We start from the raw sequence: 144,179 nt of genomic DNA on the forward strand, positions 1-144,179 counted from the left end.
TACGTTTCAAAATTTCATGAAAATTGACCTACTATACAGCAGTCTTAACCCTTTCTGTTGTAGACAATACATATACTCTATATGGGGTACCTCTACCTATACGGGATACATAGTAATTTGACAACCGAGTTATTGATTACGCTGTGACCACTGAATGACATTAGTATATACGAAACCCACACACGTGGACACGACCAGGTCAGATATATGTTAGCCGGGTAACTGTCCGTTGTCAAGGTGATATCATTGTCGAGTAACTTCAACACACATCTGACAGAGTAACATCTAGATTCGATTGAATCGTCTTATGTACATGTATGGACTTACGTACCCGAGTACTCGTGATGTATGAGTTCCATATATATCTACACACATGTACGTTAATTACAGATCAGTTATAAATAGCCGTTCTGTTAATAATCAAAGCCATCAGTACTGCCCTTCGTGTTAAATGTGGTAGCAGTGGCCACACCCGATATTGTATCGCTATTGTCGACAAAACAATATTATAAAATTATAATACTCTATGACGCGTGACCCAGTTCCTCGCTGGCTAGGCCTACCTTGACCTTGCACTTCTGACTTGTATGGTAAGTATCTCCAGATAATATAAGCCAGGCATTCATACCTAGGCTGTTGTTATCATTACTAGAACTCAGCGGACAGAATATACTGCAGGATTTGTGCTCTAGTAATGTAATCACACACGACGAAGGTGTAACGAAGGAGAGAGGAAGGCAAATTACGATGTATTTTGAGCAAACAATCAGGTGAGCACTTGGACAGGTGTACGTGTGTGTATATTAGTTACCACACACACACGGGTATTACAATGCCTTGAGTTCATTGTCATAAGATATAAACAACTGCGTCCATTATCGCGGCCACATATTACATATTACGGTAACATCAGGTAGGTCACCGATAAACACAAATTGAAGGATTCCGTCTGACTGACCGACAGCTGATCAGCGATTGTGGGGTTTATTCCAATGGCCTTCCATTTTTACAGGGCGACCTAATTCTTAACTCTTAACACGTACGCCACACGTTAACTCGATGATGCTGTTTTGTTATTACATAGGGCTTTATGTATGTAATCTTGATTATGTATATAATGATACATTTAAATGAATTTGACTAGATTATATATTCCAACCGACATGTTACAGATATATTTGTGTAAATGTACATGTATATATATATTCTGCCACTAGAAATAATGTTCGCCAGAAACCCGGATATATACATGTAAATGGAGTGTATACATGTAACAGTGTACGTTCTGACCGTGTTTTGTTATCACAAAATGTGTCCTACATGTGGGTATTTAATATTTGTGATGTAAGAATTACAAGTAAGAGTAGGGTTATTTAGCTTATTGTTATATCAGATAGATGGTTATATTTAGATCAGGTATATGGGAGGTAAAACATAGTTGGAGTTAGGTGATTAGGGAGAACATGCCTTAGATCAGGTATAGGAGGTAGGGGACAGGTGGGGGTAGGTGATCAGGGAGGACATGCCTTAGATCAGGTATGGGAGGAAGGGTACAGGTGGGGGTAGGTGATCAGGGAGGACATGCCTTAGATTAGGTATGGGAGGTAGGGGACAGGTGGGGGTAGGTGATCAGGGAGGACATGCCTTAGATCAGGTATGGGAGGTAGGGTACAGGTGGGGGTAGGTGATCAGGGAGGACATGCCTTAGATCAGGTATGGGAGGAAGGGGACAGGTGGGGGTAGGTGATCAGGGAGGACATGCCTTAGATCAGGTATGGGAGGTAGGGTACAGGTGGGGGTAGGTGATCAGGGAGGACATGCCTTAGATCAGGTATGGGAGGTAGGGTACAGGTGGGGGTAGGTGATCAGGGAGGACATGCCTTAGATCAGGTATGGGAGGTAGGGTACAGGTGGGGGTAGGTGATCAGGGAGGACATGCCTTAGATCAGGTATGGGAGGTAGGGTACAGGTGGGGGTAGGTGATCAGGGAGGACATGCCTTAGATCAGGTATGGGAGGAAGGGGACAGGTGGGGGTAGGTGATCAGGGAGGACATGCCTTAGATCAGGTATGGGAGGTAGGGGACAGGTGGGGGTAGGTGATCAGGGAGGACATGCCTTAGATCAGGTATGGGAGGTAGGGTACAGGTGGGGGTAGGTGATCAGGGAGGACATGCCTTAGATCAGGTATGGGAGGTAGGGGACAGGTGGGGGTAGGTGATCAGGGAGGACATGCCTTAGATCAGGTATGGGAGGTAGGGGACAGGTGGGGGTAGGTGATCAGGGAGGACATGCCTTAGATCAGGTATGGGAGGTAGGGGACAGGTGGGGGTAGGTGATCAGGGAGGACATGCCTTAGATCAGGTATGGGAGGTAGGGGACAGGTGGGGGTAGGTGATCAGGGAGGACATGCCTTAGATCAGGTATGGGAGGTAGGGGACAGGTGGGGGTAGGTGATCAGGGAGGACATGCCTTAGATCAGGTATGGGAGGTAGGGTACAGGTGGGGGTAGGTGATCAGGGAGGACATGCCTTAGATCAGGTATGGGAGGTAGGGTACAGGTGGGGGTAGGTGATCAGGGAGGACATGCCTGATAGGATGGGGAGGGGACAGGTGGGGGTAGGTGATCAGGGAGGACATGCCTTAGATCAGGTATGGGAGGTAGGGGTACAGGTGGGGGTAGGTGATCAGGGAGGACATGCCTTAGATCAGGTATGGGAGGTAGGGTACAGGTGGGGGTAGGTGATCAGGGAGGACATGCCTTAGATCAGGTATGGGAGGTAGGGGACAGGTGGGGGGTAGGTGATCAGGGAGGACATGCCTTAGATCAGGTATGGGAGGTAGGGTACAGGTGGGGGTAGGTGATCAGGGAGGACATGCCTTAGATCAGGTATGGGAGGTAGGGTACAGGTGGGGGTAGGTGATCAGGGAGGACATGCCTTAGATCAGGTATGGGAGGAAGGGGACAGGTGGGGGTAGGTGATCAGGGAGGACATGCCTTAGATCAGGTATGGGAGGTAGGGTACACAGGTGGGGGTAGGTGATCAGGGAGGACATGCCTTAGATCAGGTATGGGAGGTAGGGTACAGGTGGGGGTAGGTGATCAGGGAGGACATGCCTTAGATCAGGTATGGGAGGAAGGGGACAGGTGGGGGTAGGTGATCAGGGAGGACATGCCTTAGATCAGGTATGGGAGGTAGGGTACAGGTGGGGGTAGGTGATCAGGGAGGACATGCCTTAGATCAGGTATGGGAGGTAGGGTACAGGTGGGGGTAGGTGATCAGGGAGGACATGCCTTAGATCAGGTATGGGAGGTAGGGTACAGGTGGGGGTAGGTGATCAGGGAGGACATGCCTTAGATCAGGTATGGGAGGTAGGGGACAGGTGGGGGTAGGTGATCAGGGAGGACATGCCTTAGATCAGGTATGGGAGGTAGGGTACAGGTGTGGGGGTAGGTGATCAGGGAGGACATGCCTTAGATCAGGTATGGGAGGTAGGGGACAGGTGGGGGTAGGTGATCAGGGAGGACATGCCTTAGATCAGGTATGGGAGGTAGGGTACAGGTGGGGGTAGGTGATCAGGGAGGACATGCCTTAGATCAGGTATGGGAGGTAGGGTACAGGTGGGGGTAGGTGATCAGGGAGGACATGCCTTAGATCAGGTATGGGAGGTAGGGTACAGGTGGGGGTAGGTGATCAGGGAGGACATGCCTTAGATCAGGTATGGGAGGTAGGGTACAGGTGGGGGTAGGTGATCAGGGAGGACATGCCTTAGATCAGGTATGGGAGGTAGGGTACAGGTGGGGGTAGGTGATCAGGGAGGACATGCCTTAGATCAGGTATGGGAGGTAGGGTACAGGTGGGGGTAGGTGATCAGGGAGGACATGCCTTAGATCAGGTATGGGAGGTAGGGTACAGGTGGGGGTAGGTGATCAGGGAGGACATGCCTTAGATCAGGTATGGGAGGTAGGGTACAGGTGGGGGTAGGTGATCAGGGAGGACATGCCTTAGATCAGGTATGGGAGGTAGGGGACAGGTGGGGGTAGGTGATCAGGGAGGACATGCCTTAGATCAGGTATGGGAGGTAGGGGACAGGTGGGGGTAGGTGATCAGGGAGGACATGCCTTAGATCAGGTATGGGAGGTAGGGTACAGGTGGGGGTAGGTGATCAGGGAGGACATGCCTTAGATCAGGTATGGGAGGAAGGGGACAGGTGGGGGGAAGGTGATCAGGGAGGACATGCCTTAGATCAGGTATGGGAGGTAGGGGACAGGTGGGGGTAGGTGATCAGGGAGGACATGCCTTAGATCAGGTATGGGAGGAAGGGGACAGGTGGGGGTAGGTGATCAGGGAGGACATGCCTTAGATCAGGTATGGGAGGTAGGGTACAGGTGGGGGGGAAGGTGATCAGGGAGGACATGCCTTAGATCAGGTATGGGAGGTAGGGTACAGGTGGGGGTAGGTGATCAGGGAGGACATGCCTTAGATCAGGTATGGGAGGTAGGGGACAGGTGGGGGTAGGTGATCAGGGAGGACATGCCTTAGATCAGGTATGGGAGGTAGGGTACAGGTGGGGGTAGGTGATCAGGGAGGACATGCCTTAGATCAGGTATGGGAGGTAGGGTACAGGTGGGGGTAGGTGATCAGGGAGGACATGCCTTAGATCAGGTATGGGAGGTAGGGTACAGGTGGGGGTAGGTGATCAGGGAGGACATGCCTTAGATCAGGTATGGGAGGTAGGGGACAGGTGGGGGTAGGTGATCAGGGAGGACATGCCTTAGATCAGGTATGGGAGGAAGGGTACAGGTGGGGGGTAGGTGATCAGGGAGGACATGCCTTAGATCAGGTATGGGAGGTAGGGTACAGGTGGGGGTAGGTGATCAGGGAGGACATGCCTTAGATCAGGTATGGGAGGTAGGGTACAGGTGGGGGAAGGTGTGATCAGGGAGGACATGCCTTAGATCAGGTATGGGAGGTAGGGTACAGGTGGGGGTAGGTGATCAGGGAGGACATGCCTTAGATCAGGTATGGGAGGTAGGGTACAGGTGGGGGGTAGGTGATCAGGGAGGACATGCCTTAGATCAGGTATGGGAGGTGGGTACAGGTGGGGGAGTGATCAGGGAGGACATGCCTTAGATCAGGTATGGGAGGTAGGGTACAGGTGGGGGTAGGTGATCAGGGAGGACATGCCTTAGATCAGGTATGGGAGGTAGGGGACAGGTGGGGGTAGGTGATCAGGGAGGACATGCCTTAGATCAGGTATGGGAGGTAGGGTACAGGTGGGGGTAGGTGATCAGGGAGGACATGCCTTAGATCAGGTATGGGAGGTAGGGTACAGGGGTGGGGGTAGGTGATCAGGGAGGACATGCCTTAGATCAGGTATGGGAGGTAGGGTACAGGGGGGGGTAGGTGATCAGGGAGGACATGCCTTAGATCAGGTATGGGAGGTAGGGTACAGTGGGTGGGGGGGGGGGGGGTAGGTGATCAGGGAGGACATGCCTTAGATCAGGTATGGGAGGTAGGGTACAGGTGGGGGTAGGTGATCAGGGAGGACATGCCTTAGATCAGGTATGGGAGGTAGGGTACAGGTGGGGGTAGGTGATCAGGGAGGACATGCCTTAGATCAGGTATGGGAGGTAGGGTACAGGTGGGGGGGTAGGTGATCAGGGAGGACATGCCTTAGATCAGGTATGGGAGGTAGGGTACAGGTGGGGGGTAGGTGATCAGGGAGGACATGCCTTAGATTAGGTATGGGAGGTAGGGTACAGGTGGGGGTAGGTGATCAGGGAGGACATGCCTTAGATCAGGTATGGGAGGTAGGGTACAGGTGGGGGTAGGTGATCAGGGAGGACATGCCTTAGATCAGGTATGGGAGGTAGGGTACAGGTGGGGGTAGGTGATCAGGGAGGACATGCCTTAGATCAGGTATGGGAGGAAGGGGACAGGTGGGGGTAGGTGATCAGGGAGGACATGCCTTAGATCAGGTATGGGAGGTAGGGTACAGGTGGGGGTAGGTGATCAGGGAGGACATGCCTTAGATCAGGTATGGGAGGTAGGGTACAGGTGGGGGTAGGTGATCAGGGAGGACATGCCTTAGATCAGGTATGGGAGGTAGGGTACAGGTGGGGGTAGGTGATCAGGGAGGACATGCCTTAGATCAGGTATGGGAGGTAGGGTACAGGTGGGGGGTAGGTGATCAGGGAGGACATGCCTTAGATCAGGTATGGGAGGTAGGGTACAGGGGGGGGGTAGGTGATCAGGGAGGACATGCCTTAGATTAGGGTATGGGAGGTAGGGGACAGGTGGGGGTAGGTGATCAGGGAGGACATGCCTTAGATCAGGTATGGGAGGAAGGGGACAGGTGGGGGAAGGTGATCAGGGAGGACATGCCTTAGATCAGGTATGGGAGGTAGGGTACAGGTGGGGGTAGGTGATCAGGGAGGACATGCCTTAGATCAGGTATGGGAGGAAGGGGACAGGTGGGGGTAGGTGATCAGGGAGGACATGCCTTAGATCAGGTATGGGAGGTAGGGTACAGGTGGGGGTAGGTGATCAGGGAGGACATGCCTTAGATCAGGTATGGGAGGTAGGGTACAGGTGGGGGGAAGGTGATCAGGGAGGACATGCCTTAGATCAGGTATGGGAGGTAGGGTACAGGTGTGGGGGGTAGGTGATCAGGGAGGACATGCCTTAGATCAGGTATGGGAGGTAGGGGACAGGTGGGGGTAGGTGATCAGGGAGGACATGCCTTAGATCAGGTATGGGAGGTAGGGTACAGGTGGGGGTAGGTGATCAGGGAGGACATGCCTTAGATCAGGTATGGGAGGTAGGGTACAGGTGGGGGTAGGTGATCAGGGAGGACATGCCTTAGATCAGGTATGGGAGGTAGGGTACAGGTGGGGGTAGGTGATCAGGGAGGACATGCCTTAGATCAGGTATGGGAGGTAGGGTACAGGTGGGGGTAGGTGATCAGGGAGGACATGCCTTAGATCAGGTATGGGAGGTAGGGTACAGGTGGGGGGTAGGTGATCAGGGAGGACATGCCTTAGATCAGGTATGGGAGGTAGGGTACAGGTGGGGGAAGGTGATCAGGGAGGACATGCCTTAGATCAGGTATGGGAGGTAGGGTACAGGTGGGGGGGGTAGGTGATCAGGGAGGACATGCCTTAGATCAGGTATGGGAGGTAGGGTACAGGTGGGGGTAGGTGATCAGGGAGGACATGCCTTAGATCAGGTATGGGAGGTAGGGTACAGGTGGGGGTAGGTGATCAGGGAGGACATGCCTTAGATCAGGTATGGGAGGTAGGGTACAGGTGGGGGTAGGTGATCAGGGAGGACATGCCTTAGATCAGGTATGGGAGGTAGGGTACAGGTGGGGGGTAGGTGATCAGGGAGGACATGCCTTAGATCAGGTATGGGAGGTAGGGTACAGGTGGGGGTAGGTGATCAGGGAGGACATGCCTTAGATCAGGTATGGGAGGTAGGGGGACAGGTGGGGGTAGGTGATCAGGGAGGACATGCCTTAGATCAGGTATGGGAGGTAGGGGTACAGGTGGGGGTAGGTGATCAGGGAGGACATGCCTTAGATCAGGTATGGGGGAGGTAGGGGACATGGGGATGGGGTAGGTGATCAGGGAGGACATGCCTTAGATCAGGTATGGGAGGAAGGGACAGGTGGGGGTAGGTGATCAGGGAGGACATGCCTTAGATCAGGTATGGGAGGTAGGGGACAGGTGGGGGTAGGTGATCAGGGAGGACATGCCTTAGATCAGGTATGGGAGGTAGGGGACAGGTGGGGGTAGGTGATCAGGGAGGACATGCCTTAGATCAGGTATGGGAGGTAGGGTACAGGTGGGGGTAGGTGATCAGGGAGGACATGCCTTAGATCAGGTATGGGAGGATAGGGGACAGGTGGGGGTAGGTGATCAGGGAGGACATGCCTTAGATCAGGTATGGGGGAAGGGGGGGACAGGTGGGGGTGGTAGGGGAGAATGCTTAGATCAGGTATGGGGGAGGGGAGGGGTAGGGTTAATCAGGGATGAGTAGGGAGGGATGGTTATCTCAATCAGGGATGGAGGAGATGGTTTCTCAATCAGGGATAGGGTAGGGGGGGGATGGTTATCTCAATCAGGGATGGGGTAGGGGAGGGGGGGATGGTTATCTCAATCAGGGATGGGGTAGGGGAGGGGATGGTTATCTCAATCTGAGGATGGGGTAGGGGAGGAGATGGTTGTCTCAATCAGGGATGAGGTAGGGGAGGTGATGGTTATGTCTCAATCAGGGATGGGGTAGGGGGAGGGGAGGGGATGGTTATCTCAATCGGGGATGGAGTAGGGGAGGAGATAGTTGTCTCAATCAGGGATAGGGTAGGGGAGGGGATGGCTGTCTCAATCAGGGATGAGGTAGTTGAGGGGATGGTTATCTCAATCAGGGATAGAGCAGGGGAGGAGATAGTTGTCTCAATCAGGAATGGGGTAGGGGAGGAGATGGCTGTCTCAATCAGGGATGGGGTAAGGGAGGAGATGGTTGTCTCAATCAGGGATGAGGTAGTTGAGGGGATGGTTGTCTCAATCAGGGATGGGGTAGGGGAGGAGATGGTTGTCTCAATCAGGGATGGGGTAGGGGAGGAGATGGTTGTCTCAATCAGGGATGAGGTAGTTGAGGGGATGGTTATCTCAATCAGAGATGGGGTAGGGGATGAGATGGTTGTCTCAATCAAGGATGGGGTAGGGGAGGAGATCGTTGTCTCAATCAGGGATGGGGTAGTTGAGGGGATGGTTGTCTCAATCAGGGATGGAGGCAGGGGACTTGTGTCTTTATCAGGGATGGGGGCATGGGCTAGTTGTCTTAATCAGGAGTGGGGTTGCAATTGATAGAATGTTAAGGACACATAGCTTCTTAAAGGCCCAATATGTTTCTAAAACAGATTTAACCTCCCTTCAAGTTTAGAGTAGAACTTTAAAGCATGAATATTCTTATAAGTCTGATAACTACTGGTATTTGTTTTCTTTTCCAGGTTTTTGGATTCAGTTTTGTGATTGGCAGTCATCTTGTGTTTTTAAAAATACGATGTATGAATGCTTTATCAGAAGATGAACTTGTCTGGGCAAGCAATTTACGCCCCCAAAAAGGTGTTTTTATCCAAAAATTTAAGTGATAGTCCACAAGCTCCAGAAGAGAAAGAAAAACTCAAACAACCTGTTAATAATCAACCTGAAATCGACAACATGTTTGAAATACAGTCACGTGAGTTCTTGCCACTGTTCGGGCAGTCTAGCACTACCCCAAAGTCATATTGTGCTCCTAGCATGGATAACTCTCAGTTTATTGTTAATGACAGTAATGCACACTACAATTTTCCATATATGGATAAAGACCTTGACCAGCAGCTGACCAGTTATCTACCTGCACCTTCTAGTGCCTACCCTAGCCAACTGTTGCCGGCAATCAGTTCAAATAGTTTTCTATCGCCAACAAGCATTTTTCAAAACCAACATTCCTTTAGTAATAGTTCCAGCAACACTGGTTCTTCTTCCTATGCAAAATATTCAAAGGACTCCACCAGGACGATGGTGTCGGCGACTGCTAGCCAGGTTTCCATGATCATGAACCAAATGAATTCAGTAGGTGAGGAAAACAGATTGAATCCTGTACCAGTGCCTTCCATCAGTTCTAGCCAAGCTTTCTCAATGAATTCTTCCCTTTCATCCTTTGTAAATACTGTCCAATCATCATCTGTCATATCCAGCCAATCAGCTTCAGTAAATACTTGCCAACTTTATACCATGAGTACAGGCCAAACATCTTCTCTAACTGATCAAGTGCCTTCTGGGGTAAATGTCAGCCACGTTTTCTCAGGGAACTCAAGCCAAACTGTGTCTTTGAGTAATGTACAAGTGTCTTCGGCAAATGGCCACCAAACAACTTCAGAAAACTGTACAAGTTGTTATGGACAGTATGCATCACTGGATCCTTACGACCCAATGGAATCAAACAATTCTTTGTCTGGAAGTGGTATTGTTGCTATGGAAACTGAAATGACAGAAAGCATTAAACAACTTGATATGTTCAAAGATTCGAAACATCTTGAGCAGCATTTAGTTAATAGCTCTTCAAGTAGTCAGACATCTCTAACCACAACAAGTAGTGTTGGCCAGTGTGACTCAACTCAAAGTCCTTTAGGAATGATCAACTCACCAGAGAGTTGGTCATTCTCGCCACTAGTGCCATTCAACATGACACATGATGGTTCTTTTGATGAAGGTGGCAGTCCATTCATGCCGGAAATGACCAGCGACTCCACTCTTGACCTGTTTAACAACCGAGTAAAAACTCCAGTATCACTGGACCAATCCATGCCTTTGGATGAGCACTTAGATAGCACACTTGATAAAACTAAACCTAGTAACATAACATTTGCTCAAAGGTATGGAATCAACATTAAATCCAAACTTAAAAAAATGGCTCCGCAGTCCTTACGTAGAGTCAGTCTGGCAGACATTGAAGAGTTCTCAACAAAATGTAAGGAAGGAAAGCGAAAATCAGTTGTTGATAGTCCAGATAGCTCATTGCTTGGACCCCTACAACCAAAGAAGCCATCTAACTGTCCAGTAGATGAGAAAAGTTCGGCAAATTTCTCCTCTGTGATATCCTCGTCCCAGGTAACCTCTACCAATATAAACCATGACCTGTCTCCAGAAATGTCCTATCAGAATAAAATGGAATTGTTCCCCACCAGTTCATCTGATGTTTCAGCTGTGGCCCCTAAAATATATAAAACAGAGGATGAGGAAAGAAGCAAAATAAGCAGTACAAGAAATTCTATTGACTTTGCACGAGTGCAGAACTCTGAAGAGTTCTGTCAAGTCTGTGGGGACAAGGCTGCCGGGTTCTACTGTGGAGCCTTTATCTGTGAGGCTTGTAAGGTATGTATATCTACTCCAGCCATCTTTGATAATCCAAGGGATATAGTTCATGATGGGGGTCCAGGTGCCTTGATATTCATCCACAAACCTTTTCCTCCTTAGTTGGAAGCGTAACTAATTCACACCCAAAGATACATTTAGGCTTTTCTAAATCAAAAACTGGATTCAACCATTATGAAATTTCAGGAGTGAATGAGTTAAAATGATCATTCTGTCTGTGAATCTTTGACTGGTACTCTGGCTTTCCTTTATTGCAATAGCATGGGCATGCTCTTTATGAACAAGTCTTTCAAATAGATTTCTTTATATCATTTCTTCCCTCTAGATAAACAATTTGTAAATGTTCAAAGCTAACTAGACCTGATTAATTTATGGATATAACCCAAAAACTGTATTACAGGTATATATGAAATGTTGGAGCGTTTGAAGTGTCTAGCATGTGTCCAATATTAACACAAAAATGGGATGAGTTTTAATAAACGATTGAAGTTAATTGTCTTTGATATTCCCATTTCAGAAATTCTTCATGAGGGCCAGTAAGTTGGAGAAGATCAAGTATGTGTGTCTACGAGTACAGAAGTGTGTTATCACCAAGGAGAGCCGAGTCCAGTGTCAGTACTGTCGATTCCAGAAATGTCTCAGCCTCAACATGTACTGTCCAGGTAATTATACACAGAAATATCTTAGCTTCTGATTAATGTGCTGGTGAAGTTTCTTGGTCTTGGTCTTAAAGATGCTCCGTCGCCGACAGAGCATAAATGATACCCATTCAGCAGGTACAATATACTCACTTTACTCATACTCGAGCCAATGTTACATTCTACTAGCAAGGGTCAGAGTTTGGCATATAAGACGTCCGACCACAGTGTGTAATAAAGGACAGCAAGCATGTTTGGAAATCTCGCACACATTAATTTCATCACAGTGGTTTATTCTGGTATATCACAGTAAAACCAACTAATCTCACTTTCATTACAACTGGTTTGTTTCCGATATATGTGTAAATTTTAATGTACTGTTAGACTGAATTGTCCCTTTAATCTTTCAATATACTGTCCAGGAAGGGTTTCCAGTAATGTCACCACATGTTCTGTCTAGACACGGGGTTTTGTTTATCATTAGCACCGAGATACCTCTATATATGTGTAATACTAAAATAGAACAGAGCACATAATATAGATAATTGTAAGCATTGTCTCTGCTAGGAAATTATCAGGATCTCTGACCAAGTGCACAACTGCCCAAGGTATATAGAAAATCACTCTAGCCATAAGGTATATTTTACTGGCTAGTCTATACTGGTGACCTAGAATTATACATATACCGGTAATGTGTTGATCTTTAAATGTACTGCCTTGTCACCATGTTTTACTGTATTTTTGAACATATGGTGCGCAGGTACATTTTTGGGGTCAGATTTAAATTAATTAAAAAATTTTTTTTATTTGAAATACTTGACAAAAACTACATAATAAACTCCAATGTAATCCACTAGTAGTCACAGTGATTAAAAACTTAAGGCAGACAAATTATTTATATAAAATACAAAATATGATATAAAATTCCTTTACTTGATATGTCCTTTTTAGGTCATCTGACCCAAAGGGTCAGGATGACCTATAGTCATCATGCACCGTCCGTCGTCGTCCGCCGTCCGCCGTCTGCCATCCGCCGTCCGCCGTGCGTAAACTTTTCATTCAAACAACTTCTTCTCAATAACCGTAAGGCCCAAAGTTTTCATATTTGGCCTGTAGCATACTGGGATGAGGGGCTATCAAAGTTGTGAAAATAAATGACATTGATCTACTTTCAAGGTCACAGGGGTCAAATAGGCTAAAATCTTTGAACGACTTCTTCTAACTAATCAAAAGGTCCAGGGTACTCATATTTGGCCTGTAGCATGCTGGGATGAAGGGCTACAAAAGTTGTGAAAATTAATGACCTTGACGTACTTTCAAGGTCACAGGGGTCAAATTGGCTAAAAGCGTTGAACGACTTCTTCTAACAAACCAAATGGTCCAGGGTACTCATATTTGGCCTGTAGCATGCTTGGATGAAAGGCTACAAAAGTTGTGAAAATTAATGATCTTGACGTACTGTCAAGGTCACCGGGGGTCAAAAAGGCTAAAATCTTTGAACGACTTCTTCTAACTAACCAAAAGGTCCAGGGTACTCATATTTGGCCTGTAGCATGCTGGGATGAAGGGCTACCAAAGTTGTGAAAATTAATGACCTTGACGTACTTTCAAGGTCATAGGAGTCAAAAAGATCTGGGTATTCATATTTAGTCAGTAGCATGCTGAGATAAAGGGCTATCAAAGTTGTGGAAATGAATGACCTTGACCTACTTTCAAGGTCACGAGAGTCAAATATTCCAAAATCTTGAATTTTGAACGTCTTCTCAAGTTCTACCAGTGTGATTAAGCTGAAACCTACATGAAATGATCCTGACATGGTCCCGACCAAGTGTCGTTATATTTTATGTCGATCCAAAATCCAAGATGGCTGCCACAGATGATCCAAGATGGCTGCCACAGATGCCATCTTGAAAACACATTTTGAACTTCTTCTCAAGTTCTATCAGTGCAATTTAACTGAAACTTGAAACATGAAATGCGGCTGATATTATCTTGTCAAAGCGTTGTTATATCTCTGGTTGATCCTAGATTGAAGATGGCTGTCATGACACCATATCTAATTATTTTCTTATACAGCTATTGCCAAGATAGTCAGATGACCGTTAAGGCCCTTGGGCCTCTTGTTAAAGTCAAATATATCTTCTTTTTATGGAAAATTCAGATTTGTTGATTATAAGAACTGGTATTACCATATTTGACCCAATATGCACCCTCATCCCTAATAGCACCCTGTTTTGAGGCCACAATTTCACTTACCTCAAATTAAATGCTAAATGAACGTACGGAAAATGTGTGGGTTTCTTTATTGATTTCCTTTGCAAATTGATCTATGGCTTACTTTTGGCAATACTTTTATGAAAAGCTAGTCCAAATTAAACTTTGTTTCTATTAAGCACCCCCTTATTTGTTCCAATATTTTAGGTGCCCTGGGTGTTTACTGGGTTGAATATGGTAAGTAATAAATGACTTCATTTAGATGTATGAGGACTTACCATTAGTGCAAAAGTTTAAGATTTAATTAAGAATGTCTGATCATTTTACAGGTACAGGTGACGGCAAGAAGAAGGATAAGAAGATTGGAGAGATCCCATGCCGTGTGTGTAGCGCTCCCTCCTCGGGCTTCCACTTCGGGGCCCTCACCTGTGAAGGGTGTAAGGTAATGTTGGATTATGTGTGCTATATCATGGTCTATAAACCCATATCTACTGAAGACTAGGGTTATGACAGTGGCTAGCTGTGAGTATGGTACCCAAAACCCTTACTGATACTCCGGCTTTCCTCCAACCCTAAACCTGATTTGTCCTTAAATGACATCTGTCCAATCAGGTGGGTTTTCTTTTGGCACTCTGGTTTCCTCCCACTAACATGCTTACATCTCGGTCAAGTTATATAATTTGTTTTGCAACTGAATGTAAAATAAATCAAGTTTATAATGAACAGCCATTGTCATTTTATGGTTGAACGTAATGTAGTAGCTGATAGCTACCTCATTGGGGGATTGTTGTATTACATTCACAGTAATATTGCAACATGTCTTGCTCAATGTGTAACTACATCACCACAGATCGGCCCCTTTCTCAGTTTCCCAAGAGTTATGAAACTCTTCAACCATGCATTTGAGATCATTACTAATACTCTAATCAACTAACCTGTTATTATAGTGTATAAATGAAATTGTACATACCGGTATATATACTGTTGTTACATCAATTCTAACACATACTGCACAAACATACAGTTAAGCATCAATATCTCAAAGTGGTGTATTGATTAATGGCTCGCCATTTTTATCTCGAGTAACTCTAAAACCTTGTTTAATTCAAATTTTGAGAACTATTTTGATGGTTTTGGCGCCATTTCCAACTAATTAAGCAAACTCACTAATGTCTAATACTTTTTCAGTTGGAACCACTGTCCCGCTGACTGCGAGATAACAGGGTTTGATTGGACAAATTTTAGTGTCAGTTTATTTCAGCATTGTTTTTAATAGATAATATATATAACTTTTCATTAAATCATCACTATGATAATTTTAATTTGTGTTTTTAAAAAAATTTGAACAAATTCATATGCTAAGCTATCAGTACACAAAAATATACAACCTATTGAGAATTAGACTTTCGTTCATATATATTTCATGTGACTGATAGTGCCAAATATTTTTAATTTGACAGCTTGAAAGATATGGTTGTTTCAGTTTGACAGTTTTACATTGTTTTGTTTTAGGGGTTCTTCAGGAGAATGGCAAAGGAGCGAGAATGCCAGAGATACAAGTGTTCTAAAAATGGGAAATGTGATGTGAACACAATCACACGGAACCTGTGTAAGGCCTGTCGCTATCGGAAGTGTCTCGAGTCGGGAATGTCAATCGAAGGTAATTATTACTACCTACAGTTTAGTTTAAATTACTTTGGTTTTACTCTTGGTTTGCATGATACCTGTACTGAAGTATTAATCAATTAATATAAAGTACTAATTAGTGTGATTCATTACCAGGTGAAGCAGCTATGTACCATGCAATCTGATTGGATGGAAATACATATCTAAAATAGATTGGAGTCAGTCACTCTTTAAATAAAGACTTTATCTGCAACAGATTTTTTTGTAAAAAAAATTTTCGTAGAATTGAAAGAGGACAAAATTACAGGCATTGGTCTTTATTCATTTCCTTATTATGCTTGTGGAGGCATTTGGAATAAGAATTCCACAAAAAGTGGTTCTATTGTTCAGTAACAACATCATTGATACTGATAATCGTAGAGGGTTAATGGGACACTTGGATAAATATAGTATTATTAAAAATAAGTTGTACTTTCATTATCCGGTGTATTTTATGGACCATAATGTATTATCTCATCCTAGGACCACAAACATTCTAGGGGTACCATTCATATTCACGAATATACTGCAGCCTCCCAAACATACAGAAATTCACTCATGCAACACATTGCATACAGGGGAGGCTGTCCTTAGCCCTTGGTGATTCAAATTGTTCACCCCTGAAAATCATAATGGACTGTCCTAGTCTTTGATTTAGAAAGAGTCTAAATATGTCTACAGGGGTAAATGAGGTAATATTGTGTCTAGAAAAAAAAAATGAAATATTCATATTGTTTTCTTCGGCTCTTACTGTGGACATTCAAAAATGAACTGACTATTCTTGATATGAAATATTCTTGCATTCACTTTGTAATTTCTTCAATGAATATTCATCAATGTTTCAATTTCATAGGAAGCAGAATTGGTCGCCAGCCAAATTCCATCAAGCATGCAATATCTATTGAGGCTGAAAAACAAGGGAAGAATTTTTATAAAGAGGAGATAGTTGATGAAAAAGTAGACATTAAGGATATGGACGCGTTAGTCAATACAGCAGTACCTGCTACAGCTGAGGAACTCGAAGAAATAACCATGGATATCCAACCAGAACAGCTAGACCTAACACATGGAGATATCAAAACTCAGCAGACTCCAGATATATGTGATAAAGATGTTACGCCTGCTCTGATTGGTCCAACAGAGATCAAACAGGAACCTCAGTCACCAATGGCTAAGTCTGTTTGTAGTCCCTCAACTTTTACAGACCATGAAAAGAATTTAGAAATTCTCAAAAAGTGTGCAGATTGTAACGAGGAGTTGGAACATTTTTTACCTGTAAATACAGATGTAAGTAGAAAGAAACCTAAATTGTAACTTTTCATTCAAGCTGTATCTTTGAATATCTGAGTGGGATTTTGATCTGACTATCTGGTAATCATTAAAAGAATATTGTTTAAAGATTATAATGTTTACTGACATAGCTATAGCAATATGTTGACATACAATTTATGTAAAATATGACATGTTGTACTTTTCAGCTATATTGCTAATGGACAAAAGATACATGCACTAAGATTGAACTCTTAGTTTCCTATTAAAACACAATCATGTTAACTGGATATAGAAAACTCTGATATGGTTAGCTATTTCAGTAATGAATTGGTAGTTGTTTTTCATTTGGTAGTTGTTTTTCTCGTGTATGTATTTATATATTTGTGTGTTTTTGCAGACTGAAGAAAATGAATTAAATAGCTATACAACTTCAAAGGATACATGGGTTGCTATGATGGCATCATTTGAACATACAGCCAGAACACTTATCAAATTCTCAAAGAAAGTCCCAGGTAATTTCTGTTACACTTCTACTTTGTAAATGACTATTTGTAACACAACATACTGTTCATACACCTTAAATAAACAAAACTTGATACTTGATACAAGTACTTGATATTTGGGTCATCTTGATAAGGTGATGTGCCACTGACCAAAATCAAGTCAATGCAACCTACATTTTAACATTTGACATACATTCAAGATGTAGCTTGTTTCTGGTTTTTTTCCTCTTTCATTAGGACTGGTACTTGATATAGGTGATAAAAATCAGCTATTGTAACTGATTTTGACCTTGACATACATTTAAGGAAAAGAATGTTTTAAACAATATTTAATAACTGTGGTGCTCTTGCCTTTTGATTATTAATCAATCACTTTTCAGGTTTCCGAGCCCTTTCATTGGACGACCAGATCAAGCTGATACAAGGTTCTATCTACCCCATCGTTGTCCTGAACTGTTCACGAAGTTTTGACATGGAAACACAACAGTATAGCTACTTCAACTTCACACCTCGTCAGAGAGAAACCATCCATTCATTCTTCCCAAGTCTCAGGATATTGTGTAGCCATTTTATACATACAGGAACAATGGGGAAACTATTGAACTTAAGTACGATGGAATACACTTTCCTGTCCATCCTTCTCCTACTGAATGCAGGTAAGCTACTGATTCTAAATCATGTCTATATATATTGCAGAGTAATATTGTTTGAGTAGTTGGCACAGCAAATTTAACCAATGTTTTAAGCAACATAAGTATTTCTTTATTACCTGGTAGTGTCTGCAATAATAGCCATTTATAAAGTTTAATAATTTGTTTAATACATAATGTAAAGCATATAAAGATTTCATTTGCAAAAAGCCTGCAATCAAAAGTTTAGATTTCTTCAGAAAGCAGCTTAAAAAATAATTAATATAATCTTAGCAACAACTTTGTTGAAAAAATGTCGCAAAATGCAGTCGGAATGACATTATCCTTGATATTAAGAACAATAGTATCAAAGATTTAGTCTTAATGTCTAATGTCTAATTAATAAATTGGATAACATTAAATGAAATGTCAGGAAGACCTATTGTCACCATGCATCGTCCATCGTTGTGCTCTGTGCACAAACTTTTCATTCAAACGACTTCTTCTCAATAACAAAAAGGGTTAGGGTACTGGAATTTAGCCTGTGGCATGCTGGGATGAAGGGCTACCAAGTTTGTTCAAATAAATTACATTAACCTTCATTCAAGGTCACAAGGGTCAAAAAGGCTAAAACATTTAAACGACGTCTTCTCAAGAACCAAGCGGCTCAGGGTACTCATATTGGGCCTGCGGCATGCTGGGATAAAGGGCTACCAAGTTTGTTCACATGAATGACCTTGACTTTCATTCAAGGTCACAGGGGTCAAATAGGCTAAAATATTTAAACAGCTTCTTGTAAATAACTAAGAGGCCTAGAGACTGGATGTTAGATATTAAGTATGGTGAGGATCAAGGGACCTTCATTCATGGTCTAATTCATCAAATATATCAGAACCTGAACTTCTTCTATTAAAAGAGTTCTTTGTATTGCCTTAATTGTTTACCACTACTATATTCTTTCATGTGTTGTATTGTGTCAATATTCAGATTACCATTAAGAACCATGGGCCCATATTGAGAAATAGGACATTAGAGAACAAAACTCATCATGTTTTACAAAGTATGGAACATTTCTCATTACATGTACCGGTATAATGTCCTATTGACATGCCAATGTCCTGAATGTTGTGACATCATTTTGACGTCAATGCTTTATAGCAGAATTATTCCTTTGTATTATTCATACCACTTTGGATTGCATATCTTCATATATCTTTTTATGTTGCTCATGCATGTCAAAAACTATAACACTTTGATGTGTATCATTAATTATGGACACCCTGTATATGTATATTCATATAATTTGGTCCTTATCAAATAATTACCAAGGGCATTGCTTGAGGTCACTATTTGTATTCTACTAGGGCGGTATAACACCATATGGACCGAAGTGAAGGAATCTTAAATTTTATATTATTAAGATTTGCTTTGGTCCATTTTGGGAGTGATTAGAAAGCAATATGGCTCAGAGGTGGCCATCTTGAGTTTGAAAATTAAAGTTTGTGATTACTTCTACATCTCAGAAATTACAAAATGAATCTTTCTCAAATCTTATTTGAAATTTCCTTTAATGCCTTAGTATTACATACAGCAATCTAAAAGCAATATTTTGACATGTGTAGTTTATTAGTGGTAATTCTCAAAAAATGATGAAGGCTCATCTTTCTCCCAGGCATTCTTACAATAAATATATTCTTTCGGCAAAAAGTACTTACTTATTTAAATGCAATTCATTTCGGAGTAAAAGGTAATTAAATGTGTCTAAAATTTGTATTTAAATGCAATTCATTCGAGAGTAAACTACCAAGCTCAAATGTTTTTAAAGAATATGGTACATTAAGTTGTCAGAAAGTGTTTTGTTTGAATCTGCCAGTCCAATCAGATTACATGAAGTGTGAAAAGTGATAATTACAACGACGTTCTGGTTTATGATCCATATTCTTAATCAATTGGTTATTGATCATTCATATATAATTCATGGAGTCATTCAGGCAGGCTTTTAGAGCTCCATTCAAACCTAGTCTCTATCCAGTAGCCTTTGTATGCTGGTAAATTTTAAGTATTGATTTCTTTTTCTCTAAAAGTTTTCTCTTTATTCAAATCCATTCAAATATATTGAAGTGGATATGCCGGTACATTTGTCCTGTATTTATTATAGCTGTTGTTTACCTTGGTATGGAGTTATTTAATCACACAGTTCACCTATACAAAACCTTGACTTTGTAGCCAGTCATTTGTTTATTTTGGCCAGTTTCTTGTCTTTCAGTGAATGGTGTCTTATTGTATTACTGTATTACCTATTCTCTTTACTTGTTCTCATCAAGGTGAAAGGTCAAATAAATTTGAATTGTTAGTCACTGTCGGCAATGCCATAACATTTAATGTCATTAAAGGTACTGTACATGTATTGTGGGTGTAGCTCACCTGGTCCAAAGGGGCGATGAGCTTGTGCCATAATGTGCAATGAGTCATCCGCCATCCCGGTCTGTCTGTCAACCAACCGGCTGTTGGTCAATATTAAATCACCACTGCACCCCCCCTCCTCCCCTGGAGCAGAACGTTTAGGGTCCAATAGGGAAATTAAAGATAAATCTTTAAAATCCTTGATGAAATACATACAGAACCTGTATTAAGAACATTAATTGACATAAGTAAACAATCCAGGTGAGAAATACAGGCCATCATCACCAGTAGATCATCAAATCACCTGTTACATTGATCTGTACAAAGATGATTTAGCCTTCACTTTATCTTTAGACCTGGCCCAAAGATATCGAAACAACCTTAAGTCTATACAGTCTTAAGCTTAGACATAGTCAAAGGACATTACAAAAAGTTGAGTCACTTTTAATTGGCTAAGCAAAAACTTAAGTCTAAGACTATTTCATGATTCTGGGGCCAAGAGACCAAAAATTCTAATTTCAAATATTCAAAGGTACACATTGATTGATTCTTGGCTTTTAAATCACACAAGAGAAAAGACATGTTTACATAATTAAATACCTTAACAAAGTATCTATAAAAGAGGATTTTCATTAATTCATTTTGTTCAGATGTTGATAACCTAAATGACCCTGAACGTGTTGGCACACTACAGATGGATGTCCTGTTTGCTCTACAGTACCATGAGGAAAGTAAGTATAGTATTGATTTATAGTGTTACATTATTTAGAGGTTATTATATGATAATTTTGATACGGCACCCTTTATCAGTCAGAGACTGCCATATCAGTCTAAGGGTTGTATGCCCAAGGGCTGATATCAGTTCAAGGGTTGATAAAGAGTGTAATATCAAAATTGTCATATCATAACCTTTTTATCACATGTTTTGAAAATAAAAAGTAATAATTCTAACAATTTGAAAAACGTTTATATGGGCTTAAGCAGACAAGATCCTAGTGAAAGCTAACTATGACTTAAAAAAAATCAACAATAATAAATTCTGGCAAAGCAGGTTCGTTTCATAACGGCCAGTTTTACAGTGGAACGAGAAAAAATTACGAGTATACTATATAATATAATTGAACCGTTCAATTTATTACTGTGCCTCTTCTTGTTGACAGAAGCATTCCATTTATTTTATTTGTATCCAAAATAGTTCCTTTTTGTATTATAAATTATATGAATGGCGATGGTCTTTTTCGGCTATATGGACAATACTCATTTGACTTAATCCTACTTTGAAGACAAAAGTTTCCCGTCAAATTATCATAGAACAAGACTATTTCTGACTTGTGTGATCTTTCTCAATAAACCTATTGGTTTATACAAGCTCTTTTGAAATTGAAAAATTTATCTGCTGTCCAGCTTACTGTCTGCACCAGAAACTGAATTGTAGTGGTAACACTAAAATCCGGAGTAAAAAACATGGATTTCATGATTTCAGCATCAGCTGATAACACATATCAGCCTGGCTTATCAAATTATGATGTTATAACTCGTTATCAGCCGGGATGCTGATATGGTAGTGCAGACACAGCTAGTATCACATGGTCAAAATTATCTAAGACAAAAGTAAAACTATCAATATTGATAGTTGATAGTTTGTGTACATTGCACCAAAGAAGTATTTCACAAGATGGACACCAGGACAATATTCAAAATAATGTGACCATGTATTTTCCTTTGACATAAGTTGAATATTAATGATTTATAATTACATGCGTGACCTAGTCACCTTGACCAATATTTATGACCTTTACAGCTAACTACAATGATAGTGTAATTTAAAAATGCTTATTTTCTTCATGTATGCAGCTTGACTTTGACCTATATTTGTGACCTTCATAGCTTACTACCCTAATAGTATTATTTGCCGGGTAATCCTACATTATTTTCTATGAAGAATGACCTTGACCTATATTTATGACCTTCACAGCGTAATACCCTAATACATGTAGAATTATCTACCGGGTAATACTGATTATGTACTATGAAGGATGATCTTGACTTATATATATGACCTTCACAACTAACTGCCCTGATTTTATTATATATCATATGTGATACTGATTAATGTATTTACTATGAAAGGTGGCCTTGACCTTTATTTATGACCTTTACAGCTAACTTCCCTGATGGTATGACACGGTTTGGGATGTTACTGGCAAGGCTAGCAGAACTTCACTTCATTCTAATGCAGCACAACTCTGCCATCACCATTATGCTGAAAAAGAACCCAGAGCTGACTCTACCGCAGATGTACAAGGAAATGTTTGGTAAGTTTATGATTATTCAATGAATATAGTAATTATTCTGTGGCAAAAATACAAGGAAATCAAGACTAACTGTAATGTACTATACACAGATAACATGGCATGTGTTACTTATGCTAAGCTCTGTGGTTTGTTGGTAATAAATACGATCGTTGTATCTTCAATGTGATTTTGTGCATGATTTGTATAAATTGTATTAAGTAAAATGAATCCAGTTAAAATTTGATTGATCATACAGTTAGCTTTATATCTATACGACATGAATCCATTAGAAGTTGCTCTATATATTTAGATATAATTTCCAGATGTTAATTGGCGAGTTCATTTCAATGATTGTTATCTTAAACATCAGGAAAATGTGTGAATACCAACATATTTTTAAATCTGCACAGATAGGTTGTATTTTAATAGTTAGAGTGAGTTCATAGGATTCAGTAATTGTATGAAACCTAACAACTATCATTGTGTGTATGTTATGTTTTTCAGGTGAAAAGGTGCTTGAATCTTGACCTTACTGAGTTTTACTGTAGCCTCGACATTTTGGAATCTACGGAATACAATAGATCTACGATTCAATAGATCTACGATTATCTGTTGGTGTTGTCACCAAATCTTAGCTGATTAGTTTGTGAGGATAGAGGTCGTAACCCTTCCAAATCTGAGGAGTTCAGCGTTGTCTCTGGAATCTTTAGACAATAGTTTTGACATTGTAGGGTTTAGGAACCTGGCTTATGATGAGAAACCTTGACATTTGATAATCTGATTGTTCATCACCATGAAGATAAATTCATCAGTGTGTCACATTCCCTGTATCAGCTCTAAACAGAGGGTTATGTCGCTTACACAACATAACGTGTTCAGTTCGACAAGTTTTACAAGTAATGAATAATGTGTGCCAAGAAAAAATGTTTGCTCAAATGATTTTGTAGCCTGAAAGATTGAGAGACTAGCAAATCTGTGTAAATGGTTGATGTGACCTTTCTTCACGGTCATACGTATCATCTAATGAATCTTTCAAGGTCATACTTATCATCTAACGAATCTTTCAAGGTCATACTTATCATCTAATGAATCTCTTGCTTTAGGGAAGGAAATCATTAACTTGTAGCTTATTTAATGGATATACTCAAAGATCTAAAACCATGCTGATATAAACCACTTTTTATTTTACCATACTCTTATAAAAATAGATTATTGAATTAGAATTAAAGTCTAGCATGTGGTTAATAAATACTTTGCAAATATTCTATGAATTTGTATTAACGCACAGTGAAAATATCTTTTCTAACCAACAGTCAAAAAATGGTTCTTACTTTGTCTGCTGTGAATTAGGTCTTTGGTTATCCCATTAAAATATCTTAAGATATGTTTAGATTTTCACTTAGCCAATCAAAAATTATGTAACCTTTTATTACACCTTCTGTGATCGCAAATTCAAAACTTCAAAACATCTTAGACTTAAGATTGTTTTGTGATTCTCAGTTCAGCAGGACTCCCAAAAATGGCCTTCTTTTATAGTTAAATTGCATGTCCATTCAATATCTTCTGTAAAATACAATTTAAAGGGTGGTTTCCAAAATCAAAAGCAGACTGTGGCGGGGTAGATGTGGAAGTAATATTATGGCTTTCAGGATGGAATTATTTCCTTATTCACCTCTAAATAAACATTTGCACTCTTCTAATTGTAAAAGTGGAATATTCCATTGTGGTAATATAGGGATTAATGAGATATGGAATATTCCATTGTGGTAATATAGGGATGGATGAGATAAAACAGGGTTTATACCACAATTTCAAATTCTGTTTCAGCACATTGAAACAAATGTATAAATGACACAATTTCTACAGTAATGTACCTGTAATTGACAATATTTTGTTGGAATATATTAATATGGTCTGTTTTATATTAGCACCTTACCTGATGCAGTTGATTATCCCATAGACAATCAAATTGTAAATGATATATGCATGTATATAAATATTATTTGTATAAAATAGTTACGGCGCATATTTATTTGTATTTTCAAATTATGTTATATTTACAGAGTGTTTTCTTTATAGAATAATTAAGTTACAAAAAAGTGTCTATTATCAGGAAGTTCATTGTTCATATCCATGGATATCTATTGTTACAGTTCTGGTTAAAATGTTGTAAATCTATTTATTAGATAATGATGTTATGTATATAATCAATTCTTGATTAAAAATAGGAATTATTTATTAAATAAATACATGTAAATCCTCACGTGTGGAGGAATCAATTTACTAATTTGTGTTATAACAGCCAGTGTATAAGATTTGTTAAACAAATTGTCCCATATTTACTGTGATATTTCTCTTAAATTGAATTTTGTATTCAAATAATGTGTCCAGTTGTTGATATCCTCCTCTGTGAACTGTAGTTATCCCAGGTAGATGGTCAGACATTCGGAATCAAAGAACAGCTTATTGTACAAAAATGAAATAGCATATTTTTTTAAGGCATTAAGGTCACAAAGTGGGCTTATTATCATAAAATAATAAAATCTGTATTACTGTATTCGACCCAATAAGCGCCCATGTCCCTATAGGCGCCCCTCCCCCATTTTGTGGCCTCAATTACAATTGTCCACGCATAAAAAAGACCAAAACTGTCTAGATTTGCAATAATTTCGTCTTATTAGCACCTTTTCAATTTTTTAAACGCCCTGGGCACTTATTGGGTCAAATACGGTAAGTGCTACCATCCTAAAGTTCATGGTTAGATATGTTGGATTTTTATCATATTATCCGCCTAATATTCAGTGACTTCGCCCGCATAATATTTTATGCATATTTCACTAGTGTAATATGTCCTGGAGCGATTTCCATTATCTGGAAATTCATCCTAACTTGATAACTTAACATCATTAACCAATGATGTGGTGTCACGGTTCAAGTACGTTTTGACAAAATGGCAGCTTCTTCTGGATTATTGCAACATATTTTGACATTGAATTTCTTTGCAATGTAGGTTGTAGTTGTAGTTATGTGATAAAAAGTCATAAACTTGTCTTGAAAATTTAAGACTTTGCTCACCAAGGCTTGCAAAATTAAAAACTACTTTTTATATTTTTCACATTATGTTAATAGAGGGAGAAACATGATCCTGTATCAAGTGTACAAATTGAGAGAAGAGGTCAGGTTTTCATTAAATCAGTTAACTCACCCCTGAAAACACATTTAGACTCTTCTGAATCAATGGCTCGACCTGTCCATGATTAAATTTCAGAGGTGAATGTCTTAAATCAATATTTGCATGAAAAGGACATCCATATGACCATTCACACAACTTTGTTGTAGAGAAGTGCATTTTCTAGCTTTGTTAAACTTGTCATGACAGTCATTTATGATATTAATCACTTCATACATTTTTCTCTATTTATTATTTATTACAAGATTACGATTATTATATCCCATCCATAAAATGGTGTTACCCTGTTCTGCCATGATTTGATTATGTAAACGACGGCATTCTTACCTCTGAGACATTTCATATATGGATTACAAATGAAACAATACTTTCACAAAAACTGGAGTTATTCTCTGTTAATGTTATTAAACTATTTATTAGACCACCACCATCAGATGGTTGGCTATTCAAATCGCCTTTTGTCCGTGGTCCGTTCGGTTGTCCGTCCACCATGGTCCATCCGTAAACAATGCTTGTTTTCGCTATTTTTTGAGAAGTACTGTACGGATATTTTTCAAATTTTACATGCATTCTCTTGGTCCCTAGGAGTGTCATGCTGATTTTCAGAATGATTGGAAAAACAGTATGACCACCGGACAGCCATTTTAGATTTTTGCAGTTGATATTTGTTACCATTTTTTAAGAATTCTTTGAAGGGATCTGTCTCAAATCTCATATGTAGATTTCCCTAGGGCCCTAGGAGTGTCACGCTGATTTTCAGAATGATTGAAAAAACAATATGGTCGCCAGTCAGCCATCTTGGATTTTGGCAGTTGATGTTTGTTACAGCTTTTTCTCAAGAAGTACTCCTGAGATATTTCTCAAATTTAAATGCATGGTTTCCTTTGTCCCTAGGAGTGTCATGCTGATTTTGAGACTGATCGGAAAAACAATATGGCCGCAAGGCAGCCATCTTGGATTTTGATACTTAAAGTTTGTTTCTGCTATTTCTCACAAAGTACTAAAGGGATCTGTCTCAAAGTCCATATGTAGGTTTCCCTAGATCACTTGGAGTGTCATGCTGATTTTGGGACTGATCAGTAAACAAGATGGCCACCAGGCAGCCGTCTTTGGTTTTGATAGTTTAAGTTTGTTACAGCCATTTTTCTCAGAAAGTAATGAAGGGATCGTTTCAAATTTCATATGTAGGTTCCCCTAAGGCCCTAGTTGCGGATATTGCATTTTGGGACCGATTGGTTAAAAAAATGGCCGCCAGGCAGCCATCTTGGATTTTGATAGGTAGTTAAAGTTTGTTACTGCTTTTTCGCAGAAAGTACTGAAGGGATCGTTCTGAAATTTTCATGTAGGTTCTTCTAGGGCCCTACTTCTGCCTATTGCATTCTGATTCTGATCGGTCATCAAGATGGCCGACCATCATCTTGGATTTTGATTGTTTTAAGTTTGAAAAGCAGAAAAAAAAGAAAAGCAGAAAAAAAAAGAATTTTAAGTTTGAAAAGCAGAAAAAAGAAGTTTAAGTTTGAAAAACAGAGAAAAAAAATCCTGTTTCATTTGTCAGACATAGATCAATCTTTGGTGAGCTAAAAGATCCCTCTGGGAACTCTTATTTTTATTTTTTTTGTTAAACCTAATGGATATCCAAAGTAAATTTTGATATGGAGGCCATTTGTATGTTAAGATTAAATTAGTGAAAATAAAAGGTATTTTTTGTAAATGTTTGGTAAAACTTCATGCAGAATGAAGTGTAAATATCCGGGATATGTAAATGTTGGGCAATGTTACAGTACACCATTATCCATGTACATATCTGGGATATGTAAATGTTGGGCAATGTTACAGTACACCATTATCGATGTACATATCTGGGAAATGTAAATATTGGACAATGTAACATTACATCATTATCCATGTACATATCTGGGATATGTAAATGTTGGACAAATGTTACAATACACCATTATCCATGTACATATCTGGGATATGTAAATGTTGGACAATGTAACATTACATCATTATCCATGTACATATCTGGGATATGTAAATGTTGGACAAATGTTACAATACATCATTATCCATGTACATATCTGGGATATGTAAATGTTGGACAATGTAACATTACATCATTATCCATGTACATATCAGGGATATGTAAATGTTAGACAATGTTACAGTACACCATTATCCATGTACATATCTGGGATATGTAAATGTTGGACAAATGTTACAGTACACCATTATCCATGTACATATCTGGGATATGTAAATGTTGGACAATGTTACAGTACATCATTATCCATGTACATATCTGGGATATGTAAATGTTTGACAATGTTACGGTACATTATTATCCATGTACATACGTAAATGTTGGACAATGTTACAGTGCACCATTTACTAGTACCGGGTAAGGTTGTCATAAGATGTAACCATCATCTCATCTTCATCCATTTGGGTATGTACTCATATTCTAATATCATTCACTAATACATGTATTGCAATTTGTTAGAGTGTTGATCTTATGCTATCATATAGATATTGCATTTATTTTCCTGACTCTTTCACATGCAAAGTGAAAGGAAACATCCGAAGAGTTCTGTTCTATGAATAGATTAATATTTCCAACATGTAGATTTCATTATGACAAAAAAAACATCATTTTCTAATATACCATTAATATGGCAACTTGTCATGATAAAAAGCAGTTGTCGGGTATATTTCAGCACTGCTGTTAATTGCAAAACCATCCTAATTTCAAACTTCCATCTTTGTTTTTCTCAAGTTTTTTTATGTAAAGCTTCATGTACTTGATATTCTTTCCAAAGAGGAAAGAATTGTTAAAAAAAATACTTGAATATGTTGTACATTTTGTTTGTGATAGTAATGTAAATAATGAAGACATGCAGCCAAACTGATGTGTATTTATTACAAAAGAAATTATTCTGGCTCAAAACATTACTCAGTACGTTATATATCAAATGTTATATCTGTATAGATGACTTGCATATTCTAATGTCTCGTTGGTCATGTTGAGTGTTTATGGGCTGGTTAAAACTTTCTTAATTCTGTTGTTACTGAAATGGTTATTCCATTTCTAAGTGATGTGTCAATTTGAGATTTTCACCACTGTATAATTTTGTTATGTGAATGTATAGGGCAAATTTTGACCAATGGAAAACGTTGTTTAACGAGATGGTAATCAATAGGAAGTGTCTCCATGGTTACTGGTCCGTACTTATCCCAGCTGACCGTAACAATTCGTTCACACCAACAATGTCTGTGATTTCATTTTTTTTATGAGTTTTCCAAATCAATAATGATTGATGTGTCTTTCCATATTTTAATACCTCGACAGAGATTGCTGCCTTGGCCACAGAGCCTTTACTGTAGATTCTGACCTAAGACCAATACTGAAATACAACTAATATTTATACATCTATTGGGACCATGGCCGGTGGCTGTAGTTCAACAAAATTTGCATTAAAGTTAGAAGAGTAGAATTTCATAAACATTTGACAAGAGGCAAAAGTCAGGAACAGTAGAATTTGCCAAGAGGGAAAGTCGGTGTGTCATATGATTTTCTAATCTTGTCATCAAAGTTCACGATCATTTAAGGCCAATGAAAGTGGTAGCTATCCTTTAAAACAGAGATTTTATTTAAGGCAACGCTATACAGATGTATGATATGGCAGGGTGTAATGGTGGTCCATACAACTTCCATATGAGTGTGCTTACTTATGTAAGTTTATGGTCAAGTTGAAAGGTCAGTGATAGATCAATGGTCAAGTTGAAAGGTCAGTGATAGATCAATAAAGTCACACTGACTCAACTTTAAAGAAAAATATTGAAAAATCAATATGGTAACACGCTACGTAGATAGCAAGGCATTCAATATTTGTCAAAAATGTTCCCAAATGGTTTAAACTACTTTTTACAATGTATATTTTTAATTCCAAAAATTGATGACAAGAAATTAACCCAAAGTCCTCAACCTTAGTCCTTTATATACTGAATAGTATGTGTGTTTATTAAGATTTAGGCAGAATACAGTAAATAAGTTTACAATATTATAACAAACCAAATTTAGACTTGTGTCAAATCAGTGATCATTTCTTTTTATCCAATATGAAGCGTAATTAACAAAAGTTTGACCATGTTTTCACCAGATCACAGACAGCTTTATTCTATGTGCAATATGCCTGCTTCTCTGTAGTAGATGAAATGGTTTGGGCATTATCACGCAGGTTTTGCAGTGATCCCTCTTTGCATCACCAAGCATTGTAATGTAACATATTTGATCAAATGTGACAATCACATTCATATTCCAACAAAAGATGTACATGGTATTACAAATACAGATGAGATGTGTACATGCTGTCTGTGCATGTTGTCACTCTAATATACAGTATCTTGTTGAGTTTTGTGAAAATAAAATAATGAAGAACTGTAATAAGCACATAGTTTGTTTTTGTTCTAAATTTTGCTCACTGTGATTTGTAATTAATTTCATGTACAAACAGGCAGAAGTTAAAAGTCTTTCTTGAAAAATTTGCCACAAGAAATAATTTATGGTAGTGAAATGAGCTAAGAAATTTTCTGTGACATGTTAATAATCAAGAGACCTTGAGACCTAATATCGGTTCTGTAGCATGCCGTGCATAACTAAGCACCAATGGGAACGTACCAGGTATACCCGAGATAATTTGAGAGAGATTCCTTCTAGACTTCCTGAAATAATGATAAGAATTGTTCATGGAGGAACAGATCAAAGACAAAAGACAAAAGGTGATTAGAATAGGTTTGGAGACCACAGACAAAAGGTAATTAGAATAGGTTTGCTTTTATTAGTTCTATAACAGCCAGGGTCATTATTTCAATAGCTCATAATCTGACGATGGTGGGCTAAAAACTAAGATTCAAAGAGACCAAAGATTGACTTGATATGTACCATTCTTCTTCTGGAATTTGCATTCTGTATACTTACTCAACACACTGTTCTTCTTTTGGAAGACCTGATGTACATGAAATGGAGTGTATCACTTGAATTTGTAATCAGCTGTTACTAAAAACAGACAAAAGAGAATGATTTTCTCTCTTTATTTTGAAAACTCTTGCATAAATATCTCACATGTAAGCTATTTACATATTTACAAAATTAATTACATCCATATTCAGGCAGACACACAGTAACATATCTGTTAGAGAGGAGTTGGAATTGTAAATCAGTGAACACACATGGAGCTAACAAAATGCAGATCCATACCACAGAGTTCATATTCCGTTTTTGCATATCACAGAGTTACCTCCCTTTCAGGTAGGTATCAATGGTGATGTCATATATTATTTTGTGAGCGAAATTCACATCGTTTTCACTGAAAAGTATGACATTACACTAGCAAACACATGACATCAAAATCAATACCTACCACAAGGGCAGATAACTCTGTAATATGCAAATACAGAATAACTTGTAGTACAGTTTGGATACCGATTTACTGAACACAAACATAGACTCTGGGATAATACATGTAAATACAAATTGTCTTCATAAATGAATTTTAATTACTCTTTAACAAATCGACCCCCTGAAAATTCTTAATGAATTCTACTAGCCTTGAAAGAGTTCACATGTTATCATGAGTGAATGAGTTACGTCATCATCAAAGTAAATCTGATCACAATTTAGCTCAATAAAAGAAAATCTTTTAACTTTCATTAAGATTTTAACATGGTTTTCAACAGAAACTTATTTGAGTACAAAACATTTCTAATTGTGCCAAAGGTTTTAAGTACAGCTTTTGTGTCATTTCTTTTTTCTTAAATCCTAAAATAACTTGTTTTTTAAACACCACTGTTTTTTACAAAGAGATCTGGCATGAGTTTCAAACTAACAGTATATATATGCGTACTATATCATAGTACCTATAATACATATACATACATGTATATATACTGTTGGTGGGAAAAGTGTGTCAGATCCCTGTGCTATTTTACACAAAGTTTAAAATAGGATGGTGAGCAATGCTACAGATAAATATACAGTGAATTAAACACAGCAAAATGTTGGCACAAAAATAAGAATATGGTCAGTGAAAAACAAAACTAAAAAAATTAGGATGGAATTAAATAAAATTATGAACATAGCACAGCAAAATTATAAAACAAGAAAATAACAAACAAATAGTCTTGTATAATCACAATAGAATTTCTTCAAATTCTAAATTCATAATGAATGAATGCAGAATTCACATTCTTAAACTTAAATAAGTCACAAACTTGAAACTAGCCCTCATTACTCATAACTACAATTTCAAGTAACAAACAATTGACATAACTCTTGATACATTAATCAGATAAGTAATGTTATTTGTTTTGGTATAGAGCACATAACTAAGTTTCAAAAGATTACAGCATTTCTCTTATAAGCAATACAGGTACTGTTTACATACATACATTTATACTCGTATTTGTAGTTTAGCCCTATTTCATTTATTTATTTTACTTAATTGATTTGAAAGGTGCTACACCGCCGACGGAAAGTATTTTATTGTCACCATCATTAATTTTGAGCTCCTTATTTTACTTCAGAAAATCAATATCTAAAACAATTAACCGGTTCATGAAACAAAATCTGTGGCACTTTGCCCCATATCGAATGAAGCACTGAAGGTGCACGTGTAAAAAGCAAAACAACTAATTTTATATATTTCATTGTATCAATTAAACATATGCATATATGAGTAAGCACCAGTTGTTGTCTTAATCATGTAGAGCATTATGCTCTGTCAGCGGTATAGCATCTTTAATAAGATGCCATATGAATGGGGCAGAACTACTGAACAAATTGTGAGTAAATATTCTAACCTTATAAATGGAATGATACTGAATTCAGGCTATAACAAGGTTTAATTAGCAGACATTGGACTTTCTATTTCAACTGTCTGGGATATAAAAAAAAAGGTTATATTAAACACATGACAGTGTGCAACATCAGATTTAGATACATTATTGTGTACTGAGAAAGGGCCAATGACTCTTAACAAATTTTTATATCGGATATAACTGTGAGACACAGCATCAATTTAAAACATGTACATATCAATTTAATGTATAATTTGAATCTAAATTCCAGTTGATATTTATAAATTTCTTTGTTAAAATACTTCTTTTTCTAGGTATAGCCATTTCTGTTCATACACAGTTCTGACTTTATCTCATAAATAAACTACCCTGTTCCGATACTTATTATACTTAATTCTTAAACAAACGTTTCTTTCCTTCGTATATGTGTACATACTTTTGATATTACATTGTTTCTTTTAAAGGCACTCATTGTTTACACATAAACTCCTTTCATTTGATATTAACCTCATTCTTGAATTTTGTCACAAAAATAAAATCTTGGCACCAAAAAACTACAGCACTTTTTGATAGATAAATTAATCCCTGCTTAATGGTATGTAAGCAATAAACTTGAAATTAACAAATTAAAGTAAAACTAAATACACAAAATAAACATAAATAGGTAAACAAACAAAAACAAAGAGATAACATACAAATGTGGTTTTGATTTCTGTGGTAATAAAATGCTTTCTTTTAAAGGAATAAAAAAGATTTTACAATGCTAGGCATTTTATAAACTGTAATGTGCTGTCTTTAACACACGTAGACTGATCATCAAAATGTACATGTAGTCAGACAAGTACAAATCATTCAACCAAACTTGTTAACCAGATTTTGAAGTGATATAATAATAAAGAATATAGTCACACTTTTAATAATTGTATAATGTGGTAATACATGTAAAATACAGGTAAAATATTCACCAAAACATCCGCACCATCAAGCATGTATATTTTAAAGTTATACCCGGTAAACAATGTCTGACTATTTGCAGTAATGACAATAACTATGTAATCCTATGTAAATGCCCTTATATACGAGTAATACTAAATAAGAGAACAGATTTCAGAATCATACACACACACAATATAATCATATACATAATATTTACAGAAATATTGTATGAGCTAACATCTGTAATTAGCAACAAGGAAATCAATTATTAAATGTCCAAAGTAGCATAAATTATATACACAAAATGACAGTAAAATGCATTGTTGATGTGCATTGTTTTTATTATAATCAAATACTGATCACAGATACCAGAATGTTTAAATTAAAACGAAAGACGGGTAACACTGCATTACATTGCTTAATATATATATGTACATTGCATGATTGTATAACAAATTTGCATTTTTTATTTGCAATTTGACAACATCTATTATTTATTCAGTAGATGCTCAAGCACACCACCCTTTAAGTGAACTTAAACTTAGCACTTACATAAAGTTTGCATTTTTCATTTTTGCAATTTTACAACACCTATCACCTATTCCATAAAATTTCAACTGCACCACTGAAGCTTCAACTAAACTTAAAGTTAGCACTTACAAAACAGACTCATTTCAGCAGCCCCCTGACCCCCATGCCTCCGTTTAACACCATGTAATCACCATAATAACGAGCACCTTATCAACTCGCCCACTCACTAATAATACATACAGGTTGACCCTCCAATGTCTCCCCCTCCTTCACCCACTCAGATATATAACTTACAATGCAACAAGTCATAAATAAAACCCTAAATAAGCACTTCACTCTTACATAATGGGAACATTTATATAATTACATTTCAACCTTTCTATAATAGCCAGAGAGATTGACACTCAGATACGTTGAAACTATAGATCAGGGCTTCATAAAAAGATGCAGCGGAGCATGTCATCATAGGCACTTCAACATTTTCATTATCTCCAAAGTTATATACACTGCTACGTGCAGCAATTGAATAATGTAGAATATAAGAGATTGAAAAACATGATACAGTAAAACATGTATATAACACACATGCTTACAACCAATTCCTGGTTATAACGTAGTGATTTTCATTTGCTGTCATTTAAGATGTTCCTAGAGGTTTGTTATAACCGTGCTTTAATCTTGTATTATTACACTTAGGTGATACAATGTGAGATTTAAAGGTTTTCTGTGACCCCTGTTACCCTTATTGTGGATAGAACTTGGCTTACATTTAGCTAAATGTTTATACAACTTTTTTTGCTTATACTAAATGTTGCCAAACATTTATAAGATGTACTAATCAAACCATGTACCTGTTATCAAATAAATTGGATTTGGACAATTGATCTCTCTTTATAAAATGATACTAAAACTCCTGATCCTAATGTAGAAAGAGAAGGTACATGTATGATATTAATCTATCAGCCAGAAAATAGGCACCAACAAATGCATCAATCTGGCAGTTGTAGCTGAGTGATAAAAATTAATACTGTAAGTTGTCAAGTGAGAAGTACAGGTTGAGCAATACATGGATGTTTGGTGGTATTCCTGAGACTGTACCAGGCAAGATATAATAGCAGTCCTTCTCATTGGAATGGAGATTGTTTCACCATAAAACAGTGTTGTAAGTTCATGTCCCATTGAAGAGCACTAAATCGACAGTATCTATGTAAGATGTTGACATTTATACCATCCACACACATTATTGAACAGGCTGTCCTTAGTATCATAAGAACAGGTTGTCCTTAGTAACATAAGAACAGGTTGTCCTTAGTATCATAAGAACAGGTTGTCCTTAGTATCATAAGAACAGGTTGTCCTTAGTATCATAAGAACAGGTTGTCCTTAGTAACATAAGAACAGGTTGTCCTTAGTAACATAAGAACAGGTTGTCCTTAGTAACATAAGAACAGGTTGTCCTTAGTAACATAAGAACAGGTTGTCCTTAGTAACATAAGAACAGGTTGTCCTTAGTAACATAAGAAAAGGTTGTCCTTAGTAACATAAGAACAGGTTGTCCTTAGTAACATAAGAACATGTTGTCACAGGAACAGGCTGTCTATAGAAACACAGGCTGTCAATAGAAACACAGGCTGTCCATAGAAACATAGGCTGTCCATAGAAACACACTGTCAGGCTGTCCATAGAAACACAGGAAGTTTGACAAGCAGTCCATGTGAAAGACTTGATGAGTTTTAGCTCACTTGTTTTTCAGTTTGCCTTGACTAGGTCTTTTCCTCGTGTTAGAGGCACTCTGTGGATAGAAAGAGGACTTCATTGTCATTACTATAAATAAGGATCATAGAAATTTTACAATTCAAATTTTTCATAACTCCAGTTAAGGCAGACTACAATCTGAATTCTACTTAATCCATATTATTTCTGGTGTATGCTAATAGCTATAGTACTATGTTCAACAGAAACAGCTAACATGGGGTACAGTTTCAATTTTACTTAATCTAGCTTATTTCTTGTGTGTTAAGCAAACGTTTTATAGATATAACAAGAGGCCCATGGCCCTTAACGGTCACCTGATTTCAGATACAGAATGAAACAAAGACATGCATATAAACACTATATATTGGCCCATCAGGCCCTTGAAGTCAGTCAGTGATTTTATAAATTTGACTTTTTAATCTATGAAGATTATGTAAATTCAGAAGAAAGATTTTTGAAATGTTATCCATTTTGACCCCTTTTGGCCCCGCCCCTCTGGTCCCTGGGGGTCGGCCAAGACCAATATGGATATGATGTTAAAATGCTATCTCAGGCTAATAATTCTAACCCAGATTGACTAATTTCCTATGAAAAATAGGCAAATAATGTTCATAAATGTGTTTTTCCTTTATAAACTTTAGTAAACTTGACCTCCTCCCCAGGGGAAAATCTGAGACGCCAGGGTCATATAATTCACAATTTTTGTAAAGGACTTTAAGACCTTTCCATCTATGCAGAGTATTTGATTCAACCAGTTCCAGTATTTCAGAAGAAGATTTTTAAAGTTTTAGCCTATTTGACCCGTTTTGGCCCCATCCCTAAGGCCCCTGGGGATCAGTCATGGAAAATTTGTTGATAAGATTCAATGGCCATCACATAGGGCAAGGATTTATAAGTGAGAAGGATTCGTGTCTGTCTCTTTACATTACTAAACACCACGCGAGACGCTTATGAACCGGGAATAAAAACCGTTTTTCTCAACAAATACTTGTCTTATCGAGCTAAACGAAACACCATTGTAAAGTTTATTAAATTTCACGACGTTTATAACTTGCTTTAAAGACGGAATGTTTAGGGGATATGTCTTAAATTTTCGTTAAAAAAAATCGACAGCTCATGAAATGACAGCACCGCTTCAGAAAGTAAGACGGTAACCCTCGCACCCGCAAGCTACATCAAAGGCTGCGCCGGCGGATATCAAAGGAAAATCAGTCGTCGCCCAACGTCACGGTCAGTGCACAAACACAAAAGCGCCTGCCTTGGACTTCCCCAAAACCCAGTGTGACTTATCCTTCTCATATACGTCCTTGCATAGGGATAATTCTGACAACAATTGACTAATTTCCTATTTTAATGACTAAATAATGTTCATAAATGTGTTTTTCCTATATAAACTAAAGTAAACTTAACCCCCTCCCCAGGGGGAAACATGAGACCCAAGGGTCATATAATTCACAATTTTCATAAAACACCTTAAGACCTGTCCATCTATGAAGAGTATTAGATTCTACCATTTCCAGTATTTAAGAAGAAGATTTTTAAAGTTTGAGCCTATTTGCCCCTTTTGGCCCCACCCCTCTGCCCCGAGGGGGTTGACCAGGACCAATATAGATATATGATAATAAAATGTTATCTCAGGCTAATAATTCTAAACAAGTTTCACACATTTTCTATGAAAATTGAGCAAAATATGCTCATAAATGTGTTTTCCCTATATAAACTATAGTAAACTTGACCCCCTCCCCAGGGGGAAACGTGAGACCCCAGGGTCATATAATTCACAATTTTAATAAAACACCTTAAGACCTGTCCATCTATGAAGAGTATGTGATTCTACCATTTCCAGTATTTAAGAAGAAGATTTTTAAAGTTTGAGCCTATTTGACCCCTTTTGACCCCGCCCCTAAGGCCCCTGGGGGTCAGTCATGGAAAACTGGTTAATAGGATTCAATAGCCATCTCATACTGATAATTCTGACAATATTTGACTCATTTCCTATTACAAATGATCAAATAATACTCAAAAATGTGTTTTAAACTATAGTAAACTTAACCCCCTCCCCAGGGGGAAACCTGAGACCCCAGGGTCATATAATTCACAATTTTTGTAAAGGACCTTAGGACCTTTCTATCTATGAAGAGTATTTAATTCCATCACATCTGTGAGTGGAGAAGAAGATTTTTGAAATTTTAGTCAATTTTACCCCTATTGGCCCCTCCCATAGCTCCCTGGGGGGTGAGGATAATATAATTCACAATTTTGATTGGCCTTATGCCTTAGAAGGTTTGTGCAAAATTTCATTGAAATTGCTTTAGCAGTTTTGGAGAAGAAGTTGAAAACGTAAATTGTTTACGGACATACGACGGACGACGGACGACGGACGACGCACGACGGACGACGACGGACAAAAGGCGATTAGAATAGGTCACTTGAGACTTCGTCTCAGGTGACCTAAAAATAAAACATTTTCAGGATATCTGCTTTCTGTGATTTTAGATTTAATATTCATATACTGTCAAACTCTCTTACTACAAGTCTTGTGTATGGTTACCTAGCACAGTTGTATATCTGAATGACCAGTCAGTCATGGTTTACCTTTTTTGACTCTGCTGCAGGCTGTGATAGAATCATCGATGGAGAACGGACAATCTCCTCAATCACTTCATCATCGATCACATCGTCCTCTAGTGATTCCTCTTCCTCATCATCTTCTTCATAGCTGTTACCGCCTACAACACAAATGCTGGTGTTGATATTCACATTTGGGTACAATGATAATAACTGTACTTCATTAGATTCAATTTTTGTAAACAGTACCTTTGACCTTGGTTTTTGAACTTACCAAGTAGAAATATAACCTTATCCAACTTACTTTCACAAACATCCTTTGTGCAATATCTTAAGACTAGGATGGTCTGTAAGACAACAATGTCCTCACCTCCACAAAAAATTAGGACAATATTTATGTGAATGTAGGCAGGCAACAAGATGGAATGAGACAAAACGGATATGGTAACACTAGGCAGGCAACAAGATGGAATGAGACAAAACGGATATGGTAACACTGGGCAGGCAACAAGATGGAATGAGACAAAACAGATATGGTAACACTGGGCAGGCAACAAGATGGAATGAGACAAAACAGATATGGTAACACTGGGCAGGCAACAAGATGGAATGAGACAAAACTGATATGGTAACACTGGGCAGGCAACAAGATGGAATGAGACAAAACTGATATGGTAACACTGGGCAGGCAACAAGATTGAATGAGACAAAACGGATATGGTAACACTGGGCAGGCAACAAGATGATAAAATCGATAGAATCTACAGGTAGATATATTAGCAATATAATTCAGCTATGTTTTCCTACTGGGAATCTCTAACCTAATACAAAGACAAATGTAACTTAAAGATCAGTATTTTTAAAGTTTGGAATTGTTCTTATTCAATGACCATCTAGGACTCTGAATTGAACATTCCTAGGAATTAAACTAATAATTATGAAAATATCAACCCGACAATATTTACCCAAAGAAATGATACTATATGCTTTGAAATCATCCATATATTATTACTCTAACATATAATTCTAGTTAATTAATGTTATGTCCATCAATGTTTAAACATTTTCTTAAACTCACCATCGCTGTCATCATCCTCATACTCATCGTCTGGCTCATAAAACTCAGTCATTAAGTGGTGCTGTGGTTCGTCTATCTTGGACACGAGCTCGGCCAAGTCTGTAAAGTTGGCCATCACTGGTATGTTTGCCTGAAAAAGTTCATAACATTTAGAACCTGCTGGGTTTGTTTAGTTTTACATCCTCTTGTTTACTTTTACATCCTCTTAACAGCCAGGTTTGATAGTGTAGAAAAACCGGAAAACTTAAAGAATCAAAGTACTGAAAGTACTGAAGGAGGCGTAGCTCAGATTCTAGACAGGGTAATGATATATTGAAATATTAAAGACAGATCATAATAGAGGTAATAGTACATGTTCAGGTTATTTTCAATCAATATGGATTGAAATAACAGATTTAAAATTCTATGCTCTTGCAGAATGACTATTGTTTATTATAGGATAATGTGGATCAAATATTTGCAAATTGGTTAAATCATGGAAATGTTTTATCTTGTAAGGTTGTTAAAAATAAATGCCCCAAAGATCTTGAAAATATTGTATGGGAATACATATGAACAATGAATAATGATATATAGAATAAAAATGATGCAAGACTAATGTATATTCCTTTTGAAAGTTTGTGTTGGTTTTTACATTTTTAAATTTCAATCATGGTTTGAACTTTCTACCATCTGGGCAAAGTGTATGAAAGTGGTATTTATGCTCCTGCTGAGCTCAGCATATACTGGCAGTAGAACGACTGGCTGACCCACGCTTCTTTCAATTTCTATCGTTCCCAGTAGTGTGTTTATTGTAGGATGTTAGTACATTATTTGCCATTGAAAAATGCACGAAAATAATCTTATCAACTTTAAATGAAGTATATTAAAGGTTTATTGAAGTTTTGACAACAAGTTTTTGACAAAATTATCAACACTCACGGCTGTAAACTCGCCAGCCATTCCAGGACCAACACGGCGTCAGTTAATGGCGATAGTACGGGACCTCGCCGTTCTTCATGAACGTGAGATTTTCGTTCGGTCAAATTGAATAAAACATCGTCTAAATCATTGTCATATTATATCCTTTTAGGCCTGTGATATTTAAATATCATGACATCGTACTTATAATTACAAATATATGCCGTAATATCAACAGCAGAAGCCATGATGGCGTCCTCGGTAACAGATTTTCTCGGTTAATTTATTCTGAGTTTTATATAGTAACACTCTGCATTGTAGTGCGTCGGTAGAGTTTGTAACAGTTGTCTCCCTTTGTACAGAGTGTTCTTGTTGATATGTTTGTTTGTTTGGGGAAATTCTAGTTCATTTTTTATAAAATATTAGTGGATAGGCCTAGCAATGTTCGATTAAATACCCGTAATTGAAAAGGCATTTATTGTCAGTTGAATTATTTTTACTTACAAACAAGTTTATATGCAATTACTGTTAGATTCGCGGTTTGTAAGTTAGTCTGCCGTAGGTTAGTAAGGCTAACAGATGCAGCGTACTCACTAGTATAAGTACCGATATTGATACACACTTTCGGTGAGAATAATTAATACCTTATTGTAACATTGAAAATAAGTCTGAAGTAATTAAGTGGGAAATTATAATGTGACTGAAACATGTGATAAACGGAGAACCTCTGACTGCTGTATAATACACAATGTACGTTGCAATACACAGTGTAAAGTTATCTCCCGTAGTTCCGGAAACTGTCGATAGGATTACCAAGGTATAGTGTTCCGGTGATAATTGAAAACCATGAGTGATTCCATAATGGCAGGCGTGTATTACACACGCCTCAATAAAAACCACCGACAAGCAGTCAGTACCTGGCAACTGCTCCACATGTGATTCCAACTCACGACCCAGAGGTGAAGGGCTTATGGTAATATGTTGGGGCACCTTAACCACTCTGCCACCACAGACATACAATCCAAATGCAATATTGACAAATTACATCTTAAAAGAAAAATGTTTATTTTACTGTAGAACCATTGACATTTAATGATTTTTTTAACTTGTTTTACAAAATGTATTGTACATAAATTCTTGAGCTAATGGATCTTCTTATGAATGTACATGGAAACTTGGAGATGTCAAGTCACTAGAAAATAGTTCCTTGAAACAACAAAATTTCAATGTCAAGTTCAATACAGCACCAGAATGTGATAACATGAACACGAGAATATTTGTTTATCCTTACCTCCGTTCTCAGTATGGAGGTACTGCCATACGACTTATCCTTGGACTTCTCCTCAAACAGTTCCTTGACCAGTCCACCCTTCACCCACCCAGAGAACAAGGTCTTCCCATGGTGGTACCCTACATCCTGTTAAAACCAACCAACACATCAAACATGTACCAGGTTTACAATATCTACATTTGTGTACTCAATATTTAAAGAAGACCTGGAGAGTATATCATGATTTCAATTTATGTTTTGATAAATAAAAACTTTTGAATAACATACAGATGACAAATGTAGGTAGAAACTGTCTTTTTACATTTGAATATGACTATGTAAATAATCTGGAAAGATTTATTTCAAATGATAGCTTCTTTGGTCTTGTTATGTTTTTTAAATTGTTTCTTCAAACATTAAAGTAACCTTGACATGAACTAAATACTTACACTAATTTCATCACAACTGCCAAATTGGAGAGTAGCAAACTTATCGATCGGGGGTCGAATGTATTCACAGTAATCGCTGGTCTTCATCATCTCTAACTGTCGTACTCCCGATACATAGGCCAGCCGCGACTGTATCTCATTCATGTCGGGCACCTACAAGTATTAAAATCACTCTGTCATCATTGTTTGGTATCAACTTGGTTACTAAGCTAAACATCAAGTCATCATTGTTTGGTATCAACTTGGTTACTAAGCTAAACATCAAACATGAGTTATCACATGTCATCATAAACTTGATGTGAAAATGCCACCAATTTCAGAAGAGACAGATATGGGTAATGTCCCTCACTTAATGTTGGAAGAAATAGAAAATATTTGGTTTTTTTCTTAAATGGCAGTCTATTTCAATTACAACCTTAGAGCCGTCTAGCTGGTTATTTTGGGGGACATTCTTTTGATAATGAAAATTTGATCTGTGAATTATTTTGAAATGGTTAAATCATATCTACCCTAAAGCCAGATTCACAAAAATTCAAAAAATACAGCAGTAATTTTATTTTCTTCTTTTTGGTTCAAGTCGCATAAGTGTTGAGCCAAGAAAATAACAGGCTATACAGACCTTCATTTAAACAGTAAAGCTATTTTTATAACTGAGTGCTGATAGGACCATGAAGTCTGAATACCTTGACAGGCTCTGCCCATGGATTCCAGCGTTTCCATAACAACCACCAACCAGAGAGATCATCTCCGTAATTTGTTAGGGAAGTCTCGTCCTGGCTGCCAACATCTACAGCAAAGATTGACTGGGCACCCATAGACTTCATCACATCCGCTGTAAGTATGATAACAAACCTAAATGCGTATAGAAATTCTGTGACAAGCCAATTTTTAGTCTTTCATGTTAAAAGTAGAAATTATTAATAAATCATGCCATTTCCCGTACCTAGAATGTCTGCCTCTGTATATTGCAACAGAACAGTACAGAACAGACATGGGTAACATTAATTTACATCGCACTACATGGTTAGGGGAATAAAATTGTCTTGATAATTCTTTGAACCAAATTGGTGATTCCTTAAATGGAACAACTTTCTATAGGCTAGCATTGCCTTTGCGCCACAGGGAGGCCCAATCATTTGTATCAAAATAGATGAAACTTGTGCATATACATTATTCATGGAATCTTACCTGGCAAGTTATTGACATATCCACCATCCAACAGAAGATGTCCATCAACAGGGTCACACAGGGGCGGCATGTACCCAGACAGGGACATACTAGCCCTTACATACCGCCACAGACTCCCTGTTATACAGAGAGAAATAACTGATAACTGAAGTCTGAAGTAAACAGAGTAATTGATTTTACAGGAAATCAGTATTAAAATGAAACAAAAATGAAAGAAATAAAGGCCCAAGATTGGGGTACCAAGTAATATTTCGCACCGAAGTATTGTATTTGACCACCACTATAGCCTTGTTCCCATTCTTCACGTAGTAGTCTACATCAACCCTCTAGCATTTGAGAGTATCAAAGTTTTAAGAGATGTATAGAGTATTTACCTGTGGTATGGACCTTCATCTTAGACGTAGAGATGTCGGTACTGATACAGAAATACGGCGTCCACAGGTCCTCTACCTGTCGGTCAGTAAATATCATCTCTATTGACCGGTTAAATGCTCTACCTGTAATATAAAAAAGGTACAAAACATTATACAGCAACTGTACACTTGGCAGAAAAATGCTGAAATATGATAAATCATTGAAATTTAGCCCCCCACTGTATGTGCTGTGATGTGGTATTATCATCGCTTTGATGGAATCTATTTACCAAATATGATGTTCTCATGACTCATATAGTAATGGACAGCCCAGAGAAGCTTTTTCTGATATTGAGGTCAAAGGCAAATATAGGTCACAACGAATGTATTTTGGTAAGTAACACATCCTATCACTTAGATGAAACCATCTACCAAGAATGAAGATTCAGTACCTCATAAATTTTCATTTTTAATTTTATAAATTAGGGGATACCCTCCAGACAAACTTTTCTTTAAATGGAGGTCAAAGGTCTAAATATAGGTTGTATAATTACATTACACGACAGTCTTACTGAGGTCCACCTATACATAACAGTGGCATACAAACCTGAGAACATGGATGCTATTGGGTAGGTAAGGTCTACAATCTTCTTCCATAGGGATGTCATTTCCTGAAGAAATAAACAAGAGATATTTTCTCGTCTTATACTGCCTTAATGTTTGATAGAATATAAGACAATAACTCAGCAAAAAAGTTAGCTTTAGTCTCACAAAGTGGTGAACTTAGTAAATCTTAATGTGTGATCTCATACTCAAACTCTGCATGTTGTGAAATGACAGGAGAGTAAACTCACCTTACACCATTCCCTGGCTTTCTGTGTTAGTCGCGCTACATTGACCTCGTCACACCAGGCAGCTCCAATAAACGCTCCCATACTGGTACCCCCCACCATATCTATAGGGATACCGGCCTCCGTCATAGCCTTGATCATACCAATGTGAGCCAGGCCTCTGTGGATGATGTACAACAAGTGAAACCAAATATCAATTAACCTTTTTCTTAATTTTAAAAATAAATAAATAACACAAAACAATCAAATGTTATACAAGTTGTGTGCAATATAATTTGCTCCTTACATATATACATTTACATTAGCTCAGATTTCAATTTTGATTGAAAAAAATAAATTGTTTTAAACATTCAGGGTCATTAAAGCATGTGCCAGGTCTAAGAGATAAAATAAACTTGGAGTTCCAAGAGAAAAACCACTGACCAACTGTCAGTACCTGGCAACTGACTCAGGACATGGGATTCAAACTTGTGATCCAGAAGTGGATTTCAGCTTCATAGCCATATAAGAAGTAACCATTCTTCCTCTTTACACAACATACAACAACAATGGTCCTACCTATAATAATACAGTAATAACATACCTGGCTCCTCCCCCTCCAAGTACCAGACCGATGGAAGTGCCTGTTAGGAATCTTGACAGCCTACCAAAGTCACTCTGTCTGTTGGGTTCAGTTTCAAACAGTCGGTTGTACATTTCCAGCTAAGAAAATATTATAAATAGCAATTTACCAGTATGTTTTACAGTTTAACTTGTCTAAACTAGATGTCACTGGGACCAGCGTATTTGGTCTATATAGCCAGGTTTTTGGATTAGACAATGGTCAGTTTGGACAAGTTATACTATATATACACTTCTAAGCTAATTCGCTTATTAACCTAAACATAACATATAAATTAAGACAGTCTACAGATATTGCATCAATTACAATATGATTTGTGCATAAGATTTTTAAGAATTTTACTTTAAACTGTGAAGTCTGACATTGTTTTGTTTTCATCTGAACATAAAAACAACTCATTTTACTGATACAGGTATCTGAAATCGTAAAGCTTACAATTTTGTCTTCAGAACGTTTGGAGAAGACACGTTTTGGACAGCGGATGTGGTGATGAGAAGAACACCAGCCACGGGCATTGAGCCACTCCACTGTGCCTTTTGGCTTCTCTGCATCTTCCTTGTGGAGCAGGACAAGTTCCTTCTGAGCTCTTACAGAGATGTTCCCCATCTGTTTCTCCACCTACACACAAAACAAGATAACCTATGTACATAGGCAAAATGCATTAGCTGCTATTCAATATATTTTTAAGGTCACTTTGGTAACAAAAGGACAGAAACTGATCGTGACTTCATTATGACAAAAGGCTCATGAGCATAAATGTTCACTTGATTTGGCCAGCCCTACCATGTTACCATGGTGACATTCTACCACCAGCCCTCCATGACCAATGTCAGGATGAGACTACCGCAATATGTACCTACCCTAAACCTATAGCTAGATGTTAGCTCAACCATTAAGATACCTCTATATATAACATCTAACCATAGTTTCCTCTTCTACCATAGAACTTTTGTCAGTTAAAGTCAAAATGATGATACGGCCAAGAATAATGCCTAATAAGCCATAGTTTCCCCCTACACTAGAAATATTGCCATTAAAACTCACAATGAAGAAACAGCCAAAAGTAACATTAAGTAGCCATAGTTACCTCCCCTACACTAGAAATATTGCCAGAGAAAGTCACAATGAAGACACAGCCAGTAGTACCGTTAAGTAGCCATAGTTACCTCCCCTACACTAGAAATATTGCCAGTGAAAGTCACAATGAAGACACAGCCAATGCCCAATAGTAACGTTAAGTAGCCATAGTTACCTCCCCTACACTAGAAATATTGCCAGTGAAAGTCACAAGGAAGAAACAGCCAATAGTAACGTTAAGTAGCCATAGTTACCAGTGAAAGTCACAATGAAGACACAGCCAATAGTAATGTTTAGTAGCCATAGTTACCTCCCCTACAGCAGGATCATTGTCGGCCAGTCCTACAATAAGGATACAGTCTGCCTGTCTGATACAGTTTTTCGTCCACTTTGTCATGGTGTAGTCACACTCGTAAAGGGTCATTCGGTGCATATCCTCCTGATGTCCCAACCAGTTAAACAGACGGAATTCATGGATACTGTAAAATACATAGACATATACAGTTAAACAGACGGAATTCATGGATACTGTAAAATACATAGACATATACACTTAAACAGACGGAATTCATGGATACTGTAAAATACATAGACATATACAGTTAAACAGACGGAATTCATGAATACTGTAAAATACATAGACATATACAGTTAAACAGAGGGAATTCATGGATACTGTAAAATACATAGACATATACCTACACTTAAACAGACGGAATTCATGGATACTGTAAAATACATAGACATATACACTTAAACAGACGGAATTCATGGATACTGTAAAATACATAGACATATACAGTTAAACAGACGGAATTCATGGATACTGTAAAATACATAGACATATACAGTTAAACAGAGGGAATTCATGGATACTGTAAAATACATAGACATATACAGTTAAACAGACGGAATTCATGGATACTGTAAAATACATAGACATATACAGTTAAACAGACGGAATTCATGGATACTGTAAAATACATAGACATATACAGTTAAACAGACGGAATTCATGGATACTGTAAAATACATAGACATATACAGTTAAACAGACGGAATTCATGGATACTGTAAAATACATAGACATATACAGTTAAACAGACGGAATTCATGGATACTGTAAAATACATCGACAAATTAATTACCATGAGAAGGAAACATATATACTGGTAGTGATATTTTCTTGTTCCAATCAGATCAGAGAGATGCAGAATACTTTTTAGTCTTGATAAATGACAATCAGAATATGGACAGGTGAAGAACTTGATTTTATGATAACATGGTGTAAGTGGAAAGAACTAACAAGGTACTAAAGAATTAATCATTATTCTGCGATGGACCAGATACAGACAAACTTTTACAATCTCTCCCACCTTTTCCACAAGAATATCATTACAAACTATCACTAAGGATATTTTAAACTGACCTGTCCAGTGCAGCTCCTCCCAGTCTGGACTTTACAATACCACTGGTCAATCTTGTGGTAGTCCCTGAAATGGTCAACATAAAGATTTGCTTATAACTTTTTTATGTATATTAGATACCTAAATACTCTAGAGGAAAGGTAAAGGTGTAGAAATAAACACATACTTAGATATAACCATATGTAGATTCTTACTAATGGCTTTAAGATTGTTTTGAAGCTCAAGGGTTAATGTAGACATATAGGCAATATACATAGCTCCTCGTATGGGTACTTATCTGTAATTCAATCTAGAGCGCTAAGGCGAAGGTAGAAAAATAGGAGATTTCAGAAAAGATGGCGTGACGTCACAGAAAGTTTACATCCAGGTCCCCAAAGGTACAAACACAGTATGGCGACTAATAAAAATAATAACAGATATGCACATTTCTGCTACACAATCGATATTTTAACAAAAGTATACACTTTCATGCTTGCAAATTCTGATTTTAAAATGGTTTCTTATTGTTTCAGAGGTTACAGACATTTATATTTTTATAATTACAATTGTTTATTGCTGAATACATTTGTGTAGATTTAGTGTTGATCATGAAGCCAGCTTGCAAAGCTGTGCCGGGATGTCACAAGTACCCCTTTTTGGTTCACACATAGAAATTCATGTTGTGAAAAATTTGTGATTAGATAATTAGATAATTAATTTTATTGTGTCATGTTTCTGTTATACATGAAAAAGCTGTTTACAACACTATTTACTGTCAGTGATATAACGAAAATATGAACCACCTGGCCAAACCATGCTGGTACATCACCTCAGATCACAGCCCGTAGTTGGGAGTCAATAATATTGATACATAATTACCAACACATATCTCAATAAGTACTTGTAAAAGATATAATTTTTTGTTCTTTACCACGTATATCTTGTTTTAAAGATGCTCCACCGCCGACAGAGTTTAAATGATATTCATCATTTGAACAATAATTGGTGTTAAATTGTGTATAAATATGCCAAATTAACACAAAAAATAATATAAAATAATTTATTTCGCCTGTGGCTTATGTGCAATCAGTATTTCATTCCATATTGAATATAGTGCCACAAAATTTTTTCGGGATGCAATTAATTATTTTTCATATCTTTAACTTGAAGTAAAATTAGAAGCTAAAACTTTCCAATGGTGGTAATAGTGTAAAGTAAGTAACTTTTGTAACTGAAGAAAAAAACTAAATCGTCTGCTCCGGTTTTTGATAGTGAAAAAATACCATTTGTCATGATCAGCGGTGGAGCATCTTTAAATGAATGCTATAAACCACTGTGTTACACACGTATAGGGGTGAAACGGTACAGATACTTCACGGTTCGGTACGTATTGCGGTATAGAGTGAACGGTTCGGTTTTTTTCGGTTCGGTACATGTAAAACTGATAAGAGATGAAAAAGGCAATGAACTCAGTGTAAACTGTTCAACTCCAAAGTTTATTGAATTCAAAAATCAAAATTTTACTGCAAATCGTCTAGAATGACCAATTTTTTTAAGAACACAAGTTTGTCTACGTTTTCACAAGAAAGGGAGGCCTTTTGATGTCAAGCGATATCCCCGGCTGTTAACACTTTCTAACTTTCCACTGATGTTTTCAACAATGAAGTATGGACGCATGTCAACTGCAATAAAAAACCCAATTGCCTGTGTAACTTTTTTGGATTAACAGTTATTTATAGGGTAATTTTTTTTTTTAAATATCTCCGATATTGTCGTCTGGCATTGTGATTTTTTGGCAGTACTTGCGGTCGGAACTTGTCCAACTTGGACTTGAGTTGAGCATGTGTGATGTCAGTATGCACGTTGCCGATGTTGTGTTTTCTAACTAAGTGTGTGTTCATGTTTGATGTATTGCCATGCTTATACAAAAAATCGACATAACATATATACGGCATGTAGCTGCCGTAGCGTCCTTCGTTCTAAAACCAAATTGTTCTAAAACTGCAGAACGGTACGATGCTCTATTGCCGGAGCATCTCTCAAATGTACAGACGATGCCTCCTCCATTTCCTGTCAAAACATTGACTTTATGTAAGGCGGTTTGTGATTGGGTCACAATGACGGCCGCATGACCAATCAGAGACTCGTTGTTATCAGACTTGTGTAACCGGCGTACAGTGAAAAAGACACCCATAGAAAACTTTTCCACCCACGGTGCATGTACCGTACTTTGTGTTAACAACACTGTGTACCGAACCGAGCATGTAATACCGCGGTTCTACTACACCTTGAAGGTATTCTGGAGCTCTAGGGTGAAGGTGGAAATAGGCACATCCGTAGATATATAGGTGTGTGGTATGGGTACTTACTTATGACTCTGAAGGTATTCTGGAGCTCTAGGGTGAAGGTGGAAATAGGCACATCCTAAAATAAAGGGATGTGGTATGGGTACCTTTTTATGACTCTGAAGGTATTCTGGAGCTCCAGGGTGAAGGTGGAAATAGGCACATCCTTAGATATAGGCATGTGATATGTATGTGTACTTACCTATGGCTTTAAGAGCATTCTGGAGCTCTAAGGTGAAGGTGGAAATAGGCACATCCTTAGATATAGGCAGGACAGCTACTGTAGCTAGGTTACTGACTGATCTGTTCTCTACAACCTGTAGGTTATCTAGATAGACAAGAAATGTGTAACTATTAGACACCTCATAAGCTGTACAGGTACATCATTTGATGTGTTGACATCATTTTAGGAATAGAATAATTATTTATATATGCAGTTGTATGATATTTTAAGCAATTAATTTTTCAACCATTCAAAAAAGCTTTTGACTTACTTAAAATTTAAAGCTGATAAAAATTTAAATGGTGTATGAATACACCATGAAACTGATTTGTTTTTAAAAATTGAAGTATCATATGGCTTTACACCTGTTGCATAAATAGGATCAAATTCAATTACAGTATTAAAGTATCTTATACCACATGTGATGCTTCATAAGCAATAACCTTTGATTATGGATAATTTTTGTATAAAGATATTAAAATTTCACATTTTTGAATTCAATAAAATTTATTAAAATTTCTTTGAGTGTTTTTTATCTAAAAGCTTTAAGCATTTAACAAATGAATCATGATGTGATGGATATAGGAAGGATATAGGAAAAACAATCATGAGCGCCAAAAAGTCTGTACTAAACACACAAATTCTATAATACACATGGTGCACCAAAATCCAGCAAAGTCTGCTTCTGAAATATAAAACTGGGGAGTGAAAGTTGTACCCATCCATATATATACATGGAAAAGTTTGAAATATTAGTATGACTTAATATGAGTATAAATGTATGAGAGACATAAATGCTCCAAACTTAACATTTGTTAAATCAGATCGGAATGTTACAGTATGGTACAAGATAGCCACTAGTAACACTATATACACCCTTCCATTTCATAATGGGGACTTGAAATACCATATTCAACCCAATAAGAGCACCTCCCACCTCTATAGCGGTAAGTGCCCTCTTAGGCCTTAACTTACTGGTATTTTGAATTAAAATCTGACTGAAAGTATGAAAACTGTGAAGGCTATTGTTTTCTTTTGCAAATTGATTTATGGATTTATTTGCGATAATTTTATAAAAGGTCAAAATTTGGTTCTATTGAGCACCTCTTTATTTGGTTTTAATTTTGTTAGTGTCTTGGGCGGTTATTGAGTCAAATACGATAGAAATACTCTTCATTTATCTGTAAAGGAACTAAAATATGGAGTAGTTAAAGAACTACTGGTATATGGAAGGTGTGCTATAAATAAAAGTAAGCTTTCAGTAAAATATTGTTGACTAATTTACTGGAATTGTTTTATTTTAATTTTTTATTTCTGTAAAACTGCAGTAGCTATGACACCATAAAACACCATATATGTTATACCCGTTCATGTTGACTGGTACATTTTGTATTCAATAGACATGTCCAACCAACAGCTGGTATGATACAGTTTACTTATCACAGCAGACTAAACACAAATCAGGAGCTTAAATCATGGAGGATTTAATTGAATGTAGATTGAAAAATTAGTTTAATTAGAAAAAAAGTCAGCTATTATGCTAAAGAGAAAATAAAGACATGTATCATAGTAGTGATTGTATAAAATATATTTGAAGTGATTTGATAGAGAAATCTGTGAAGTGTCCATAATATATACTGTATAAATACACAATGTGCAATGAGCTTTTATCATAAACATATCGAAATGTAAATTGAAAAATTTAAGAGGTTATTTTTATTACTATTATGCACATTTAACAGTGAAATCATGAAGTTTTTTACTTAAAAGATCTGTTTCACAATACTGACATATGAAAATATTACATTATGTAAATGGAAAGGATAATGGCAATTCAATGAACATGAATTACACTATGTAAAATTAGGATAAAACAGGAAAAGCGACATAGCAGGAATCTGATTAAATATTGGGTATTTCTGTGTACCAAACGGCAATACATTTATAGTACAGAATTTAAAATGTTCATATCAAAACTAGCTGTAATGACACTCCAACAAAAACAAAACCAAGATATAGGTATCAGTATACAAAGTAAAACAACTTTCCAGTTAGTACAGATGTACCTAGTTATATAGAACCACCAGGACTTGTAGTGTTGTCAATAAAACTTGAAATCAAAATATTAGTTATAGGAAAGTCAATACCTTCATGCATCACAGTATTGGCATATCACATAAACTTACAGGGAAAGAGTGTAATGTTGACAAACACAAACTGTCTATCTTAAAGGCATAAAGATCTCAATTTTCAGTTTTCTAAATCCTTACTCTAGAAGGCACAAGTATTTATCTATTTTCATATCTCTTCCTTGCTGAAGCCTGTAACACAGATATTGTTACATTTGAATCCTTTTTATTCTAAGCTTAAGGCAAGTTCATGATAAAATTACAAGGGCAAATTATATCCTACTTATCAATGCAAGTTGTATAAAAATTTAATTTATTAAATAGTATGTGTCAGATGAGGTTGATAAATTATAGAAAAATCCTGAATATGTTTATACACGTGGGTTTAGTGTCTGTGTAAACGGGTTCAAAATCTAACAGGCGAGTGAGGATATATAAGACTGAAATAGAAACTATCTGGCTTACGAGCGGTGTTAGTATGAATCTGATTACACTCATCTGAAGAGAAAAACAAACCAACAGCTTTAGAACACAGCCATGGACATACCCGCACTGTGAGAGGGCGTGTCGCTGTCCTGGGGCAGCAGGTGCTTGGGCGGATCTAAAAAAATGCTAGCTGCAAGTGTGTAACCACAGAAATACAAAACATCAGCATGCATACTAATGAAACAAAAACATACTAAGTACATATTGAAAATATATTTTACACGTGTATGTATATATTTGTTAATAGATACTGTAAATATGAGTATGTTGATGGATCCAACATTTGTATTATGTATGTGTATACATTGTACTTGTATATATATTATTTTGATGGAAGACATATCTATTTCTTGTTAAACACAGAAAAGACTACATTTGCAATTCTTAGTACTTATGATTTTCTGTTTTCTGCTGTCAAATTAAAGCAGTCATTATGTTTCTATTTTTATAAACAAGACTCATAATTGATCAAGTGAACATTTAAACTAAAATGGACTTTTTTAACAATTTTTATGTAATATGAGAGCATACATAATGTGATAAATATTATCTAAAAGTACTGTATATAGAGAAAAAGAGCAAAGCAAAAAATCAAACAATACAATTTGCATAGAATGTGCAAATCATATCTTGATTACAAAGCCCAAAGCATCTGTTCATAACACTTATGTATTTTTTATCAACTTAGAACAAACAGCTTTTGATCACCCAGGATTTCTTATGAATGTATTTTATCATTTAAGATCTTGTCATCTGTTTTCCATCAATGTTATTTTGGCTTAAAATTTAATTAATTTTACTGGTAATTAAAATGTACTGTAAACACAGTTTGTTAAGATTAAGCGAATCTACAGACAATATGGTTCGATCACCAGGCATCCCTAGTGACAAAGAGTTAGTCATGTCTTATCTGTACATTAGTATGGTTTGAAATTTTGGTGTCTTAAAAATCTGTTTCAAACACACTTTAAATATTAATATATTTATTTTGACATAACCAAGTATTAATGTTACGTACAAATCACACTACAATGTGTAGTCATGCGGTAAGAACAGTCAGGATATCGTTAACAGTTAAAGGTGTAGTTTCAAATAATTTTTTTGTATGAAACCAATTAATAGGGTGTTTGACTCTTAACGTTTCACGGTTATTTCTATAGCACAATACATTGAGGTTAATATTCTTTTCACAACAGCTTTGGTTATTTACTTCAGGCAGTGAGATAGATAAGGAGATAATCTGATGCATACCTCCAAGTGGGACCTGTCGACGGGATGTCTGTAGATGTCCCAGAATCCTTTGGCCCAGAAGATGGATCAGTCGTGTTACGATGTGAGGATACTTCCTTTTAATCAGGTTCAGTAACTCTGCTGGTAGTTTAGCACATTCTGTATCTCTGAAATATTAGTTAAGTCAAATTAAATATCAAGCATATATTTTGTTTGTTTATTCCATTCACAAAGGAACAGAAATAAACTGATCACTCAACCAACACTTCAAAGTATCTATAAGGCACCAATGCAATCAAACAAAATTCAAAGTCTTGTTGGCGATTAATTGGAATGAAAACATGTATTGGACATTGAACAAACATGCCTGCTTTCATCATAACAAATTGTATCTTACATTGAAAAGGATTTGAAAAGAAATTAGAATTGACTGAGGGGAGATAATTACCGAATAGCCATCATGGTGGTGGTACGTTCTGTGTCGGTGAGGACCTCTACGATACCGACAAGTTCTCCACGTCCATACTCAGCTACCAGTTCCTTCTTACCATCTTTTTGTGTTATCACAGACCGGAAACGTCCTGTCAGCACAATATAAATACTGTCGGAATAGTCTCCTTGTCTGAAAAGATATGGTCCACCATTAACTAATGGGCATACTAAAAAAATTCTAAATTTGTTTAAATGTCAAACAAAAGAAATCAATACATATTTTTAATTATAAAAGATACTATACCTAAACAGAGCTTTTCCTGCCTCTGTCAACATCCAATCCAGAGCGAAGTCAATTTGTCGTACAAATGGGGTCATCCTCACAAGGGTTGTCTTGGCAACATTGAGGACGACATCAGGCTGAATCCTCATCATTCTGTAAGGATGAAAATATTATCATCTGAATTATCAAAATAAATCTCAATATCCATATCTATTTCAACTATAACTTTTCTTATCCCGGAAAAAACATTTCAATGTACTTTTTTTGTTTCTCATAATTTTCAATATTACAATTTCTTATTAGTGTTAAAATAAATATCAATTTCTGCTTAAATGTTTTGCTTATGTCATATTTTCTACCAGTATGTGTTCATAATATGACATTAACCGGAATATACAGTAATATTTCCTTCATATATCACATACTCATAGAAGTCATTTTTAGAAATGACTACGATCCTGACATCAGTTTTGGCTCTGATAGTGAAGAATGAAGGCTCCCCAGTCAGTACACCTAGGGCACCAACCATCTCTCCCGGCTGGGAACAAAACAACAGGGCTTGCTGCAAGGGAGACAAATAGTTCAGATGAAATATGTATACTATAAAGAACATAAAGATATTAATTGAGTTGTTGTTGAAATAATTGAGTATACCTGGGTAGTAAGAAAATTACTAATGACAACAAAACAGTTTTAGATATATCTGTTTGGTTTAGGTTGATTGGTGTAAAGTCCTTTCAATAGCCAGGATCATATAAGGACATGACACATTTAGGTGATGGAGGGAATCCAGATTACCCAGAGAACAAGAGATCCCAGAGGGATCTTGGCGCCCACCTAAGAACGATCTTTGTCTGACAAAGGAAAGAGGGATCTTTTCTCTGCTTTTCAAGCTTTTACTACATATTACTCGTATGAAATTTGAGAAAGATCCTTTGACTACTTTCTGAGATATATAACAGTAACAAACTTCAATTATCAAAATCCAAGATGGCTACCTGTCGGCCATCTTGTTCACCGATCGGTCCTAAAATGCAAAATGCACAACAAAACCCCTAGAAGAACCTGCACATACAATTTGAGACAGATCCCTTCAGTACATTCTTAGATATAGCGGAAAAAAACTTCAATTGTCAAAATCCAAGATTGCGTCCTGTCGGCCATCTTGTTCACCGATCGATACCAAAATGCAATATGCATAACCAGGGACCTAGGGGAAACTGCACATGAAATTTGAGACAGATCCCTTCAGTACTTTCTAAGAAATAGTCGTAACAAGCTTCTACTATCAAAATCCAAGATGGCGTCCTGTCGGCCATCTTGTTCACCGATCAGTCCGAAAATGCAATATACACAACTAGACCCCTAGGGGAACCTGCACATGCAATTTGATACAGATCCCTTGAGTACTTTCTGAGAAATAGTGGTAACAAGCTTTAACTATCAAAATCCAAGATGGCGGCCTGTCGGCCATCTTGTTCATCAATCGGTCCCAAAATGCAATATGCACAACTAAGCCCCTAGGGGAACCTGCACATGCAATTTGAGACAGATCTCTTCAGTGCTTTCTGAGAAATAACTGTAACAAACTTCAATTGTCAAAATCCAAGATGGCGGCCTATCGGCCATCTTGTTCACCGATCGGTCCCAAAATGCAATATGCACAACTAGGGCCCTAGGGGAACCTGTACATGAAATTTGAGAAAAATTCTTTCAGTACTTTCTGAGAAATAGCGGTAACAAACTTTAGACTATCAAAATCAAAGATGGTGGCCTGTCGGCCATCTTGTTAACCGATCGGTCTCAAAATGCAATATGCACAACTAGACCCCTAGGGGAACTTACATGTGAAATTTGAGAAAGATCCCTTCAGTAAATTCTGAGAAATAGCGGTAACAAACTTAACTATCAAAATCCAAGATGGCTGCCTGGCGGCCATTTTGTTGACGGATTGGTCCCAAAATACAATATGCACAACTAGGGCCCTAGGGGAACCTCCTTATAAAATTTGAGAAACATCCCTTCAGTACTTTCTGAGAAATAGCGATAACAAGAATTGTTAACAGACGGAAGGACGGACGGAAGGACGGACCACGGACCACGGACCACGGACCATGGACAAAAAGCGGTTTGAATAGCCAACCATCTGATGATGGTGGGCTAAAAAGCATCTGCCTACGGTCAGTACCTGGCATCTGCCCCACATGGGAATTAAACTCCAACCCAGAGGGGAAGGGCTTGTGGTAATATGTCGAGACATCTTACCATTTGGCCTGCAACCACCACAGTTCCTAAGACATATTGTAACTTGTAATCTACCATATGAAGTTCTACATTCTCGGCTTAAGTTTTCTATTTTTCATATTTCAATGTTTTACGTCCATGAAGTTGAACTCTTCTTCAATAACATTTTCACTCTCAAAAAAAAAAAAAAATTTTACTCACTTCTTTCTCTTTTGCTCCAACAACTTGTTGAAGGATCAACAGATTTCCAGTGATGAGGAAAATTAGACTTGCATCCTAAAATGAGATAATTTCATTAGAAAGTGAAAAATTAATTCAAATATTAGACTTCTACATAAAATCAAGTACAGACAAAGAACATTTCATTAACCATGTAAATTATAATTTACATCCACACACTCTCAGATAAACATTGTCAACTGTCATAAATCCATTTCAAAACATACAAAATTCAAAGTTCTTTAATGACAATCAATAGTCATAATTGTAAACATATACAGTTTTGCTTCACAATTCTAAAAACAAACTTTATGGTGTAATAAATTACTAATAAATACAAAAACTGATTTGTAACTATGAATCTGATCAACAACAGATCTAGCCCATTGTAACTCTGAATCTGATCACCAACAGTGCTAGCCAATCTAACTAGTAGCCTAATTTTTACGCTTAAAGACTTTCCCAGTGAAATTACTGCAACATGTATATTGTATTCCTATAGCTACCTGATCTCCCTGTTTGATGAGGGTCGTTCCAGCCTTGATGTACTGCAGGGACACTTTGTCATCCAGTAAGGTGGAATCCTGTTTCAATTTAATGGTTTTTATAATTATCAAAATTAACACAGATGTTGTAAAATGTGCAAGAATAATTTTTTAAGGGAAAATGAAAAACCTTTTTTGCTTAGTTTGATTTTGTTAATTTTTAGGGATTTGGTGAGAGTGCTTCCAGCTTTAAAAAAATACATGTAGTTATTTTCTTGCAAAATGCCCTGTGACATTGAACAATCACTGGTGCATCTGAAAACAAAGATTTTTGAATTGATACTCCCTAAGAGTAAGAAGGGTGATATTCAAAATATTTTGCAACAAAGTTTGAGGGTAGTTAGAAGCAAAGAGTCAATGATTTCTTACTACTGAGTTTAAGACAGCTGATCAAGTTATTTGACATGTTTACCGATATTTGATATGTTAGAATATGTTGATTGAGAAACATTCTTACTTTAAGTTTAAGAAGGGTGATGAGGTCTTTCTTGGCTAGACTGAGGACCACTTCTTCATTAGTGTTCTGCGATGATGTAGAATTTGTCACGTCTGTTTTCTTCACCTTGTGTCTCTGTACTGATGTAGAACTATGTGGCTGTGCCATTCCTTCAGTATCTATCTTTGATGCACTGAGTGCGCGTGCTCGCATGCGTGCTGTATCAAAGTCGGACTTCAAATGGTCTACATCACTTCCCTCAGAGTACTGTCTTTTCACTACAAAACAGTGATTGGTACATCTTATTTAATGAGTTTCATATTCAGGAATTATGAAATTTTATTTAAAACCTACTTAACAGATTGCTGACATCCTCAATATATGACAAGATTTATGAAATTACAACATGCTCTTCTACCATCAAACCACTATAGTACAGGACATATATTATTGGGGTTATTTACAGTGTCAGTCAAACCAGTTTCATTGTAAAATGGAAAAAAATTACAAAAAAAAGGAAAGTTTTTTTTTTTCAATCATGCAATAAAGTAATTTCAAGTTTTTGATATTATCTAAAGAGCAAATGAAACCTAAACGCACATGTAGCCCTGGCATATCACCAAAAATACAGAAAACATATTTGTTTTTTATTTTAACCACAAATTGGAAAAGAATTATCACATCATGTATAATAATTAAAGAGCAATGACAGAATTTTCACCCAATGACAGATATTATGACAAATAATTACCTTCTAGGAGTGAGGCTCTCAAGGCCTCTGCTTCGCCTGATGAAGAAGGAGTAAAACTTGTTTGTCGTTTCTGCGGACTAGACTGTGGGGTGATGGTGTGGATTGACAGTGTCCGCATCTCTGTGTTACTCGCCTAAAATCAAGATATTTCCTGCTTTAGCCAACCAAGTCCTACGGTAAACTATCTTCCACCATGTCACATTATACTTACTGTAAAAACATTTTATTTCTTTGTTTGACATCACATTAAAGCTGACATGTGTATTTCTGGTTGAATTTTCGTTTGCTTTTTTATTTTTGTCTATTTTATGTACCCACAAAATAAACGAAATAAGATGTCCAATGAAAAGTTAATGGTATAATAGTATATCAAAGTTTTTTTTATTACTTTAAAGAAACTAATGCTTTAAAGAACTACTAGGAAAGTGATAAAAATATAAAATACGGTAATGATTCTTAATTTATTTTACATGTTTGGTTTGAGTTAATATTAAATATTTGTTATTACTCCTGACTGCACATTTACTATCTGGAATTGACAATGACACAGTTCAATGACTGATTCTAAATACAAATCTACAAATCTAACCATTTTCTCAACAGATTTTGTTTACATAAAACTGGACTAGTCCCAATCAAAACAGATCAGGTGAAGAAAGTGTGGTAAGTTAATGTAGTACATACAGGACTGATGAGCTCGTTACTGAGACCCAGGTAATTGTGAAGGGCAGTAAATGTCACTCTCTGTAGTCGTATCATAATAATCTGGAAAACAAATCAGGAATTCAATAAGAAACAAATCAACTCTCAAGTTTTTTGGATGGGTAAGACATTTTTATTTTCAAACTTATCTATGATACAATATTGTTGCAACTTTAATCAGTTTTGTTAAATAATTCATAAAAAAAAACCTGTAATTATAATGAAAATATCTGCCTTAAGTCATTGGGAAAAATTGTTCCTCTTTGACATCTCTCAGGATTATGTTTGCAAGACAGATAACACATGATGCTGTTAATCCAATCACTTGCACTGTTATAGCGATGAGGAATAATAATACTATTTATTGAAAAAAAAATACACTTACTTGAACAACCCGAACTAAGGACTCTGGAAACCGTTCAAACAAGGACTGGAAAGCCAATGCAGGCAATCTGTCAGAAATAAAATATTGTTTATCGTTTATTGTTCTTTATCACTTTATGTTATACAACTGTATAAATAATATCGAGAAACACTTTCAATGAAATGATAAACGGGAGATTACCAGCCATATTCTTACCTCAATACTGTTGTTTCTACTACAGCTTTTGCAGAAACAGTTTTGAAAGGTTGGGCATGACACTGAAAAAATAAAATAAAATTTATGTTATAGTTTTTCATATACATATTGTACCAGGTGCAGTGTTATATATCACATTATTTTTCCAACACAAAAGAATAATTCAATCTGAAAGCAATATGAATTTTATCATGACAAAATATTCTTCTACATGCTTATCTGTTAACTACACAAATTTACCTCTGTCAACAATGTTTTGCTTATCAACTAGGGAAATAGTGACTAAATAGGATTTACAACAAGAACATATCACAATAATACTGACAAAGTGTGTGTAATATGTACAGTGTGTGTCATTGTATTTCTGATAGACAAACTACAAATCCAGACATAAAATATTATAATCTAAATCTCAATTAGGTATAAAAGGGAAACAATATAGCATTTGACAGTAAAATATTACTCTTTATCATACTCAATCTTTAGCAAGATTTAGCTAGTACATGTATTTTTTCTGCTTGGTCAATAATTGTATAGAAATTATTTTTAATCAATGTTAAAAGTTCCCTTGATCACCTATCAAGCAGAACAGAGTGCATCAAACTGTATACCATGTATAAGTTATAACCAGCATGCTAGTGAATCAAAACTAATGTGATAGCATATATAATGCAAGTAACTAAACCTAATGAAATTCACTTATAAAGTATACAAACTTAAAACAAGCCCCCTCGGATATAAAATTTCGATAATATTGAAAAATATTTCATGACATATACATGGAATTGTTGACAATACCATTTCAGATATTTGAGGACACAATATTGAAAAGTAAATGATGCTAGTAGAATGATTCTCAGAGCTAGTGAAATAATGTGACTACCAGTTCTTGTGCTAATGCAATACTTTCATAATTGTACACCCCTGTGATCATGTAAATGATTAAATATCAAAGTCGACATTGGAACACTAAACAAGGGATAATTAACTACCAGCAATTGAAGGATTTGTAAGGAGCCTCCTTAAAAAGGAAACAAAGAATGGACCCAGGTGATTCAGAAGAGTGAGCATTCTCCCTAATTAATCAATGATAACATTAGTAAAATCTAAGAGACATCTGGGTCAAATGAGAACTGAAGACTAGCCGACTAGGTGGCAATGATGTGGACATAAGACATACAAAAACTACTGAATATGCCTGCCATGTGTCCAGGGGGAACAGGGAACAACTTGATTGAATCATTATGTTAACAGTAAAATTATCCCCCTAAAACTGTCTCTAGTCTTATCTCCTATATCTCTCCAACTCATGTCTTGTTAATTCTGAACAAGACTACAGTGGATGATGGTTTCATAACTGACAAGGCAATGTTGATACCATACATGTTAAGGAGACTATGGAACAGGTTTTAGTGTAAATAGTGATAAGGTCGGCTTCTAGCTTCATGCTAGTAGAGGGAATTCCCCTTGGCTTGGCAGAGAAGCAGAACAGTAAGTACGGTACAGTAAGAGTCTGGTTGGTGACACACTACTCTTGCCCTGTTTCATTTACATACTCCACAAAGACCTTTATTACAGACTATCACATATCTATGTTAATTAGTTAAAAGCAAGCAATTGTTTAGTGTGACTGTGACAAGTTATCATTTTTATGTGATTTGTTATCAATTCATAGTTTTAACACTTGGGAACATGATCTTTCCAACCAAAGCATTAATAAAAGCATAATTAATCAGCTAGAGTCTAGAACGAGTGATTGGGTATTCCTATAAATATCATGCACATGATTATGATAGTCCACAGCCTCATGATGGTGATAATAAACGGGGGATTTAGATTATTCCTAAATCCTTCCATGGAAATACAGAAGCCAGTACTTGAATGAATATGATTAATCAAGCTGACATTGATTCTCAACTTTTCTTTTATAAACTGTTTAAATCATATACTGGTCGCTACTTCGATTGATATTAAGTGGACCCACAATATTCTGAACACTTGCACCCCCAGTTCAATCTGTCCTGATTATGAATTTTCCAATCTGCCAGATTTAATTAGCGTACTTGGTCAATAATCAAATCTGTTCCCCGATGTCTGGATAACAAGTTTTCTGGACTATAAGTGTCTGGATTATCACAGGCCCACTGTATATCAACTGTTCTTCTCAAAACAAAGTTTTATGATAACTTTGGTGTGAGATACGATCTTGAAGAGGCTGGTAACATCATGATCAATACAAACTGGCTTTATATCCATATTTTGATCAGAACAGGTTAGAATCTCATATATGAAAATGCAGAAATAGAGCTTGTATATCTATGGAATTAGGATTTGATGAGGTACTTGTACAATGCACTAATACATTTAAGAACTATATATATGTGCTGTGTACTTACATGTCCCTACATATAACAGAAACATGTCAAAGTATTTATAAGTTTCAGTGTTTTTTTATCTCAACATTTTTAAGTGGGTAAACTAAACGAGGGACCACAAAAATACCTTTCATTTCATTTAACTTCTAGCCATAGGAAGTGTTATTTCAAAGCAGTTTGAAATTTCCTACAGTGATGTAATAAAGCAAATCACTATTTACAAGAACAAAGTAATGAGTACCTATCGATTCTGCTGTGTTTTAACATAGTACATATAGCCCATAACACATCCCCCATCTAATGAATCTAACAACTATTAATATTGCCACAGAAGAAGTAGTGTATCATAAGCATCAATTGATATTGACTGACTGGTGAAACCAGATAGAGACAACTCACCGTTAGTACATCCAATATGCTGAGGAGGCTGTGGATACTGTCCCCAGTGTTTACTTCCTTTACAAAATGTTCAGATTCCTGAAATAACATATCACGATGTCTTTGAAAATCGAGATGCACTAAATAAGTACATTATTTACATACCTTTGTGGTAAAATCTGATGGACAGATATAATGAACGTAAGTACAGATGACCAGAGCAAAGGACAGTATATATCTGGCGATTGATAGAACATTCAACAACAAACCCCATCAATTCATCAAAAACTTTATGACTAGTAGTGTTTTTATTTATTTGCATTCAGCACCTGTTCTATATATAATGACATTTTCATTTAGCACCGACACAGCACTGACTTTAGTCAGTAAATTTATTTTATGAAAAATTCACAAGGAGTCTGTAAACTGTTGATGAAATATAGCCCCTTTTTGTATTTTATTTTGTCATTTCTAAGTCCACAACAGACCTATGAGGTAAAATATGGTCAGTGATTAAGATATTTAGACTTACTCCTTCTGCTATATAGACATGTAACTTTCCGCTCTGTACCACATATATACTGTCATCGACATCTCCTATCTTAAACAGATAGCCTCCAGGGGGAATAAATTTTGACTCCATATGCTTGACAAGCTCCAGAAATAAAGGTTTTTCAAAATGACCAAATACTCTGAAAAAGATGTGCAGCAATTCATTTAAAGCATGCAATCTGACTACAGTTCTTTTTATTCACAAAAAGGTAGTATAATATACAACAATGATAAAGTAATAAAACATCAATTTTGGCAATCAGATTTTCATCAGAGTTAAGAAATGTTTCAATATCTTTTCCATCTCAAGTTAAGCATACATGTCAGGAACATTTGACTAAATATCAGATTATTATCTTTGGGGGAAAAAGGTGAATGTTTGCCACAATTTACGTAATTGTACATTTTTAATCAGTATACAGTTTAGAACATATTTTTCAGTCAAACACTATTTCCTCTTCATGATCACTACATTTGTTGCAAAAGGCAATGATAAGAGTGGCACCCTTACTGAGTTATTTCCCCTTAGACTGTTTAAAGAATGTTAACCATTGGCTATGATCCACGTACCTAGTACTACGAAGCATGTAAAGGACTTCTGGAGGTAAACGGTGATCAGACTCCTCAATCTCCGAGGAGTCTGTCTCCAGGAAGGACTGTGGAGGCTCTGTGTGCTTCCTCTGTGGCAGAGCATTTCTGTTCCGAAGTTGTAGTAGTCTGACAGGGAAAAGATTAACCAACATTTACAACAAAACTTTAACCTTTAAAATATCAGCTGGGACAAATTTTGAGAATATTTTGAAAAGATGCCCTAGTACCCAAAATTTGAATTTCTATTTGATAAAAAATAAATTAAATTACATAAAATCTATGTATCATGTAATATTTCTTCATGCATAAGTCTATCAGAAATACGGTGTAGTTTGTCAGATTAAATAATATGTTATATTTTTTCAGTCACAATAATTTTAAAGGGACATGAACCCTTAAATAATTTGTTCTGTATGCTAAGATATGGTTTTCAGATGTTTATTGAATATTTTATTACAATGATTGGTTATTTAAAATGACAGAAACACAAAACGAAAGCTTGCCAAAAGCGAGGTTATAATGAACAACAAATTAAACTTGCTGATGTGACAAGTCAATATTAGTTTTCCACATTTTAAGATTATTTTCTAATTTACGATGGTTGACAAATGAAGTTTAAACAATATTTGTTATAAAAACAATTTGTATTTAGCGTAAGAATGATAATTCAAAAGTCAAACGAGACTTTTCAGTCGATCACGATAGGGCACCGCGAAGGGAGGTTCTTGACTTATTGCACATATGTACATCATGCAAGTATAAAGTGGGGAGTTGCTCCCGTCTCTTGCATTTCAGCGATCCATTTATATTTACCTACTTTCTAAATAGCGCACGTTACTGACTCTTGAGGTACACTGTTTTCTATCGGAATTAGTTTGTGTTCGCTTCACCCACGTTTTGACACACCATTTTGTTTACATGCATTTAGGCTAATTTGTGCAGTGCATTGTGGGAGGTCACTAAAGTTCAACACTACTATACTATCGTTACAAAATTCGACCGGGCCGGTTCAAAATACAGAAAGATGGAATTTCCATTATAATTATTTTATTTGACACATTTGCACAATAACTGATATATACAAACTGTATTACTTAGTAATGTATCTGACATGTCTTAAATATGTATTTTACTCAAATTTACATGGTTTATTCAGGTTCGTGTCCCTTTAAATGCTATGAAACATTAGAAATAATTCTGATGATAATTATAAAAGCATAAAACACCAATCCTTTCAAAGTTCAGGCCAGTAAACCCACCTTTTTGCTAGCTTCATCACTAACAGCTTATTTTTCATTTTCCCTCTACCCGCACCAGACCCAGAGTAGGCTGCTCCCACTGTATTTCTAGTAAAACTTCTCACCTACATAGTGAAAGCAAAGCAAACCATGTGATACAACACAAAATTATCATTCTAATGCATCAACATCTCAACATTCACTTAATTTTTTTTTTTTAAAGTTTTTTGTTTTGTTTTTTTTTTTTAATATAAAATCATAATTTTAAATCCAATATGCCATTATTATATTCCACCAAAACTGCTCGTAAAAGATGACATTTAAAAATATTTTGATTAATATTCAAGCAATAACTAAAAGCACTCTTTTACCTTTCGAAGCATTTTGCGTCCATAGAATAATACTTTGTCTCTCTTTCTGAACCGGGGTTTCCGGGGTACCCCACTCCGACTTGGCAGCACTTAAAACAAGTAAGAAATATTGTTTTCCATGTTGTATTTATATTTTATGATTATAGAAAATAGGTAACTTTTTATCTCTTTTATTATCATTTGAGTACTACAATATGCTGCAAATTTTTCACATTCGTCATTGTATTATTTTACACAACAGCTTTTTCATAAGCTGGTCTTGAGCAGAAAATTTACCTTTACGATTTGCATCCAGCTGAACTTATCAGCAAAAGTTTAAAATACATTTGATCTACTGCAAAGTGAATACAAATATATTATATAAGTTAAAAGAGCACATGGAATACAGGTAATGAAATGGCTAACCTTTGGTGCGCAGCTTCCATACCCCAAAGAAGAGGACGACTAGTATTGTGAAGACTGCTACACACAGTGCTATCATGATGCTCTGTGGGGGACAACAGTAATGGTATAATATCATCACAGAACTAACCTATAGTATAAATCAACATATTTTCAAATGCCATTTGGCAGGGAACAATAAATTATGAAAATATATGTGAATTAACACAGTGAAAATATTTCAAATACAGATAAATTAGAACCAAAGATGTCTCCGTTAAGTTGTTATGTATGAAAATGCAAACTTAAGACAAAGTTGTAGTGAAAATAAGTTGGTTTACATGTACAGTACATGGATGTTCAACGGTAACAGAGTGCCTCATGTTAGTTAACTCATGTCTAGAGCAGTAGAACATCTTCACATTTGTATTAAACCTAGCTACATTTGTGTCAGGTACAAACACATTACTTGACAGTGTGTAAGTTTATTGTTTGAAAGAATCTTTACAAAAAAACATGAAATACAAATCTTAACCTCGAAAAGAAGGCTAACAAGAGCAGTTTGAAAACAGCCCAATCTTCACAAAGAACAGTTTGGACCATTAAGCCTCATGAAATTCTAAAAATATTAACCCACCACCCCCCCACCCCCACCCTGCCCCTTAAAATGAGTGCCACATATACACCAATTAAGTTAATTAAAACCACATTTGTAATTCCATCATAATGAACAAGACGCCCAGAGGGCCTGTATCGCTCACCTGGTTTTTTGTTAGTAATTATCACAAGACTTTGACAATTAGAAAAATAAGCAAAATTGACTCCCAAAGTTTAATTTTGAATCACAACCATACAATGATGCTCTTGATACCATACAAATATGCTATCAAATACATAGGTTCAGAGACAAAGTAATTTATTTTGACCTCGCATCTATTGCCGTCTAAGGCCCCGGGGGTCAGCCCTATCATTTGTACAATTTCAAATCCCAACCCTATAAGGATGCTACCATTGCATTATAAGTGCTCTTCCATTCTTAGTTGCAGAGAAGAAGTCGTTTGTATGGAAATAGCTAAATTAACCCCTTTTGACCCCACCCTTCAGGCCCCCGGGGGGTCAGCCCAATCATTTGCAAAATTTTGAATCCAAACCCTATAAGGATGTAACCATTGCATTATGAGCGTAATCCCATGTTAAGTTGCAGAGAAAAAGTCATTCATATGGAAATTGACCACTTTTGACCCCGCCCCTCAGGCCCCCGGGGGTCAGCCCTATCATTTGCACAATTTGGAATCCCCACACTATAAGGATGCTACCATTGTATTATGGGTGCTATACCATGCTTAGTTTCAGAGAAAAAGTCGTTTATATGGAAATAGCCAAATTGTCCCTTTTGACCCCGCCCATCAGTCCCCCTGGGGGTCAGCCCCATCATTTGCACAATTTGGAATCCCCACCCTATAAGATAGCTACCATTGCATTATGGGTGCTATACCACGCTTAGTTGCAGAGAAGAAGTCATTTATATGGAAAAAGCCAAATTGACCCCTTTTGACCTGCCCCTCAAGCCCCCGGGGGGGGGGGGGGGGGGGGGGGGGGGCCCGGGGGGGGGGGGGGGGGGGGGGGGTCAGCCCTATCATTTGCACAATTTTGAATCCCCACCCTATAAGGATGCTACCATTGCATTATGGGTGCTATACCATGCTTAGTTTCAGAGAAGAAGTCGTTTATATGGAAATAGCCAAATTGGCCCCTTTTGACCCCGCCCCTCAGGCCCCCGGGGGGTCAGCCCCATCATTTGTACAATTTTGAATCGATCCCCACCCTATAAGGATGCTACCATTGCATTATGGGTGCTATCTCATGCTTGGTTTCAGAGAAGAAGTCGTTTATATGGAAATAGCCAAATTGACCCCTTTTGGCCCCGCCCCTCAGGCCCCCGGGGGATCAGCCCCATCATTTGTACAATTTTCAGTTAGTAGCCCATAAGGATGCTACCAGTCAAATTTTGTTGAAATCCGACCAGCGGTTATGGAGAAGAAGTCGATTGTTGACAGACGCCGGACGCCGGACGCCGGACGCTGCGGTATCCCATAAGCTCACCTCGGTCCTTCAGACCAGGTGAGCTAATAAGTCAACACTTGCATGCACTAAAGTCTTCACCATGGCCAGCAATCCTATAATGACAATACTGATACCAATTTACAGTATAATCCCACACATCTTCACAAGACAGGCTAAATATTTGTTGATAACTAGCTAGTTACAATATACAGGAATTGCATCCATATGTAAGTTGTTTTATTAAAGATCAGATACTAATTATGACCTTGGGTTCTTACTCACATAATTTAGAAATGGTGCTATATGATTATGTTCAATGATCCAGTTTGTCTTAAAATACTTTTACTTGGAACGTCAGATTTGGGAGGAACAGGATGTTGATTATACCTTATGTCTTATCTATATTTAACATTACCGCGTATATGCATTACTGTAGCTGTTTATGTATCAACAAAATGAGCTCTATATATATATATATATTGGCATGTATATTACATTACCATATATATACCATGTAATTACATATTGCATATCCTTTCACAATTAACAATTGCATTGGACTTTGAGTTTTAATGATTCAGATATCAATATTTTAACTTTAAGTATGGCTTTGTTTGTTTTCATGCTTGCACACATCTGATAATAAGATTGTTTAATGTGTGTTTGTGTGTACAAATATACCAACAGAGTTTGTATACAGATACACGTACATGCAGGTAATGTTAAAATTTCTGGGTGAGTGGACTATGGCACTGATATAGCAGATACAATATAGGTGCATGTGATCTATGACCTTTAATTTTATCACCACAAATAATATATAAAAGTAAAGCTATGAGTCATGATCCGTGTCACAAGATATAATAAAGATATGATAGAGGAGCATTTGTGTAAACAAACTTCATCTCCATCAATATGCTGATGTACAAATGTCATTCAATCAGTCAAAACCCTTACCTATCATATTACCACCTGTTTACATCCAAACTCCAACAATACACACAAATTCTATTATGATGCTCTTATATTTTAGTACATATATATATATGTGTACATATTGTCAAATTTGTGCTATACATGCCGTAAAAATCTTCTAAACACATGCAATCTTTTTATGGTATATTATGTAAGTATACTGTCTGCTAATTGTTCCTAACTTCCTGTGAGATTCATTAAACTATACATATCATTTGTAATCTGATGACTTGCTTAAATCTATAAATGTATAATTATAATCAAATCTTAATTACACAAAGATAATCTATTATCATAGAACTCATCTGAGAAATTCTTAATAAATGTCTGACTTTTTTCCCTTTTCCATTTTTGATAAGAAACAGCCAACAGCTACTCTTGTTTTATTACCAGCTATGTACATCCTCAATACTCCAGGGGTTATTATCACTGTCATCATATCCATCCCTTTACTATCTCATAGTTACACTGAAAGCAGTCCAGGAGAAAAACAAGATATCCCAGAGGGATCTTTGCGCCCACCAAAGAATGATCTATGTTTGACAATGGAAAGAGGGATCTCTACCCTGCTTTTCAAACTTTTTGAAGCATATTACATATAAAATTTGAGACAGATCGCTTCAGTACTTTTTGAGAAACAGCGGTAACAAACTTCAACAAAGAAATCCAAGATCGCCGCCAGTTGGCCATCTTGTTGACTGATCGGCCCCCAAATGCAATATGCACAACAAGGGCATTTAGGGGAACCTAAATATGAAATTTGAGAAGGATCCCTTCACTTTTTTAGCTTCTTTCTGAGAAATAGCCTGATGGCTATCTTGTACACCGATTGGTCCCAAAATGCATTATGCACAACTAGGGCCCTAGGGGAACCTACATATAAGATTTGAGAAAGATCCTTTCTGAGAAATATTGGTAACAAGAAATGTTAACGGATGGAAGGACGGACGGACGGACAACAGACAAAAAGTGTTTTTAATAAAATCTGACCAATCACAGCCCCGCAGACTTCTTTTCAATAATTCAGAAAGAGCACAACAGTGTATTACTGTTATTCAATTCTTTTTATGTACATTAAAGTTTCAGTTTTACTATGAGATAGTCTATGGGTAGATATATATGATGTTAATATTAACCGCTGGAGCATCGTGGATAGGGTATATATATCATCATGTTCTGTATAATGTATATATACATGTATAATATCATGTCACTTACTATGTGTCTAGAATATAATCTGGATTCATATGATCTTTAATGTCATTTTATTATTAATTTCTGGTCACTAGAATCATAAAGACCATTCTGATCTTCATCTACCAGAATTACTTACTTTTGTTTCTCTCTGTTACTCTGATAAGTAACTCTGATAAATCAGAATACATAAACCCACTGCTGTACATTGCTATCAATAAAAATATCTTTTATGACCATAAAACATTTACTTTGTCAATCATTTAGACAATTTTGTTTTTTGAGAGACCAGTAAAAAGTCATTAAATGTGATAAAAAATTGAAATACAAAATAATAAAATTAAGTGTCTGAATTGTTTGTATTGCTGTACAGATTTACATGATATACATGTACTGTATACTAAGCACTGTAACAAATTTTAGATGAACCTAGAACTCCTGCTTGTTGAGATTGGATCTTCTGAATTAGTTTTCCTACTTTTTCAATACCTTGCATACCTTTATGTATCCAGACCAGCTGGCGGCTGGCATACTAACCAATTAATGACAACAATGATAAATAAACACCTCTTCTTTCCCTGGCAGAACTGAATTGCATTACTGAAAAGAAGTTCCTGGAATGCTTTACTAAATCTTTGATAACTCTCATGACAGACCTGATCCCCTTCAGATCTGCGTTTGAGAAAAAAAAACAATAGCTTTTACCATATATACTAAAAAAGAAAAAACAAAAACAAAAAAACTCTTTATCAGCCACCTCCAAAAGTCAACTGCACTCAATCCTATGTGCCCGGCTTTAAATTAGGATCATTTTTCGGCCAATTTCATTGGACGTTTTGTACCCACATGACCCCCTATAAAACAATGATTGACTGGTAACAGTTGATTGACAGGTCTGTCTGTAAATAGATCGGGAATTCCTGAACAAGTACATTAAAGCATCAAAGTCATTTAAACGTTTGAATGCAACACACATTATAACATTGATAAGTTAAGCATTACTAAGATGACAAATTTTTTGGAATACACATTTTCGTCAAACATTGCCAAAGATAGGCAGCCAACTTTGAACATATGAGACCATTATATATAACATTAAACTATTTGCTGTCCCATATTTATTGAGAACATATTCTATTTTTATCTTATTTTTATGAAGTCATTTTACTTATTAAGACAAAGAAGGGTATGGCAACTTCATCAAATTTTGTAAGAATATAATCGCAAGATCACAACTCAGGCATTTTGCAACAGAAGTACTTGCATTGATACTATTCAAAATCAGTGCCATATAGCTAATGACACTTTGTCAACTTTTCTATGTTAACAATTAATTTCAGAAAATGAGAATTTTTTTGAAAGTGTAAAATTACTAAATATCTTTACAAATAATTTATCACTTAGACCCTTACATACTGTGTTATGGCTGCTGGCTCAATCACTTTATGGAAAGAAATGTACAGTAAATCTCTGACATGCTCTACTACTTAAAAGTGAACAGTCAGGCAAGGATGGCTAAAGTCGGTAAAAATGATGTGAATGTATCCAGTATAATTTCTTATGAAATGGAAAAATAAAATCTCTCGTCAAAATCTGTCTGCGTACGAAGAAATTAATTTAAAGTATGGAAATTCTAAAACGTCCTCCCGGCTCACTATGTCCGTGGTTACATTTCCACGCAGCCTCGCTTTCAATGCTTTCAACTTTTCTTTACTTTAATGGTCAGAACTGGGAAACTAAGCAGAACTTGACCGTCGTATTAATATGTGAGAACTTTTGGAAGGCCAATGAACGCATTTAGACTGGTTTTCTTTGCCCGACTATTCACTTTAAGGTAGGTCCATTTTGAAAACTGCGCCAGTTCAGATGACGTTAAACCTGAAGCTGCTGAGGTTGTTTTGGATTCCAGAATGGTTTTCGATACGCTACGACAGACATCGCGAAATTTACCAGTCCGATGGACATGTCCGACAAAATTTGGCTTGGACCGCCTGTTTTAAAATCTGGTCAGGACCGACTGTCCGGCAATTATTGAGTACTGGAAGTCGATAGAAATGGCATCTCTGAAGTATTACGCAGGTGCCGAACCTGGCAAAAACATAAACTGCATAAGATAATCATGAAAACAGCTGCCTGATGCTAATAGCAGGAAGTTATGTTTACGTCAAAAATTCACATTAATGTTTGGTCTGGCAAAATCTTATTTGGTCCAGCTTACTCACAGTCCTTGCCGGTCCGAATGTCCGGCCATTTTTTTCAACGTTCGCAATGTCTGAACGACATTCCACTTGGATGTTTTTTCAATATGTGAAAATTGTCTACATATAATATTGAATGTTTAAAATCATTAAATAAATAAAATAAAAGCAATGAAATGAATATAAGATCTCTGAGATTTTGCTGTCCTTGTCGTAAATGGGAATGGATTTTCGAACACAGGATGTAATGTTCCGCTCTATAAATGATAGGTATGATATGACAAAAATATATGAACTGATGTGGAATGTTTTTTGTGGCATGATTTTCAAAAATAGTCAAATATACCCATCTTAGCCCTGGATGAAATTAGTGCTAGAATGGATAACTAGTTCACGGTTCGGTTTGAGCTTGTACCGGTTAGCATTTAAGCTATCCGAAAACCCCCAAATGCATTTTGTACGGCAAAAACTCCTCGAAGTAATGAAATTCCTGTAATATGCTTTCAGAAGCGCAATTTTGTAATGAAATTAAAAGTGTTATGACAACACTGTTGTTATCGGAAACTGGGTTGTCACTAAAACGCTTACAGGTTTCACTTGGCTTTTATGCAAACGTTCCAGTGAGTGTGATGTGCACAAGTGCTGTGTGCTAAAGAAACCATGCATGTGCAGGAAGTAGGCCTGCTTTGACAATGTAAGTGTTTACACCAATTTCCATTCACCATCATGGCTTTATTAAAAACAAACAAAATAAATCTTATTCAAAGCAATAATTCTTTGTTTCAAATGAGTGTTTCCTGAAAGATATGAACAATTGTTATGGAATCCAGACGAAGTATGACAAATTCATGGCATTGATGTACGATTGTAACGTTACTTAAACAGCTACACAAATTATCCGGTTATCACAGAGATTTTTCAGGGTATTTTGGGAAAAAAGTTTTTGACACAAATTGGGAATTTTTAATCACGAAAAGAGTGGTTTTAGGGAAAATACCCAATTCTGTACATATGGCTGTTATAGGTAATTAAATATTGTATAACTGTTTTATTTGATGTTACATGCTGTTTTTACATGGACCAATATTACATCAACAAAACAAATTTTTATCAGGACAGCTTTTTTTCTCAGCAATTTGATTTGGGAATTTTTCATTGTCATTGGGAAAAATATAGGGGGGTTTGGCATTGGGAATGAGGTAGTTTATCGACCCCAGTTATATAAGGAGAAAAATCACTGTATCAGGTTATGCTTTGGTTAATTTGATCCGATTAACCGATTGGCATTTTTACTAACCGTTCCAGCACTAGATGAAATAGGGGTATAGGGTTGTGAGTTACAAACTTCAAGCATACAAAATTGTGAAAATTTGATCGAGGATCCCGTGTTTTTATATGATATTTAAAAAATGTATTACCTTGGGCATATCATATACACATATATAATTGTGAAATTCACATGGATTTTCATATCCTTTTTTTTGCCTATTCATTCATTTTTCAGGGGAGAAAATAGGGCAAAGCATGATAATTACGTACCGTATTTTCCCTATTAAGAGCGCCTCCTCTAATAAGGGCGCCCCCACGTTTTTTGCTGAAAAAAATCAGCTAATTTCATACAATTTTTGTGCCAGATTGTGACGATTTGTCTTTGCAGACGCTAATAAAATAATGTTTCACATCAATCTGATGCTTAACAGATATCCGATCAGCTATAAATGTATTGCACTTGGTAACTTAGGACATCTTTGCCAAGTGTTTACACATAGAAACAGCGAGAATTCCATGTTCAAAACAAAACGTGTCACTTGAATGCCCCACACACGTGTATGGATGAAGACTAACTGGCAACAACATTTTAGCGATGTCTATACAGGTTTTATGAATACTTACTGTATGTCTATGATAAAGGTTACTAAATAACAGGCATGTTATCATTTTTAAGCATTTAATTGTGTGCTCTTGTCGGTATTTCCCATCTGCCACAAAACGAAAGTAGCGATCGAAAGCACCGTCCGCCATTTTGTGTACGCATGGTAAACAAACAGGCTAGCATAAAATGCCAAAATTCCGTGAAACATACATATTTAACCAATGTTTAATACTTCTGGTGCAAACATTTCTTCATAATTATGTAATTTCAATACTTACTTGACTTCAAAACGTAATTTGGCTATAGTAAGTTTCAGAAAAATACGAAACTAAAAGCAAGATGACTATAGTCTGTTTCAGAAAAAAAACATCTAAAAATGGTCTCAAATAACGGCGCCCCCCTAGGCCATTTACCCGCGCCCGGCGCCCTCATTAGGGAAAATACGGTATATGGAAACGGTCTTCAGAAATAACGAAAATTAGTTAGCATTTGTAAAATTACAATAGTTTTGAATATTGTTCTATCGTTAGAAATTAAGGACAAAAAATCAACAGGATTCAGATTACATTCACCCTAATATTACAGAAAATACATTTTTATGAACTTATCTATTTTCGGCCAGCAAATTTGTACGGATGGTATATTTCAAGCTCAAATTTCTCAAACATGAAAAATGCAAGAAAATAAGCTATGTCAGAAAAAATGACAAAGTTTTCCCCAAAAGTATGGAGCTACCTTAAATTGTAAAGAAAATTTAAAAAAAAACAACCAAACAAACAAAAAACCAACAGAAAATGCCTACCACACAAACCTGAAATAAGCTCCAACAAGCTTCCATACTGTATAATATTGTCACAAGTAGAATCTACTGTTCAGATTGAAATTCAATCTGACGGATTTCATTTAACAATAATTACGTATAATGAAGCAGACGACAAAAATCTTTCTTGCCTAAATATGTGTACTAGTTAGTGAACACTTCTGCAGGTTACTGCTTGCTTAAGCCACTAATGTGTATTTGATCATTTTGATATGGCGATACGGATAGACGGACATCTATTGACGGACACAACTGACAAAGCCAACATCTTAAACCAACAATTCCAGTCTGCTTTCACACAAGAACAGAATACAACCATACCTGACAAAGGACCTTCATCACACCCAATTATGCCAGACATCCACATAACACAACAGGGCATACACAAACTACTGAACAATATAAACCCGCATAAAGCAACTGGCCCCGACAACATCCATGGCAGAATATTGAAAGAACTCAAAGACATCACAGCTCCAATCCTTACAAAAATATTTACATGCTCACTCACCACAGGAACACTTCCCCACGACTGGAAACACGCAAATGTCAATCCCATTTACAAAAAAGGCGACAAATACAATCCCGCAAACTACAGACCAATATCACTCACATGCATCACATGCAAATTAATGGAACATATAATCACCAGCGCCACCATGTCACATCTGGAAAACAACAACATACTTTACGACAAACAACACGGCTTTAGACCTTCCAGATCGTGCGAAACCCAACTGGCCACGTTCATACACGACCTCACACAAAACCACAACAACAACACGCAGACAGACATCATAATCATGGACTTTGCAAAAGCCTTTGACAAAGTACCACACAAACGCCTTCAGTACAAACTCAAATACTACGGCATCACAGGTAACACACATGCATGGATAACAGATTTTCTTTCACATCGCACCCAGACAGTAATACTCGAGGGCAAACACTCACACAAAATACCAGTAACATCCGGAGTCCCTCAAGGAACCTGTCTGGGCCCCATACTTTTCTTACTATATATCAACGACCTACATGAATACATGAAACACAGCACCCTTAGACTTTTCGCAGACGATAGTATCATTTACAAGACCATACACAAACAAGAAGACACACTGAAACTACAACACGACCTTGACAATGCAGGACAATGGGAACACGACTGGCTAATGCAATTTCACCCCGACAAGTGCAACGTCATCTCCACTACCACCAAACGCAACAAAATCCACCACAACTACACTCTCCATAACCACTCACTTGAACACGTCAAACACAGTAAATACTTAGGCCTCACACTGCAAAACAACCTCCAATGGGACAAACACATAAACAACATCACCGCAAATGCAAACAGAACACTAGGTTTCCTAAAACGAAACCTCACAATCAATTCACCACACATTAAAGAACACGCATATAAAGCACTTGTTAGACCCAAACTTGAGTACTGCACCTCTATCTGGGACCCACACAATACTGGCCAAATACAACAAATAGAAAAAACTCAACGCAGAGCAGCAAGATATGTACAAAACAGGTATCATAACACTTCTTCAGTCTCAGACATGTTATACACACTCCAATGGCCAACACTACAAACACGCCGTCTACAATCACGACTCATCCTCCAATACAAAATCACACACCATCTCGTTGCCATCAACCCAGAACAATACCTAACACCTGTAGACACCCGCACTAGACACACACATCCCTATGCATACAGACACATCGCCGCCACAAAGGATACATTTAAGTACTCCTTTTTCCCACACACCATCACATACTGGAATCTCCTCCCTGTGGCAACAGTACAAAACACTACACTGGAGGGCTTCAAGGCAAACATAAACAACGTAGCCCTTGAAGCCCCCACTCACAAATAAACACCTCATTTTTTATCATGATTTTAACCTATCTACTTTTATCTATTCCAGCACCAAAAAAAAAAAAAAAAAAAAAAAAAAAAAAGCACTGTATATAACCCCTTCCCCCACGCCACTGAGCCAATCACTCACCTAAAATCGTCACTATTGACGGCTGGTGACTCACCAAAGAAGAAGAAGAATTACAGTAATTACATCCTAGTGTGAAGCAATGTTGAACAATATTAAATAATGTAAAACTGCTGACCTAATGGTAACCTAGATTATTGCCAGAGGCTTGCTAACGTCCAGTGGCAGTGGGCAGAACTGGCAGAGGACATCCTAAATTGAAACGGACATTTTGACATTTTCAAGGGGTAAATGCGACTAAATCAAAACGCAATAATCTTCAGAAAAACGTTAAACATACCATGGTGACATCTGGATTGGACACGCGTTCGGAAACGCGGTGCTTGAAGTCGTCAAATGTAAACTCTGAAAAGTCCATGGTTTGTTTTGAAGTTTTCCATCGCTAAAGTCAACCTTCATTTACAGGAGATTAATCAAGGGGGATCACTCTAACTGCACTGATAGAGACGATGTACGTCGCGCTTGTAATACAAATATTGCAAATTACGATGTACGCCAGTATTCGAATTAAGTCACTGGTCAGCTTTGATAGAGTTATCAATAAACCATGACAAAGTCAGTAATTTGGTGGCCTCTCAATAAACCCATTTCGATCGAAAATCAACAGTCAAGAGACAAGAAGTTTTATTTAGAGTCGCGGCATACATGAGGAACATAATAACATTACCATAGTGCTATTCTTGCGACAAACATATGTAAAAATATCACAGTGCAACAGGTAATATATATATAGACAGACAACAATTTAACTATAACAAGCATGTAATAGATACATGATATATAGTTGGAAACAGCTATCACAGTTTAGCAAAAACAAGAAAATTTAATTTAAAGATAATAACTTCATAATTACACTTGTATATCACACAAATTTTTACACAAAATAGGTTAAGACACTGAAGTGTAATGTACATAAATGCTAATATAGCAAAGTGTAAAACTTTACAGTAGATACTGTACACAGCGGATGGATTTTTAAAGTGAGTTTCTGGTCAATAATCATATCCATGTACAATTTGTAGGCATACAAATGTATATCTTCATGCGCTGCAGATGATAGGACGTCAATAAGCAAAATATTATACCTATTTCATTGCTTTGTTTTATAAACTTAAATGCATTAGTCTTTTGCAAGTATCCTGCTCAGATGTTACTCAGTTCTGTGTTTTATTTCTATGTTATAGACACTACCCTCTAAAAGTCCTGTTAGTCTGTTACATGCATTATGACATGTTATAATTTGTTGGCAATTTATCTTTGAAAAAAATGAGTTAGAGAAAATAAAAAAAGTTGATAAATACTATATACTGATGCCTGTATTGAAAAGGTTTTCATATTTCTGTACTTTTAAAATGTATAAAATGTAAAATTGCACGTGTAGCAGACCAGTTGAAAGGCAGTGTATGACGTCATATGATTCATGTCGAGTACCCGACAGCTGAGTGACAGAGACCGTATTTAACACTAGAGCTATGTACAAACCACACTTACGCGCTCCTTTTACACTAATCCCATATAGTATTTAGATTTCCTAAATCTCAACCAGAGACCCTTTAACTACCTTCCATGGGTTACCGTTATTTAGTTCGGCGCCAATGTAGAAGAACAAGGAAAATACACATATCATATATGATTCCTGTCGAGTGCCCCGACCTGGAATCGAACCTGGGTCTCGAAATCATGGTAATCTACGGCTCTACCGACTGAATCGGTAAAATATTTTACAAAGTATTAAACACTAAAAATGAAAATGTGTAAAGCTTCCAGAGACAAAAAGATCTATTTCGCCTACAATGTAGTTTTAGCAGTTAAACAAAAATCCTGTTTCTGATTAGTCGTCACTAAAACGGTCACTGCCAAAAGAGCGACAATTTTCCTTTCAAAATCACCCTACACAACTATACAAATGCTGGCACTCTGACGATAGCAGCTCCGGATCCGTTTCAACAAAAATGTCCTCAATCGGGGTTTGAGCTTTTCGTTGCAATCTTATAAGCGCCTTTCTGGACATCTCTTCGTTTGTCTTTCGCGCAAACCCACACACCAGAAACATCAGGAAAGAACATGCATAATGCATGAGTTAGAAAGTGACTTTCTCCTGTATTTCCCTCTACATATGCATGTATATGCAATACCGTGTCCTTTACTAAGTATTACATAATATATATAAAAAATATCTGTAAAGCCAAATACCTGTATAGATGGATAAAGATATCTCAACCTTTGTGGGAAAATGGCTCTCAACACTCCGCAAGCCTCGCGCTGACCAGTCAAAATCTTTCATAAGTTGCACTGAGTTTGATCGCAACGGTATAATGTTGATAAGAAATAATATCCATATAAACTACAGGTGCAGATACATGTAGTAAATTCAGAAACACGCACCTATATGTTTTTGATGAATCTAACTGTACTGTGAGTTAGCATGCACGGAAAAAAATGTGTTACACTACATTTCCCAGAATTTTACAGAATGAATCAACATTCATATAAGGAAGTAACGATAAGTGTACTGTAACAACATTTGCTATCAAACAACATCCATTGATCCACAATGTACAGTATACCAGATATTTAAATGTGATATCTGAAAATAATGTGTGTTTTCATTATTATAATTATTTTTTTATTTTTTTTTTTTATCTTATTTTCTGGGTCTAGATTTTGGCCTAATTACATATCAGCAGTTAGCCCAATGTCTAAACCATTCGTAATAGAACGCACCGATATTTTTCGGAACCGGAAGCTGCAGGTGGTTGTTATCAACAAATAGCAACAAGAGGCTTCGACTTACTCTGAAAGGTTTTCTCAAACGATTGAAAGCAGGTATGATATTATTCATAACTTTTGACATTTTATTTTTCATTTGAATCAGATTGGATGTACGTTTAGATCAATGACACCACTTCGGCCCGTATACACACTTAACGTTACATGCACTGGTACCTGTCTGTCTGCAGATGACAATTACGTAGACTCTCTATAGTATTCTATACATTTGTATAACTGCGCAATGGGTTAAATGAGTATTACAAATTATATAATTACTATGAATGTACAATGTATCTTTGTGATTTAGTGCACTAAAGTCGTTTCGACTGTAGAGTATATCAGCAATAATCACATTTTTATCATAAAATACAAAGACGATAAAAAACATCAATTCTTCAGAGCTAAGTACATCATTGCAGCTAGGGAAGCAAGTGTTCGGATCAACGAGGATCCTCTGTGCAAACTAAACAAAGACGATTCTTTTCAGATGATTGATTACATATATTTCCAGATGAGATGACAGACTGATATCATCTTGCAACTATGAACTTGTCCTTGCATGATACGCTATCCATATGGACGCCAGCCGGCACATATGAGATTCAGCTGCTGTTTGGGGATATCACCAAACTCCCTAAAGAGGATGCTGTCAACTTGATCATGGTGTCTGCATTCCCTGGTATGGTATTTTCATTACAATATAGTCAGTCTCCTAATTGATATTCACTTGATATTCAAAATGTATAAGATGTAAATTAATGAAAAAGCATGTCAACAATGGTGTCAAAGTTATAATGTCTTCATTTAAATATATGGGATCAATAATATTGTAATTTCAATATAATGTATAAGTATATATTCGAATATGGTAAGTGCACCAATGAAAGGGCTCTATGGTAATAGACTGTTTGTGTAAAGCTTTTGTAAAATCAGGGCCACTACATTTGTTAAAACATTATTAGGCTAGTCATGTAACATCTGCAATTTTCAGATAAGGATAATTGATAAATTTTCAGAGAGATTTATCATTTTATGATATTTTATTTCGCCCATCTTGAGGAACTATATATATACTCACAGGTATTGCATCAAATGACAATCAAAATTGACACTAATCAAGTGATTATTCAGGAACATTATAATACTACGGTGGATGTATACATGATGTATATATTTGATTACTTGAAATAAATAATGAAATGCCATTTTATCATTAACTACAGGTGATTATTCTGCATTGAGAGGAACTGTGATTGGAGCACTCAAGAGTGAACTAGGAATAAATGTGGGAAACTTGAGTAAGTCAAAGGAGCTAGACTTGAGGTCACAGTTCCATTGCTGGCTCTCATGGCCATTGGAGGGAGATTTGCCCTACAAGCGACTTCTCTGCTTTGAAAGGTAAAAAAAAGTCGTCTATTAACAACATCATATTAACCATGTAGTGTGACTGAACATCAGCAACCGGATAGCTCAAGAGGTAGAGCAGCCAGTAGGCATTCTGTGGTCCCAAGTTTGAGCCCATGCAGTCTGACTGCTACATTTTCTCATCTCCTGTTACAATTGTAATACAAATGGTATGAATTTACACAACATGAATATACCGCAGTCTCCCGAAACACGCACCTCACACAACATACACGCAACGCACCTCATACATGGGAGGCCGTCCTTACATGACCATAGCTGTTAATAGGACGTTAATTAAACAAACAAACAAACAAACAAAAATGAATTTATTTATGAATAGTAATGAATATCTTCAAATATTTAACATTGAAATGAAAAATAGGGTTATTACATGTACAATTGTGTTATGAATTGCTGGAGCTGACACATTTTTATTTACAGACAAAGGGGTGACTGTACTATAGTAGAAGATATAAGACAGATGTTTCGAGTGTTTGTGCCAGTACTCAACAACAAGGAAACCACAGTGATTACACCACTTCTTGCCACAGGCCATCAGGTACAGAAGCATATACCGTATTTAACCAAATAAGTGTCCTTCACCCTATAAACACACTTCCTTCTATTCGAGGCCTAGTCTTCACTTACATCAAAACAAAATGCAGACTGAAAAATGATACTGTGAGTGAAGGTTTCTTTATTGATTTATGTCTCAGATTGGTGTATGGCTTACTTTGCGCAATAATTTTATGAAAGGTTAGTGCAAATTTGGTTCTATCAAGCACCCCCTTATTTGTTTCAATTTTTAAGCACCTGGACACTGAATTGAATATGGTACTGTATATCAGTATCAATCCTAGAAATGTTAGATTATTTTTATCAAAAAGCAATTTCTTTTAAGCTATTCTTTTTATACCTCCCACAATGTTAAGGTGGGAGTGGGGGGTTATAATGGAATCGGGTTGTCAATCTGTCTTTTTGTCTGTCTGTAGACACACTTTGTCCGGCAAACTCCCCCTAAACTACACAGAACCCTGATATAAAAGGGAGTTGAGTAAATTATATAGGGTTCTGAAATATCTCATATTAATGGAGTTATTATTAAATTTGTGCAGCAATGACAGTTTTAGTTAAACATTCTGGCAATTAAACTGTTATGATTTGAGTTAAAATGCTTTAAGGTAGTATGTGAAGTGAATGTTACAACTAAATTCTGTAATATCAGTGCTGAAAGATATGATTTTACAAGATGTTTTCATTTCAGCTCAAGTATGGAATACAAAGTCGATCATTGAAAATGTTCTTTTTTAGAATAAGAGTCCGGAGCATGTCTTGTCCATCATGATTCACTGTGCAGCTCAATGGATCATGGCAGGACTGCCACTTAAATGCTTCAAGATTGTCATCTACGGCTCACCAATGAAAAGCATGACTGACATTTTCTCCAAAATTCAGGCGAAGTACACAAAACTCAGCCAGAAAAGAATGGTAAACATGCTTGGTTATATACTAGTGCCTGTAATGAACTTGATGTTTTTACTGTTATTTGTTGGAGATTAGATTTTACTATATTCACGGTCAAGTTAATCTCTATGAATTTAAATATCTGTGGATACAGTGGAAAGATTGACAAGAACCTTTATAGCATATTACTAGTAATACATTGTACTGTTCTAATTTGACAATGCTTGAAAATTTCTGCCCACAAATAAGGGTAATAGAAAAAATAATGAAATTTTCCCAACAAAATTAAAGAACTACAGAGGATTCCGCTTTTTTATTTTTTTATTTTAGTAACCAGAATTTCTTTTTATATTCTGTTTTAAGGAAGAAAGCATGAACCAGCAGAGTTTTGACATCTTCATCATGTTCCAAGATAATGATAAACCTTGGTGTAATAAGATTGAGAAAACCCTCAAAAAGAAGAAAGCTGATATTAAGATATGTTCAGATGTCCAAAAATTTGACGAAGATGAAGTTTGGCAAGACAAGATCTTCCAAAAAATGGTGACTTGCGTTAAGTAAGTTTTAAATTATTTTTGCTATGTTATAAAAAACCTATGAAATCAAAATCTCGTATATGTGTCAGTGTCTTAAGCTCTAATACTATTATAAGTTTGAAAATTAAATAAAATTATGAAATCAAATTCTTTTATGTGTCAATGTTTTAAGCTCCCAATAAGTATGAAAGATTAAATTTCTTTCAAATACGATTACAAATGTAATTTATAGACTACAACATGAGGGGAAATTAACATGATGTTGCGACATCATAATTCTGACACAGTTGTGAAAGTTTGCCAACAAGTTCAGGTTTGATATAATTGACATTGTTTTTACTTGTAGAATCATCGTTTTGTTGACCCCAACGTTTGTGACGAGTCCAGAGTGCCTAGAACAGTTTAATATGGCCATGTGCTGTAATCGTCTGCGTAAGGGAAACATTTTACAGCCATTCTACTTACTCACTGTCGAGTCCATGCCTGTCTACATTACTCTTGTCCAGTACCAAGATTGTCGGTGAGTTATCTTTCCTTTACTCTTTCTGATGGTAAACCATAAATAAATTATTGTCAATTTTTAAATTAATTAAGTTCACAAATTTACATCTATATTGTTTATGAATTATTCCCTCTTAGTTACAGCCTCTCTAGCCTAAATCTCTATTGCTTATGAATTATTCCTTTTTAGTTACAGCCTCTACAGCCTAAATCTATTGTTTGAGTTTTTCCCCCTTAGTAACAGCCTCTCCAGCCTTCAGCCTAAATCTCTATCCTTTTTGAGTTACTCCCCCTTAGTTACAGACTCTCCAGCCTAAATATCTATTGTTTTTGAGTTACACCCCATAATTACAATCTCCCCTGTCCAAATCAATCGTTTTTAAGTTACTCCCCCTTAATAACAGTCTCTCTAGCCTAAATCTTTTGTTTTGAGGTACTCCTCTTTAGTTAATGACTCTCCAGCCTAAATTTCTATTGTTTTTGAGTTACATCCCCTTAGTTACAGCCTCTCTAGCCTAAATCTATTGTTTTTGAGTTACTCCCCCTTTTTTACAGCCTCTCTAGTCTAAATCTATTGTTTTTGAGTAACTTTCCCTTAATTACCGCCTCTCTAGCTGAAATCTATGGTTTTGAGTTACTACCCCTTAGTTACAGACTCTCCAGCCTAAATCTCTATTGTTTTTGAGTTACTCCCCCTTAGTTACAGACTCTCCAGCCTAAATCTCTATTGTTTTTGAGTTACTACCCCTTAGTTACAGCCTCTCCAGCCTTCAGCCTAAATCTCTATCATTTTTGAGTTACCCCCCCCCTAGTTACAGACTCTTCAGCCTAAATCTCTATCGCTTTTGAGTTACAGCCCCTTAATTACAGCCTCCTCTGTCCAAATCTTTTGTTTTTAAGTTACTCCTCTTTAATAACAGCATCTCCAGTCTAAATCTCTGTAGTTTTTGAGTTCATCCACCTTGAATTATAGTATCTCCAGTCTAAATCTATTGTTTGAGTTACTTTATGTACTTCCCCAGAATTACATCTTCAGTCTAAATCTCTATGGATCAATAACATTACCTTCCTTTGTATGTTACCAGATTGCCCTTTTCAAAATCCTAACTATGCCCTTTTTTTCCTGTGGGAAACACTATTTTTGTTCTCTTACCTTTGTACCTGGTATTCTAAATTATACCATTACATTTTATTAGGGTACGAAAAGAAACTGATACTGAAGAAATGAAGATTCAAGATGCCTGTTCATTATTATTGACGAAGTTGTCCAATCCAGAAGAAGATACAGAGACTGCTCAGACCAATATCCTCGACCTACCTGGCCCTGCAAGGACAAAAAATTACGACATTTTCATCTCATACTCACATAAAAACCCAGAACCAGCTGGGGATGTTCTAAAGGAACTTCTGGGGGCCAAACCAGAACCTAGGATATTTTTCGACAGAAGTGAACTCACTATGGGTAATTATGATACAGAATTAAATTGTAAGCAGTGAGTATTCATTATTCACAGGGACATCACTACATTTGGAAATCAGGGTAGATTTAATATCTTAACATAAAATGATTCCATTAGTATAAATTTTATTAAATGTGTTATAAATGTTTATCAGTAACAGAATTTTTTCCATATGTACCATATTGTGCACATATTGGAAGAAGCATAAGAAACAAAATTAAGTTATTGTCAGTTCTTACAAATTTTTTGAAGTTTTAGTTTTTATGTGCATTCATGCTAGATATATAGGACTATAAGTTAAAAAGAACTTTGGTTAACTTTTGTGTATCAATGTATTATTTATCGTTTAGCGTTAACTATTCTAGAAATACATGTTTCCTATCTAGTTTATTTATTTTTGGTATCATATGACCAGTTCAGATGCAGTAATACCCCTTTAATGTTGTATGATACACTTACCCATTATTTTGTATGTTTAATCAGGGAGTATGTGGCAGAAGACGCTGTATGACTCTGTAGATGGAGCGCGATGTGTTATCGCCATGATATCCAAGTCCTATGTGTCATCTCTGGTCTGTCAGGAGGAATACAACATTGCCCTGCTGAGACACCTCATTGATGTAAGTTACTAAGACATCTCATTGATATAATTTACTGAGACCCCTCATTGATGTAAGTTACTGCGACACCTCATTGATGTAAGTTACTGAGAAATATCATTTATGTAAGTTACTGAGACATCTCATTTATGTAAGTTACTGAGACACCTCATTGATCTAAGTTACTGAGACACCTCATTGATGAAAGTTACTGAGACACCTCATTGATGAAAGTTACTGAGACACCTCATTGATGTAAGTTACTGAGACATCTCTTTACTGAGACACCTCTTTGATGTAAGTTACTTAGACACCTTTTTGATGTAAGTTACTAAGACACCTCATTGATGTAAGTTACTGAGACATCTCATTACTGAGACACCTCTTTGATGTAAGTTACTGAGACACTTCTTTGATGTAAGTTACTGAGACACCTCATTGATGAAAGTTACTGAGACACCTCATTGATGTAAGTTACTGAGACATCTCTTTACTGAGACACCTCTTTGATGTAAGTTACTTAGACACCTCTTTGATGTAAGTTACTAAGACACCTCATTGATGTAAGTTACTGAGACATCTCATTACTGAGACACCTCTTTGATGTAAGTTACTGAGACACTTCTTTGATGTAAGTTACTGAGACAACTCATTGATATTAGTTACTGAGACACCTCATTGATGTAAGTTACTGAGACACCTCATTGATCTAAGTTACTGAGACACCTCATTGATCAAAGTTACTGGGACACCTCATTGATGTAAGTTACTGAGATATCTCATTACTGAGACACCTCTTTGATGTAAGTTACTGAGACATCTCATTGATATAAGTTACGTAGACATCTCATTGATGTAAGTTACTGAGACACCTCATTGATGTAAGTTACTGAGACACCTGTTTGATGTAAGTTACTAAGACACCTCATTAATGTGAGCTACTGATATACCTCTTTGATGTAATTTACTGAGACACTGCATTGATGTACGTTTCTACGTTTCTGAGACACAGCACTGATGTAAGTTACTGAGACACCTCTTTGATGTAAATTACTGAGACACCCCATTGATGTAAGTTACTGAGGTACCTCATTGATGTAAATTACTGAGACTCTCTATTGATGTAAATTACTGAGACACCTCATAGATGTAAGTTACTGAGACAACTCATTGATGTAAGTTACTAAGATACCTAATTGATGTAAATTACTGAGACACCCCATTGATGTAAGTTACTAAGACACCTCATTAATGTAAGTTAATTGATACCTCATTGATGTAATTTACTGAGACACCTCATTGATGTAAGTTACTGAGACACCCCATTGATGTAAATTACTGAGACACCCCATTGATGTAAGTAATTAAGACACCTCATTAATGTAAAGTTACTGAGATACCTCATTGATGTAAGTTTCTGAGACACAGCACTGATGTAAGTTACTAAGACATCTCATTGATGTACGTTTCTGAGACACAGCACTGATGTAAGTTACTGAGACACCTCATTGATGTAAGTTACTGAGACACCTCATTGATCTAAGTTACTGAGACACCTCATTGATCTAAGTTACTGAGACACCTCATTGATCTAAGTTACTGAGACACCTCATTGATGTAAGTTACTGAGACTCCTCATTGATGTAAGTTACTAAGACCCCTCATTAATGTAAGTTGCTGAGATACCTCATTAATGGAAGTTACTGAGACACCTCATTGATGTACGTTTCTGAGACACAGCACTGATGTAAGTTACTGAGATACCTCATTAATGTAAGTTACTGACACACCTCATTGATGTACGTTTCTGAGACACAGCACTGATGTAAGTTACAGAGACACCTCATTAATGTAAGTTACTGAGATACCTCATTAATGTAAGTTACTGAGATACCTCATTGATGTAATTTACTGAGACACCTCATTGATGTTAGTTACTGAGACACCCCATTAATGTAAGTTCTTACTGATGTGTAGGGACATCACAGCATACCTGTTATGTCCGTAGATTGAGTTATTTATCAACCCTTACATTTAACAGCTTTTGGATCAGGGAAGAATGTCAGGACAACATGTAACCAGAAAGTAACTAAAGGCCCTGTACCTTGCAATATACGTTTTACAAAAGTTTTTGTTTGGATCACTTTTTTGTTGTTTCAGCCAACTTTTTGTCCAACCCTGTAGGATTCTTTTACATGGTACTAGTCTGTAACATTTTATTTCAGCCAACTAAGATCCTGTTTATCCCTGTAAGTAAAGAGGATCATGTGATGAATAGAAATTCAAAATTTGGGGTTTCAGCTGTCTAAGATTCTATTTATATCTGTTTATACCCACCTGTATAGTGGATCATGTGACAAATAGAATCTCTAGCTTTTCGTTGATTCAGCCGTTTATGATTCTGTTTATACCTGTCTGTATAGAGGATCATGTGATGAATAGAATCTCAAAATTTTTGTTGTTTCAGCTGTCTAAGATTCTATTTATATCTGCCTGTATAGAAAATCATGTGATGAATAGAACCTCTTACTTTTTTGTCTTTTCAGCTGTCTAGTTTTCTGTTTATACCTGTTTGTATGGAGTATTACATGTTAAATAGAATCTCTAACCTTTTGTTGTTTCAGCCGTTTATGATTCTGTTTATACCTGTCTGTATAGAGTATCACATGATAAATAGAATCTCTAACCTTTTGTTGTTTCAGCCATCAAAGATCCTGTTTATCACTGTCTGTATTGAGTATCACATGATAAATAGAATCTTTAACATTTTGTTGTTTCAGCTGTCTAAGATTCTTTTTATATCTGTCTGTATAGAGTATCACATGATACATAGAATCTCTAACCTTTTGTTGTTTCAGCCATCAAAGATCCTGTTTATCACTGTCTGTATTGAGTATCACATGATAAATAGAATCTTTAACATTTTGTTGTTTCAGCTGTCTAAGATTCTTTTTATATCTGTCTGTATAGAGTATCACATGATAAATAGAATTTCTCACCTTTTGTTGTATCAGCTGTTTATGATTCTGTTTATACCTGTCTGTATAGAGTATCACATGATAAATAGAATCTCTAACTTTTTATTGTTTCAGCCCTCTAAGATCCTGTTTATATCTGTCTATATAGAGTATCACATGATAAATAGAACCTCTTACTTTTTGTCTTTTCAGCTGTCTAGTATTCTGTTTATACCTGTCTGTATAGAGTATCACATGATAAATAGAATCTCTAACCTTTTGTTGTATCAGTTGTTTATGATTCTGTTTATACCTGTCTGTATAGAGTATCACATGATAAATAGAATCTCTAACTTTTTATTGTTTCAGCCATCTAAGATCCTGTTTATATCTGTCTGTATAGAGTATCACATGATAAATAGAATCTCTAACTTTTTATTGTTTCAGCCATCTAAGATCCTGTTTATATCTGTCTGTATAGAGTATCACATGATAAATAGAATCTCTAACTTTTTATTGTTTCAGCCATCTAAGATCCTGTTTATATCTGTCTGTATAGAGTATCACATGATAAATAGAATCTCTAACTTTTTATTGTTTCAGCCATCTAAGATCCTGTTTATATCTGTCTGTATAGAGTATCACATGATAAATAGAACCTCTTACTTTTTGTCTTTTCAGCTGTCTAGTATTCTGTTTATACCTGTCTGTATAGAGTATCACATGATAAATAGAATCTCTAACCTTTTGTTGTATCAGCTGTTTATGATACTGTTTATACCTGTCTGTATAGAGTATCACATGATAAATAGAATCTCTAACTTTTTATTGTTTCAGCCATCTAAGATCCTGTTTATATCTGTCTGTATAGAGTATCACATGATAAATAGAACCTCTTACTTTTTGTCTTTTCAGCTGTCTAGTATTCTGTTTATACCTGTCTGTATAGAGTATCACATGATAAATAGAATCTCTAACCTTTTGTTGTTTCAGCCATCTAAGATCCTGTTTATCCCTGTCTGTATAGAGGATCTGTCCTCCGTATCACATCCAGGCTTCGGTAAGGTGGACATGGTGGATGGAAAAGGAGACAACTTTCCTGCTGTTCTCGATGTCGTCACAAAAATGGCTGTAAATTGGCTGCAAACTGGGAACTATGGTCACTTCAATATTAAAAAAAAGGTTAGTGGAATATTGCATGAATACATTTAAAATTTATTCTTTTGACATTTATGGAAACTGGCATTTTTATTTTTTCTGCTGAAAATGTAACAAAATTGAGGATATAAGAAGACTAATGCTCTTAAAATGAACTTGTTGTAAAATAAAGTGTAACATGTTTTTGCACCTTTTTACAGATTTTAGTAGGCTATTTTAACACCTTTTTATGTTTTTATCCCCCGCCCAACAAAGTTGGCGGGGAATATACAAATGGGTTCCGTTCGTCCGTCCGTCTGTCCGTCCGTACGAATGGTTTCCAGTAGAGATATTTCCACAAAACTTCATACACACATTGGTCTTATGGTCTAGTAGTGCCTTTTGCTATTTTTAGGTTCTCATTTTTTGCATTTTTTCCGTAACCATGGAAACATTGCTGAAAATAATATATTTTTGTACCAGGTTCGTTTCCGGAGCATAAGTCCAAAACCAGAAGAGATATTTCCACGAAACTTCATAGACACATTGGTCTTATGGTCTAGTAGTGCCTTTTACTATTTTAAGGTTTTCACTTTTTGTACTTTTTTCTGTAACCATGGAAACATTGCTGAAAATGGCAGATTTTTGTGTAAGAATCGTTTCCTGAGCACAACTCTAAAACCAGCAGAGATATTTCCATGAAACTTCATAGACACATTGTTCTTATGGTCTTGTAGTGCCTTTTGCTATTTTTAGGTTTTCACTTTTTGTGCTTTTTTCTGTAACCATAGAAATATTGCTGAAAATATCATATTTTTGTAGCAGGTTCATTTCCGGAGCATAACTCTAAAACCAGCAGAGATATTTCCACGAAACTTCATAGACACATTCTTTTTATGGTCTAGTAGTACCTTTTGCTATTTTTAGGTTTTCATTTTTTGCACTTTTTCCGTTACCATGGAAACATTGCTGAAAATATCATGGTAAATGGCAAATGTTACTTTGCAAAACTCCACCCATCTTTGTGCATATAGTCTAATATAAATGTCAAGGCTGTATACCTGATTCAACAATTGCAGCCCCGCTCTACTTGAATTATACTCCATCTTTCTTTTGCTCAACTTCCTTTTTCCTGTTTTTTTCATACACATAAGTCTCCACAATCAAACTTACGTAAGCTTTGATATCTCCATTGGGGGGGGGGGGGGGGATCTGAATGACTATGTCCTTGTTAAAACTTCATCTAATGACAACAATTTGTTGTCCATAAAAAGATTCGAAAACAAAAATATTTGGTTTGTTTGACTTTATTGTCATCATTTAATCTGTTACAGGAGTTGAAAAAGATGAAATACAAACAAGTCCTGGAGTCTGAAAGAACAAGAAAAGTAGTAAAAGACTACAAACTTGACCAGAAGAATTTTCAAATATATAGGAAGGTTCCACTACCAAAACTTAAAGCCAGCCCTGAGGAACAAGACAAGGAAGGATGTGATGTTGCTATTGGGTTCGCTGGTGATGCTACATACTGTGCAATGGTGATGAACCATGTCTTGGATGAGGTTCAACCTGGGCTAAAAATCAAATTTCTTTGGGAGAAAAATAAAACTCTGTTACAAGACCTTGACACAGCTCGTGTTATTGTGCTCTTTCTATCAGAAGAGTTTGTGAACTCAGAACAGCATATGGAGAACCTGCACATTGCTCTCTGTCGCCAGCGTGTGTTGAAGGGCAGGCGTGTCGTACATTTTGTACAGACCATGGACTTACCGAACGAACACAGCTTTCTGAAACTCCTTCCCATGGCAGCAAATTTCACAGACAAAATCTGGGATGACTTTGTCAAGCAAAAAGGAAGTGATGTACCACACAAGTTGAGGAAGTATGTCACTTCACGGCTCCCTGACATCAGTGGAACGTTTTCCTGTGCTTATGCGGACTACTTTGCTATGGTCAAGGTTGGAGATGATGTGATGGAGGAACTCCTGCGAACGTAAGTCTATTACTATAAATATTTACCTTATGGTGAAGTTATACTGAGAATACAAAATTTACATTGTGTATTATACTGTCAAACCTACCTCAGCAACTACCTTTGTGTAAAGACCACTGCTTAAAGGCCCACTACCTTTCTGAAACGGCTTTTAATTTTTAAAATGGGAATGTAAAACAAGATCGATAATTTTGTAGAGTCGCAAAAATTATCAACTTACCGTTAATACTACATATTCATCACCTTCTGAACGATTTGATTAAAAAAATAAAATGTTTATTTTCATAACGCGGGTCGTATTATGTTCCCGCCGTCGTCCTAAATACCGTGCGGTAGTTGACTATCACTGCGCCAGACGGCAAAACAGCGAATTTACTCTCCACTGTTTTCATATATTACGCAGGAAATCTTGCATATGTTTGGTGTCGTAACCTTATTTTAGGTCATCGGTATGCATTTTCTGATGTTATTAATGTTTTTTAAGAAACCTTTATATTTTGCTCCGGAAAGGTAATGGGCAATAAGACCATTTTTTCAGGGTACCAATTCGTCAGTTTCAACACCATTTTCCCTGTGTATATATAAAGACCATTTGGCTATAAAGACTGTTTTTTTCTTGGTCCCTTGGGTGGTCTTTATAGACAGGTTTGTACAGCGTAACTTCCCGAAAATGAACCTTCTCAAAACTGATCACCTCTGGAAACTGAACACTAGGCATACATGCAGTACTGTATAGTGTAGAAAACAACTACCGATCGATTAAATCCGGATCGTAATGAGCAGTAAGTGGTTCACTTCTCCAAACTGAACACTCTCTAAACCGGCCGAAATTATATGCACCGACCATGATCGGTTTAGGGAAGTTACATTGAATAAAGCTACAGAAGGTACTTAGTATTTCTTTTTAACACAAATTTAAACAAGTAAATAATCCAAGCTTGGACATTTGGAGTTTTAAGAGGGGAGTGATAATTTTGCTTCTAAGGGATTGTTAGAAATGGTAATGTAGTTATAAAATAATTTGTTACGTAAAATACATTTGTTAGGTTGAAGAAAATATAAATGTATTTTACATATGAAGAGATAAATAATTCCTTCCTTCTTTGTTATACTCACTTTAATTTCTGTGACTGTGTGATCATTTTTTTCAGTGATAAAGAAGATGAGTCACATCAGACACAGCCAATGCTCCTAAATCTTCTCAAGGTCAAAGGTGAAATGGATGGGGATAAAGATACTGATACAGATATAAACCTCATACAAGTAAGTATGACCTTTCAAGGTCAAAGGTGAACTGATTGGAGATAAGGATGCTCATGCAGATGTAAAGCTCATACAAGTAATTGTGACCTTCTCAAGGTCAAAGATGAACTTGATGAAGTAAAGGATACAATATCATACAAGTAAGTAAGCTGAAGCATAAATCTTAAGTAATCAGCAGAACAGTGAATTTTGACATGCCGGACTATTTGATTCAAAATCCTACACCTCCTTAACCCCAACACAGATAACAACCAAAACAATTGTGTGTACATGTAATATGATTGGGAGAGGGAAATAATAGTTTATATAAATGAGGCTAGTCCAACTCCTAGAACAGAGGGATGGGCTCCAACATGGTAATTTTGCTGATTTCTTTATTTAAATTCCTACTCCTTCTCAATACTTGCACAGATTACAGTAAAGTTTGATGTGAAATTACTGAAAGAAGGCATTAGTTTCTTATATGAATTAGGCTGACCCCTGGGAGACAGAGGGAAAGGTTCCAAATGGTAAACTTTGACAATTTTTGCTTTAAATCCTACTCCTCCTTAATGGTAACATGGATAAAATTTGCGTGAAAAATTATTGGAAGATCATGTAAATAAGACTGCTTAGGCTGGTCCAACACCTGGGTACAGAGGGACTGGGCTCCAGAAAGGTGATTTATGGCTTTTAAAAGTTTTCTTTTTATCCCCCGCCCAACGAAGTTGGCGGGGGATATACAAATGGGTTCTGTTCGTCCGTCCATCTGTCCGTCCGTACGAATTGTTTCTGGAGCATAACTCTAAAACCAGTAGAGATATTTCCACGAAACTTCATACACACATTGGTCTTATGGTCTAGTAGTGCCTTTTGCTATTTTTAGGTTTTCATTTTTTGCATTTTTTCCGTAACCATGGAAACATTGCTGAAAATATCATATTTTTGTACCGGGTTCGTTTCCAGAGCATAACTCTAAAACCAGAAGAGATATTTCCACGAAACTTAATAGACACATTGATCTTATGGTCTAGTAGTGCCTTTTGCTATTTTAAGGTTTTCACTTTTTGTACTTTTATCTGTAACCATGGAAACATTGCTGAAAATGGCAGATTTTTGTGTAAGAATCGTTTCCGGAGCACAACTCTAAAACCAGCAGAGATATTTCCATGAAACTTCATAGACACATTGTTCTTATGGTCTAGTAGTGCCTTTTGCTATTTTTAGGTTTTCATTTTTTGCATTTTTTCCGTAACCATGGAAACATTGCTGAAAATATCATATTTTTGTACCAGGTTCGTTTCCGCAGCATAACTGGAAAACTGGTTGAGATATATGCACGGAACTCCATAGACACATTGGTCTTATGGTCTAGTAGTGCCTTTTGCTATTTTAAGGTTTTCACTTTTTGTACTTTTTTCTGTAACCATCGAAATATTGCTGAAAATGGCAGATTTTTGTGTAAGAATCGTTTCCTGAGCACAACTCTAAAACCAGCAGAGATATTTCCATGAAACTTCATAGACACATTGTTCTTATGGTCTAGTAGTGCCTTTTGCTATTTTTAGGTTTTCACTTTTTGTGCTTTTTTCTGTAACCATAGAAACATTGCTGAAAATATCATATTTTTGTAGCAGGTTCATTTCTGCAGCATAACTGGAAAACTGGTTGAGATATATGCACGAAACTCCATAGGCACATTAGTCTTATGGTCTAGTAGTGCCTTTTGCTATTTTAAGGTTTTCACTTTTTGTACTTTTTTCTGTAACCATGGAAACATTGCTGAAAATGGCAGATTTTTGTGTAAGAATCGTTTCCGGAGCATAACTCTAAAACCAGCAGAGATATTTCCATGAAACTTCATAGACACATTGTTCTTATGGTCTAGTAGTGCCTTTTGCTATTTTTAGGTTTTCACTTTTTGTGCTTTTTTTCTGTAACCATAGAAACATTGCTGAAAATATCATATTTTTTTAGCAGGTTCATTTCCGGAGCATAACTCTAAAACCAGCAGAGATATTTCCACCAAACTTCATAGACACTTTCTGTTTATGGTCTAGTAGTACCTTTTGCTATTTTTAGGTTTTCATTTTTTGCACTTTTTTCCGTTACCATGGAAACATTGCTGAAAATATCATGGTAAATGGTAAATGTTACTTTGCAAAACTCCACCCATCTTTGTGTATATAGTCTAATATAAATGTCAAGGCTGTATACCTGATTCAACAATTGCAGCCCCGCTCTACTTGAATTATACTCCATCTTCCTTTAGCTCAATTTCCTTTTTCCTGTTTTTTTCATACACATAAGTCTCCACAATCAAACTTACTTCAGCTTTGATATCTCCATTGGCGGGGGATCTGAATGACTATGTCCTTGTTAATCTTTTATAGATTGCCAAAGCCCCTTTCGTTATGGGGTTTATTCATTTGTCCAAAAAAAATATGTCTGTTTAGGGTTACCCGACCGACCCAACTTTTTACCCCCGACCCTAATTTTGTTTCCACTTTTCTACAAAAATTATTAAAAAAGTTGCGATTTCGATCACAGACTCCGGTTCCGGCCATCATTTTAGAGTGAAAACAAAAAAGAAAAAAAGAAAAAAAATCCTCCTGACCGACCGACCCTACTTTTTTTGCCAATGTAACACTTAACAAGCATTTTTTTGGGCCTTATTCATTGTAAATAACAATGGTTCACATTAGGTTTATTTCTATGTTTTAATACTAACAACAGGTGAGTGAACTGGCCTCTGAAGTGAAGAAAGGTGAATCAAGTGATGCAAATCAACAGGATTGTGACACAGGTGGTGACAACTCTTCTGCCACCACACAGGCAGAAACGAAACCAATGGATGAGGGGGCTGACAAGGATACAGAACAATCCACGTCAGTGGTACCACCAGTAAAAACTGAAAAACAAACTGAGTCCACTATACCTGAGACTCAGACAGAACAAGTGAAACCTGAAGAGGCAAAAGCTGAAACCCAGACAAGAAAATCTGGAGAAGAGATAAAAACAGCAAAACCCGAACAGGAAACATCAAACCCTGAAACACAAACACTAAACCCTGAAACAAAAACAGTGAAGACAGAAACGACTGGAAACAACAAGAAGACTTCAAAGTCTTGTCAGATTTTATAAGTACGTATATTCAGTGTGGAATATCAACGAGTGCTACTGTACCTATGAATGGAACATTGACTTTTGATTATGTGTATTTGGTGCAATACATTAATACATGAAATCCATGTACAGGTATATAATAATGTTTATAATATTTTATTTATTCTTTCTATTCTATTTCTAGAAGTTCAGACAAAAAAATGTCTAAATTAGTATTTGAGGTGATTTGATGCAAGGGTTTTTGACAATATCGACGAAAGTACCAATCAAATTATTTCCTTGCGATATATCTTTAATATTACAATCTTGTCACACTAACAATTTAAAACCTTTGAAATCAAAGTCAATGATATGTGATATACTAGCTGTGCTCTTTGCTGCTTCGTAATGATATGGTTGGTTTCAAACCCATTTTTTGTTAGTAGCAGTCCCAAATACCATAGACACTGTAATTTTGCTGAATTATTAACTGCACCTTATATGAAGTATATAAAATCCTGCTACGCATATATTTTGATACAAATAAGATTTTATGATCAGATCATTAGTCACAGCTGCCAAAAATTACCAGGGTATATGAAATAATGTATGAAGTTCTGACTTTTCATGCAGTTTCATATGGTATTGCTAGAAGGCAGTTATGAATGAAATACTTGTAATATGTGTAGTACTTTGTAGTACACCCATCTCATAATAACTGTGGTAACTTTTAGTTTTATTATATATATTCCTTCGGTAATGATATGGAGGTGACAGTACGTAAAGCTTACAGTCGTCTATCATCATTTTATGCTACATGTACATATTATGATTATGATTTTATTTACCATATTTCACTAGCAAAACTGTTACTGGTAATTTATTTCTCTTCAAAAACATGTATTATACATATCCTTGAAACCTGCATGTACAGTAAAAAAACATGGTTAAAACAAACCTATGGGGACCAACAAGTTCATTATACATACATATTACAAAAATCTTACAGGAACCTTGATGGGAATAAAAACTTATTTGTTATAACCATGAATTTGTTGTGTTCGTTATAGACATGTATTACTGTATTTAGTGTTTTGCCATGTAATTCCATTTATAAAGGATCAATTACATTTAATTCCTAACCTCAAGGACTTTTATATGTTGTGTATTAATTGTAGTTTATTTTTTACTTTCTTGTACTACAAAAACATACAGGTTGTAAACATATATATATGTATTCCGGCTTTCTTTATTTGCTCTTGAGAGCAAGAATTGATCAATTTGTGTGGAAAAATAACATTGTTTTCACTAAAATATGTGTTTTTGCTCATAAACATGACGCCACAATCTGAAATATACAAAAACAGAAGAGATCCTGATTTTTTTTCTTCTTCTATATTTCCATGTTTTTTGTGAATGGCTGACACCACAAATTTCATTACCAGGTATGTGTTATGTAGTGATATTACTGTACTTCCAAGGAATCTACCTCATCAACTCTCTTGACTTCATACATTTCGGGGTAATTTTGCAAATATGGAAGTTTATGATATCCTTCTTTTGTCTATTATCAAGTCACATGTGAATGAATCATGTATACTGTATTTTGTGATATTTGTTTTTCCTGTGTAGAAATGTAAAAGGGTACATTTGTATTTTTATTCCGTCCTTATTTCTTGTTTCTATTCTTTGTAAATATGGTAAGATATATTTACCGAAGTATTGGCTGCAGTTCATGTACTTCAGAAAAAAATGGTATCTTCTACCATATAATTCATAGAGGCATTAGTTTAATTGTGCAGAAACAAAATCCCTATGTCAGATCTCCAATATACGGTATAGGAAATAACTTACCAGCAAATGTGACGCACTATCAGATCTACTCGACACATACTTTTTCACAAACTTTTCATATTGTTATGAAAAGCAACATGGAATCCTTGGTAAAAGACGAGGAGTTGATCAACACTAGTCCAATATTCCTGGTCCAATATCAGATAAACGCAGTTAATATGTCTGTTGTCCAGAAAATTCCATATTCTAGATAAGGTCAAACAGCTTGAATTAATTGGGATAAATATATATTTGATTTTATCACTGAGGTCATCTTAACTCTCGAGATCTACAATCGATAAATACTCAATAACTGTATGTTATCTGGCTGAACTTTCACCAAGGATGGTGTACCACTTGTCCCACCATAGTTTACTTGTTCTTCTTAACCACAGGAATGATTCCTTACACATTTCCTGGAGTAGTGATATGATAGCTTTTTATATAATATAGTTTTTTTTATATAAATTATTATCTTTACACAAAAATGATTCCTTAAATATAATTGAGTAGTTGTATGACAGCTATCTGTGATATTGTATTACATTGTTGCAATTACATGCTGCTAATAAAATGTGTTAAATTAAATATAGATGAACCACAAGTGTTGTTAATACTTTGATACCTGGACTTGATTACATGATGCATTAAAACTTGTTTAAATCGGATGTCACTAGCATCAATATATATATACAACTTTTAATTTCTATAAATTTAGAAGGAACAAGCCTAGCTGCAATAATGTATCTCAAAAGACTTTTAGACAGATAATGATGTTGTCTGTAGAGCTACAATTGGTGCCTATTACAGCTAATGGAGCAAAGAATGATCGTGCAAACCATTCTTAAAACATATGCATGCATTTTATCCTACTTGTTTTATATCGCCTAACTACTAGGCAATAAAACTGAACCATATAAAATATCAAATTCACATTGAGACATTATTTTTTTCCACATATACATATGATGGTCTTTTGCGAAGGAAAATTATATGCCAGTCTATAAATTATGAATTTGAAGTCTAATGAGAGGTAAAGTAGATATTAAGAATGGTTGTGATGTTTCTTTTGGACAAAAATAATATATAAATGCATGTATATCCTTAAAGTAATTGGAAACCTACAAGAAAGTATAGAAAATTATGCCCAAGTGATTTTTTGAGGTAGTGCTCCGCTACGACACATGGGCACCATTTTGTACCCGGCCTAAAGTTATAGTAGGCCGGGTATTACGGTATATTCGATCTAGAACATGCCATACAATTACACTAGAGTAGACAGAGATCTGGAATAGACAAGTACGGCTACTCTTCATGTATTAAATTCTTAATAGACTGTATTTCTGTATTTACACTATCAATGTTTTACCATCATAAATAACACAAAGTAGTTTTACAAAAAACATTGATTTAATGAATTAAATATGCAGCACTTTTAAGGCTGAACTTCCTAAGCACTGATATTTAAGAGGTCTCAACCTTTGGTCCATGGTCAAATGTCATTACTTATAGAATTCATGTTCAGTTTCATCTTTCTTTATATTATTCTTATATCCCTTTTCAAAGTCTTTAGCTAGCACAATGTATCTGTTCTCTCTCACAGCCTGCATGCCAGCCTGGAACAAAACAAGAAATTACCTTTAATATTTGGCATATTTTACACAAATTTTGAAGCACAAGCTATATTTTTATATTATCCTCAGATAAATGGTTTTCTTGGATCAATGCTTTAAGGATTAAGATCAATATTATATTATTGCAAAATACATCGATCTCCAATAATATATAGGAATCTTACAAATTTTGAAGAACCGTTTGATCTCTTAATACAAGGACTCCACAAAATATGAAAATTAGTGTTCTGGGTTTGCCTTAAAAAAAACCTACATCAATTTCATCTTTGTATTGTAGATTGTTCCATTATTACTGGATAAAATCACTCAAGTCAGCAGAATTAGAAATAAATTCAAATTTCATTGCAAAAGACTGACCTCTTGACAGATGGCGTTGATATCAGCTCCGCTGATTTTATCTGGACGAGCGACATAATCCTCCAGATCAACTTCCTCACTAAGGTTCATCTTACTGGTGATAGTGGAGAAAATGAGTCGCTTCTGTCGTCTGTCAGGGATAGGAAACTCAATCTTCCTGTCTAAACGTCCCGGACGTAAGAGGGCTGGATCTAATGTGTCAGCTCGGTTTGTAGCCATTATAACCTGAAACAATGATCATATTGTTATACATAATTGTACATTATAATAATACATATTCTAACATTGCTTGGTAATTTTTGTAACATTGAATTGAATGTCATATAAGACTTGACTGGCATCCAAACATTCATGAATGTTTTTATGTCTGAACCTGTATTTTCTTCTTGTTTTATTGTTAAGATGTATACCACATCCTTCATTATAAGAGTAGATTCTTTTGACTCTTGGTTTTAACATTTAAAAATTATCAGGTTTATAGGTAGAGGTTTGCCCGAGTATCTACCCAGTACCTGACAACTACCCAACATTGAATTTGAACTTCTAACCCAGAGGAAGAGGGCTTGGGGTAATATGTTGATACATAGATATCATCTACACTGACTTTGATTTGGAGATTGTAACATCCAGTAGCGTATAATTACCTTAACATTAACTGTTTGATCAAATCCATCCATCTGGTTCAACAGTTCTAGTAAAATCCTCTGAACCTCTCTGTCGGCTGTAATATTGAGAAGAATAACAATTAGGGTATTTCCATCAGCTGAATTCATTTGTTAAAGTTACTGTAACAGCACAAAAAAATTGGAAAAAAAACGTTTTCTTATTTGATTAATATAATTGCCAATTTACCATCAGATTAAAGTTTTATGAGTGAAGCATTGAAAACATCTCATCATCACACTTGATTAAAATTTCTATACATGAATTTCTGTAGATCAAGAATCCAACACTTGCATATCCCAAAATCGCATTACCAAATATTTGACTATAAATAACAAACCTCCAGTTTGGGCATCAAAACGTTTTGTAGCGATGGCATCGATTTCATCTATAAAGATAATGGCTGGAGCATTCTCCTTAGCCAGCCTGAACACATCTCTCACCATCCTTGGTCCCTCTCCCAGGTATTTCTGTACAAACTCGGATCCTACCACTCGTATAAATGCCGCTGTAACAGAAGAATTGGTATTGTACACATATTTGTTACTGGTTACAATCCCACCAGTTATATTCTATGCAAATACCAATTTGTATATATGTCTTTTGTGATCATGAGATCAAACTGTAACAAAAGGATTAGTTAATTAACTGTCTATGGCAGGATTAGTTAACAGCTGTCTATGACAGCGTCAATCCCTGAACCAGTTTTCATATAACTTCATTTAGATGGAATGATGAGTGATCTGATATGATAAGATGAAGAGTAGAATGAAAACACCAATATTGGCCTTGTTTAGGAAACACACAACAAATAACTGTATTTAGACATTGTGTGTAACTCTCTGTGTTTTCTATTAGAATTCAAGCCAACAATACATATATATGACAATACATACCTGTAGTATGATGGGCGACAGCCTTGGCCAGCATAGTTTTACCACAGCCAGGAGGCCCGAACATAAGAACACCTCTGGGAGGGTCTATACCAATCTGTTTGTATAGGTCAAAGTGAGTCAGAGGTAGTTCCACAGCCTCTCTGACTTCCTGCTTCTGAATATCCATACCACCTATGTCTGAGTACAACACATCTGGCTTCTCATCTGCTCACAAGAAAACACATCTTGTCAGTCAATTTAACTAATATTTTAACACCATACCATATTGTACTTGTAACAAAATTTTCTTTCAAAACTTATGTGATGCTTTTCATTTAACATTGTTCTTTTTAACAAAAGTCATCAAAAAAAGATATTTTAGAAATAACATGTATTCAACAAATTGAACATAATTAAAATTATTAATATGATGCAATGGTTCAGCTACAGCTTAAAGACAAGGCAATTTTTTTTTTATATTTTTGCATACCTGTAGACAGCATGGTTATGCTGCTGTCAGCCTCTGGAGGGAGAACGTCCACCAAGGCATTGCTGTGTTTGTGTAGGGCTACACTGGCCGATGGCTTCAACAGCTCACGGTCAATAGTCGACAAAATCCTTACATAATAGTTGGAACCTGAAAAAAATAGGCATTGCTTTCATTAATTTCCTTTATATGCCCACATCACTCAATCTGCAATATCGATGTTTGTCTAGATTTTTAAGATATATTACTTGAGAGAGTAAATTGAAGCTTCAAATAGCCATTTAATAAGTGAACCATACCGTATGTAATGTACATTGAAATTAATATACCGGTACATGTATTTGTAATTTATTTCATCTCAGCTATTATCCTTAAAACAAGAAATTTCAAAACTTTCACTCTCTAATACTATTTCAATACACACACCTGTGGTTGAGCCAACTATGCCTGTGTTTTGGTCAACTGCTTCCAAGAACTGACCAATGACCAGCGGCACACTCTGAATTCTCTTTACTTCCTCTTGTGCATGCAAGTATTCTTTCTTCAAGTTCTTCTGTTCATCTTTAATGTACTCTTCCTGCACCTCCAAAAACTCTAGTTGTCGTTTTAATTTCTGAGGGATTAAAAACATGGATTTTATGTATTAATATTTTAAAATAATAGCATCATACATCACATTGTAATGTTTTAACCACATATGTAAATATTGCTTATACATTTTAACAAGTCAATAGGATTTCTATTGATGTTGGACTGGTGAGATATTACTTTAAATGTGATTACATAAATTACCTGAAAGTTATGACATATTATTTATATTCCATGTAACTTATGTAATAAGTTATATCTCCAGATCAACATTGCATCAATGTATTGAAATACTGATCTGAGTGATTATTAATGAAATATCCTACAATGCATGCTTTCCATTCTATTTGGCTGTTTGTCTTTCAGTCAGACAGGACAAAGGAAGCGTATGGGCTATATATATATAATAAGTTTTTGCACAGATATTACAGCACTAATGCTAATTATAAGCCATCTTGGAGGGAGAAATTCCACAGGCTAGGCTGTGTTTGTGCTAGGGCGCTCACTGGCCGCTGGCTTCAACAGCTGTCCTGTAATAAATAGACAGAAGCAATGTAATATCAATGTATTGCATTGCTGTATTATAACTAGCTGTGTTACAATAGATTTATTCTATTAAAACTGTCTGGTGAAAACTGAAAACGCTTAAATTTCTTCAATGCAATCCACATAGCCTTTAGGCGATTGTTAAAAAGCTGGAAAGATATGGATTAAGTAAACATATTACAAATTGGATCTAGGATTTCCTCAGCATCCGATGTCAGAGAATAATAGTGAACAGCGAATCCTCAAAAACATACCCAGTCATCAGCAACATTCCACGGGGTAGCAGAAGCATACTCAGCCCAATTCTCTTTAATTTGTTGTGTATATTAATGATTTACCAGAAGTCCCCATTATTTGCAGACAATACGAAACTTAACAGACAACAAAAAGCCACTGTGATGTAGAAACTTAACAAAATGATCTCAACAGACTAAAAATATGGTTGGATATAAATGGTTATTAAAATTTAATCCAAATAAGAACAAGACATTGCTTGACTTGAGAGAGTAAATTGAAGCTTCAAATAGCCATTTAATAAGTGAACCATACCGTATGTAATGTACATTGAAATTAATATACCGGTACATGTATTTGTAATTTATTTCATCTCAGCTATTATCCTTAAAACAAGAAATTTCAAAACTTTCACTCTCTAATAACTATTTCAATACACACACCTGTGGTTGAGCCAACTATGCCTGTGTTTTGGTCAACTGCTTCCAAGAACTGACCAATGACCAGCGGAACACTCTGAATTCTCTTTACTTCCTCTTGTGCATGCAAGTATTCTTTCTTCAAGTTCTTCTGTTCATCTTTAATGTACTCTTCCTGCACCTCCAAAAACTCTAGTTGTCGTTTTAATTTCTGAGGGATTAAAAACATGGATTTTATGTATTAATATTTTAAAATAATAGCATCATACATCACATTGTAATGTTTTAACCACATATGTAAATATTGCTTATACATTTTAACAAGTCAATAGGATTTCTATTGATGTTGGACTGGTGAGATATTACTTTAAATGTGATTACATAAATTACCTGAAAGTTATGACATATTATTTATATTCCATGTAACTTATGTAATAAGTTATATCTCCAGATCAACATTGCATCAATGTATTGAAATACTGATCTGAGTGATTATTAATGAAATATCTAAAATGATTGATTCCAATTCCTATTTGGCCTGTTTGTCTTTCAGTCAGACAAAGGAAAGTATGTGATATACACGTGTATATAATAAGTACCAGTATTATTAATCATAAGATATTACAGCATAGCTATAAAGATAGACCTAATCTCACCTTGTATTTGACATACAGATCCTCTACATCTACATCAAGAGAGTCAAAATGACTAGTTGTCTGTGAAGTCCCTGGCCTGGACTCTGTAACTGTGGAATCCTCCTGTAATAAATGGACAGAAGCAATGTAATATCAATGTATTGCATTGCTGTATTATAACTAGCTGTGTTACAATAGATTTATTCTATTAAAACTGTCTGGTGAAAACTGAAAACGCTTAAATTTCTTCAATGCAATCCACATAGCCTTTAGGCGATTGTTAAAAAGCTGGAAAGATATGGATTAAGTAAACATATTACAAATTGGATCTAGGATTTCCTCAGCATCCGATGTCAGAGAATAATAGTGAACAGCGAATCCTCAAAAACATACCCAGTCATCAGCAACATTCCACGGGGTAGCAGAAGCATACTCGGCCCAATTCTCTTTAATTTGTTGTGTATATTAATGATTTACCAGAAGTCCCCATTATTTGCAGACAATACGAAACTTAACAGACAACAAAAAGCCACTGTGATGTAGAAACTTTACAAAATGATCTCAACAGACTAAAAATATGGTTGGATATAAATGGTTATTAAAATTTAATCCAAATAAGAACAAGACATTGCTTGCAAAATGAGATTGGTCTTTGTTTTCAATACATGTCACTACATAATATATATTCATTTTGAGAGAAAATATCTCCACTATCGATGTGTGCCAGTACGGGAACCACTGCAGTTGGATTATTTCTGTAATAGACCCTTACAAGAGGTAGGTCAACCTGACTTGATTTTCCAGAATAAAGTTTAGAAGGCTCTAGTAGGGATTCTGACGAGAGACATTCTATCAAATGTCAGAATATAAAAGAGCCTCGAGGAGGAAACTCAATAGGCATTAGGGTCTTGTATGTCTTTGAGGGCAAAGACTTCGAGATAGGAGGGAGTGTAGCGGGATTGGAATGGGTCGATCATCTGTGACCTGGTAGCGCAGTGGGTAGAGCATTCGGCTAGTGTTCGGAGGCTCCCGCCTTCGAATCTCGGTCCAGCCGCTACATTTTCTCGTTTCCTGTTACATATCATTTAATAATATCTGATCATTACCATTTTCAATAGTCAGATATTTCCTACATGTATACTGGCAAGCGACCAGTTCTCACCGAGTACCAATTCTCGCCATCGCATATGTATTTGTATGATCACAGACAAATTTTGAGACATTTTTTTGTGGAAATCGGCTTGAAAGTGTCTTCTATCAGAAAAAAGGGCTTTATTGACTACATTTGCATGGAAATCGTATAACGTGTTAGATTCAGATGCGATGGCGAGAACTGGTCGCCTGCCAGTAGGGCTTAGTGAACTGGATAGGTAATAAATTTTATTCCACGCATGTCGACGCTGTTAAAATCGTACTGCATATTCATGTACTTTAGTGCACGACATCATTTATTCAGATACTCCCTTAATACCGGCAACTTTAATGAGAGGGGGGGTTGAAATGACACTGCAGAATCACATGTATTGATTGTTAACGAATTATAAACGTCATAGTGAAATGAAAACCTACTCAATCAACACTTTACGTTAATTATTAGATGCAGACAAAAAATAAATAAAGGAAATCACATTATTGGCGCGTTGATATAGATATTGTTTCAATTACCTTTTCTTGTGTTAGACCGATCTCTTCCATCTTGAAAATGCCCGTATTTATGACGTCACTTCCTATCTACGAGTTGTTTGAAAATGGCGACCACCATCAGATAGTCAGTGCTCTCGTTGTATTTAAAGGGATTTCGGTTTCCGTATGCTGTCATTCCTTAAAAGAAGTTCAAATAAAGTAAGTTGGTATAAATTGGGGTTAGGCAAAACAAAAAAGATGCAATGTGTCATTTATCTAAGAAATTGCTCTTAAAATGTAAAATAATAAACATCACTGTTATTCACTGAACATTTCACTGCAGTAGACAGTAGGCCTACTGTACTGTAGGCTACAGTACTTCGTACATAGGCCTATATCATTAACCAAGGCTGTGCTACAGAATGTACTGTACGTACATAATGTTCCAACCAATTATATATATGTACATAGTACAATATAGGGATCCCAGTCAGGGGATTTAACATACATGTATGTCTGAAACATGGGTCTATTAGAATTTAATTTTGCATTTGTGTAGGGAAAGGGCATAAACATATTGTCAAAAACATAAGTTTCATTTGTAACATGAAAACTTTTGCTTTGCAGATTTATGGAATCTTAATTGCATGAATCAAGATTTTTCATTTTAGAAAAATAAATGGTAAAACTTTTCAATGTTTCAGAATGTCATCCAGATCTTCTACTCCAACATCTAGGTATCCTAAGATACCGCCTATCATAACAAATGAAGTTGATAGGCGTTTCCTTCAGGATCTCAGCGAGTACATTGACCATGAGATGGCAAGAATTAACACTGAGGAAGATGAGCAGCGTTACATCATCTTCAAAACTGTCTTCAATAGAGTAAGATCTTATTAAAAAATGATTTTATTTCTGACTCTTTTAAAGGCCCGGCCACTACCTTTCTGAAACGGCTTTTAATTTTAAAATGGGAATGTAAAACAAGATTGAAAATAGTGTAGAGTCTCAAAAGTTATTAATTTACCATTAATACTACACTTATCATCTTCTGAACAATTTTAATAAAATAAATAAAAAATGTTAATTTTCATAACCCGGGTCGTCTAATGTTTCCCGCCGTCTTCCTAAATACCACCCAGTAGTTGAATATCACTGCACCAGACGGCAAAACATTGAAATGAATCTCCGCATTTATCATATATTACGCAGAAAAAAATTGCATATGTTTGGTGTTGTTATCTCATCTTATGCCATTGATATGTATTTTCTTATGTTATTAATTTTTTTAAGAAACCTTTACATTTTGCTCTGGAAAGATAGTGGGCATATAATTCATATTACAACATTTTTAAGTATTTTTAAAATCTACACCATAGTATACCTACTTCAGTAGTAGTTATTATATAGTGGAAATAAATGATGGAAAGTGATTTTTTGTTTGTTTACTGTATGCATTATGGACATACATTTATATGTATACCTTGTTGGTTGTGATGAATTAGGTGCATGATAAATATTGTTATGTAAGCTGTAGACTTTGATTGTTTTCTTTGAAATCATAACAGATAATTGAGCATGTGAAGGCCTACAAGCCACTGTTGACAGCAGTGAAGAAGGAGTATGAGGACACAATTGAAGTGATAAAATCGGGACAGAGGGAGGCTGTCTTCCTCCATGGAAAACTTAAGGCTATGGCTTCCGAACCCTCAACCCTCAGGAATTATAAAAAGAGGGGAGATGAACTAGAGGAGAGGTGAATAATTATTTATTATATCATTGCTCCTTGTAATGGACACTAAAGTATGCTATTATGATGATAAGAAGAGTGTTGGAAGCCGCAGTATGTTTTTTTCTTCAGAAATTCACTCTTAAAGAGACAATTCACTCAGGCAAATTCTTTTACATAACCAATAAGCAAACTATAGCATAAATGTATTGTTCTACATTTCTTATGAAACATATAACGTAAAACATTGACAAATTCCACAACATTGTTAAGTATTTTAATTAATATCGTTGAAATATCAAATCGTTGATCAATACGATTAAGCAGGTACAATATTAACTCTGTACCCATACCCGAGCCAAAGTCACGCACGTTAAACAAATGAACTACATAACCACTGAGAAGGTGATAAAATGATTTTTAGGCAAGACAATTCACCTTATAAGGTTAACACACTACTGTCAGAGCGATTTGAGCAGTTCTAGCCAAAAGTTGCATTACTTTACGAACAAGGGACAGGGTTCGGCGTACAAGAAGTTCGACCACAGTGTGTAATGGCGGACAGCGAGCAAGTTTGAATATTTCACACACGTGTCACCACCATAGGCGTTTCAGGCATATCACAGTAACACTGACTGATGTAATTTCCATTAGAAGTTGTTTTATCTGATAAATATACAAATTTTAATGTTCTCTTAGACTGAATTGTCCCTTTAAGTTCCTCCTCTCACAAGCAGTTAGTGTATAAAGATTTTAAGTCATTAGTCTGACTTTTATATTAAAATGAAAAATTCCATTGATAATAAAACAGTAGGGTATAATTACCATACACATTAGAATTATTATCTTACGGTAATAAGCCCAATCAGCGCCCATGTCCCTATAAGCACCCCTCCCCTTTTTTGAGGCCCCAATTTTTATTGCCCAGGCATAAATAAAGACCAAAACTATACAAAACTGTATAGATTTGCAATAATTTTGTCTTATTAGCACCTTTTCATTTTTTCAATTTTTTAAATGTCCTGGACGCTTATTAATTGAATCAATTATGGTATGTAAGTTATGTTTGGATAATAATTCTACATTGATTTTACAATTAAATAAGGAAAATGTAAATACACATTTTATGGCAATATAGCCTTTTCAAATCTTCAATTCTCAAGGGACTTTTTGTATTGGGGTTATTCCACCTGATGTTTGCTCATACATCACCTGGACAGGCATATCTTGAGTGCCCATTCACCTTGCATCGTACCAAAAAGATCATTCTGCAATCTGTATGGTATACATAGTTTAGGCACATTATTATATTTTCTCAAACTTATGCACCTGTAAGATCACAGGTTTTGCCTGTAACACTCTATTATGTTATACACAGTTGGAATTTTTCATGGAATGATAATGTAGAGCAGATAGTTAGATGAATGTAGAGCAGATAGTTAGATGTTTTTTGATGCACAATAATCAATTATGATGGCAACATGAAAGAAAGATATAAATTGTCATCCATAGGATTGGTGTAATTGAGAAAGACAATGACAGACTCCAAAAGCAGCTGCTGAATTTAAAAGCCAAACGTAAGGAGCAAGAAGAGTTTGAGAGGCAGGTCACAGAGCCTCCGAAACGAGAATTCAAGAAGGACCATCGCCTCATACCTGGTGAGTTTGTTGTTCAGGTAAAGTCTTTGTAAATTTGTTCATATATAATGTATATACTGTATGTAGATTTTATATGCATATACTATGAAAAAGGGGTATAGTACATATTATTCGTGTCAATCCCATCTTGTCCCTTTCCGCATTCTGTCCTGTGACCTTGCATTCTCTCCCTATTTTATAAGGAAACAGGGGTATTTATGTCTTACAGGCATTTCTAGTTTCTCAATGATTTCTTGTTTGTGGTACAACAGGTTTAACACTTGAGGAATCTACAAACGTATCATTACTGTACCGAGACTTGGAAAAACTTGACCGTCAGTTGAAGGAACTGGACATTAGTTTAAGGACACGATATGTAGAAAAATCCTATAAAGTGGAACTGAAAGAGAAGCTTGATGAAAAAGTCTTATACAGAGATCAGCTAGCCCTACAAGGACAGCTATACCGAGCTAAGCAGCATCGTCTAAAAATAGCTGTGGAGGCTGCACAGGCTTACAATCGAGTGAAACCTCCCCACCAGACTGTTGGCGATGCTGTCTTCTTCGCCCTGTCACATGCAGCTGGACTGCAGATCCAGGAAAAAGGTAAAGAGTCTTTATCAAATGCTCTTATTGTTTGTTTTATACATTACGGGCCCAATAGCCTTAATTTTATAGTTATTTAGATATGTATTTCATCAGTTTCTACTTATCTCTTTAACATTTTGAGTTGCAGTCTGTCACTCTTGGTTTGCATTCTTAAGTATCAGTCAGTGATGTTCTACTTCCCAATCAAACTCTGAATTAAAAAGTGGTTACATGTCATTCTCACTTTGACAATCAGACTGTCGAAGTGGAATCACATTTCACCTCTTTTTAATAGTGATCTTTGTTCAAACTAGTATCTCTATATGTTTGTTCCAAGCTTTTAGTAATACATGTATGTACCAGTACGCATTCTCATAACTAATAGGAAACTTAAGTTGTAGATGATTTGTATGATTCTAGTATATTTGATGTGTTTAATAATACATCATCTATGTCTGTAACCACCTGGAACCAACTGAATGCCATTGATTACCTGTTAATGTTGTCTGCACTCAATGAAGGCCGTAGTTCTAGAAAACATTCTTTGATTTTGTAACAAAAATGAATGGTAGTGATGCACTATCTTATTCTATAACATATTACATGATCATTTGGCTTTAGATGGCATAGTCAACAATGGCCATCTTGGAGTTATATAGATGTTTTTAACTTTCTGTAACTTTTTTTTTTAACTTCTTGTTGAAAAAACGATTCTCTACTGATCTCTCAGAGTCTAATTTTGATATTACAAAAGTGATTAAGGCTCTAGAATTTTCATTTCAATTTTTATAAATTGCTTTATGTATAAATATATAGAGTTCAAATAAAGAATTTCATTCCTTATTTTAGTATAATAACAAATTTTAATGCTGTCCCTTGACTCAAACAAGTCAGTAATTGCAACTGTTTATGTAACAAAATATTATATTACTCAGAATTATTGTAGTGGGTTTAAATGGCACTGTTCCTGAGAGACGAATCTTTTTGATGTCTAGTTTTATCTGTCTAACAGAATGGAGCATTATGGAATCACAAAAGATTTATGGAAGGATGTGCATCTTTCAAAAAGAACTTGGTGATTTCCACATGTTTTTTATACAGCTATTTAATTATTTTAAAAAAATTCTGATTTCATACAAAAGAACAAAGAACATATGTTTAGTTAATATAGCAATTGAGTCCCTCAACAACAAAAGAAGATATGTAGATTTTACACCTTGAATGGATTCATTGGAATCTCGCATACAATCATCTTATATTTTTAAGTTCAACTTATTAGAATTACAATATCTATTGTAATAATCATAAATATTTAAATGTTTCCTCAGAGCTCACATCAGCAATTGGTTTCATCATTTCCAAAATATGGTCATAACAAGACTACAAATACCAGTGTAGCCGGTAGATCTGATATTGTCAAAGCAAAGCTAGTTCATTAAAAATAACAAATATATATACCTGGTACACACCACCTTGTAGTCATTTCTATAAAAAATGTAATATGAAGTCAGAATTTTACACATTCAGCTACACTTCAGGCAGAATACAGAGCTAGTGGATATTTTAGTCTTCATGTTGTGGTTGTAAGCTGTAGAACAGGAAACATAACACTAGCATGTATTATATATAAAACTCAAGATCTAGCAGCCAGCAGCCACAACATGAATTTTCTACTCATTTTTTCTAGATTTGAGTGTGATCACTGTGTTTCAAAACTAGATGTTTTTGTTGTAGAATTGGTGAAACATTCTAGGCAATAGTAGCATTATCTTATTACTATTTTTACTGCATTCTGTGTTATTACTTGAGACAGATAATCCTTCAAATTACTGTGTTTTCATTGTTAAGTCAAGCGAACAAAGAAAGGCATGACTCGTGTTAAACGATCGGCGAACGGTAAGAAAAAGATTGCTATGGTGAAAGGAAAATTGGAGGAAATTTAAAAAAAAAAATAAAAAAATATATACATGGTGGATAGGTTATTGTGTTCTGATACAAGTTATTTTTGTGAATATACATGTACAGTACTTGCAGAAATTTAATATTTGATGTATATGGTGTGTCCGTTGTTATTGGTTAGAGACTATGGATTTATGAGAAGAAATGTTTAATGTAAAATGTGCGCTCCGGGTTTAGAGGCTATATTTTAGCGTGATTCGTTGTGTTGACACCTACCTATAACACTGCTTGGCCTGATTTTGCTTGCAGGTAACCGTCTGAATTACAGATATAACGCTGGTGTTGATTTAACAGGTACCCTATAGCCATTTGTGTATGCTGTATAGTTTTCATGTTGATGAGTTTTATTTGTTTTGAGTTCACCAATGTTCCATGTTCACCAATTTATATTCCTGTCACTAAAACAATGAACACTGCCAATAAACATCTGTATGCCCTCTTTTGAAAGCATGTTACACCAGATTATTGCAGACAGTAAGTGATGCAAGATTCAGAGCAGCAAATATATGTAGACTGTATATAGTATAGCCGCATAGATTGATTCGTGAGTGTGATATTTTTACAATTTCACAGGTCATGGCTACTATTGTGAACATTTGATCCGTGAAGTATTGACAAATGGTTGAATCATATTTACTGTACTCTGAAAGCTTGTTTTCAAATTCAAAAACTTCTGAATTTTAATTTCTTATTTGAATCACCAGCTATACAGTTATCCATTTTCTTAAAGGGGAGACAACCCAAATATTAAAGTGAATTATTGAAAAGATCATCAGTTCAAAAGCTGCTTTATCTAACATTGCCATCCATCTTATGATGTATTGATGATTATCATTTTCACTTCCATTTTGTTTCCATGTCAAAGAGTTAATTCCATCTGTTGTATGCATTTGTTTATGATCCAATGTTCCCAATTCTTGTAAACCTCACCTCACACTGAACTTCAACTCCTCAAGAAATTCACAATGTCATTTCAAATAATGTCCCAAAAATTTGTTTTATTATGTCAGTAACGATTTTAACTTATCAAGAATAATTCATGATTAAAAATTTGATGATCTAAATCACAGGGTCTTGACACATTTCTAAGACCCAAATTTTTTATTCTGGGCTTTAGGAACATGTCAAGTTCCTGCAGTCTAAATAGCAATAAGGCTTTGTGTGTGACAGAAAGAGCAAGAGGGTAGTATAGTACTCCAGTACTTGGGAGGCCAAGAAATGTTGATGGTATTGGATATAGAGCATGAGATGTTGAGCATGGATCAGATCATCAGAATGTTTTGTCTGCTTTGAGAGAGCTAATTGTAGTGAAATTTTATTTGGAATGTACTGCTACAGCTAAATAACAAGAACATATAGATGTTACCTAGTACAGTGTACTTCAATGGCTTTGCAATAGAAACACAATCAAATTATTATCATAGGGAGTTCACAGCATAGACAGTCATAAGATCAGTAGAAGCTGATGCATAGGACCAGTGAGACTAGTAGAATTACTTAGGCTATGATAGTCTGCTGATAATGTTATTGTTCATGTATGTATTATAGCTGATTTTTGTAAATATCCTGAATCATAGAATTTGTCATCAGTTTTAGTTCTATATGTTTATTTCTGGCTCTGCGTTATTTTCAACAAATGTTTCATTATGTTTGTTTCAGAAGCAATCTTCAAATTGACATATTTATCGTCATTCCAATCTCAGCTTTGTGATAGCTATAATTATTGTTTTACTTTATAATGCAAGTTCTGTGATAACTGTACAGCTCTTGTAAGGTATCAAATCTGGATTTTTTTGTAGATAAATTTGAACATTTGTAATATGTACATAAGATGCATTACCTATATATGTACCTTTTACTTCTCATTTTATTTGATATCAACAATACTACTTTCTACATGACTTTACACTATAGAATTATAAGAATGTTGAAATGAGTAATGTGACTAATATATAGATATCTATGATACAGAACTTGCCCCAGACCAAAACCAGGGAGAGGCGAGGGAAGGATCAGCAGCTGCAGCCTCCAAGTCTTCCTTCGACGATGACGATCCAAATCGGGAGAAGGAGGCGGAGATGATGCTGGAGTATATAGAGAAGTTTAACGAGCTGTTTGAGGACGGGAAGTATGAGGAGGCAGCCATACACGCTGCAAACAGTCCGAAGGGCATCCTAAGGACGTCTGCCACACTCGCCAAGTTTAGAGGTAAAATCAGAGCTGACAGAACAAGCATTATAAATACTGCTGAAGCAATACATTTGTATATGTTTCCTGCCAATCCCTGGAAGCTATAAATTATGGTGACCTTAACTTATTTTTAGTAAGTGACATTTCCATTTGACCTATTGACCTCAAATTAAATCCCAACCTGTGTTACATCAGAAGCTACTATTTTCAATGAATACTATAGTACCTTCCATTTTTATCAGCAAAGGACTGAAAATTAGCTAGGAAAATCATATCCTGGGTGTATTGTTGTACGTTTGGAAGAAAACATGATGAGTTTTGAAGGAATTTTAATTGTAAACTGGTGGAGATTTGCAAAAGTGATGTTATTTAATTGAGGACAGAATTCATATTGCATCAATAAAACACTGGAACAGTTTGTCAGAAAATACAGGTTTTATTCATCATATTAAATGTCACAGATATGAAAGGTCAGATTAGACAGGTTTTCCATTACTGGCATTTATTACTGTCATTTCACGTTAGTTGTGCTGAACATTGTGATAAAACTTTCAGATGTGAAGGTACAGGTGAATGGGCGGACGCCCCTGCTGGCCTTCAGTGAGGCTGTGATGTCGTCGGTTGGGGCTATTGGTATAAAACCCAATGATAGTCTGTCCCTGGAGTGTGTGGAGTGTGCCCTGGTAGAGAACAGACTTGACCTCCTGTCTCACTGGATCTCACAAGAAAGGTCAGTACAGAGGTTTTCAGCACTCATCTTTACACTTTAAGCAGGGATATATTAATGTTATTTCACATCACTGATCAGTGTCATTTTTGGAACATACATGTATATAACATCCGTGTTTACAGTTAATTAATTTTTTTCACACATTTGCAATAAGTCAGTCGCACTAAAGTTTTTCAAGCTGTAGACCAGTGTTCAATACACTGCTATGTTTTCTTTGAATTCCCAATTCTCAAGATATCTACATGTGTATTTACGTACAAATTGTTTGATTTTACCTGTGATATTTGTGTGTTGTAGACTGACACTGACGGAGGAGCTAGGGGAGAGAATCGGTGGTCACTGTAAATGTAAGGTGCCCTGTCGGTGTGGCAGCCAGGCCCTGGCACAGAATGTATTCGCCAAGTTACAGCTTCACCGTCAAACAGTTGTGTGTCTCCTTAAACAGGGACGTATCCATGCTGGTATGGACTACGCTCGCCACAAGATGCCATTTACACGAGACCAGTTTATGTCTGTGCTGCGGGTCTGTCCATCTGTCCAGTTGATGCACGCCCTAGTAGAGGAGGATGGTGATGGTAGTCGTGCCCTGCCTATAGGCCTGGTGTTACTAGTGGTACTAGAGAAGAACCAGTACAACCTGGTGTTACCCTTCATACAGGATCTACAGAAACGTCCATCTGTTGGTAAGCATGCTGCAGACTAAGAATGCCATCATCATAAAAAGTTTCCTTTGATACTACAACTAGACTTTGACATTTTATAGAGGTCATGCAATTTATAAATTGCATAAACCACCATTGCAATTTGTTTTCAAATAAGTCTCAAATAAGCTTTATTGCTTCTGAATCCTATTTCTTGTATTTAATTTTGTACATGTACAACAGTAAACTATTGGAATTGGTATAAAATGGCTGATACATAAATACACTGGGCCCTTACCCTAAACTATCTATACATAATCTGTGTTCCCAAATGACTCTCAGATTATCTTAGCTTTTCTGTTTTCCAAATTACCCCCATATTACTGTAACTGCTCTGTTTTCCAGATGACCCCAAAATTACTTTAATTATTATCTGTTTTCCAGATTACCCCTAGTTCAATTACTGTAACTGTTCTGTTTTCCAGATGACCCCCAGATAAACCAGTTCCAGGCAGCTGTCCTTGATGACTCCTACACCACCTCAGTCCAGTGGGACAGCCTGGTGGAGTTGTTCCAAGACCAGGGATATGAGGATACAGCCATGTGTCTCCTAGCTTCTATAACAGTCCTCAATGCTATGAAGAGTGCGATTTATAACCGACTCGGTGACAGCACCCCGCAGTCTCCACAAACAGAATCACCTCATACTGAGCCTACAGAGGGAGTACCGCCTACACAAGTAACACGGTCTGTGGTCATCTCTGACCCACAGGTGGCACCCACTGACCCAGCATCCTCAGCCCAGGAAAGGGGGTCTCCAGTGCCCCAGGGTCAGGAGGAATCCCCTCAGCAGGAGTCTGTTACAGACGAAACAGTTATCTCTGACCAAACACAGTCATAATGCAACAGGAATCTTCCTGGTTTTTGATGGCATTTGACAATCCAGCATCAACCAAACATTATCTTATTGATCAGATGGGCATAGATCATTCTTATGGTTTTCTGAAATCTGGATTTATGACTGAAAGTCATGATCTTGGTCATACTTAGGATACCAATTGGTTGAAGAAATGTCTGTGGAATACATCCTGAACATGGCCAACAAAGGGACAATTGTAGTTTCTGGCATTCTAATCTATCAGAGTTACTTCCCTTCATTTCACACTTAGTACTTTGCTTTGTGTACTGTGTAAAAAGGGAAGTAACTTTGATAGATAAGAATGAGCTTCTGGAACCCTAGGGATTTTAGGAGTAGATGACAGTGTACTACTGAAAGTAACCATAAAGCAAATAACACCTGCTGTGAGTTCATTTGTTGGTTACTATTCACATTGTGTATAGTTTTGAAAGTCAAAACTTATATGAATATTAATGTGTATATGCTTTTGTTGAACTGTGATAATAAATTATATATATATGATTCACTATAATAAGAATTTTTGTATTTATTTAGAAAAAGTTCATCAAGTTCAGCTAAATGTTTCTTAAAAACAGTTATAACATAAGAAATTTTATATCCATGGCCTAAGACATTTAACGTTCCCATTAAAAAAATAGGCTTTAGGTCTTAAGAGTTATAAAATATCGTTCCAATGCTTTTCAATACACTGAAGATAGATACCAGAATCTAGAATTCCCTCTCTTGAATTGATTTTTGAATCGAATTTAATAACATAGACCGAATGGATTTTTACAAACCATAAGCACTCATTATTTTTCTTTTTACAAAACAGTATACTGAAAGCTGATCAATACCAGCAGTTGCCTCCCTTTTACTAGATTATTTTTTTTCTGAGACATTCGCAAGTTAGGCATTTTAAAGAAATATTTGGCATGTATTTGGTTGAAACTCAATTGATTTATATTTACGAACGCATGCAATGACCGGTAAAACATAACCCTGACAAAGGATACTGTTCACGTCCTTGAAAAACATAACCAGGCAAAGGATACTGTTCTCGTCCTTGTAAAACATAACCCTGACATAGGATACTATTCACGTCCTTGTAAAACATAACCCTGACAAAGGATACTGTTCACGTCCTTGTAAAACATAACCCTGACATAGGATACTGTTCACGTCCTTGTAAAACATAACCCTGACATAGGATACTGTTCACGTCCTTGTAAAACATAACCCTGACAAAGGATACTGTTCACGTCCTAGTAAAACATAACCCTGACAAAGGATACTGTTCACGTCCTTGTAAAACATAACCCTGACAAAGGATACTGTTCAGTCTGTAAACACCTGACAAACTGTACTCTAAAACATAACCCTGACAAAGGATACTGTTCACGTCCTTGTAAAACATAACCCTGACAAAGGATACTGTTCACGTCCTTGTAAAACATAACCCTGACAAGGATACTGTTCACGTCCTTGTAAAACATAACCCTGACAAAGGATACTGCACGTCCTTGTAAAAAGGATACCCTGACAGGATACTGTTCACGTCCTTGTAAAACATAACCCTGACAAAGGATACTATCACGTCCTTGTAAAACATAACCCTGACAAAGGATACTTTCACGTCCTTGTAAAACACCCTGACAAGGATACTTTCACGTCCTTGTAAAACAAACCCGACAAAGGATACTGTTCACGTCCTGTAAAACATAACCCTGACAAAGGATACTGTTCACGTCCTGTAAAACATAACCCTGACAAAGGGATACTGTACTTCACGTCCTTGTAAAACATAACCCTGACAAAGGATACTGTTCACGTCCTTGTAAAACATAACCCTGACAAAGGATACTGTTCACGTCCTTGTAAAACATAACCCTGACAAAGGATACTGTTCACGTCCTTGTAAAACATAACCCTGACAAAGGATACTGTTCACGTCCTTGTAAAACATAACCCTGACAAAGGATACTGTTCACGTCCTTGTAAAACATGACCCTGACAAAAGGATACTGTTCACGTCCTGTAAAACATAACCCTGACAAAGGATACTGTTCACGTCCTGTAAAACATAACCCTGACAAGGATACTGTTCACGTCCTTGTAAAACATAACCCTGACAAAGGATACTGTTCACGTCCTTGTAAAACATAACCCTGACAAAGGATACTGTTCACGTCCTTGTAAAACATAACCCTGACAAAGGATACTGTTCACGTCCTAGTAAAACATAACCCTGACAAAGGATACTGTTCACGTCCTAGTAAAACATAACCCTGACAAAGGATACTGTTCACGTCCTAGTAAAACATATAAACCCTGACTGACAAAGGATACTGTTCACGTCCTAGTAAAACATAACCCTGACAAAGGATACTGTTCACGTCCTAGTAAAACATAACCCTGACAAAGGATACTGTTCACGTCCTAGTAAAACATAACCCTGACAAAGGATACTGTTCACGTCCTAGTAAAACATAACCCTGACAAAGGATACTGTTCAAAGGATACTGTTCACGTCCTAGTAAAACATAACCCTGACAAAGGATACTGTTCACGTCCTTGTAAAACATAACCCTGACAAAGGATACTGTTCACGTCCTGTAAAACATAACCCTGACAAAGGATACTGTTCACGTCCTTGTAAAACATAACCCTGACAAAGGATACTGTTCACGTCCTTGTAAAACATAACCCTGACAAAGGATACTGTTCACGTCCTAGTAAAACATAACCCTGACAAAGGATACTGTTCACGTCCTAGTAAAACATAACCCTGACAAAGGATACTGTTCACGTCCTAGTAAAACATAACCCTGACAAAGGATACTGTTCACGTCCTAGTAAAACATAACCCTGACAAAGGATACTGTTCACGTCCTAGTAAAACAGAACCCCTACAAGGATACTGTTCACGTCCTTGTAAAACATAACCCTGACAAAGGATACTGTTCACGTCCTTGTAAAACATAACCCTGACAAAGGATACTGTTCACGTCCTAGTAAAACATAACCCTGACAAAGGATACTGTTCACGTCCTAGTAAAACATAACCCTGACAAAGGATACTGTTCACGTCCTGTAAAACATAACCCTGACAAAGGATACTGTTCACGTCCTTGTAAAACATAACCCTGACAAAGGATACTGTTCACGTCCTTGTAAAAAACATAACCCTGACAAAGGATACTGTTCACGTCCTTGTAAAACATAACCCTGACAAAGGATACTGTTCACGTCCTAGTAAAACATAACCCTGACAAAGGATACTGTTCACGTCCTAGTAAAACATAACCCTGACAAAGGATACTGTTCACGTCCTTGTAAAACAAAACCCTGACAAAGGATACTGTTCACGTCCTTGTAAAACATAACCCTGACAAAGGATACTGTTCACGTCCTTGTAAAACATAACCCTGACAAAGGATACTGTTCACGTCCTTGTAAAACATAACCCTGACAAAGGATACTGTTCACGTCCTTGTAAAACATAACCCTGACAAAGGATACTGTTCACGTCCTTGTAAAACATAACCCTGACAAAGGATACTGTTCACGTCCTTGTAAAACATAACCCTGACAAAGGATACTGTTCACGTCCTAGTAAAACATAACCCTGACAAAGGATACTATCCACGTCCTTGTAAAACATAACCCTGACAAAGGATACTGTTCACGTCCTTGTAAAACATAACCCTGACAAAGGATACTGTTCACGTCCTTGTAAAACATAACCCTGACAAAGGATACTGTTCACGTCCTTGTAAAACATAACCCTGACAAAGGATACTGTTCACGTCCTTGTAAAACATAACCCTGACATAGGATACTGTTCACGTCCTTGTAAAACATAACCCTGACAAAGGATACTGTTCACGTCCTTGTAAAACATAACCCTGACAAAGGATACTGTTCACGTCCTTGTAAAACATAACCCTGACAAAGGATACTGTTCACGTCCTTGTAAAACATAACCCTGACATAGGATACTGTTCACGTCCTTGTAAAACATAACCCTGACAAAGGATACTGTTCACGTCCTTGTAAAACATAACCCTGACAAAGGATACTGTTCACGTCCTTGTAAAACATAACCCTGACAAAGGATACTGTTCACGTCCTTGTAAAACATGACCTGACAAAGGATACTGTTCACGTCCTTGTAAAACATAACCCTGACAAAGGATACTGTTCACGTCCTAGTAAAACATAACCCTGACATAGGATACTGTTCACGTCCTTGTAAAACATAACCCTGACATAGGATACTGTTCACGTCCTAGTAAAACATAACCCTGACATAGGATACTGTTCACGTCCTTGTAAAACATAACCCTGACAAAGGATACTGTTCACGTCCTAGTAAAACATAACCCTGACAAAGGATACTGTTCACGTCCTGTAAAACATACCTACAAAGGATACTGTTCACGTCCTGTAAAACATAACCCTGACAAAGGATACTGTTCACGTCCTTGTAAAACATAACCCTGACAAAGGATACTGTTCACGTCCTTGTAAAACATAACCCTGACAAAGGATACTGTTCACGTCCTTGTAAAACATAACCCTGACATAGGATACTGTTCACGTCCTTGTAAAACATAACCCTGACAAAGGATACTGTTCACGTCCTTGTAAAACATAACCCTGACAAAGGATACTGTTCACGTCCTTGTAAAACATAACCCTGACAAAGGATACTGTTCACGTCCTTGTAAAACATAACCCTGACAAAGGATACTGTTCACGTCCTTGTAAAACATAACCCTGACAAAGGATACTGTTCACGTCCTTGTAAAACATAACCCTGACAAAGGATACTGTTCACGTCCTTGTAAAACATAACCCTGACAGGAAGGATACTGTTCACGTCCTGTAAAACATAACCCTGACAAAGGATACTGTTCACGTCCTTGTAAAACATAACCCTGACAAAGGATACTGTTCACGTCCTTGTAAAACATAACCCTGACAAAGGATACTGTTCACGTCCTTGTAAAACATAACCCTGACAAAGGATACTGTTCTCACGCCTGTAAAACATACCCTGACAAAGGATACTGTTCACGTCCTTGTAAAACATAACCCTGACAAAGGATACTGTTCACTAGTAAACACCCTACAAGGATACTGTCACGTCCTAGTAAAACATAACCCTGACAAAGGATACTGTTCACGTCCTTGTAAAACATAACCCTGACAAAGGATACTGTTCACGTCCTTGTAAAACATGACCCTGACAAAGGATACTGTTCACGTCCTTGTAAAACATAACCCTGACAAAGGATACTGTTCACGTCCTTGTAAAACATAACCCTGACAAAGGATACTGTTCACGTCCTTGTAAAACATAACCCTGACAAAGGATACTGTTCACGTCCTTGTAAAACATAACCCTGACAAAGGATACTGTTCACGTCCTTGTAAAACATAACCCTGACATAGGATACTGTTCACGTCCTTGTAAAACATAACCCTGACAAAGGATACTGTTCACGTCCTTGTAAAACATAACCCTGACAAAGGATACTGTTCACGTCCTTGTAAAACATAACCCTGACAAAGGATACTGTTCACGTCCTAGTAAAACATAACCCTGACAAAGGATACTGTTCACGTCCTTGTAAAACATAACCCTGACAAAGGATACTGTTCACGTCCTAGTAAAACATGACCATGACAAAGGATACTGTTCACGTCCTAGTAAAACATAACCCTGACAAAGGATACTGTTCACGTCCTTGTAAAACATAACCCTGACAAAGGATACTGTTCACGTCCTTGTAAAACATAACCCTGACAAAGGATACTGTTCACGTCCTAGTAAAACATAACCCTGACAAAGGATACTGTTCACGTCCTTGTAAAACATAACCCTGACAAAGGATACTGTTCACGTCCTTGTAAAACATAACCCTGACAAAGGATACTGTTCACGTCCTAGTAAAACATAACCCTGACAAAGGATACTGTTCACGTCCTAGTAAAACATAACCCTGACAAAGGATACTGTTCACGTCCTAGTAAAACATAACCCTGACAAAGGATACTGTTCACGTCCTAGTAAAACATAACCCTGACAAAGGATACTGTTCACGTCCTAGTAAAACATAACCCTGACAAAGGATACTGTTCACGTCCTAGTAAAACAGAACCCCTACAAAGGATACTGTTCACGTCCTAGTAAAACATAACCCTGACAAAGGATACTGTTCACGTCCTTGTAAAACATAACCCTGACAAAGGATACTGTTCACGTCCTGTAAAACATAACCCTGACAAAGGATACTGTTCACGTCCTAGTAAAACATACCCTGACAAAGGATACTGTTCACGTCCTGTAAAACATACCTACAAGGTACTGTCAACCCTGTAAACATGACCAAAAGGATACTGTTCACGTCCTAGTAAAACATAACCCTGACAAAGGATACTGTTCACGTCCTAGTAAAACATAACCCTGACAAAGGATACTGTTCACGTCCTTGTAAAACATAACCCTGACAAAGGATACTGTTCACGTCCTGTAAAACATAACCCTGACAAAGGATACTGTTCACGTCCTTGTAAAACATAACCCTGACAAAGGATACTGTTCACGTCCTTGTAAAAAACATAACCCTGACAAAGGATACTGTTCACGTCCTGTAAAACATACCCTGACAAGGATACTGTTCACGTCCTTGTAAAACATAACCCTGACAAAGGATACTGTCACGTCCTTGTAAAACATAACCCTGACAAAGGATACTGTTCACGTGACAGATACTGTCACGTCCTGTAAAACATACCCTGACAAAGGATACTGTTCACGTCCTAGTAAAACATAACCCTGACAAAGGATACTGTTCACGTCCTGTAAAACATAACCCTGACAAAGGATACTGTTCACGTCCTTGTAAAACATAACCTGACAAAGGATACGTTCACGTCCTTGTAAAACATAACCTGACAAAGGATACTGTTCACGTCCTAGTAAAACATGACCCTGACAAAGGATACTGTTCACGTCCTTGTAAAACAGAACCCCTACAAAGGATACTGTTCATATTCTAGTAAAAATGACCATGACAAAGGATACTGTTCACATCCTTGTAAAACATGACCCTTACAAAGGATACTGTTCAAGTCCTTATTTTGGCTTGATCAGATTTTTAGCGCAAGCGCATTGCTATGCCATATTCACAGTGTTACAACACCATTATTATTTACGTAAGTTTTTCAAAATATGGCTAGGTACACTATAATGTGAACGTCGGCAGTAATTATTGAAAAATGGTAATGTTACGACTTTGGCATGCATGCCAAAACTTTAGGAAAATTCACAATCATTTTGGAGTGCCAGAGACGTACGTTTTAACAGACGTGGCTCATGTCCAAACGCATTACATAAATAGTGTCTTTTTACCTTAACCATAGCATCACCGATCTGAATCTACGATAACGGTGAAATTGTCCCCACGCCCAGTTTCCACAGGAAATCATTTTGGTGGAAACAAACTTTTTCACACGGCACACGGTATTACTTCACATTTTTATTGATGGAGAATGTCAACATGTAAATAGTGTGCTGTTATCACTTAGAATCACATGAGATATGACACAAATACAATCGGTTACACTTTCGGAATGTTTACAAATAAAACCAAGATATATGTACAGATATCAAATATAAAGTTAGCTCTCCGTCTGGAATTTTTTAAAGATACCTGCAGATATAAATGATCGTGCGAGTTGTTTAGGTAAAAACCATACTTCGCGATCATGAAACAATCTTAGACATAGTTTTTGATAGGCCAATCCAACAATGACGTATTTTTTTTATAATTGCATGAAATATCTATAAAACTTCATATTTTTCTTTTACTTGAACCATTTCATAATCTCGTGTTTGATGGTAGCTGTTTTAGTTAAGATGTCGTATATAGTTATAATTTAAAACACAATGTCCTATTTTACAGTTTTGTATGTAAATTCTGGTACTTTGTCTGCACATTTGTTTTGGTGGAAATAACACTACACATTAAAACAGACAATCTTTTTATATAAGACCACCAACAATACACGAGTTACCAATATTTCTTTATCCACAAGCAAGGTTTCCCTTCTCACATGGCGTTAAGAATCACTATGGCCAATAAACAATAGATCACGGTAGATCTTATCAACCGTCATTTGTCTATTTTAGTCGCATGTGGAAGATGGATCTTTTCTCAACGTCACCATCTTTCTATTTTCATTCGAAAATATTTGATAACATGTGAAGCTGTATATAAAGTATATGTATGGTGATTACCAGCTTTAGTTGCCCAAGGTCAAGACTTTCTTACAAGCAATTCAAAAATTAGTCATGCATAGCTAATTTACACTACGCTACGCTGAAAGTTTAATAATACATATACAACATGACTCAAATGATTATAAATAAGACTTGAACTGTTGATGTTATATCCACTCTCCTTCCTCTATCTATTTATCTCTCTATTACACACGGATTGTGTGTTTGGATAGGATAAAATGAATATTGAATTGTTCCTCTTTAAGAAAAATAGTATATTTTATTATTTAAGATGTAAATATTGTATGTGTTGTAAATCTTAATGGAGAAGTTGTTTGTAAGATTGAATTAACTTGTGCCTGATCTTGTTGCTAATATGGCAATAAAATAGGTTTAAACTGCACTAAGTGATACAGCGGAGAACAACCAACCCTGGGTCTCCAACAATCAGCTACTAGTATATACACCTCCCTGGTGCTATCTGTGATAGAGCTTATACACTTCCATGTCCATTTCCTAGCTGACCACCTCATAGTCATGGTGTTTTCCAAAGTACAATGTTGAAAGGTGCAAAATGTGGAAAAGATTCCTTTAATACTTCCTGAGATACAGGCAACAAACTTTAATTGTCAAGAAGCCAAGATATGAATGCTCCCAAATGTTAAATGGATAACGAGCGAAAGAGGATTTCAATATCCCATCATTTGATGAAGAGATATACAAAATAAATGTATTTTTGAGGCAGGGTATATCTTTAAGAAACATTAGTCAACATTGGCCCTACACATATCATTTGTTTTGAAGGCACTTTGTAAGGCATGGTATATTCCCTGAATATGCCGAATGCTGAAAATAAAGAGATTTTTATAAGTTTAAATACAAAGTTGAAAAAGTCTGAGCAGGTCGTGTTTTGAAAATTTCGAAAAAGAAACAAATTGCCTTACAGTAATATGGCATTTTTTGCCTTGAGGGATGTGTGAATCTATGTTAGATGAAAGGAAATATCTATATCGTTCAACCGATATTAAACAATACATTAAATCTTGTTGGTATGCAGAACCATGAAACGAAATAGCGTTGAAACAAAATAACACTGACAGCAGCATTCTGTCTTGAGAAGCTTAATGACTTTGAATTGTAAAACCCAGAATGGGACGACTTGAAAAGGCGCTCGTCGTTGAATCACTTCAAGGGGTCAGAGGCCAAAGCGGAGAGTAGGTGAGTGCGGTGTTAATTAGCAGCGAACTTGTACGCTTTTAGGACCAAACGAATGATATTGATCAGACGGACAAAGGGTGCAATACAAAACATGATAGATTTGTGTCTTTTTGCAGTTTGAATGTTACAAAAGATGACAGACGACAGACAGTAAAATATACTACATAGAGATATCGTCTCTGAAATGTCACCTACACGATATATTACCTTGTACATAATACAAGTGCACGCTACAAAGGTAAATACCTCATTATCATAAAACAAAACATTCCCAATCAACCAAAGTAAACTGTAATTAGACCATGAATCTGCAACAGTAAGAGACGTTTGATCACATAATCATGTATGCAGTTGGTCCCAAAGACATTTGTAGTTATAGCTATACATAGAATAAAAAACCTAAGTCTATAACTACAAGAATACATATTTTACCTTTCTTTCCAATTCATTACTGCCTAGTACCTATATCTATTGATGTACTAGTAACGCTTGATGTAGTACAGTGAATCGAATTCGATTTTTTATAAACAGGAATTTCAGGAACTCGATATGTATTTATTCAAATATTTTAACGATTTCCGAATTCTGAAGATCTACATACCATGTAACTCTAAAACGAAACTACTGTGTAACACACAGCCATCTTAATACCGTCATTTGAAACATTTACCAGACTCATTATCTCTTAAAATTTGAATAAAACTTCTCTTTTCACGAGGTTAAGTTACAAAAAACAGTAGCCGTGGTTACAATCGGAGATATTTAACCCCGTACTTTACTGTAATTTCCATACTACCGTAAACAGCGATCCCGAGCCGTGTCCGGGACGACATCCGGATACCATAATGGCCGGCCGGGGTCACTCCACTGGGGATAATAAGCCGGTCAGGGCGACTCGAGCAGACCGGGGCGGGGCCCGGTGTATCATTACTGGTAAATGACGTATTATGATGTCCAGGACAGGGCGTCAAATTACTTTCCAAACTTGTTAAATCATAGCTTCATTTTCGCATTCTTAAAAGGTCAAAATCCTCTTTCATTTTCATTTTAAATGTTTGCATTTTTTTGGTCGTCGATCTTCTGAGTTCTTCATGTCATTATTTACAGAGATAAGTACATCGGAACTTCTATATGATATAGATTTTAATGTTAAACTAGCTTTTCAACTAGACAGTTAATTATCATTTACATTTTTAAAGCGTTTTATTCAGGGTCAAGGTCGCAGAAAAATATTGATTTCTTCCGTTAAAGGCACAATACTTCGTTCGGAGATCGAACTGGCCAACGACCGAAGGAGCACTAGAAGTAAAATGTCTGACACATAAACCACTTGGCCATTACGACCCTAAGGTTGAACAAATGACTTATTAGATAACAGAAGGTTAATTTTGCCCGTTTGTAATGTGATCGAAATCATTGATTCCCCTGAATAGGTTCTGATACTTATGGCCACATTCTCTTAAACCTCAACCATTATCTGATAATAAATTGATCTGAAGATACATCGTTGGACATCATTCGTATCCAAACAGATGCCGACAATTATCATCTATACCTTCAATGTCAGCCACTACTAATACAGATGATAATGTCAACACATGTACTACCAAATAATTTCGGGTTCTTTTGTCATATTTGCCTTTCTTGTTCATTACTACTAAAGTAGTCGGCTTTATTTATCGTCTTCGTTTACGTTGTTCATCACGTTGTAAATGACTACTTATTGCATTCCGATCCAATGTGTAGCAATTTGAATGGTTTATCGTCCTATTAGCTAGTGTAAATGAAGGACGTACACAGAGAAAAACCGTCGACCAGCAGTCATTTCATGGCAACTAGCCAACATATTCGGTGTCTTCGGCATGCCGCTGAAGAGACTGCGTCATTCGGTCACGTTATACCGACGACGGGCAAACTACAGGCGTTTGACTCTATTTATTTTCTCTCTCTACATATATGAAGTGTAATACTCTGTCTTTACATAATTAGAGCCTTCCTCACAGGGGCGAACGCTTAACTCAAGGCCAAAAGTGAGGCGGTGCCAAGGTTCGCTCGTTGTCAGTATAATGTGACCGGGTGGGTGTGTTGCTTCGTGTCTTCGGTGGCATGTTTAGTGAAATAGCACTATAAAAGGGGCAAGAGTTCCACTATACAAGAAGACACAACACGAACATACCGCAATCTCTCAAAACACGCACCTCGCACAACATACACTCAACACACCGCATACATGGGAGGCCGTCCTTACAAATTAATTAAACAAACAAACATAAATAGAGAAAACAAGCAAATCCGTGGAATTTACATCCTCCGGTTTCGTAAATTTAAGGCCTATAACTCCGTCAAATAGGGTTCTATAAAAGTGTTGATCGAACATGGCTAAGGCCCAGAGACATTTAACCATGTTACCAAGTTTCGAGAAAATTCGGAAATATTTGCAAGAGTTATCAATTAAACGGAAACAGACGAAAATGGCGTTTTTCGTTAATCAAAGGGCCATAACTCAATTAAGTAAGGTCCCATCAAAACTCCAATCAAACTTCGTCAAGGTCCTGAGACATTTAACAGTGTTACCAAGTTTCGAGAAAATCTGGTTATATTTGCGAGGGTTATTGAACGGAAACAGCCGAAAATGCAGTTTTTCATAAATCAAAAGGCCATAACTCCGACAAATAGGGTTCCATGAAAGTGCCGAGCGAACTTGTCCGAGCCCTTGGCATATTTGACCATGTTACCAAAAAATCGCTTAAGATTTGTGTCATTTATTGCACGGAAACCAAGCGTAATAGACATACAGACAGACAGACAGACAGAAGGACGGACAGACCCAAATCAATATCCCCCGTTTCTGTGAAAGCGATGTAAATATTAACAGAGCCAAAAGCTTTTAGAAAAAACAGTCGTCTCACTGCCTTTAAGTTCAGCGCTAAGCAGGAACAGAAACTACCTCTTTTAAAGACATTGATATCCGCAATTTTACCGGCGTGAGATTTTTTCTATCTCTCCCTAGGGTAAAGACAAGCTACATGATATATTTGCATGTAGGGTAAAAGAAAAAGAATCATTCATCCTCCTTTTGGCTAGACAGGATATCTCCTGTTTCACCCTAAAGGGGTGAAAGATTCAATTAGTGTCACGGCAAGAACCCAGAGCCTTCCTCACAAGGGTGGGCTCTCAAATGAAAGCAAAAAGCGAGCGGTCTAGGGGGACGTCAGGGGAAAAAAGTCAGTAAACTACAAAGACAAAAGATAATATCTTAAATTTAGTCGCCTTTTCGGATCATGCAATAGGGGCAGCAGGTACATTTCGAACGCCTCACCTGTAGTAGCAGACATTAGGGGTTGGTTATTGACTTTATGTAGAACAAAGTCATGACCTTTATGATTGATCTAAAATAAGGTAACATATGTGTAAATAAAACGTTTTTTGTCAGTGAGGTAGTCTACTGCTAATAATGTTATTACATTTCTGTATCATTGTATGACGGATTTAGCCTCGCAATAGAAACTCATCACCAACCTTCACGGCTTCCATTGTACTCGGAGATCAACCCGACGAAGGAGATACTCGAGCCCCTTGTATGTAGTTACCAATAATAATTCCTGGTAATATATCCCTAACCTATCGTTTATTTATGTGTACATATGATACAGACACCCAATGGACGACGGCCATGGCAGAGAAGAGAGTCAGACCTTGCACGTAAGCTTCACTTGACGACACACAAGGAATGCATTATTGTTGCTACAGCCCTTATCCCATTATAATAAGAAATCACGATATTTAATTGATATATCTCTCGGATCAGCTGATATGATGATCGGGTAAGATCGGTTACGGGCAGAGATTGATACCCGGCTCTGATTGGTGTATATCCCAGTCTGGAGCGCCATCCAGCCCGTGTTATCGCCGTCTCATTGTTCGCATCAACAAGTATCCGATGTTATCTGGCAAATCTAGTAATCGACCGATAATTCAGAAAAATCAACGTAAACATAATTGCTAATCAGGCATTTCAACAATTGTAAAAATAAGACACGGGGATAAAGGAGATGGCGTCGGATAAAATAAAAGAGTACGAATTTCGGGTTCCATTTCATGACCTTGATCAGGGTCAGCACGGCTTCTGACGTGCAAAGCAGTGAATGCATGTTCGATAACATGACATCCCTAGTCACTTCACGTGATTGTAACGTTACGACGCAATAGACGCATTTTACCATCACGAGATGTCCGTGTTATGTAAATTGTTAGCTACGCTTAACCATAATTTGATTTGTAATTCTCTTAGAAATACACTTATTGCAGACATATCAAGCCAACCCCGTGCGGAATGTGTGCTCTATCCACAAGTCTGCTGTCATCAGACGATCAAATGATCTCTTTTGAAATAAGGAATCTTTGATTTGGTTCTCTTTTTGTGTTTTCTTTCTTGTCTTCTGTATTGATCCACACCCACCTTCAAATGCCCACAATCATGCACCTATTCTACATTTAACACTTTAGTCACGACCATCGCAATACATGTATACGCATATTGCAAAAAACGAAAAGTAACCCTTCAAATGTAAGCATTATATGACTTTATCTTTACATAAATTAAAGTTGTGCCCATCTAATGTATACATTATTTGACTTTATTTTTACATGAATAATTGTTTTACCCTTCTAATGTAAGCATTATATGACTTTATTTTTACATGAATTAAAGTTTTACCCTTCTAATGTATACATTATATCACTTTATTTTTACATGAATTATAATTGTACCCTTCTAATGTAAACATTATATGACTTTATTTTTACATGAATTGTAGTTGTACCCTTCTAATGTAAACATCATATGACTTTATTTTTACATGAATTAAAGTTGTGCCCATCTAATGTACACATTATATCACTTTATTTTTACATGAATTATAGTTGTACCCTTCTAATGTAAACATTATATCACTTTATTTCTACATGAATTATAGTTGTACCCTTCTAATGTAAACATATCACTTTATTTTTACATGAATTATAGTTGTACCCTCCTAATGTAAACATAGGACTTTATTTTTACATGAATTAAAGTTTTACCCTTCTAATGTAAACATTATATGACTTTATTTTTACGTGAATTATAGTTGTACCCTTCTAATGTAAACATTATATGACTTTATTTTTACATGAATTATAGTTGTGCCCATCTAATGTAAACATTATATCCCTTTAACTTTACATGAATTAAAGTTTTACCCTTCTGATGTAAACATTATATTACTTTATTTTTACATGAATTATAGTTGTGCCCATCTAATGTAAATATTATATGACTTTATTTTTACGTGAATTATAGTTGTACCCTTCTAATGTAAACATTATATTACTTTATTTTTACATGAATTATAGTTGTACCCTTCTAATGTAAGCATCATATGACTTTATTTTTACATGAATTATTGTTTTACCCTTCTAATGTAAACATTATATGACTTTATTTTTACGTGAATTATAGTTATACCCTTCTAATGTAAACATTATATGACTTTATTTTTACATGAATTAAAGTTGTGCCCATCTAATGTAAACATTATATGACTTTATTTTTACATGAATTATAGTTGTACCCTTCTAATGTAAACATTATATGACTTTATTTTTACATGAATTAAAGTTGTGCCTATCTAATGTAAACATTATATGACTTTATTTTTACATGAATTATAGTTGTACCCTTCTAATGTAAACATTATATCACTTTATTTTTACGTGAATTAAAGTTGTGCCCATCTAATGTAAACATTATATGACTTTATTTTTACATGAATTATAGTTGTACCCTTCTAATGTAAACATTATATCACTTTATTTTTACATGAATTAAAGTTGTGCCTATCTAATGTAAACATTATATGACTTTATTTTTACATGGATTATAGTTGTACCCTTCTAATGTAAACATTATATTACTTTATTTTTACATGAATTATAGTTGTACCCTTCTAATGTAAGCATCATATGACTTTATTTTTACATGAATTATTGTTTTACCCTTCTAATGTAAGCATTATATGACTTTATTTTTACATGAATTAAAGTTGTGCCTATCTAATGTAAACATTATATGACTTTATTTTTACATGAATTATTGTTGTACCCTTCTAATGTAAGCATTATATCACTTTATCTTTACGTTCAATTTAAGCTGCTATAATAATAAATAGATTGATAATAAATAAACGTTTTGTTCGTTACTGAAAAATTTCATCACTTACAATTTCCTCGGGATATCATAGACATATTTATATTTTAATGGTTAACATTTTACCTCAAATGTCTTTTTTTAAAGATTAGCTATGTTGTTCGTGAACTTCTAAACTAATAGTTCGACCTTAAATTATTTCAGTTGTCGATTGGGCGGTAAAATAACAACAACAGAAAACTTTAATACGCGTTCTTCCACTTTATTTATCCCTAACCCGTGCCACGCCACAAGTCACAATTTTATTACGTAACTACTTTACATATCAATTTTCATTCCTATTTTCAGCTTTAACACCTAATTGGAGAGAATGATAATTTGACTAACCAGCCAGGCTAGTATGTCTGTAATGTATGCGTGTGGGCGCCCTGTCTAATATAATGTATCGTACATTATCCGAATGTGTGGTCGGCGAGAATTCAGCTAAACATAACAAGATTGCACTTTCAAGAAGAACAAAAAAAGAATAAAATTCATTTTAATTTTTTTATTAACATTCGTTTTCTTTAAATCTCTAGTTCTTATTAGACTGTTTATATCATTGTGGACAATATAACAGTTTTTTATAACATACAATCACAAAGCAATATATGTACACCGACACATTTCAAGGAAAACAAGGTACTCAATTTAACAGTTTCCTTATATTAATTCGGCATGAAACAACTAACTGTGGTTTACCACATTGTTTAAATATAAAATTCCTCACGCTGGAAACCTTCAAACCACAAATCTGTACGAACCGCGTTACCACTATTTATTTCGCCGTGTTAGTCTGTACGTTTGGTTATGTCGAGATTGTTTTATATAGAAAACCATCAATCAACCCGCTAATTAATGTAGATATTAATTTATAAAATAGGACTATCAATTAGCCCTGAGAATTAATTAACAAACAGTACTAACATGACACGTAGTTTATTTCGGCGTTGTGAAATCTGGATGACGTTAAGTGTTTTCTGAGATATATGAAGTATTATTCCGTAGGTGGTTAATGTTCGCTCGCAAGGTGATGACAAAATGGCCTTACAATGTTGTTCGCATATCAGTACTGATACTCTGCCAAGGACAGCTTTCGCTCGAGCAACCACTTGGCTGGTAAATTATATAATTAAAAAAAAACCCGTTATAAGATACAAATAAGAATTGATTGGTTTATTAGGTTTAGTGCCATACTAACATCTATTACAATATCATTCTAAGGACGATCCCACCCCTGAGTGTTATGTGTTGCGTGTGTGAATGACGGTATGTTGTATCTCCTTCTGTTATCAGAACTCTTGTTTTCATATGGAAATACAACTGATTTTTAGCATTCCTAACTCCCATTGTAGAATACACCTCACTTCAACCCATTGTCTAATACTACCTAGACTTCAGTTGCAAACCACGATGACATAATTGCGTCTGTATATTCCAACTTGCTTGGTTTAAGATTTGTTTGGTTCGCTGATTAGGTTTCATATAAGCAGCCATGGATTTAAGGACGGCATCCAAAACATTCAATACATTTATGATGTTCTTGTGATATGGGAGAGTATGTTTGACATGTGTTCTGTATCATTTTTTGGAACTCTTGTCGATTTTATAGTGCTATCTCACTGAAGAACATTTCGCCAAAGACACCGAACAAGCACATCCTAGGTCACATTATACTCACTGACAACAGACTTCAGTCGTACACTCCTTTATACTGAACGCTAACATAGCAAAGCATCAGCAGAAACTACCACTTTTATAGGCTGTGGTGTGTCTCGGCCAGGGGACAAACCCAGAGTCTTCCTCACATGGGCGGCCGAACGCTCCACTCAGGGTCAAAGTGAGGCGGTGTCAAGGGTGACGTCAGAAAGAAGAATTTGTCGGATATATAATACGGTGTATATAACACACACTTACCTGATCAATTTGACAATATTTTGTGAAATATAATGTAAGAATTCTGACGATCTTAAAGTGTCTCTCTCTTGTGCACGTAATAGTAAATTGCCTTTGATACCATTCAGTGACTGGTGTATACTAGTGTATTTCGGAATGAAATGGATTAGATTTGATATGGATTAATTTAATTCATGAATATTTAAATTTGGCCATGAATATTTCATAAAGCACTTTCCATGTCAAGGGGTTTTAAATGATAGCATCACAATGGAACGGTACGGATAATTTTCTATATAAATAATCAAAATGCAAAGTGGTTATCTCTTTTAATCTAGATTCGACGGAAGATAAGTTTCAGGTGGCCTACAGAGAAAAAAACCCTGTCTTCGTAAAGATTTATATGTTCTAACATGAAAAGTATTAGTGTTATTACAAATTATGCTTCACTCACTTTATAATGTATGGGTGACATATTCTTGGAGTGATCGACTATTCATTATGTTCTAAAGTGTTGTCTGTGTATAATACGTTGCTATTTCCACTCGTTTTACCTTTTATGAAGGAGTATTTTCATAATGAAATACCGCTTATCTATAAAAATGGTCATTCCATTTATGAAATTGTATTTGTGTCAATGTCAACTTTTTTCCCACTTTAACATGGTGTCTGTGTTTGTGATAAAAGGCTTATTTCATTCCTGAAATATCAATATCTTTATATAATCACAAGGAATTCTATCACTTATTTCAAATTGCAATGATGATTCCAAGTAAACATTTACACTATAATTGTATATTTTATAACAGTTTAACTACGTAAAATTGATGCAACGCTGAATTTGTTCAGCATTACGAAATGCTAGGTATGCAAAATAAGTTGTTTTTTCATCTGGATTCCAAAGTTCTCGTTTTGTTGAACTGCCGTATATGATCTTATGATTGACATGATTTTGATAGCATCCCAACTTCTATTTTCCTGTAATTCTATACGCTGGTTATTATCGTTATTTATATAATAAGAAGCATGACTTTGCTAAACTCGACACCAAACATCCCAGGTCAAGTTTATATCGTCGATAATTTTATGCATATTAAATCCCGCATTTAACCTAAAAACACACAATGAGGATATTTTCCAGGCACTGGGAAATCACATTTATCGGACACTTAACATTTATTTTTATAATTCCCTTTTTATATCACACATGAAAAAAACTTTTGAAAGAAATGCTAATTTTGTAGAGCTTAACCCACCCCATATTGAGTTTCAATTCTACTGTCTTACGTACCTGTGTGGGTATACTATTCAGGTACCACAGGCCAGGTGTGCTTGTCATCAGCGAGAGGATGACCCTACCTGAAATTGGGGTCCCGGTATTGAAAGCCTGGCCTATCTGTGTATCTATGGGAATAGACTGAATGAGTAGGGTCAGGGTTCACAACATTATATTTCACGGTCGGTGGAGCGAGCTGCACCAAACTTTCTCCTATAGCAATCATCGCCAGTGTGTTGCACGATATATTTTATTCGGCCCACGAAAAGATACCATCAATTTTTCTCACTTCATACAAAACAAAATGATGAAATGAAATCAAAATTAGGTTTCTGAAATAATATAAAAATGATAATGATGAGATATAATAAAAAGTAAAATTATTGCGTCCTTACAGAAGACGACAAAATGACTGGGGTCGGACATAATGTCAAATGCTCCATTACGACGATAATGCCTTGGTCTTAATACAAAATGTAGTTTATAGAGTATCTCCTTCAGAATACAGACTAGTCCAAATTATCGGAATAGAATACCCCGATGACGATCAGAACTAGTTTGTTCAGTAATAGCGTTAATCTCTGATAGAATTCCCTTACGTGTTAATTAGCTAGTTATGCTTACCGTCCCATTAACAGTATTTAAGGTCCCCTAAAGACAGCCTCTCGAATGGGTTGCGTGTAGTGCATGCATACTTGCGTGTTTGGGATAATGCTGTATTTCGCGGTGGAAACACTCGTCCTCTTTCTAGTGCTACCTCACTGAAGCATGGTGCCAACATATGATCATGTTCAAGGCCAAACGTGGAGCGATGTCCAAAAAAAAACCGTTGAATGAATTAAGTCGGAAATGAAAGTATCGTCGGGAACCCACGTTTGATAATTACGCTACGCTGTGTGTAACGATTGCACCACGCTATGTGTAGCGATTGCACTACGCTAGGTGTAACGATTGCACTACGCTGTGTAGGGATTGCACTACGCTATTTTGAGCTACCCATTAGAGCCCTGTCGTGTTTATCGGAGGACACCACAGTGTCCGATCAGTTGAAATCTGACTGTTTTCCGATGTTTCTGGAAACCTAGTGACATTTATACGATATGATATATATTGTATTATATACCAAATTAAAGGTCTGTCGATTGAGAGAATTCCCGTTGTCACACCTTATAGGGTTTGTTAATAATGATTCTTCTTTTTCTGAAAATGGATAGTGTTATACGGCCGGCCGAGTTATAGACCTTGACACAGTATTACATGTATAGAGAGAAAAATGTATATAGAGCCAAACGCCTGTGCTCCGACGATGGAAGGAAAGAAAATATAATCCATATTTAGTCGCCTTTTACACTCCTGCCATTGAGACATGTTTGTTTGTTTGATTAATTAACGTCCTAATAACAGCTATGGTCATGTAAGGACGGCCTCCCATGTATGCGGTGTGTTGCGTGTATGTAGTGCGAGATGCGTGATTTGGGAGACTGCGGTATATTCATGTTGTGTCTTCTTGTATAGTGGAACTGTTGCCCTTTTTATATTGCTATATCACTGAAGCATGCCGCCGAAGACACCAAGCAACACACCCCACCCCTGTATGCTGAGCGCTAAGCAGGAGCAGAAACTACCACTTTTATAGACTTTAGTGTGTCTCGGCCAGGGGACAGAGCCCAAAGCCTTCTTCACAGGGGCGAACGCTCAACTCAAGGCCAAAAGTGAGGCGGTACCAAGGAAGGCATTAGGAAAGATAAAGTCAGTTAGGGAGACGAGAAAAGATAAAATCCTAAATTTAGTCGCCTTTTACGATCATGCAATAAGGGCAGCAGGTACAATTCTAACGCCCTACCTGCAGGGCCAGCAATTGAGACAGAAAGTACAATTCTAACGCTCTGCATGCAAGGACTCCTTTGCCGGGTTTCTTATGGCACGTATGCCACAAGTATGGCACGTATGCTATAAGTCCGGATGAAATGAGTGGATATGATATAAAAGAAGCTTTTTTCCGGAAATGATGGACATGATATAATTATTGAGGTTCATCTGGATATTGAATGTCTTCGTTCAATTCGAATAATATTGGATATCCTAATATACCTATACATGCAAAAGCATTTCAGGAATGTAAATGACGAAGTCAAACCGGAGTTGTTGTCTGAATGCGTTGAACATGAGTTGCTAGCATATCCTCGGATGGTATGTCCGGATTCGTCCTTAAAACTATTTACAATGACCTTCGGATGGACGGACCAAGTGGTATTGTTCCGATATCCGCCATGTCAGAGTAGTTTAGTTGACCCGACACACTTGTCTTCGCTTTCCTCTTTGCACATCCTGATTCCGATTTCATGGTAGTAACCGCATGTATTAACATATCTTACACACTCTCACTTTAAAGTAAGAGATATGACAATACTGTCATAAAATATGACAATGCTGTCATAAAATTGACAAATGGTAATGATTCGCCAGTCATTTGATGAATCCATTATGCGCATTTAATTCGATGCATTCAACAAGAAAATGTGATATCCTGTTTTCTATACAATGTAAATAATTTATGTATTTACACCATCAAACAGAATTCGGTTCTATCATGCATAATGCAAATAATGTATGTGCTAAGGCCGCCGTTTAGAATACATTTCAATGTTCAGGAAATAACATTGCATCCATTTGTGAGGAATTTAAAACTTTTATTGTCAATCTAAAAAATAGCATTCGAAGTTCCCTTTTGGAAATGTGTATTAATTGATGTTTTAATGCATTTTTGCGATTTCCCTAAAACGATTTTGATTTAGTGTTGATATTGTTGTCGTGTTTGCGGCTCCCACTTTTCTTTAGATATCACCATGAGATGAATGAGACTAGGTTGAGTGTCAGGCTACCATATTCAGATTAAAACATTCCCTCAGATTATACTTACATTTGTGCTTTAATCCTATCGTTTATTGACATTTTAGGCTATGGACTGGGGCCAAATTAAGAATCTTTTGACGGAGTGTGGGCCAAGTTACACAACATATAATCACGGTCATTACCGGTAAAGATGTTGAAATATTTTATATAAACTTTGAAAGGTGACAAGAAATCTAAGGAGGGCGTAGAACAGCTTATTGAATTATTACTAATCCATATAGCTCTGTGTTCTATAACAACTCCGTAAAACCACGTTTGATCGAGTAAAAGTGTGGGCATGGATATGAATGAGTTTGCGTAGTGCAATACCACATTTAAATTGATAGTTGTGATGGGTGAACATAATAGATATCCTCCAAACGCCCCTGCTTTTCTACCATTGCATTCGGCATTGTTCAAATTTATCATATATCAACTTACAAAAGTCGCTATATTGTTACAGATGTTTTCGAAAGTGGTACGATTGCAATCGGCAACTTTCAAAACCCCTGTATTGTAACAGTTTTCATTGAAATAAGATAATATCTAAATTAGAATTAGAAACCAGAGTTTCTAATTCTAATTTAGGCTCTGGGTTCTGTCCCCTGGCCGAGACACACCAAAGTCTATAAAAGTGGTAGTTTCTGCTCCTGCTTAGCGCTCAGCAAAAAGGGAGTGGGACGACTGGTTCGCCCGTTGTCAGTATAATGTGACCGGGTGGTGTGTGTTGCTTGGTGTCTTCGGCGGCATGCTTCAGTGATATAGCACTATAAAAAGGGCAACAGTTCCACTATACAAGAAGACACAACACGAATATACCGCAGTCTCCCAAAACACGCATCTCGCACAACATACACTCAACACACCGCATACATGGGAGGCCGTCCTTACATGACCATAGCTGTTAATAGGACGTTAATTAATCAAACAAACAAACAAACAAAAGAAACCAGAGAATGGCGGCTATGTTGGTTGATGATTTGGAAAAAGTAAGAGTCGCGTGCACGTCATAACCCTGCTGAATATTTGACAAAAGTCTGGTTGAAGAAGAAAAAGAAGAAGAAGAGGAGGAGTAAAACCAATAAGTCACCAACTTCGTTTGGGAGACTTAATCAATCAAGCCCAATGTCATTAAACGTGATTTAAAAATATCCATTTAAAAGATGCCATGTAATTTTCAAATGATCAAGAACAATATTATAGAGCAATACAAATGTAATACAATATTCAATAGTGTAAGACCAATGTAACAAAACATCTAATAGAGTGATGTCTCCGAGCATTTAATTGATAAAGATCAATAACATCCCATTGAATAGCCAACATAACATACAACAGGCGCTTGAGTATGAGTATGTGTCTGTATGTAATTTACTTTCAGCGTTTATTTATTGCATATGAGTAAAGGCAAGGGTATGTGATGGAGTAAGAACGAAGCTTACAACATTTACTTGAATAAGAAGAGGGCATGGAACTTTCAGTTGAGTAATAGTGAGGTTGCACAAGTTTTGATTGAGATAAATAATTTGACTATGTTAGGACGAGCTTATACGACATGAGTATAATCTTAACATGGATAGAGGGATAGAAAGGCAGTGCAAACTTTAGATAGAAGGTGAAGGGAATCGTAGATAGATGCGGGGAGACATTACCTAAGTCGTAACGTTGACGAATGCGGGGTACAAATAGATAAAACTTAAACCACCAAATCAGAAGATGGAGACACTCAATTTTAAGCCGACTGTTTTTGACACTTGTGCACGTGTTGTAACGCAACATTAACAGACACACATGACTGACACAGGAAACTTACATGCCTCAGTGGTAGATACTAAGTCATTAAATGATGGCATTCCTACAGGACAGAGTGCAGTGTTACACACGCTGATGGTGTCACTTGTTTCCGTTTGAATTGCTTCGGTGTAAATATTAATGCGTTCTATTTCTAAAGAATATGATATCTGGGGCATTTATATTTGATCTAGAGGAAGCCATTTGATGGTTTTCATATTACATTTGTACGCCAGAGTTGATTGTTGGCGCTTTATGATGGATTTTATGGGTGAGATAAGATAAGTAACATCCAGCCTGATCTTATCGCACGAGATGTTACAGATAGCATACAATGTACCTGTTCATTATGGCTTTCTCGGACAAATATTTATTTCCAGTTTACAGCTTGTTAGGCTATTCTTTGATCAATATACATTTTTAATTTATCTTATGAAAAAACTAATATTGCGGGCCAAAGTTGATGTTAAAAGCACATACCAGTAATATTTTATACGCGTGGGAGAAAGAGTTCAATGCCTTGGTTGTGATGTAAAACCACTATTACCAACATGATTTGTATGGTGACTATACATATTTTTTTCCTACCAACTCACACTTGCATATGTTTTTAACAAACCTGTTAAATCAATTTTAGTTTCAATTTCTTTAATACGCTGTACACATGTTAATTCTAGCAAACACATTGAAAAACATTAAAACAGATGCAATTCTATATATTAAACCATTTCGATAATGAGAAAACTCATTATATATGTCTGCAGAAAATACTGTTAACGTTAAACAAAAACTACGATATTTAAAAAAGACTCACAGTTTAAGAGGTTTTGAAAACAAATTCTATAAAATAACGATTTTCATTATTTTCAATTCATATTTAAACAAGTGTTGAAATTGGTTAGATTGAAGCTATGTGTAAGGATTTTGATATAAAATATGGATAATTATATTGAAGATTTTATTACCAATTATAGTTTATATTTTGTAATTGATTGCAGATTTGACTGTGTGTGGTCTCCATGGTAATACGTCACTATGACAATATATTACCCAGTCGTTTGTGTGATCCTGTGTAGATTTTCATTGGATGATTACCTAGGGGACACCCATTTTGTTTACATTTGTTCTGACAGAGAAATATCATTTACTTCGGCTAATCTATGAGGTGGAAAGACTATCGTAAATCATATTTACTATTATTTAAATAGTAATTTATGACATTTATTACATTCCTCTCAAATCCATCACTGGCTGCTCCTGAAGATAAGCCTTGAACGTTGATCTTAACAGCTCCAGCTGATATAATCTGGGTAAGGCTGCATTGTTACTTCAAATTTGACGCCATCTCGACTCACTTTTCGGTTTTGCATAATTTTGTGATTTAATTAATCTGACCTGTGACGCGTTGACAAATGAAATGAAAGTAACTTGAGTTTGATAAAACATGATATCACATCATCATTTTTAAAAAGTGACACCAGTTTCGAAAAATAAGATGTTAGCTACTCAGTGGTAAATGTCCTTTAAACAATATTTTCTAAAATATTCTTTTCTGAAGAAAAAACAATCATTAGAATATAAAATATCGAAAACAAAAAGCATTATTCATCATAAAGCAACACACTTTCTTCGGCCCTGCAGGTAGGGCGTTAGAATTGTACCTGCTGCCCCTATTGCAAGATCGTAAGAGGCGACTAAATTTAGGATCCTATCTTTTCTTTCTTCCTAAATAACTTTATTTTTCCTAACGTCTCCCTTGACACAACCTCACTTTTGGCCTTTAGATGAGCGCTCGCCCCTGTGAGGAAGGCTCTGGGTTCTGTCTCCTGGCCGAGACACACCAAAGTCTATAAAAGTGGTAGTTTCTGCTCCTGCTTAGCGCTCAGCATAACGGGAGTGGGACGACTGGTTTGCCCGTTGTCAGTATAATGTGACCGGGTGGGGTGTGTTGCCTGGTGTCTTCGGCGGCATGCTTCAGTGATATAGCACTATAAAAAGGGCAACGGTTCCACTATACAAGAAGACACAACACGAATATACCGCAGTCTCCCAAAACACGCACCTCGCACAACATACATGCAACACACCGCATACATGGGAGGCCGTCCTTACATGACCATAGCTGTTAATAGGACGTTAATTAATCAAACAAACAAACAAACAAACAAACCGTATATCAAATCTAATGACTTTCAGCAGCATCCTCGTCGGATAAAATCATTACACAAATATTGGAAATAATCTTTGAACAAGTGCTGGTATATATCGATAATTGCATGTCGTTTCACGCTTTTCAAAGAATACGTTAGAGATCGTCCCTTGTAAGTAACTGACTGGTACCAATACGTTAGAGATCGTCCCTTGTAAGTAACTGACTGGTACCAATACGTTAGAGATCGTCCCTTGTAAGTAACTGACTGGTCCCAATACGTTAGAGATCGTCCCTTGTAAGTAACTGACTGGTCCCAATACGTTAGAGATCGTCCCTTGTAAGTAACTGACTGGTACCAATACGTTAGAGATCGTCCCTTGTAAGTAACTGACTGGTCCCAATACGTTAGAGATCGTCCCTTGTAAGTAACTGACTGGTACCAATACGTTAGAGATCGTCCCTTGTAAGTAACTGACTGGTACCAATACGTTAGAGATCGTCCCTTTTAAGTAACTGACTGGTCCCAATACGTTAGAGATTGTCCCTTGTAAGTAACTGACTGGTCACAATACGTTAGAAATCGTCCCTTGTAAGTAACTGACTGGTCCCAATACGTTAGAGATCGTCCCTTGTAAGTAACTGAATGGTACCAATACGTTAGAGATCGTCCCTTGTAAGTAACTGACTGGTACCAATACGTTAGAGATCGTCCCTTGTAAGTAACTGACTGGTACCAATACGTTAGAGATCGTCCCTTGTAAGTAACTGACTGGTACCAATACGTTAGAGATCGTCCCTTGTAAGTAACTGACTGGTACCAATACGTTAGAGATCGTCCCTTGTAAGTAACTGACTGGTACCAATACGTTAGAGATCGTCCCTTGTAAGTAACTGACTGGTACCAATACGTTAGAGATTGTCCCTTGTAAGTAACTGACTGGTACCAATACGTTAGAGATCGTCCCTTGTAAGTAACTGACTGGTACCAATACGTTAGAGATCGTCCCTTTTAAGTAACTGACTGGTACCAATACGTTAGAGATCGTCCCTTGTAAGTAACTGACTGGTCCCAATACGTTAGAGATTGTCCCTTGTAAGTAACTGACTGGTACCAATACGTTAGAGATCGTCCCTTGTAAGTAACTGACTGGTACCAATACGTTAGAGATCGTCCCTTGTAAGTAACTGACTGGTACCAATACGTTAGAGATCGTCCCTTGTAAGTAACTGACTGGTACCAATACGTTAGAGATCGTCCCTTGTAAGTAACTGACTGGTACCAATACGTTAGAGATCGTCCCTTGTAAGTAACTGACTGGTACCAATACGTTAGAGATCGTCCCTTGTAAGTACCTGACTGGTACCAATACGTTAGAGATCGTCCCTTGTAAGTAACTGACTGGTCCCAATACGTTAGAGATCGTCCCTTGAAAGTACCTGACTGGTACCAATACGTTAGAGATCGTCCCTTGTAAGTAACTGACTGGTACCAATAAGCGGTAAACAATCATCATAATATTAATATACAATGTTGTGTGATAACATGGATACTGAATCGACAACATATTTGGGACCTAACAAAACGATTATTTTGTTTATACATGTATGAAGAAAAAATAACCCAAATACTTCGGACATTGACTGTATGAAAGGATTTTGAACTCCTTAAAATACACCCATTAAATAAAAAAAAGGATTCATAATGACCGCCGCGGGTAACCATATTGATATGATATGAGGTATCCACAGGTTCAGTATTGCCAGGTACCGAATTAACTCGGATCTTATCACC

The 144,179-nt window shown here is 36.4% G+C and overlaps 6 protein-coding genes across 15 annotated transcripts; 3 read left to right on the plus strand and 3 right to left on the minus strand.

The window, feature by feature from the left end:
• The first annotated feature begins 492 nt into the window (after positions 1–492).
• On the plus strand, positions 493–30,177 carry LOC138318164 (uncharacterized). Of its 4 annotated transcripts, XR_011207841.1 has the most exons (12): positions 597–770; positions 9,014–10,922; positions 11,440–11,584; positions 14,104–14,216; positions 15,287–15,434; positions 16,293–16,726; positions 17,109–17,223; positions 17,595–17,870; positions 20,897–20,977; positions 22,409–22,561; positions 23,045–29,487; positions 29,519–30,177. XR_011207841.1 is itself a non-coding variant. In XM_069260317.1 (11 exons), the coding sequence occupies exons 2-11, from the start codon at positions 9,075–9,077 to the stop codon at positions 23,065–23,067; spliced, it is 3,336 nt and encodes a 1,111-aa protein (XP_069116418.1). In that variant the 5' UTR covers positions 493–590; positions 9,014–9,074; the 3' UTR covers positions 23,068–30,177. The 4 variants fall into 4 exon arrangements, 3 of the variants coding, with proteins under 3 accessions (XP_069116418.1, XP_069116416.1, XP_069116417.1); XM_069260317.1 differs by lacking the exon at positions 597–770 and adding an exon at positions 493–590 and having other exon boundaries at positions 23,045–30,177; XM_069260315.1 differs by having other exon boundaries at positions 23,045–30,177.
• LOC138319616 (hepatitis A virus cellular receptor 1-like) lies at positions 8,264–9,046 on the minus strand. Its single transcript, XM_069262764.1, has 2 exons — positions 8,931–9,046; positions 8,264–8,843 (listed from the first exon to the last, which is right to left on the minus strand). The coding sequence occupies exons 1-2, from the start codon at positions 9,044–9,046 to the stop codon at positions 8,264–8,266; spliced, it is 696 nt and encodes a 231-aa protein (XP_069118865.1).
• A 629-nt stretch (positions 30,178–30,806) lies between the features above and the next one.
• LOC138318165 (patatin-like phospholipase domain-containing protein 7) lies at positions 30,807–79,553 on the minus strand. Of its 4 annotated transcripts, XM_069260319.1 has the most exons (35): positions 77,486–77,607; positions 72,244–72,381; positions 66,085–66,166; positions 65,680–65,768; positions 65,330–65,433; positions 64,050–64,196; positions 63,460–63,619; positions 62,949–63,026; positions 60,175–60,236; positions 59,980–60,046; positions 59,577–59,657; positions 58,893–59,025; positions 58,163–58,419; positions 57,667–57,744; positions 57,143–57,217; positions 55,123–55,259; positions 54,719–54,850; positions 54,431–54,604; positions 54,004–54,149; positions 52,814–52,882; positions 50,117–50,242; positions 47,593–47,656; positions 46,474–46,642; positions 45,522–45,704; positions 45,048–45,166; positions 44,468–44,624; positions 44,221–44,284; positions 43,635–43,757; positions 43,261–43,377; positions 42,756–42,904; positions 42,073–42,225; positions 41,645–41,770; positions 39,454–39,583; positions 38,403–38,536; positions 30,807–35,844 (listed from the first exon to the last, which is right to left on the minus strand). In XM_069260319.1, the coding sequence occupies exons 2-35, from the start codon at positions 72,256–72,258 to the stop codon at positions 35,791–35,793; spliced, it is 3,954 nt and encodes a 1,317-aa protein (XP_069116420.1). In that variant the 5' UTR covers positions 72,259–72,381; positions 77,486–77,607; the 3' UTR covers positions 30,807–35,790. The 4 variants fall into 4 exon arrangements, with proteins under 4 accessions (XP_069116420.1, XP_069116422.1, XP_069116419.1 ...); XM_069260321.1 differs by lacking the exons at positions 72,244–72,381; positions 77,486–77,607 and adding an exon at positions 79,399–79,553; XM_069260318.1 differs by lacking the exon at positions 72,244–72,381 and having other exon boundaries at positions 77,486–77,637.
• Positions 79,554–79,591: 38 nt separating this feature from the next.
• On the plus strand, positions 79,592–98,815 carry LOC138318167 (uncharacterized). Its single transcript, XM_069260322.1, has 13 exons — positions 79,592–80,031; positions 80,489–80,656; positions 81,201–81,375; positions 81,826–81,943; positions 82,696–82,872; positions 83,212–83,405; positions 83,731–83,904; positions 85,082–85,347; positions 85,829–85,965; positions 89,895–90,083; positions 91,373–92,031; positions 93,183–93,294; positions 96,010–98,815. The coding sequence occupies exons 2-13, from the start codon at positions 80,521–80,523 to the stop codon at positions 96,415–96,417; spliced, it is 2,745 nt and encodes a 914-aa protein (XP_069116423.1). The 5' UTR covers positions 79,592–80,031; positions 80,489–80,520; the 3' UTR covers positions 96,418–98,815.
• A 787-nt stretch (positions 98,816–99,602) lies between these two features.
• Positions 99,603–106,451, minus strand: LOC138318169 (26S proteasome regulatory subunit 6B). Of its 2 annotated transcripts, XM_069260327.1 has the most exons (9): positions 106,315–106,451; positions 104,671–104,772; positions 104,039–104,225; positions 102,231–102,377; positions 101,762–101,965; positions 101,206–101,373; positions 100,847–100,923; positions 100,203–100,427; positions 99,603–99,827 (listed from the first exon to the last, which is right to left on the minus strand). In XM_069260327.1, the coding sequence occupies exons 1-9, from the start codon at positions 106,342–106,344 to the stop codon at positions 99,714–99,716; spliced, it is 1,254 nt and encodes a 417-aa protein (XP_069116428.1). In that variant the 5' UTR covers positions 106,345–106,451; the 3' UTR covers positions 99,603–99,713. The 2 variants fall into 2 exon arrangements, with proteins under 2 accessions (XP_069116428.1, XP_069116427.1); XM_069260326.1 differs by lacking the exons at positions 104,039–104,225; positions 104,671–104,772; positions 106,315–106,451 and adding an exon at positions 102,654–102,873.
• On the plus strand, positions 106,337–117,169 carry LOC138318168 (clathrin heavy chain linker domain-containing protein 1-like). 3 transcript variants are annotated; one of them, XM_069260323.1, is made up of 10 exons: positions 106,337–106,491; positions 106,977–107,157; positions 107,841–108,028; positions 109,514–109,659; positions 109,911–110,243; positions 112,074–112,121; positions 114,156–114,392; positions 114,930–115,104; positions 115,402–115,787; positions 116,231–117,169. In XM_069260323.1, exons 1-10 carry the CDS (start codon positions 106,352–106,354, stop codon positions 116,644–116,646), a joined length of 2,250 nt encoding a protein of 749 aa, XP_069116424.1. In that variant the 5' UTR covers positions 106,337–106,351; the 3' UTR covers positions 116,647–117,169. The 3 variants fall into 3 exon arrangements, with proteins under 3 accessions (XP_069116424.1, XP_069116425.1, XP_069116426.1); XM_069260324.1 differs by lacking the exon at positions 112,074–112,121 and adding an exon at positions 112,434–112,478; XM_069260325.1 differs by lacking the exon at positions 112,074–112,121.
• Positions 117,170–144,179: the final 27,010 nt, after the last annotated feature.

Source organism: Argopecten irradians, chromosome 3, assembly GCF_041381155.1.
Source record: "Argopecten irradians isolate NY chromosome 3, Ai_NY, whole genome shotgun sequence".
In the NCBI taxonomy this organism is placed as follows: domain Eukaryota; kingdom Metazoa; phylum Mollusca; class Bivalvia; order Pectinida; family Pectinidae; genus Argopecten; species Argopecten irradians.

What these genes read in the sequence shown, in the direction of transcription:
- LOC138319616 (XM_069262764.1), bottom strand. Translation starts at nt 9,046, where the DNA reads ATGACTGCCAATCACAAAACTGAATCCAAAAACCTGGAAAAGAAAACA. An exon ending in TACTCTAAACTTGAAGGGAG is followed by an intron (nt 8,844 to 8,930) that starts GTTAAATCTGTT and finishes CTCCTGATTAAG; the next exon opens with ACAACTAGCCCATGCCCCCA.
- LOC138318165 (XM_069260318.1), bottom strand. Translation starts at nt 77,563, where the DNA reads ATGGACTTTTCAGAGTTTACATTTGACGACTTCAAGCACCGCGTTTCC. An exon ending in GTAACGAGCTCATCAGTCCT is followed by an intron (nt 59,026 to 59,576) that starts GTATGTACTACA and finishes TCTTGATTTTAG; the next exon opens with GCGAGTAACACAGAGATGCG. An exon ending in CACGCCCTCTCACAGTGCGG is followed by an intron (nt 50,243 to 52,813) that starts GTATGTCCATGG and finishes TTGTCTATCTAG; the next exon opens with ATAACCTACAGGTTGTAGAG.
- LOC138318169 (XM_069260327.1), bottom strand. Translation starts at nt 106,344, where the DNA reads ATGGAAGAGATCGGTCTAACACAAGAAAAG. An exon ending in ATCTGTATGTCAAATACAAG is followed by an intron (nt 104,226 to 104,670) that starts GTGAGATTAGGT and finishes TTAATCCCTCAG; the next exon opens with AAATTAAAACGACAACTAGA. An exon ending in TTTTGATGCCCAAACTGGAG is followed by an intron (nt 100,924 to 101,205) that starts GTTTGTTATTTA and finishes TCAATATTACAG; the next exon opens with CCGACAGAGAGGTTCAGAGG.
- LOC138318167 (XM_069260322.1), top strand. Translation starts at nt 80,521, where the DNA reads ATGAACTTGTCCTTGCATGATACGCTATCCATATGGACGCCAGCCGGC. An exon ending in CAGAAGTGAACTCACTATGG is followed by an intron (nt 85,348 to 85,828) that starts GTAATTATGATA and finishes ATGTTTAATCAG; the next exon opens with GGAGTATGTGGCAGAAGACG. An exon ending in ATGGAGGAACTCCTGCGAAC is followed by an intron (nt 92,032 to 93,182) that starts GTAAGTCTATTA and finishes CATTTTTTTCAG; the next exon opens with TGATAAAGAAGATGAGTCAC.
- LOC138318168 (XM_069260323.1), top strand. Translation starts at nt 106,352, where the DNA reads ATGCCCGTATTTATGACGTCACTTCCTATCTACGAGTTGTTTGAAAAT. An exon ending in TTAAAAGAAGTTCAAATAAA is followed by an intron (nt 106,492 to 106,976) that starts GTAAGTTGGTAT and finishes TCAATGTTTCAG; the next exon opens with AATGTCATCCAGATCTTCTA. An exon ending in ACAGAAACGTCCATCTGTTG is followed by an intron (nt 115,788 to 116,230) that starts GTAAGCATGCTG and finishes TCTGTTTTCCAG; the next exon opens with ATGACCCCCAGATAAACCAG.
- LOC138318164 (XM_069260317.1), top strand. Translation starts at nt 9,075, where the DNA reads ATGCTTTATCAGAAGATGAACTTGTCTGGGCAAGCAATTTACGCCCCC. An exon ending in CCTTCTCCTACTGAATGCAG is followed by an intron (nt 17,871 to 20,896) that starts GTAAGCTACTGA and finishes CATTTTGTTCAG; the next exon opens with ATGTTGATAACCTAAATGAC. An exon ending in TCTACAGTACCATGAGGAAA is followed by an intron (nt 20,978 to 22,408) that starts GTAAGTATAGTA and finishes TGACCTTTACAG; the next exon opens with CTAACTTCCCTGATGGTATG.